The following is a 122,936-nucleotide window of genomic DNA, read 5'->3' on the forward strand; positions in this document are numbered from 1 at the left end:
GATGAAAAGGGGGAGGGAAGAAATTAAACCCTCTCCTGCCTCAGTTTCCCCACAAAGCATGCTCAGAGAATTCTGTCTCCCTTCTGTCAGCTCTAAGATGCTCCACAGAATCTGTTTGGACATTTAAAGACTCAGGAGGGTGGCTTGTTTTGTCTTGAAACTGTTATTGTAATGTTTATCCAGTTGTTTTCATTCTCCTTTTATTAAAATAAAACGGGTGAGGTGTTGGGGTCCCTCCCCTGCCATGTAGCCCTGGGAGAGGGGCCCTGAGGGCACAGACACGGGGTTTCCCTGTCCCTGCTCAGCCTCGTTCCCATGGGTTGGTTTGTGTTCCCTGCGCGGGCAGAAGGACCCTTGGTCCCGTGACTGGGACAGTTCCTGGGCAGAGCTCCGGCCATGCGGCTGGAGAAATAAACATCTCTGAAACATCTAGCAAGAATCTGTCTGTCCATATATATTTCCTTTCCACGGGACTCCTGGTTTGATATATGCGTGTTGCAGGATCCCCACTGCAACAAATCACCTGATTGCTAATCCTTAGTATCTTTCCTTCTCACCTGGTCCACAAGGAATAGCTCCACGTTAAGGAAGCCATTTAACCTACCTTTTCCCAAAATCAATTTAGAGCCACTTACCATCCTCTTCTCCTGTCTCTGGCCTACATGGACAACAGGGAAATGCCCTCCCTTGCCATGTGGAAAAGGAGGAGGCTAGCAGGCAAGTGCCCAAACCTACATCAAAAAAAGGAATACAGCAGTCCAAATATTTATCTGCATATGCTCAATTTTACCAGAGAATCCCTACTTCTCCTGTGATACGTGCTGTGTTTAAAGTGTGTTTTCAAGATATCTGGAATAAACCAGTTTCTTCTTTCCTTCATTTTTAAGGAAACCTAACTGAAAATAAGTGGTGGGTTCGTAGCACCGTCCTGACCAGATTTTGCACATCATTTAACAGAATCAAACCAAACCAAAAACCGAACTGGACTGGGCATTCATTGTGCTAGACAATGTTGTAAGTGAAAATCAAGGGAGGATGCTAATGAACAGCCAATAAACTAACTCAGAAATCAATTAGATTTCTACCTGAAAGACACCACCTGAGCAAATATCAGTATCTGTAGTTAGTCAGAAAGTAGCAGTAACAGCACCCAATATCTTAAAAAAATCCTGTACATTTTTCTCTTTGTACATCTGTATAAAATATCTACATACATCTATATGTTCTCTTCCTGCTGAAGCATGAATCATCTTGAAAATCCCCCACCTCAAGCAGTGTTTCATCCCAGAGCAGCTGAGGTTGCAGGGGAAGCCATGAGAAACAGCTGGCTATGCAGCATCTTCTCATGAGTTACCTCACTTAAACTATGGAGGTTAAAATGTAAGGCACATACTCCAAATTAAACAGCATCTCCCTCTGCAATTCTTTAATTCCATGAGGACTGATACCTGAGATACAATTTGAACATCCATGTCATATACTCATGTGACAGCTTTAAAAATGACAGTGTGGGCATGGGAAGTCCCAAATTTGCTTTGTAATTTCCCTTTGAAAACTCAACAGACACCTGTGATATTTGCTGTGCTAAAGGGAAATCACATTTTAGCACTCTATTTCCCTGGAGAGAAAAATCATGAACATCTCAGAATTCATCACCAGTCTGGTTTTGTAACCCAGTAACACAATAGCCATGAATCCAGGAATACAGAAAATAAAAGATCTAAAGCAAACAGCCATCAGTTTTTCAAAGAACCGTGGTACAGTTTTTAAACACTGCAGAGTGTTAGTCTGGGGGAAAGCAGTTCCAAAGGCACAGTGGCATGAGTAGAAACTAGAAGAGAGAAAAAGGACACAGGCCAAAACTATAACCACCTTCAAGATCATGTTTCCTCTCCTATTACTTTTGGAAAAAATTCCACTGAGTGCAGATGCTGCTCAGTAGTTATTTACTTAGAAAGGTTGATGTCCAGCAATGTAAGCTCAAGGGTTTATAGGCCTACCCAAGCTGTCTCCATTTCACTTCCAACGTTTCTCACCTAAGCACTTTCCAGGGAAATGAACAACTAAAATAAATGATAAGATCTGACAGTGGGATAGGATCATATTAACTCCTTAGAAGAGAGTAGAAACATGGGAGTTGCTATTTTGTTTCGAATAAACAAAGTCTCTTCTCAGGGTCATATTATTACACCTCTCCTACACCAAAAAAAGAAGAGTTAGAACCTGAAAATACCTTACAGTCCCAATCTAATTTTTATGGCTTGTAACAGCATTGCATAAATTACATGGGCTGTCAAAGATTAAAATTAGCCTATTTCTACAAAAAATTACTTTAACTATTAGCATTTTCATGTTTATATCTCGGCAAATAACCCAAATTTTGTAGCCATATTGAATAACAGCTACTTACTACACAATTTATCAGCTTTTTTCAAGTGAAAGTGATTTTAAAGAGAGCAATGCAAATATTTAAGTATTAGATACACGTACATATATACTGCCCTTTGTAGAATGAGATTAAACCATCTGGGATGCTGTATTTCAAGAGTACGTTAATAAGATAGATACAATAGATTTAGAAACATTCAACTGTTATCTAAGTACTCACATAACTTGAAACATACATTTAATTTTTTCCTAAGTTAGGACCATGTTTTATGGAATATCCATTCAGATGTTCCCATTGTAATTGAAAAGTATTTAGCCAGTGTCTGCATCTTTGAAAACACATCCTGAATTACTGACCAGCTATGAAATCATCAATAAATCTCTCAAACTGGAACTTCTAATGATCAGTAGAATTTAAGGGCTGTTACAAGGATTTTAAATGAACTCACAAAACTCAGAGATAAGTGAGCAGTAAAGCTTGGTCAGGTTATCAATAATAAAATCAGAATAACAAGTTCAGTTAATGCCTAAAAAGAGATAACTGGCCTATGCAGAGCAAGCAGGTAGATCCCTTCCAAAGACCGTTACTTCTTAAAATCCCATCTCTTTACAAGATTAACACAGGATTAATATCAGTGCAGCTGTATTTTTGTCACTTTAGCTAACCACAAATATTCTGCTTCTACATGACATTACCTTAATGCTAGCTAAGTATAACTTGCCATGCTCTGGGGTTATTTGCTGCTGCAATTTCAGCTTGTGCTCATACTTTGTCCCGAGCAATAAATAAAAAAAATCCTACGTGACTAAAATAACTTTTTCCAGAGCCATTTTGATCTTGCCTGCCCCTACTTGCAATTTCTGCTACCTTTGCAGTTTCTCTTATTTATATATATATATATATATATATATATATATATAAAACCTCGATTAAGCAATAGAGTTAGGCCACAGGCTTTCTGCTCTATTAGACCCTCTGCTTTCTCAGACTACAGTCTTTATGGTCAGGTTACAGAGTGATGTGGATTTTCCATTTTTCAGAGGATATATAAAGTAGCAGTTAATTAATTTGGAGAGAAGAAGGAACAGCAACATACAATGCCAAACTAACTCTAAAGCATAAAAAAATGTTTAGAATCCAGCCTGAACCAGCAGAGAGCAAATTAATAGCCAGAAGCTAGGCAGCAAAGACCAGATAACTCATCTGAAAGAGCAAGAATACATTCCCAACAGAGAGGTTACAGTGACACAAAGTGGAAAGGATATGGCAACATGGAAAAGTGAATAAACTCACAGAGATTCCTGTTCAAAATACACTCACTGGTTGTTGCTTTTAAAAAGAAAAATCTACATCAAAGTAAGAGAAAGACCAAGGGCTGCAAGTGCTCTGAAATACAGCTCAGCACTGCAAAAAGAAATACTCTCCTGGATTATCCATCAAACATTCTGCCCAGTTCTCCCTGACCTTGTCCTGGGAAGCCTGGGAAAGGTTGGCCCTGGCAAGTCACACACTGCTTGCTACTTGAATCAATTCATTTACTGCTGCTCATTTACTCTCACTACCAGCCATAAACACAAACAGGAAGCAGTATGTATTGAAAGCAACATGAAAGGAGATGGGGAGGCAAACTAGAGTGGGAAGTGGGAAAGAGGAAACTTAAACAGTGAAGCACGTGGTCCAGATAACTTCAGGCTACTCAACAGCAGCTGCAATAAACCATTACCAACACTCCAGACAATCCTGAAGTAGCTTTGCTGTAAAAGGGCATCCTGATACAGAAGTCCTAACTAACTCTTAGCAAAAGTTGGCACTTTTGCTGTTTCTATGTAGGACTTGAATGACTGGACTCCCTAGGAAATGAAGCATGGGAGATGGCAATGCAATGCAGGCAGAGAATATTTCAGAGTGTCATCGAGAAGCAACTGGACCAAACACAGCCTGATCTCAATAAAATGTGTTATCAATAGTTATGACTGCCTTTTTTGAAGAGAGGCTCTCACTCTTCCTGTGTGACGATCTGCTAACCTCCTGTGTAGATGCCATGTGCCTGATCTACCCCAGATAAAATGCCTTGTCTGACTTGGAGCAGTTCCCACAGGAAACAAGAGATTTGGACATTTCTCCTGGACTACAGAGCAGAGGCAGTAGCTTGAACTACTTGCCAAATGCCCAGAACTCAGTCATAAATGGCTACTGCGTGCATGCATGGCAACCTGGATTTACTGCTCAGGTGCAGAGGAGACACTCTGGGCACACGGCATAAGCTCAGCAAATCCAAAGTGTGTCAGACTTGCTGCACACACAGAGCCTGCACGCTTGGAAAGACTGGCATGTCCTGCTTCTCAGAGTCATTGCATGTGCCCAGCATTGTATATCTGGGTGCTAAGCTGCTGGGCAACTGAAGTCCACTTGCAGGGTCGCCATCTGTACATAAAACTGGCTTGAGGGTAGCAGTAGGACAGCCCTTTGGACATAGCACAAACCTACCTGTGAATCCCACCACATTCCTGATCCAACAGCCCTGCAGCCAAAATGAACATGGAGCTGTAGAGAGTTGCAGGAAAAAAAGTTACTTCCCTATAAAGAAAAATAGGGATGGAATATTTGTGAAAGGAAATGTCAAATTTCTACCCTCTTTCTTTCAGTTTCACGAAACTGCTTGAGTACATGATTGGTAGATCTCCTTAGTTTTGCCAAGGATATCAAATCTGAGGAAATGTTATGTCACTCTTGACCTACCAGTTGAAAATGACAAGGCAACAAACACAACAGAGACAGTTTAGTCATAAATAAGCTGGCCCAAATGAGTTAGCCCATCCATAGGAATCAGTGCTATGCAGAGAGACTGTCCTGAAAAAGGTGTACTTTCATTAATCCATCATAGCCTTCTGCATAGACCAACTGCCTCTTTATGGAGCTAATTAGAGCAGAGCACATCCAGACACTCTCCTTATCTTGCCAGCTGCTCCACTGAGATGCAGAACACACTTGTGTCCTCTCAGTCAGCCACAAGACAATCGCATGAATGTCTGCTATGAAAAATTCATTGTTAATACCCACTCCGTAGCTGGCAAGCTATCATTTGTTACCAGCCTCATGGAGTGACTTCAAAAGATGATGAAAATATCCTTGCAAAACAAAGAATCTGGCTGCACATTTAAATACGACAAACACAAAGGTGGATGTATTAACCAGACCTTTTCATGGAGACAAAAGCAGAACAAGCATCAGGGAAATGAAGCTGGCATCCAGTCTACCCAGTTGATAGCAGTGATGCTAGATGAGTCAGTTCAGACACTTTACCAGGGCATTCACATGACTCAGGAAAAAAAAATAGTTAAGGAATACAAAGTTCTTTCTTATGTGTAACAACTTCTTAACAAGTGCTTCTGGAGTGTGAAAGTGCACCTATCCTGTTGGGGGGAAAAGTTATTAATTCCTCCTTCATGAAACAGCTGCTGGAATTTTCTCAGAACTGGCCTTCATATTTGGTTACACTTCTGGAAAATTATTCTATTTATATACAGCGGAAGAGGTATAACTCACTTTGGTTTCCATTTAACTCCCAACGTCCATTAGAAAGTTGTCCTTCTGTTAACATCAGTATTGGTTTGTGTTGTTTCAGAAGTCAGATTCTGACCATTTTATGGCTTTTCTGTAGTGGTCTGTTGTGGTTTAGGAATGGTATTCTCCAATTTAGTACTCCCACCAAAACCAGTGCTGCTGCCCCCCCCCCCCCCCGTGGTGCACTTGAGAGGGGAGTTGGAGGCACAAAAGGCAGAGAATAATGTGCTAAGAACAATTTACTGGAAACAATGAGAAAAGAAAACTAACCGTAACAGCAACAATATTAGTAAAAAAGTGTGCAGAAGAGTGATTCACATGCCAAAATGCTCACTGTGGAGCCCGCAATTCCAGCCACACCACCCTGACAGCAAGAGAGCCTTTCCTTCCAGAAGGAGAGTCCCTTCCCCTTGTGTCCCAAAACGAGGTACAGAATAACTTCTGGGTCCTAGACATGCCCCCTCCTGGCTAGTGCAAAATTAACCCTGTCCTGGCCAGAACCAGGACATGGTTATACTGGAGAAAACTGGTTTTTCTAAGTAATAAAACTGTAAAGCACAGCAGCATTTTAAGATATTAAACCTTACAATTAAATATTGGGTTTGAACCTTGTAAAATCTTTGGATAGCGCATAAATTTTGAAAGCTTTTTTTTTTTTTAATTCTCTCCTTGCAATGCAATCTTTTGATAGCTTTGTCAAGATTAGGCTGAATCAAAGTTAAGCCTTTTTTTTTTTTCCTTTTTTACCTAAAAGGAGCTGGAATCTGTTCTGTAACCTCATTTGCTACATCTGGAGCTACTATCGGGCTTTTGATCAGACCAAGACTTACAGATGGAAAAGTTCTACTTTAAAATTCCTCACACGTTTGGAGATGTCAATAAAGTTCTTTGAAAGTGTCAGAAACTGTTGGGGTTCCTCCCCCTTGCCATAGGGCCCTGGGAGAGGGGACCCTGGGGTAGAGGCATGGCCTACAGGGTCTCCCTGCTCCCTGGTCACATGTACCCTAATCCCATTCCCCATTGATTATTTTCTGTTCCCCTGCCCGGGGAAGACCCTGGTTGTCCTGTGATTGCTCAGTTCTTCGGCAGTCCCCCAGCCAGGTGGCTGGAGAATAAAGTTCTCTGAAACTTCTATCAAGAATTGGTCTCTATTTCTTTCCACGGGCCTCACTGTCTAATGCATGTTGCAGGAGACCCCACTGCAACAAGAAACGATTGCTCTGTTTGTAGTTTTGCTAATACCAGTTACAATGGTATTGTCTCCAGTCAGAAGAAGGTATAAAGAAACAACCAAATGAGCCCTTCTCATTCCCCTACCCATTCAGACACTAAACTGCACACAAACACCTAGGCACAGAAAGAGATGCACACACATGCCACTCTGCTTCTTTGGAAAGAATATGTTAAAGTATTGGCCTCGTGGAATAATGAAGGAAGTATGTAAATACAGCATTCTATTCTTTCAAGAAAAGCTTTAAAAATGCACGTACTCCACTCCCCCTAAATTATGGTAGAAGATGGGTCATAATAGCTAATGTAGTAGGCAAGAAGGGAGAATGAGCACAATTCCCTAAACTCAATAAAATAAGCAATTACTCTTGTTATCTGAATGGCTCTGTCAGTGGAGAAGTTGTCTGTGTCATAACAGAATCTAACAAAGGCTGTTGCCTTTAAGCATCAAAGGCTTTGGCCTTATTATCTTTCTAAGATGTGCATGTATAATAAGTTTTCCCAACAAATGGTGAGGAAGCATCTCTGGCAAAATATAAAATGGTGATAAACTATGTCCAAATGATTAATTCACAGAAATTCTCCATCACACTGCAGCTACATGTGCCCGTCTCTTCTGTTATGCCCTTGGAGATTTTCATACTAAACGTATGTGCATATTTTTCATGGCCACTGATATTTGAATTGCAGCCTGCTCCCATGCAGAACATAAAACACTTCAAACTGCATAATGCTGACTAAATTATAAGTTCTCCAGTGGCCTGAGGTAGCAAGGGCCATAATAATGAGTGTGCTTAAGTGGTTTGTGTAGATTTTTTTCCCCTTTAATTTTAATGCCCCGACTTGCTGCTGTCTTTTCTAAAGCTAGGGATTGTCTCATACAATCATAACAACAGGGAAATAGAAACTGCATTATGCTTTGAAAAAATGTGGGATGCAAAGCAGAAGCTCCACTCATCAGGCACAGTGATAGCCAATTCAGCTCTGTCAGTCACATGGAATAGAAAATGCTTTGGTGACTTTGTCCATACTTGTAATTGTATTTGGGCTGTTCCATGTATAAAGTCACATTTACTGGACAGAAAGACACAAACCCTTCCAATTACATTCATATTGCACATCTAAAAAAAAATACACATGTGAAATCTGATTTGATTAAAAAGATAATGAAACTGGGTAAATGAAGCCTGTAAAAATACTGAGCATTGTACTTATGGCATTACAATAGGTCAAAGTGGACATCTGTAAGAGCTGCAACACTTAGTGATTTTGCAATGTTTTCAATGTTCTGGTATTGGTTATTTTTCTTGGGTTTACTCAAAAGACAAATGGATGAAAATGCTTACACTGCAGCAATGCTCACTTCCATGGTAATTGGAAAAATATACACAAACTGTGCTAATATCCACGGATGTTTACAGTCAGGCAGATAAACAGAGCCTGGGCACATGTTAACTGTTTCTATCAACTTCCCCCACCTCTAAATAGAGACCATTTTTGGCCAGCACATCGAGGAGCAAGGAGCTGTTGACTTCACAAATCAATGCAAAGGAAGACAGGCTCCTCAGAAAACCCTTTTCGTGTGCCCTCTTTTGTTCCACAATGTTTTGGGAAGTTCATTTCTACACTCCCTGCTCTACACAACTGAGGCAGATGTTTAAACTCACTTCTCACAGGATTCAGACTGATCCCCATCTGCACCTATCCACTTCATCTAGCCTAAGGTCTGAGGACTTCTTTGCAGACGACTGCAAACTTATGCAGCTCAAGTTCTCCTATATCAATATGGCTACACAAATCTTCCCCTGGCAACAGTCCCTGGACCTCTTTCTCACTGTGAAAACACAGAGTAAAATACTTTGGCAAGCAGTATCTAGACTTAAATGGAAGGACTGAACATGATGGACTTCTGCCCTATCTCCAGATTGCTCCAGAATCCTCGTGCGGAGCTCCTGGGTCAGTAAGCAGTAAGGGTGGCTCTGTTGGTATAGCAGAAAAAGATCAGCAGTGGCTCTGCCAACTCTCTACAACAGGTAGGAACTCCTGAAGCAACACCAAGACCTCCCAGGAAGTATTGTCTCTTCTCTTCGGCCTCTCTTACATATCTTGCATATCCTCTTTCCGTAACAGAGAAATGAATACATCATTTTGGATACTGTTCAGCCATTTTACTTACTCAAAGTGAGTCCAAAGTGAGGAATGAAACTACTTGTTAGTTGTCAGAGAGTACAACCCTACTTGTTGGAGTGTCTTGACCTTGTGCAGCTCTTTTCCTCACTTTCATTTTATACTTTGTGATTCAGGCACTGGGTTGGAAATATAGATTAGATTTATTTATTTGTTTGTTTGGTCTGTCTTCACCCCCAAAATAAAAGCATGGTCAATTTACTGAGTCACAGCTTGGCTAAGGCTGGAAGGGACCTCTGGAGGTCATCTGGTCCAAACCCCCTGCTCAAGCAGGGCCACCTGAAACTAGCTGCCCACTAAAACTAGCTGCCGACTACCATGTTAAGATGACTGTTGAGTATCCGCAAGGATGGAGACTCCACAACCACTTGGTTCTGTCTTCTTTGCAACTTCCTTTCAAATATTTTTATGTGCTAACAAAATCCCCTTTGTGGTCCTCTCCAGTTTTCATCCCAGCTCACTTTCTGTTCAACCTATACTCCATCACCTTCTCCATGACAATCTTGTGGGAGACAGCATCAAAAGCCTTACAGAAGTTGAGGCAGACAATATTCACTACCTCATCCACCACAGCAGTCATTTCATGACAGAAGGTTATAAGTGGTCAAGCATAACTCCCTGGGGTGATGACTTGTCCTTTATATGCCTGGAAATTGTTTCCAGGATTAGCTACTCCATCACATTCAAAGGGATTGAGGTGAGGCTGCAGTTGGCCAGTAGTTCTTGGGGTCCTCCTTCTTGCCCTATCTGGAGACAAAGTGACACTTGCTTTCCTGCAGTCCTCAGACACTTCTAGTGACTATGTAATTCAAAGATTATCAAGAGTGGCTTCTTGATGATGCCAGTTCCCTCAGTTCTGATTGGTGCATCCCACCAGAGCCCATGGACTTACATATGTCTAGTCTGATTAATTATTTTCCACCTTGATCCTCTTCCATCAAGGGTAAGACTTCCTTGCTCCAGCCTTCCCTCTTGGTCATTTAGCCCTCAGATTTCTGAAGGTAGGTCTTTCTGATAAACACTGAGGTAAAGAGGCGTTCAGTAGTTCAGCCTCTCCCACGTCATGTGTCACCAGGGCTCTTGCCCCATTCAGCAGCAGACACATATTTTCTCTAGTCTTCCTTTGCTAATTATGTACTAAGAGAAGTCTTCTTTCTACCTTTAACATCCTCCCCTAGATTCAATTCTAGATGGATTTTGGCTTTCCTAACATCATTTCTGCCTGTTGAGACAGTGTCTCTCCTTTTTATGTTTGAGTTTTGCCAGAACTCCTTGTTCACTCATATAATCGTCCTGATATTTTTGCCTGATTTCCTGCTTGTTGCAATGGACTGTTCTTGACCTTGGAGGAAGTAATCCTTGAAAATCAAAGAGCTTTCTTGGGCCCCTTTTCCATTCAGGGCCTTATTCCATGGGAGTCTGCCTGACCAGATCCCTGCAAGGCCAAAGTCTGCTCTCCTGATGTCCAGAGTCATGATCTTGCTTTTTTGCCCTGCTTCCTCTTCTCAGCATTCTGACCTCCACCATCTCATGGCCGCTGCAAAGGCTGATTTCAACCTTCACATCCTCAACCTTTCTCATTTGTAATTATGAGGTCCAGCAGAACACCTGTCCCTACTCATCCTATATCATTTGGGTCAGTAAATACCATCCAGGATCCTCCAAGAGAGCATATGTGTTGTTCCTTTGGAAGATATCAGGTGGGTGAAATTTCCCCAGGAGGACCACAGCCTGCAACATGAGGTTTCCTCTGTCTACAGAAGACCTTTTCCATTTGTTCTTCCTGCTTATGCCACCTGTAGTTTACACCTACTATAACATCACCCAGTACTCAGTAACTGATACCCGAAAGCTCTCAGCTGGCTCACAGTCCATTCCCTAGGCAGAGCTCTATACACTCCAGCTGTTAATATTACACAAGGTCCCAAAAGCCCAGTAAACAGGAAGATGTTTGGTGTCTGAGCACTTATTTTGACTACGAGCATACACTGCTACCCATCAGTAATGACATATATAATTATTCATGATTGTTGTACAGGGTATACCACCAAAAGTAGGCATGGTTTACTCAGAATACCTGGTATGACTTCAAGGGGCATCAGGTAAATTCCGTATCTCCTGAAATATCTGTCTGCATATTTGTTTACCTTAAGGTGTCTGAATGACAGAATTTCCAATCATCCATTTAGTTTGGGTAACTTCTGCATTGTATAATCTGCTCACTGCATTGCTTTTACTGGCAAAATTAAGTCAGGCCTGTATTTTAACACATGAAAAGCGAACAGGTATGCTGATTCATCAACCTGAATTCATGTGACAGAGATTCTTAAGATGCAAAAGCCCTAATATTACTGTATTCAGGTACATGAAGACCCTTGCTTGCCAAAGAAATAAATGGGCAGTGATCTGGCTTCAATCTCTTCCTTTGTCTCTTTCTCTGGCATAGCTTGTCCAACATTTTAAAGTGCAAGCACCTGCAGCACTTTAGTCTTCCTCAAGTCAAATGTGCTTCACTGAGGCCAAGTGGACAGCTAACCTTTAAAGAGGCTTTTTAAGGAAAGTTTCAATTTAAATTTGCATCCTTAGTAAGAGAGAAGTGTGCTGAGGATTCATCTGCAGCTTCAGGCAGATTTTAATTTAAAACTAAAAATACTACTACAAGAATAGCCAACTCTACTGATGGTGTGATGTGTAGGCATCCTATATAACACTCTCCTGAGGCAGACATTCCAGCTCTTAAAGCTGAATAAAATATTTTCTTTGTCATACCAAACCTTGCATATCCCCAAAGGTTTTTCAGAGAAGGTTTGAAAATAAAGATGTGTTTTAGGAACTCTCATTTACAAAACAGTATGAAAAATAGTCAGGTTTCAGTACCTTTTAATGAGCAGGTGAGCTTTGTTTAGTCCTGCCTTCAGAAGTGGAATATTTATACCACCTTCCTCAGTAAAACAATGCATCACTTACCTCTTGGGCATTCACATGTGAATCTTGTCAAGATCTACTGCCAAGTTCTGAAGTGTCATTTTTAGGATGAAAGGTTCTTAGAGAACTATCTCACAAACAAACTTTCAAGAGTTGATTGATGTTAGAGGCACCTTGCTCTGAGTGAGACACTGTAGCTTGTTCAAATTAGTTTACAAGATTTCTCATTTCAGCTCATTAAAAACACAAATGCTGGATGCTAATAACTCATGGAAGTAAGGTGCTTTTTATGTATCCCTTTGGAGCACATGCTGCGTTCCTTAGCACTCTTAGGATTGAATATGTGATAAAGGTTGAATTTAAAATAGAAAAGACTTCCACACAGTACTTCAAAAGAGAATTTAAGTCATGTCTTTAACATTCTACCTGAACCCTGTTTTAAACATGCACATTTTCAATCCCACAAAACTACATAAGTTTTGAGCACTTATCTCCTCCAGGTAAACAACATACATCCTTTTCTAAATCCAAACCTAATGATCATAATTATTCTTAAATAAAAGCTCATAAAAGAAGAGAAACATATTTTTCAAGCAAAATGCTGCACAAAGTGGTAAAACTGAAAGGCTTATTTAACAAGGCCCTGTTTGTGTGGCTCAGCCTCCTCGTTAAAGGATTCCCTTTCCCCGTAAGAAATAAATTCACCTTTCCTCTGCAAACCATCCCTAATAAAACACTTATCAAGAGCAGGAAACAAGCTCATAACTTGGTAATGTGGCCACCTGTCAGGTGGGCACTGGTCCAGTGTTACTGATTTCACAGAGGCTGCAGAAGAAGCTGTAGTAGAAGCTGTAGGCCACAGAAACCAGCTCGCAGTAACTTTCAGGTGTAACTGACATAGGATTAATAGAGCCAATGTCCCAGATTACGTAGTTTGCTTATGGTGCAAAATTCTAACTCTCCCCATCTCGGAACATCATCTCTTTGCAAGCTGAAACAAACTGCAGACACATGTTCCCCTTTCTTAAATTACCCTTGCTTTGATGTCATTCATGGCATGATTTTAAGACTACATAAATAAAATACATGCCTGAATGTTAACCAAGCACTGAGCAGAAATATGAGTATGAACTGGTTCCACTCACAACTCTTAAGTAAATGTAAGCATTGTAAGACTTACTTTCTAGCTTCTGTGTAACACCCAGTAAAACCCCTGGCCTGGGTCTGTGAGGAATTACCTAGAGCCAAATGGAAGACACAAAAGATGGGTACTTAAATGAACTCCTTGCAGATGCCCAAGTAGTTAGGCACCTCATTCTCCTTGGGTTTACAGTAATGCCTCCCACATGTTACAATTACTTAACAGCTCTCCAATTTTTATCTTAAAGCCATTCAGACCACTTCTCTAGCCCACATCTTGTCACCAACTGAACCAGTGTATTAGCTGTGGCTCCTGTGGTTCAAGAGATGCCATTGTCACTATAAAATTTTCATATGAGCATAATTGAGCACTTTCCAGAGCAGTTTGGCCCAATTTAAGGAGCCATTGCTGAAAGACAGGAAAAGGAATAACCGCCGATTACCCAAATATTCTACTGTCAGAATTATATAGAGCATTTGCTCTTTATGTTGTTTAATTCAGTTTGGAGACTGCACCCTTCTTATGATGAAGACAGGTCACAGAGCTTTAGTGATGAAAATGAGCACCTTCAATCCCCTTAATTTATAAAGTATTTAAACCTTTGTACTTCTGCAAGAGCTGTCACTTGCATTATTTGTCCTTCTCTCTTTAATGGATAGTTGTAGTTCCCCTACGTTGATCTGAAATCTGACACATTCTTTTCTAATTAAGGACATCTAATGGGAAAGTTACACTTTCCCATGATGCCTACTACAATAAACCCTTCTAATTATTAATATATCTAGGCAAGTGACATCTCATTATTTTGGGTGACTTCACAAAACCGGCTGACAGGGAATAATGATGACTCAATGCCAAACCTAAATTTGGAAGAATTTAAGTAGATCAGAGATTTCTCACGACCATAAATATTTTTGATTCAGATGGTTTAAACTAATAGATACTCAGACTGGAGGGTTCAGAACAGTTATACTTCTTCCCACTGTAATGGGAATGCCGACTGCAATAGAGAACAACACTGGTGTGTTTTGAAGTGTGCCTGTGAATACGCTCTTCCTGTCACAGTTCCATTTCTTAATCTTCCCATACCTTACTTCTACAGCAAATACAAAGCATAGTGACTGGAGCAGAGAATGCACAAGGGCAATTTTAGATAATACTTAAAATTTGATTTGGCATTCACTCACCAGTATTATTTTGTGGGTTCTCCTTTCCTGTACGTAAACAGGGGAAGGCTTGGATCCCTGTGTCTGTTCGGAGTTCACCCAACTATCCCGTGGAGCTGTCAGAGCATCAGCCTACATTGAGCAGTTGTGTTACGTGGGTGAGAGACTGCCAGAAAGCTCTCCGAGGGTGGCATTTGTTGTGCCAGTGTAGGTGGGTTCCTCAGCCGCCCTCTCCCCGTAAACTCTGCTCAGGGCACAGCAAGAACAAGGCCTTGCAGATGCTTTAGGAGCCTCTCTCACCACCCAAGGCACGCTGTCGCTGCCAGGGCAGCCACAGTGACATGTTCCCAGCCTCTTCCCGGTCCTTGGGGCACAGCTTAGGGCCGGAGGCCGCACCACTCCCCCCGCTCACTTTCGGAGCCCCAGAGCGTTCAAACCGCCCGCGCCGCTGGGGACGGGGCCTTCGCCCCTGCTGGGAAACGCGGGGGCGAGGCGAGGCAAAGCGAGAGGGAGAGCCATGAGCTCCACAGCAGCTCGCTGAGGAAAGGGCCACGCCGACGGCCGGCCACCCTCCAGCCATCCCAGGGCAGCTCCCGCCCAGCCCGGGCCCGCTATCCCTCATTCCCGAGGCTCCTGCTGCCGGCGGCCAACGCCGAGCCGGCAGCGCCCCCTGGCGGGAGGCCGCGGCCATGGCGCCCCGCCCGCGCGGCCCGGCCGGGCCCTGGCGCGGCGGCAGCGGCGACCTCAGCGCATCTGTGATCATTATTATCAGCGGGCTGCAGCGCGCCTCGGCTGAGGGGACAGTGATTTCTGGGATTGTCGATAGCCATGAATAATTCAAGGCGCTGCCGCGGAGGCTGAGGAGTCCGCGATAAGGGTATCGAGAGATCAGCGGAGGTTCCAACTTTTTGAAAGTGAAGGGGGAGTGTTAAACTCGATTCCTGGTGCCCGGTCCACCTGTATCAGCCGGTCCTCGCGTAGCAGTTCGCATCCTGGCATGCTCTGTGCACCTCTTCGGTCCCGGTAGGATGCTACAGGATGCAGAGTCCAGCAGCTGACCTCAGGTGGTCCAGTGCTCTGGTCTGGCTCCCAGCTAAAGCAAGGCAGGGTCAGCTGGGAGGTACGAGCTGTCTGTCCAGGGCTTCATCTGAACCCTCAGGTCTTGAAATCCTGCAAGATTGGGAGATGCACAGCCCTATGGATAACCTGCTGCACTGCCTGTCTGTCTTTGTGGGGAAAAGCATCACTGCTAGGGACTCTTGTTTCAGGACTGTGACAATTAACTCCTGTCCTCCTACCCTGCAGCGCTGAGAAGAGCCTGACTCCATCTTCTTGAGAACCTCCTTACAGGAATCAGAAGGCTGCTGTCTTCACTAGCTGCATAGCTATCAGAGGGTCCCATGTAGGCCTCTTTTGCCCATGCTGAACAAGCCCCATTCCTTCAGCCTCTCCTAACAGGGAAAGAGCTCCGGTGTTCAATTATTTTAATGTCCCTTGCTGGACTCATTCTAGTTTATCCATGGCTTTCCGGCACTGTGGATCCCCAGACCGGATGCAGTGGGGCCTAACAAATGGTGACCAGAGGTGATTGTCTCCTCTCATTCTGTGGCTGGTACAGCACAGGTTGCTGTTGGCCTCCTTTGCCGACAGTCTGTGCTCCTATCTTAGGTCCACCAAGGCCCCCAAATCCTTTTCCACAGAGCTGCTCCCCACCACTCTGCCTGTATTTCTCCTCAAGGTTCTTCCTTCCCAGGTAAGGGACTTGACATTCATCCCTGCTGAATTTTGTAGTTTCTGCTGGATAACCCACTGAGGTACTATTACTACTGTTATCTAAGCTTGATCATCCAAACAATTTTTTATCTGTCTAGTTATCTACTCATCCAAACTGTGATATCTCACCTTGGATATAAGAATACTGTGAGACAGGGTGTTAAAAGCTTTTCAAAAGTCAAGGTGCTGCCCTTGCATCCACAAATTCAGACATTTGTCATAGAAGGCACATCAGACTGATGCCTTATCAGGTTTCCTAGACACAGAGACTGGACAGGAGTAAAAGAATAAAATAGGTATTTATCTGAAAGACCTTCAAAGGTACACCCTGGGAGAGAGAGGCTATTGCCAAAATGGACCCTAAGATGGATGACAGGTCATGAGCTCTTCACACCTTTATAGGTTTGGTTCATTTGTGTGTCAAGGTTAATTCTCCAATTAAAGCTTCAGTTCAATGATGTAATTTCCCCTCCGCTTGCCCCCTTAGAAGCTCTTTGGATTATAATTTTGGGCCTAGGATGGTCTGAGTGTCCTTGGAGAGCAGGCCCAGAGAGGCTTTTGTTATGTCTACTCGGCCTGAGAGAGCAGAAACCACAAGAAGGCCACAAGAAACTTCAGAGTTACATTCTAAGCAGTACAGGATTTGAAAAACACAAAGGTCAAGATCCAAGGCATCAAGACTGTCATATCAGACTAGTCAAGCAGTTGGCAAACTCATGCTGACTCTTGCAACTTTCCCCGTGAATCCTGGGAAGGAGCATGATCCAAAGCCTGGGGATGGTGGTGTTCCTATCTGGGCACCAACACATTTGTGAATGTTTTTGTAGTGTTTTTACTTCTCATTTCAACACCTAGAGAATATCAAGACTGTCGAAGAGCAGTTTGCCACTGATGCCAATGTTAATTGTTCTTGGAGCTTTCTGTTGACAGTGTTGTTGCCTGCATAACCAGCTAAGGATGAAACATTACCAGCAGGGAAACTCTAGCAGAAAAGTGATTTATTCAACATTACACAATGTGTCTGTTGTCAAGCGGGAGTAGAACTCAGGATGTACTTCCTCCTGGTCACATACTCATCCCCAAATGCATCACATGATAACTAATGCCAAGAACATAGTCTTCCATTCAAACTTTTGAGACAAATAAATACTTCTTCCATCCAGTGACCTCAGCTTAAGGTTTCATTGCATTATAAATATACCTGTCTAACATGTATAACACAAAAGCAACACAATGGTGAAGTGAATTATCTGGATTGCAACATGCACTTGGCTCTGATAATAAGCACTTACAGGGAACATAAGCTCATTGGGGACTGTTAAAAAACCTAGGATGATAGACTGAAAAAAGCAGGTACATGAACTGAGACAGCAAAGCTGGCAAAAATATTGTTGTTGGAAATGGAAAGCGAACACTTATTTTATGTTTTTATGGGAAATTTCTAGGTGTGTGTGATTTTATTTTGATTTTTAAAATACTACATTTTAACATAAATATAGCTATACAGCTCTCAGTCTCATTTTAAAACTTTCTGTGCAATTTTTAATTTTAAAATGCAGAAAGCATAGGGCAGTGTCCTTCTCCTCTTATTCCCTTCCTGAATCATCCTTGTTTCACCTAGGAAATCACTGCTGTGTCTTTGTAAGATGTCTTCTTACAAGTACAAAACAAAGAATCTAGGTTTTCTGTATGTGTGTAACTAAAAGGAACCCAGTGTAACAGAGCCAGACACAGAAGGTGAAAACAGTATAGTATGGATTCCCATCCTATCATCAGCTCTGCCTTCTGTATTTGCTAGTTGTTTGGCATGTTCTGCTTGTGAAATGGCTGTGCAACACTTCTAATGTTGCATGTTGTCTCCAGGAGAGAAATAAGGAGTTTCTCATGCTGTGCTTATGCACAGTTCTCCCAAATTAATTTAAAATATTCACATGTACATAATAGCTAACATATGAGAAGGCTATTGCTAATTTCCAGATAACAAACAGGCTAAATCATTTGCTTAGTTTTGTTGATATATCCAACCAAGTCAGAGTTTTCTGGTGGTGTTTTTTTGGTAGTTTTCTTTTGTCCTCTTTGTCCCCTCATCTCTATAAATGAACTGCTCTTTGTGTTGCTTTGATGCAACAGAAAGGCACTATAAAATTAGTCCATTAATAACATTTGTAATATTTATCGAATAACTATTCATCAGATTAGCAAGTGGCAGGGCCTTCGAAGGTGTTAAGCAATGGCATAATGCCAACAGGGATGTGAGCCACCAACATATTAAAAAGATATCTAAAGCAACACAACAAACACATTCTGCAGCTCCTTGTCTAAGAATATACCTATGGCCTCCTCGCACGCACACTGTGTTTGCAAAGAAATTATGCAACCAGACATGGTGGGTGGGATACTCCATTTCTAGATTATTTTAGCTCAGATTCTTCTGCAGTTCCCTGCACTTAAATCCTCAGTGGCTTGGATGTGGTAATTGCACGAGTACAAATCAGGCCAGTATTTGGCTCTTTAGTTCAATACTTATTTACTGAAAGGTAAAAAGGGACATTTCTTTTTTTATTACAACTTCTCAGCAAGCATTTTTCCACACGTAGAAAACCATTATTATGTTTAATCAGTGCTATCACAAACCCCAGCACATTTAGGAGCTGTCATGGGGCACTGCCTAATCTGAGAACACCACTCTCTTCTAAACTGAGCAACAAATTGACACTACTAATGTTAGAAGTCAGTATCTTTGTCTGATCATTTCATTACATTTCAGGATACTTCAGAAGGTGTATCTCTCTTCACACAGAGGAAATAAGGAAGAGCTTGGTTGCAAGTAATTATTGCTGTGCAGAAAACAGTACCTGGAGCGATTGGCTTCCCTGGGAGCTGGACCTAGGTCTGCTGGCTGCCTGGCTGAATCACAGGACTACTCAGCATGACTTCACAGTCTGTAATCTGGGTGAAACACAGGAAACCACCTGTGGCTACACTAAGGAGAGGCATTCTATTATTGCAGGATTTGCTATCTGTTTCTGAATCTAATAGCTTATTTCCTAACTGTGCACTGATTTGAATGTATTTGTTTTATTACACTTGTCAGCATGATGAGTGCCAAAAGTGAAGTTATGTTGGGCTAGGAAATACAGGGTGTTGCAGTCTTCAGTATGTACTAGGTCCTTTTCCTCAGAATATTCAAAGCCTACCACAGTCTCAGCATTTTAAAAGACCTTTGCCCACTTCATGACAACGCTAGATTTGCTTGAATGCTGATTACACAAAAAAATGTTGGCAAATTTTAGCTGCAACCTGTCCACTCTCTTTGTGCAAGGAACAGAAAGGAAAACCCCAAAGTTTATGTATCACTGTGTAGGCTAAGAAGCAACACAGCATGCTCAGAGAACGGTAACCATGAATGCTGTTGCTGTGCAATGAAAATGATGAGATTCTTGGAATAGAGATGACAAAGCACCACGAAATTCACTGTAGGAGGATGTCTATAAACCACCAAGGGACTAGCAGAGGCGTAGTATGCATAACACCCATGTTATTGTCTGAGGGACATATGTAGATGACAAAATATCCTTCCATGGCATTCAAAGAGATGTTGTATGATACAGACAAGTCCATGGGACATGATGGGAGTACTGAGGGAGCTGTCTGGTGTCACTGCAAACCTGCTTCAATTATCATTAAAAGGCTGTGGTGACTGGCCAAGGTTTCTGCCAAATGTGAGAAAGCATGTCATCCCTATCTTCAAGAATGGCAAGTAAGAGGATTCAGGGAACTGGACCTTATCAGTCTCACCTTGACTTTGGGGAATGTTATAGAGAAAATAACCCTGAAAATAATTTCCAGTTATTTTAAGATGGTGTTTGGGAGTAGTCAGCACAGATTTACAACAGAGGAAATCATGTCTAACCAACCTGAAAGCTTTCTATGAAGAGCATCTCACTGGATGAGGGGAGACCAACAGACAGGGTCCCAGACAACCACGTCTAGGTGGCCTGCTTCAGCAGGGGGGCAATGGACAAGATGTGCTCCAAAGGCTCCTTCCAGCCTCAGCCATTCTGTGATTCTGTAAAATGCATCTGTGGCATTGCTAAGGACTACAGTTTGTGTGTGTGATTGACACATACACCAAATAAGCAATTAAACTACATGATAGGAGATAAACACTACCATGTTTTAGGAGCATCTATATCTATATATCTATATATCTATATATATCTTGTATTCCATGGCCCAAGCAGCTGGAAAAGTGGATGTCTGCATACACCACTTAATTACCAGCACAGAGAATGATACTTTCTGTTTGCTCTAAGTAAAGGTATATCAGCAACAGATTTTGAACTAAGTCTGTGATAAACAGTAAGTGCTTTGGAGTCCTGAGCTGCTGAACTAAGTGAATCCCAGGGCATTCAATATTAATTCTGACTATTCAAAAAACAACCTAAAAGAGAGGCAGATCCTGGAAAGAAAACCAGAAATCCCAATCTAATAGCTGTGCTTCTATCTCTAGCTTTTACTCAATTTGTTTTCCTTTTACTCATTCTTCCCATTCTCAGGAAATAATGGTGGCAGAGAGTGACTTGGAAAAAACATATATGGACAAATCTGTGTAGAACAGTCGAAATCAGGCCCCTTGTGATCAAATCTATTGCACTTTGTTGGCTACTGGCTGTGCAATGGTTTTGTTCCACAAATCAACAGGAAATCTCTCCACCGGCTAACTGGAGGCCACCGATTCTGTGGGGTAACAAATCACTTAGGCTTATCAAAGACAAGAACTCACAGCCCACATATCAAGTGTATACACGAGCGCATAATATTTTTAGGTTATTTATCAGGAAATGCCTTGAATGGGCCTGTTTTCCAACACTCACCTTAACCTGCTTATCACCTTCAAGAACCCTGCTCCAGTACAGCACTATCCCTCTGCTAACAGCCCTGATATCACACTCCTCTTAAGACCAGACAGACCTATTTTGAGAGTGTTGTACATGCTTAAAAACTCAGAAAAGTAAGAGACCAATTAAAATGCTATAGATTCAATGCTGGGAATATGGCAATCATACTTCAAAAATCTGTTTGCTGTTGTTTTTATGACTGCGTGTTAACTCCATTAAGTTTTAATGCACACTGGAATGCTGTGAATGACAAGTGGCAAAAATTGCTTTGAAAAAATTCCTTGCTGTGACACTTTAAGGAGGACACTGCATTAACAGTTTATTTCAATAATACAAACTTCTGAGAGACTGGAAATTAAGTGTTCCAAATGAGCTTTAAATATAGCACAGGAAGTTTCAGTTTTAATGGACAAAGCCTGTTCCCACTAAATGTACCCTTGTACTGCCAAGAGGGCTTTGAAATAAAATAAAGTGGCAAGTTCAAGGCTATTAGTGTCAGAGTCAGACAAGCCAAGCAATTGCAAATTAAGCTGATCTCGGTATTAAAGGAATCTCTTTGCATGAACTCTTATGTTCCCCTTCACTCTCAAAACCAAAGTTGCTCCCTTGAGAAGGTACCTGGCTTCTGAGGCAATTGCTGAAGCATGAGAAATACTATAGATGACTGCATGAATAATTTCCAGCTAACAAAGTATCTTTACTTAAAATCTGATCTTCATTAATGCTCAAAGTGCAGAAAAAGAAAATTAAATTCAAAGAAACTTATAAAAGCTTCTTGTAAAATAACAGTGCTCCTCAGCAAAGTCTTTGGGTTAATAACTACAGATTAGTCAAGTCTATAACGCTAGACTGAATCATAACAAGAACTGGTTTTTGTAGCATTTCCTTCTTTGGTAAAACCCAGAAGGTATCACTTTTCATTATGAGGTAAGCAAAGTCTGCCAACAAAGATTTTCATTTGAACTGAAAAGGAGGACAGAAAATGAACAGCAAATGGGAACAAAAAAAAGTTTTCACCTTTGAAAGTCTGTGACAGATCAGGACAAGTCAATGAAATGACAGTCTCCATCTCTGGTCTCTTTGTCCAAGTGACTGCAACGAACAACCTGATCATAATGCAGTGGCATGTCAGGCACCCCTTCTGGGCCCTTTGGATGCCTTAGGGCCTGGCAAATGCTAGTAGAGGTCTGGACAATTGAATCAAACTTCTGGTCTAGTGAGATACTGGGTTTTGAGGCCCTGGTGATGGTACTGACTGGACCTCCACTGCCTACAGCAGAGTTTAAAGTGCAGCCCGTGCCAGCCCTGACACACAGACACACAATACAGGACTCTGACTCAAACTTACCTCCTCTCAAAGGCAGAAAAAGAAGCCATGGTAAAGAACCTGTTTCGTTTCTCCACTTACGATGGCAGCTGAATCAGGCCAAAGAAACAGACCTTTCAAACTAAGTGCAGCAGAGGATATGAAGGGTTCCCAAATCTAAAACCACACTTTTTTCTTCCTGTGTTAATAAAGCCAACTCTTCACATAGTGGGACTTGTTGATAGGACAGTCTGAGGAACCCTCCCTTGTGTCAACACAAAGAGCCTATATGTATATGCCAGCAGGTCTCCTTTGGCAGTGTTGCATTCCATTTAAATCTCTTTTCTGCTTGTTCTTTGATGTCCTTGGGCTAAGATTCCCAGATTTACTGCACTATTTATCCTCAGTCACTACGCAGCTTAGGAATTGGTCAATAAATCCATCAGCTAGAGAAACTAAAGCCTAACTCTTCCCTATCCTAGACCAATGTCTTATGGGGCCACAGTCCATGCATCTTGAATTATTTTTTCACAGTGAGACAGATTCATCCAGAAGAATGAAGCATGCCCCTACCTTGCCTTATAGTCCTGAGGTTACTACAGTCTTCTGGGCAGTAGCATACATGAATTTGAACCCTCTTATATAGTAGAGAAAATACCTCTCTCAACCCTGCAAAAAGTTTTCTGTACTGAACTGGTCAATGTCTTACTGAAAAGGGCCTGAAAAAAACCCCTAAACACCACACCTCAATTTATTGCAGGTGAGTACTTCTCCTTTCAAACAATAAGGGTCAAAAGCAACAATGTTAATGTTTTCTACTGTTAATAAGAACCTCCAATTGTTTCTCTGCCTTGAGGTCCTTTAACCAAAACTGTCCACATGTTTCTTCAGGAAAGGACAATGCCATTAGCTTAATGTTATATAGTTTGCACCCAACACTTCAGTAGAACTCTCCTGCCATATTATCTTTAGTAGCAGCTCTTGAAAACTGTGAAAGCAGAAACAATGTATTTTTATGCAAAAGCTGAAATTAATTCTGAAGCAGAATTCTGCATAAGGAGTGCTTTTCTTCAGCCTAAGACACATCAGAAACAAAATGACACTCTAAATGTTTATAGTCTTATAAATTTGGTGACATATGTGTACTTAAAAAATGGAACAAAAATATTTTGCACATGGCTTTACCAATTACACTTGCAATGTTATTAGCATGACCAGCAATGACCTCAGGGTGCTAACAGGCTCTGATTGCCCTTATCAGCTCATAACCACCTTTTTTTCTGCAATACCCCTCTGCAACCTCTTCTCCTCTTCCTCCTGGGGATTTAAGCTGCCAGTGTTTGAAGTCAGCTCTGACACAGCACAGCTGCATAACCTACTGCAGCTTGGCTACTCCGCTGTTTGCTGCCTGCATCCTGGAGTGGTACCTCAGATGGCCAAACCAATGAAGCCATCACAGAAAGAGCTTGCACACCCAGCTGACATATCCAGACAGCTGCAGGACAGCAGGACCCCACCACTTTCACTGGTGCTATTATTTTTATCACTGCACCCAAGTTCTATCCCTAATTCTGCAAAACTCCAAAACCAGTACAGCGAGGAGCATGCTGAAATGTAAAATCTTTAGTTATGTACTGAGAACATTCAGGTAATTGGAGCTCCAAGATCTTCTTGCCTTTACCTGCAGTACTTGAGTCTTCAGAAAGATAAATATAGTGTCAGAGGCTTCTGAAGACTTGTATTTTAATTCCTGATGATTTGCATTTTAACTACTTAACAAAAAAATGGTATTTACTAAGCAGAAAATTATTTCTACTTGTAATTACTGTAACTTTCATTTCAAAATTGCTACAAAATCAAGTTATAAAAATGTATTTTTAAGTATATGCTAGCGTTACTGTCCAAAAAAACCCAGCCAATACCAGGTAAAAGGTTTTATTCTCAAAAAAAGTCAGCTATATAAAATATTTTAACATTCTGTTTAAATATTGGTGACAGATAATGCATTTCCTCAAATAAAGTGCTGTTTTTACAAATAGGTATTTCATTTTTACTTTTACTGCTGTTTTAACCTCATAATATTGAATAGATAAAGTATATTTTGGTTAACGAAGAATGCAGCATTACTTCTTTATATTTCTTCCCATGAAACCATTACATTTTCAATCTGGACTCCTTTATCTGTATCCAATCAACAGAGGCATATTCAGTTTATGTATTTCCCCACGTAGGAGGTGTCACAATTTGTGGTGGGCTTCTTGCCTTCTTCTGTGCTTTTGTTGCCCTTGACTGTGCTCATGTAGGTCTCCCATGGTTCTTCATCTACAGGCAAGAGTGGAATGAAACATCCATCTTCTTGCATGTTTATCCATTCTTCTTGCTCTTCTTTGTTTTCCTTAAATCCAGACCACTGATGCCTTGAACAATTCAACACTTAGGTTGAAGTACAGAAGTAATCTCTTTATTATTTTCTTTTACTTTTTGTGGGTTTTGTATTTTAAGCATGTTACTGCAGAAAATCCTATGTCAGTGTAGTCAGGACTAACCTTTCTAATTTTCATTTGTACACTTGGATTTACTTAGTCAGATGCCAAACTTCACCATAAAAAAAAATATTTTGTTCCAGTAGCTACCTTTTAGAAGAAACGGCTTCTTGTGGTTTTGAAGAGCAGCCAGGTGCTGTAAAAGGGAAAAAAAAAGTCTGAAAAACTGCAACCAGCAAGACTCACAGCTGTAAACAAGAGAGTAATTCCACAACTACTGGAAACAGACCCACATTTCCCAATGTTATACCAGAATCTAACAATTTGATCCTGTAATTAATTTTACTCATCTTAGCTGTCTCCTGTATGGAGAAGGAATAAGAAGTCAAACTCATGTGTGAAAAGGTCACCTATTGCCACAAAGTGTCAAGTATCCCTCTCTTCTCAATGTGCACTTTTCCAGCAAGTGATTACCTGAATCCTGTATGATTTTTATATGCAAGTCTATATTGATTTTGCTCCTATTTTTATGCCTCGCTCTTCAATCTCTAACTCCCTCCTTTGGATAATTTCTACTTGATATTTTTGTCTCTGAATCCAAAAGTGAAAAGTAAATATACAAACAACTCTGTATCTGCAGATATATATGTATCTATCAATATATACAAGATACTATAATATGTAACAAGAAACCAGAAGACCAGAATTTCCACTAACTATAGACTGAATGGTATAATTTTCTTTTTCCATCATAGGCATACTCTTCATTTAAACTTTTGTCTGGAGAATATGCAGTTTATTCTTTTGATATCTATGTCCTGCCTTTCTTCATTGCCCTTACTAGGTGTTTGGATTTTCTCTTTTCTTCCCACCTATCAGAGTGTTGTTTAGATGGTGGAGATTGGGTGCATGAAGCTTGACACAGGCCCCCAAAATGAACTAAACAATTAGTCCTGGCAACTGGGCATTCAGAAAGTCCAATTTTCTTTTTTACCAGAATCATGTAAGCAAACAGCTCACCTCAAACCACAAAGAGAAACTTTTCCTGGGGTAATATAATTTGTTAAATCCCATTCTCTCAGAAAGCTGGACTTTATGCCGCCACTTGTTTCACTGAAGTTGGAGGCCAGACAAAGGAGGAGCATTTTGTTCCTCAGAGCAGTCATTTTGCCTTATGCCTCCATGGGCTTGTCATCTGCTCTAAATGTCGAAGCAGCACAGTAATTCTGTGTTTGCTGGACACATTTGCTGGGCTATAAAGAAGCAGTATCTTCCTAGTAGTTTCTCTGATCAACGACAGGGTGCATTGTCAATTTTCCATGCTGTAATGGTAGCCAAACTACCAAAGTGTCAAAACCCGCCAAAACTTTCACTCTTGGAATGAATAATTTCATCAGAATTTTCTAAAGGTGACCAATTAATTTCCATGAAAAAGAGAGATGAAGGCAACACTCCTCATGTGTACTGTTTGCCTATTCAGAGTTCATTCCTGGTGCCTCCAAACCTAATGGCTTACAGGTCCAATAACCTCTGAATTATTTACACTGCTCTGCCTTATTCAGGTCAGGCAAGGACTGGAGCATGGAATTCCCACAGCCTAACCTAGTGCTCCCTGGCATGGGGTGGGGAGGAAGCAGCCTCAGTACTTCTGACAGAAAGCAAATGTTTGTCAAAGCCTGTTGTTTTCTGCAATGCAGAATCAGCTCACTTCTAGCCCCAGGGATGATACAGCAACTGATGTACAACAGAAACCTTCTCCCAACTGTGAGCTTTACTATAATTGGAATAGCTCATCTGCCAAAATCCAACAAACACTCAACTCTTCCAGGAGTTCCTGTAGTATAACAGGGAGCTCAGGAGTAATGATCTCAGCAGGAGGTGCTCAACCAGAAGCTACAAGAAGTCAGCAAATGATTTTGAACTGCCAAAAAAAAAAAAAAAAAATCCAGAAGAAACTGTAGGGTGTTCCCTAAAGAAGCCTGTTGGGTGAAATTAGTTGTACCATCAATCCTCTACTTCTGATAGTCTTGCTTTTATTTATTCTGCCTCTCCTTGTTTTCCTTCTAGTGTATTCCCTAGAAGGGTGAATGTAGATAACCACTGCAGCTCTCCTTTCCTATAAACACTCACCTGGATGTACTTCTATTTCTGCTGCATGCTATCTCATACCAGCAACAACTCCTGACTCAGTGGTAGCAGGGGAGAGACTGAGCCTGGGCAGTGGGGACTGGAGTATTTTGGGCAGAACTAAAGCTAAGGGGACACTGGAGCTATGGATGGGGAAAGGCGTAGAAGCTGCAGACATTTGCAGACGAGGTGATAATAATCAGTCGACAGACCTCCCAAAATTATAAACTACAGTTCCAGAAAGTAAAGATTAAATTTCTTTCCCCCTGCTTTTTCTTTTCTGATTCTTATGGATATACCTGGATTATATTTCACTTTCTTCTTTACACCCCTACAGGCTGCAAACCTCGTAAAAGCAGAGATACACTGACAGCCACTCTGGTTTAGGTACTGAACTTTTAAAATTACTCAAAGTATTCACAAAATCACAGGGAAACAGTGAAACCAACACAGCTGGAAGAGCAGAATGTTTTCATTATCCTGTGAGCTACATCTAGCTTTCTAAAAGGGCAAATCATGATGGCTTTCTTGCTAATGGTGTCCAGACAGGCTCCTATGAAGAGCTGTGGAGAAATGAGATGATACAGACCATGCAAGAAGCATAAAAATTTCACATACTACTTTTCAAACGTACCACAGGAGGCAGCCAGTTACAGATGCCATGAGGTAAATCAATGATTAGACTGTAATGAGCTAGAGAAGTAAGTTCACATCAGAAAAAACTAATTGTATTTACCATGGAAAAACTTGGGAAGGATACAATTTCAGAAGCCTTCCTTAGGTGGGAGTCCAAGATACCTTAACCTGAAGTAGTAGCAGAAAAGAATACAAAACAAATACACAAAGCAAGTAATAGCAAATTTCTAAGCCCGATGTCCTAGAGAAGCACAAGGATTAAGCAGCTGAACTGCTGTGTACAGAGCACAGGGTGTTGTTTAAATTGTCACATAACTGAGGTGTGGTAACAGTGATGCAAATCTTTTTAATGGTTCAAGATGAAATGTAGGGAAACAGAGACCAGTGAGACGGACAACAATACCAACCAGATTAGCAAAAACTGTACCAAAGAATCTGAAGTTCTGTGGAAAACAATCAAAAAGAGTTTTGATAAGTCTTGCCTCATCAACCTACTAGAATCCCTTGAAGGTGCCAACAGTCTTGTAGATAAAAGAGGTCCATTTGATGCCTGGATTTTGACAAGACACTCACAAGGTCCAAGGTTAGCTCTTAAGATAATAAGGAACCCACAGGGTAAAAAGAAAATTTATTGTGTAGATGAATAATCTGTTAGGGAGGCAGAGGACAGAAGGTTGCCGTAAATAGTGATTTTTTCCATAGCAGAGAGATTCACCACTAGTATTTCATAGGGATCTGCATGAGGATATTCAGGATATGAACAGTATATTCAATATATGATTTTGAGAGGGCATATAAAGTGAAGGGAAAAACCTTCCTAAGTTATCCATGTAAATAAAAAGAAAGGTAAACAGAAGACTGGCAAAAGGACTTCATGTGACGTCTGTGCCCAAACAATAGGACAGCAGACAAAATTTGATGAAGATAAATATGAAATAATATTAAGTAAGGCAAATGGAAAAGAAGATGTATGTGTGTTTATATAAAATTATAGGCTGTGAGCTCAAACTCAGTAGATTAGCTGGGTTGTAAGAAGTAATTCCAATTAATGCCAATTCAGTCTCCAATTATAGTCAACACAGCACAGTACTAGAAATAACTAGGAAAGGGCAAGAGAATGGAAAGTAGAGAACACAACTGAGAAACAGACATCACTCTGTCATGTAAATCCATAATACGCCTACATTTTGAACACTGTATGCTAGGCTGGTATCTCCCACGTCTGAAAAGGTAATATCAGAAAAGAAAAAGAGAAAAACTATGGTATAGGAGTGACAAAGCAGTCTATAAGCCTTCCACTTGGAAAAAAAACATGAATGGAGAAGAGTATCACAGTGATCTGTAAAATCATCAGTGGCATGGAGGCGGTGAAGAGGAAACAACTGCTCACTGTATCTTCTGATCCAGTACAATGAAGCAAAAGAAGTCAGGACATGGCAAGTTCACAGCAAATGAAAGCAAGCAGCTCTTCACATCAGGGTCAGATGAGACTGGATGAAAAAGCTGAACACAACTGTATGGACCTTGGATCTGACTTGGTACAGCTGCTCTTATGCTCTAAAATGTTAACACATTCCTGGAAATTACTTCAAGTTCCAGAGACTGCCTAAGGGCTCTGCTGCTACTTTTTACAATAAAAAGCAGCTTACCTGGTGCAGAAACTTCTTTTATCTACGTGTTCTCTTCCTCTTTTCTGTTCGTGCTTCTGTTTCACAGCAAAATCTGTATCATGGAGCTCTCAAACACAAAACCCAAAAGCTAATCTCTGATGCAACCTCCTTGCAGCATCTTGTCAAAAGCTCAACAGGAGCAACTCTTGCCTCCATTCTTACAAAAGGATGCTGTCCCCAGCTCTGTGCCACCACTCTTGTCCTGTGATGTCTTCAAGACACTTAAGGTCAGCAAGTTGCTTGCAGGTATGTTACATCTCTATGCTTCTTTGGTTCTTGAGTAATTCCAGTTCTTTGCACCATGCAATCAAATCCCAAATAGCTTCTGCTCACCTAGTAGTACCTACAGAAGAGGTTCTTCAGCTCTGGGATGTTACCAAGAGACATTCAGAAGTTCCCATGCATGCTGAGAATGGAAAATTGCACAATGCGTACAGGGACACCTGATAGTGGCTTTCAGCCAAGCAGACTACACAGAGTACTGGAAGTAGCCCACATTCACTAACTACCCCAGCAATTCCTAGTTTTCCCCAAGACATCAGCAGGTCAACAGTTAGCACCTGCTTTCACATAGCTAGTGAAATGCAGCTGATTGAGATGGGAACAACTGGGACTACCTCATTATTAAGGTTTCCTAAAGCATACAATATCTGAATTACTTAACATCGCCCCTAAACAAATGAAATTATTTTGTGAGTGGATGAAAGCAGCAAAATAAACAATTGAAGAAGAAGCACTTTTAACATGGTGAACTTCTCAAGGCTAGTCAATGGCTTTTGTTGTTTCTACAAAAACATGGATACAGAAGTACACCTATGTAGATAGGTTATGCCCCATTCCTTAATCTGGAGTAACAGATGAGTATCTGCCTTTGTTTCAGGTGGCTGGCAGGACAGAGATTTGCAATTTTTATATCGGAGAGTGTAGGAAATGTATTCATTAATTACAGGTCAGCAACACCTTCCTGAATGCTTTGGTTACAGACAGTGCATTTTAAAAGGCAGTTTCTCTAGCTTGGCTAGCAGATAACACTGGTGCTTGGAATACATGTATTCCGAAGAATCCAACTATAGATAATATAAAAATACCACCTATGCAAAATAACTAAATGCACACTTACCTAAATACATAATTAACATAGCTGCCTCAACTGTTACGCTAAATTGTAAATCTTGAATATATTTATTCTACCTTATCATACTAAAGTGTCTGCTATAAAGAGTATGCAAAAGTGTATGAAGAGTATGTATCATACAGGAACACCTCCCACTGATGCTACATACATACATACAGACAGTATACTGTACACTCTGGATTGCTATACTTACATCCATTTTCTGTGTTTAGTAATGTAAAACAAAAATCTATGCTTATTCCAGATAGTACTGAGGGGTGTATAAACATCTTAGAGATACCTCTACTGTTCATGTTGAAATCTTCTCTACAGTCACAGCAAGAGACATACATCATTAACCAGGAAAGCAGCTAACTGGCTTGTTTGTCACATTCTGTCTTCCAGCCAAGTATTAAATAAAATATCCACACATTTGGACATTAGGAAGACTTTTTTCACCAAAAGAGTGATTAGACATTGGAATGGGCTGCCCAGGGAGGTGGTGGAGTCACCATCCCTGGAGGTGTTTAAGGAAAGACTGGACATGGCACTCAGTGCCATGGTCTAGTTGTCACGGTGGTGTTCGTTATAGGCTGGACTCTGATCTCAGAAGTCTTTTCCAACTGATTTTGTGATTCTGTGATTCAACCTGTAATTAATTTTTCAGTTAATTTCAGGTGCTACTTACATTGGGAATGACCTGGCGGCCGTGTGTTACTAACACTACTCTCAAAGGAAGAGTGGAAGTTGTGTATAGTTTCCTGTAAAATCTGTCTCTCTCGACCCTGTAAAAGAACAGTAAAATAAAATAAGGTATTCTTAAATTTCTGTTTAAAAAACTAATTTATTATGAATTCACAACAAATGTGTAAATAATGTGTGTCTATGTTCAGCACACTATTAGAAATAATAACAAATCCTTACCTCACAGAGACATATAGAAAACCTTGTAGTAATCTTTTCCTGACACTACCAGACACCAATAGAAACATTTTTGTTACTTTCTTCCTATCTTTACTGCATGTCTTAGCATGGAACATCATCCACCTCCCCTAATTTTTAACCTCATCACTACTGTTGATCTAAACTTGGGGAAATTGTCTGTGGTTTTTTTGTCTGAACTTCCACGATTAGAGAGCGAATGGACCTCCAATCTAAAAAAGCTGCTGAGAAGCTTCAGCAGGCCTAATCAAAGACAGGTTCCAGTACAAACTCCCTCTGACAAGAGCACTGTTAACTGTACACATCTTAGCAAATCTGTTAATATTGATATAAAATTCAAAGGCATTAAAAGTGTAAGAAATGAGAGAAGAGCTATTTACCTAATTACAGAGGAATCAAAACCTGTTATGTTAACCAAAGGACACCTTTCTGCTTATACTGCATTCTCTAGCTGGACTATTGCAGCCAGATGATTCTTTTTAGCACTGCTGAAATCAATATTCAGAAACTGCAATATTGCTCCTGTTTACAAATAGCTTCTTCACTGGACTAAGAAGGAGTTATTGAAAGAGAACAGGAAGTCCCCCAAAGGAAGATTTTTCACTAATGAAATACATGAAACACTTTGCTTGGAAAAAATTAATTTAGCTTTTCTAACTAACATCTGCAACTGAATTTCAAAATGTATGTTGAACTAATTATACAAACAAGCCTTGAAATAATTTACTAAGTACAGTACTTCAAAATGTACCTTTCCTGCATTCAGTTCAGAAATAGCTGCCAAAATTTGCTGTCTTGATCCATCAGTTTTAATACCCAGCTCTTTCAGATCACCATCAGTAAGTGTAAGAAAAGCTTCCATATCCACCTGTATATTAAAAAACAAAAAGAAGAAATAAAAGAAAAAAATATAAGACAAATTTACCTATGCAAAGATTCATTACTACAGGTCAAAAGCGGTTTGTTAGGCTTTTTAATCATATAGACTTACTGTAAATATTGTGCAAAAAGTATTTTTAATGAATTTCCAGCACCAAACGGTACACATTTTACCACTCTGTTGTAAAGCTTCTAATCTGCTGTTAATCATTTAACTAATCGTGATAGTAAATCTAAGATATTAATGGATTTTTAGTTTTTTTCCCCATCGATTCCTATTAATACAGAATATATACACTCCACAGAAATTCCTCTGCCTACAGTAGCAGCTACTTGAATATGCCTAAGGTTTCCCTCTTTTCTTTTCTTCACCCTTTTCCCCTAAGTATTTTTGGAATTTCAGAATATTGTGTTTACTTTTCCAGTGTACCCTGAGAAAAACCTAGGTTTTGTTCATATATCAGTTTTTATTAACAACATATCCATAACGCTGTGATAAGAATAAATATCTAAAACTTTTCATATTGATATAACCTTCATACACAAAGCATATTAATTCCTACAGAATGCTCCCTTGCCTATCATGCAGGGGAACAATAATAACCCAATATATTGTGATGCAGCTAAATTGTCTGGACTTGTGCTGAATCCTGAACTCTGTAGCAATGTCAGTTTAGTGCATGTCCATTCACTACCCTTTGCTTTGACCAAATAAACACACAATATTTGCTCCCATCTGATCCTGCCTTTAAGACTGCAGTGAATTAATTTTACTTATTTTCAGCAACATTTCCTTTCATTGCATCCTTTAGCAAGTCAATGTCACCAGTCTCATCTACCAGGATGCCTACATTCCCCAGTTTAATTCTCCTTTTGCTTTTGCAGAGTGGATAAAGAAGATAAAGCAGCCATCTCAGTGACTCCCACCCTGCTGTTGTCCATCTGCAAATGAGGTTCCAGCTGTGATTCCAGGGATGATACAGTATGTCCTATAAACTATTTAGCCACATTGGATAAAGATATATATAGAAAAAGCAGAGTGTAAAAACAGAGAGGAAAAGAGGAAAAAAAGTCCTATCTATATAAAAGGTGCAGGTTAAGAATAAAGCTATTTGCACTATCCTGGAGAATGCCACAAATACCACTTGATCCACATTTCAAGGTCCTCTCTGCGATCAGGAATGGTTATAGAACTTGAAATCTGAGATTCTGGATCACAGATCTGATGCAACATGTGTTATACCCTACTTCCACCAAAACAGTAAAAAAAAAGATCTTTTAGAAGAGACATACCTCCTGTTCCTCAAATATAGGCTGATATTTCTCAAGTGACAATTTTTTAAGGATGCCAGTCAGCTCATCTGTAATAACATAAAAAAAAAAAGAAATCAACCTCATGGATTAGAAAAGATTTTAATCATCTCAGTATTATGAACTGAAAATATATATTAAAACCTGTATTTCCTATAATCATGTATGGTAACAAAAAACCAACCACATTTATTCTCCATTAGAAATTGAAATACTGGCTTACTCTGTTCTCACCTACTTACATAGACTGTAATTCCATCTAGTCTTACTTTGCTAGGATAAACACCATTGTATTGCCCTTTCTACCTCATTAAAAGGATCTTACAAAACCAAACCAGTAAGGAATACCTAAGCACTTCAATGTCTAAAATGCAGGTGCTTGGCCCCAGATGGCTGACCCAGATTGTGCAGGTTAGACAGCAAAACTCCTCAAGCAGGCAAGGAACTGAATGGCCTATTTCTGTGTCATCATCCAGGAAGGTAAAGTGTAGACCAAGCAACCACACACCTGCTCATTCAAAAGACCATACAACACAGGTCTTTCTGAATCCTCTTCTCCTCATGTGCCTGACATCCAGGCATCTTGAACACAGACAGCTGAAGCCCAGCTAAGATGAAAACTAAAGTTTTACAAGCTCAGCTTCCAAGGCTAAGAGCACTTTCCTCTTAAAGTCTAAGGAAATTAAATGTTGCAGGACCTGATAGTGACTCTTCCCACACATCTAAAATGTGATTAGTTAAAAAGCATAAAAGCACTTTCAGAATAACCTGACATTACCTCTCTTAATTATGCATTACCTCTCTCAGCTAAAGTTTTCTTTTTTATTACTTTGCTATTTAGTCATGAGTAACTAACGATCTGTTTTTTCCCCTTAAGTAGCTAAGTGGTCAGTTAAACTAAGAAGTCAGAGTCAAAATGAAGAACATGAATTATTACACTATAAAATGAAACTATATTTAATATTCTGCATATAAACTCACTTTCATTTTAAGGACATCACTAGTCCATTGCCAAATACACTTTGTTTTCATTTATTTAACTTCTTTGTCTTTTGACTTTCCCTTTTCTTTCACCATCAGTAGCAACAGGAAAGAGAATCTCACACTCTAAGCTTCTCAAAAGACATCAAGTACCTCAAGATAAACACACCGTTGTGTACTATTTTGGAAGACTTCTTCTTTACATAGAAGAGTCCACAGACAACTGGAGAGAAAAATTCTAGTTGAGTCTTATTTTCTGCTAGGGTTTTGCTGCATTTTTTTTTTACATTAAGTTCACCTAACTTGGTATGCCTAACATGATTTGCAAAAATTGACATGGTCTCAGGCTAAAAGCTTTAGTACCCTGACATTAATCCATGGGAAAAGGTAACCAGTTTTAAAATTGTATCATGGGAACTTCTCCACATTGTTTGATGAAAAATATCATCTTAGAGAGAGAAAAGAGGATGTGCATTAGAAGACCTTAGATATATTATGAACGTTTTTTTTCTTTTAGGGTGTTAGCTACCCTTGCGTTTTTCATCATGCTGGTGTGCTTAGACCGTAGGCCATAACACAGGAAGAAACTTTCAGGGTCTCTGAGCTCAGTCTTACTGTCATAAACAACTGTAACACCAAACACCTTTCACACACACACAGACTGCTTTCAAGTGTAGGCCCTTCATGTTCTCTCTTCCTCTATCCCTCTTCCAGTTCCTGTATTATTACACTAAGGTTGAACAAAACCTGAAACCTCTCACTTTTACAATGTTTGCTTAACATGTTTGTCCTTTGCTTTATCACTCTCATTTGCTCTACACTTACCTTGTCTCCTTACCCACGTCCCTGGAGCAAGCTTAAGTTCTTGGAGCTCTTAGTGATTTTGCCATGTTACTCCTAATAAGCACCTTCTTTTATATTAGTCTGTAGTAGTAAGGTAAGATTACCTTTCTCCAAGTTTTCAGAGCCTTCTTTTACTCTCACATGGTTTCGTCTTTCATTATTCTCTACATCACTGGCTCTCAGCATAGAGCCAAGCTGTTGATGGTCCACCAAGTGGTTGCCTAAAAAGAAACAAAGAACACCTCTGAACCCTGCTGCCTATTGTTCCTTCACAGTAACAGTCAATGCAAATCAATTTTCTTATTCATTTAAGTTCACTTGAAAGAAAAGACAAGTTAACACTGCAGACCTTCTGTACTTATTCTTCTGATTACTGCTTGGCATATCAGCATTTGTACTGCTACTGCTGAATCAAATCAGAGTCAGAGAAGCCCTTGAATTAAAGGAGCACTTAGCTACAAAAGCTTGCAAACACAATGAACCCAGAGCTACTTGAGCTACTGACAAACAACCTTCCTACAAGGGAACTCACAGTATCTTGGCATTAGTGTGTGGTCACAAAATCCAGCTTCAGTAGGTGAGATGAGAGCAGCTGATGGCTTGGGGAATTAGTCTCGTTATCCAACAGTGAGTCCTCTTCCTTTTATGTATCTCTTAATCAACGACTCTTATGTTATCAAGTCATCATTATAAAATGGCACTAAATGTGAAAGGATTTGCTCCAGCAGTCACTAGAATATGTTACAGCTAAGCCATGAGAAGAGGACAGAAAGAAGATCAAATATCACCTGTTTTTAGTGTCAAATGGAATTACAGTGTTAATGGACAAAGCTGGCATAAGTGAAAAGAAACCAAAATCAATGGAGATGATTTCAGAAAAAACAAAAATAGTACAAAGTGCCTCCATTTCTTATTTAAAAGGTTCTGAGTCAAGTTATTTTCTTCATTTTTTTTGAGATATTTATATGAGAGAAAAAAGTTCTTGATATCCTGTTTCCAATGCAGTAAAACGACTTTTTAGAAGTTGCAATTTAGACTTTAAAGTCTAGTTTAAAAGGTATTAATCTTACTGGAAAAGTAATAACATTATCATTCTTTCTTATGACTTTAGTTAAAAAGAGGTTGTAATAAGGTTATTTTGGTGATTTAGAAAAAAATATGTACTACAGCTCTTAATCAACTTCATGTAGCTATAACTTGCTATGAATAAAAAATGTGTCTTTGTAGTGATGTGCTCCCCTGCATTTACCAAAACACCAAAAAAAAGTTCTAGTTTTGTACCCTCAGCAAAGGGTGAAAAACAGGACTTAAGCCACGAAGGGGGAAAAGGAAGGAGGCCATTTAAGAGTGGCCTAACGACATGTTCTATGCTAGCTTTGAGATGATACCAGTCTCTCTGTAAATGGAAAAAAATCACAGGTTTTGGGAGAGAAAAAGGCAGTTATTATTGCAGGAACGCCAATCTCACTGTAAAAACCACCATAATATATTTTCTAGAAAGAAAAGAGACCTCATTCTCATGCAGACACACACACACATAGTCCAGTACAGTTACAGCTTTAAACATGCAGTGCTCTTGATGAATGAATGCCCTGTAATTACAGTGAGGTACCCACCATCCTCTGTGATGGTACCACTGCTGGAGCCGTTGCTCTTGGCGTGTCTGTGAGAAGAAGAGACAGAAGACTCTGTGTTTTGAACCTTAGGAGATGGAGAAGGTGACGGGGAAGGTGTGAGAGTTGGTGATGTGCTTTTAGACGTAGATGAAGTCCCAGATGGAGGTCTTTTGTTCATCTCCAGTTTTTGCTGCAGTTAATGATACAATCATTTCAGTTAAAAAATAATCAAAAAAGTGTTTACCTATATATGATCCTTCAATATTACTTAAGTTGCCTGTCATTTCTGCAGAGCATATAGTCACAACTAGAAGTTTCTGCTTGATGTATATTGAAATAATTGAAGCAATAGTGATTTTATCCCAGATGAAAGTCTTGTCTCCTCAAATTCATCAAGAAAAATACATTTGTTAAGGCTGTAATTTTGTAATAAGAAAATTATTTCTTGTAAAGCAATACTGCCTAGAAGCACTACAAGTACTCTTTTTCTAAAAGGACAGCTGTAGTTTAAGTCCAACTGGCAACTTTGTACCACACAGCCTCTCAGTCACCTCCCCACCTCCCATTGAACGGGCAGGAGAAGCAAAAGTAAAACTTGCAGTTCAGATAAAAACAGTTTAATAACAGAAACAAGTAAATGACTTTGACTATTCAAATAGGGATTTTCATTCTTCAGATATTTCATTAAATAAATAAAGCCTCAATTAGAGATTCTCAAAGCATATGAGATGCTAATTTAAAGTAGCACTTCATGCTGGGTTAACAAGAAACATGTAGCAAGCATAAACTAAGTTTTGGGCGCATTAAATCCCTTGCTGCACTGGAATGGAAGTTTCCAGCCAATCCTGAAATTTATTATTACCTAACAGGAGTCAAGTGATTTATTAAGAATTTTGCAAATATGGAACACATTTGGAGGCATGGAAAACACGAAAACACATGAGTTAAAATGGGGAATAAGAATATATGTGTGTACACATATCATCAGTCTTTTCCAAAAACAGTCAATGCACCTCATCTCCTAAATTCTTTGATCGACATATATATTTTGATGTCTGCACTGTATGACCCAAAAAGAAGGTGATTTTTTCCTGGATTCCTGCATTCAGAGTTTAAATACCTTTTGTCACTCAGACTACTACAACAAACTGATAAAAAAGTTGATCTGGGTGTGAATGACAGAGGTTCCTGTCTTTACAATTTTGCTTCTGTGCTGTGGCATAAATGGAACTTTTCTAGTTAATGAAAGAGATGCGGATTTATAATATAAAATTTATTTGAATGGTAACATTCTTCCATTACTCTATCCCATGTCAGAATATAATACTTCCTTAGCCCTGCACTGAATTTACTAGAAGTAATGTAACATGATAGAAACCTGAGAGGTCTCTGAAGAGCATCATGAACTCATTTCAACTTTCTGTCCCAAATTTCCATCTAAATTATTATTGGCCATTTGTGTTTCAGAATGGTCTTCCCTCCCTAGCACGTAGTCTGCAGCCATTTAAATTACATCTTCCTGAAAAATGTTACTCATATTTTTCTTTTCCTCTCTTTAAAGCTTGCACCACCTCACCCCTTTAGCAAAATTGATCAGTGTAATATCACTGCATTTTTAGATCAGCTATTTCCAAGTTTAGACAGCATGATCCTAATGGGAGGACACATGCCATTCCTCAATGGATATAGACATTATATTTCCAGCATTTACATTGCTGATTACAACAACAAAGTAGACTGCTAGCTTTGGCAGTCAGTGTGGATCCATATTTGATTGTGTTCTCCCAACAGAAATCTCCAAAAATCACCTCAGTTGAATGATACATGAACATCTATAGTGAGATCCACACTATGACATGTTTTGTTACTGGTGGATAGAATGAAACTCTTCTAGACATCTAAGCAAAAAGCACCAGAAAAGCTGTTGCCTTTCCAAAACAGTGGCAAAAATGTTGTTTAAAAATCTTTTGTTCAATGGTATGATGAACAGCCTTTCCAGAAGATGATCTGCAGCACATTGCACTTCAGTACTCCTTTATCCCATAATATATCCCACTGTGAGTGGAAACAGTAGTTAAACTTCTCAGTGGCAGCATTGCTGCAACACAAGGCCATCTGCAGCCCAAAGCTCACAGGTATTATCTCTTGGTGGGCTGATTAACATAACTGAGAAAAATGAGACTTTTGGGGGGCACACAAGGAGCTCTTCTGAAATTATTTCCGAGCTAAAAACAAGCTGAGAGGACATGCTGAGAGTTTAATTAAAACATACTGGTCAGACCACCTCTGAAAGAAAAAGCATTTGGTAGCTGCTCTGCAGAGAAGACTTTAATGAGGGGAGAGGATGATAAAGGGGTTTTGTCTACAGGAAAAAGAGACAGATCATTTATAACTCAGGGAGCAGTTACATGGGATAAAAAGGGAGGAAATATTATCATATGCCAAAGAATTGATATGCATCCTTAGGCTTTGGTGGTCCCACTGAGTTAGAAATTTTAGCTCCCAGTCTCATCTTTGAAAAGCAACCAATAGGCCCTCCAAAATCAGGACTGACAGGTCAGAGACAAAGTGACTATTCATGGAAACTGTTTCAGCATTGGTAGTTGCACCTTTTCCTGATTTTCGTCCTCCAGAAATTTCCAAACAACTTCGCAATTTTGTTTATCATTTTTATGTATTGATTAAATACGAATATTGTGTACTGTTGTCATATAAGACATCACAGAATGAGATTGCAGAAGTATTAAGTTTATACTCTGGTCATTTTTGTTTCCTCAGGCAAAATTTCAAGAATCTCACTGAAAGATGCAAAGAAAACAAAACAAAACAAAATAAGCTGCTTGGAGATTACATAGCAAAAGTTGGAGAAATTTTGCTCTTGCTCACATATTCTAACATTTGCAGAATAACAGGCATTAGAACATAAACCCCAAATTATGTGTTTTCTTTCTCTTGCTCTCTGAAATGTAATGTTTCCCTGTGTAAATAAACCCATCAATTTCTCAACAGCGTGTCGCATCTGCTGTTATGATGCTGCTTTCAAATTTGTGTCTCTGCAGATCTTCAAGATTTAAAATCTTAACCCTCAAAAATGTTGTACAAAGTAGTTAAGAACTTCAAAGTACATGCACAAAAACATGCAGGTCATGAGGGTAAAGCTACTCATTCCATGGAATTGACAGGGAAGTCAGCACAGATAGTACAGCCTTGCGAGCAAAACCCGACTTTGGTGATGACCTGCTGTTTGAAAGTAACACCTTGTGGAGCAGACTGGATACATGCATGTTGCTGTGCTCAGCATATCCTGGTACAAATTATGACATGCTCTGCATTCAGGTTGAGCCTTTGAAGGGAAACTAGCTAGAGAAACTAACTATACCACTTCAGGGTAAAATCCAGGAATAACTAACATAAAACACTGGATCCGGACCATAGAAAGAAATAATGAGAAACCATAATAGTGCAGATCTACCCTAAGATCAAGCATTACATTTACTGTTTTTTAACACAGAGTGGAACTAATAATAAAGTAAAATCATGTTTTATTATTAGGTTTCATCTTCTGTAGACTTGCACTTAAAAGTAAGGTTTGTAGAGCTGAAAAGTTTCCACTAACGTAACAAGTGTGTTCATTCATTTTTGGCTGTGCAATGCTGTGCACCAACCACCCATAACTGAGATATGACCTATTAAAATTGGCCAGTTTGGAAGTGCAAAATTTTACATTTCCTGTTACCTTTACACCATGTCCATTGCCAACAATCTGAGCACACTGCAAATCTGACAGAGTAGATGAAGGAGTTGACTGGACTGGACTGTGCTGTTGGCTGGGTTTCTGTTCAGGTAAGCCTGCTGCTTTTCTTCTTTGGGCTGCAATCTGAGACAAAACATTATCTGCACTGCCACCTAAAACAAAAAACAGAATAAACCCAGTAAAGGAAACCATAATTTTGAAATGTTTGTTAACTCTCAAACATTCACTTTCATTTAAAAACTGACTGGATGAAGCAAAAAACAATTGTAAGGTTCAGATCTGTCCAACAGCTTCCAGAAAAAACAGCAAAAATCAATTGCAGAAGAGAGAAGCCATCCCTGGCTTCACACACACACACAGCTGACACCCTTAGATATAACTTTCATGAGCCACTTCACCATATTGTCTTCAATAACTAATGGTAAAATGCTTGCAGCTTTGGTTTTAATTGAAAATAAAATTGGTTTAATTGATTTTAATTCAAAAAGTAAGCAACATGTGTAGGAGTCAGCACTATGACATGCATGGCACAATGACATGGGGTGGGCCCAGTAAAATCTGCATGAGCTGGGCCGACCACTGATACTTCTGTAACAGATGTGAGGCTTCTCTGCCCTTAGGTAGGTGTCCGAAGTTCAATCTTGTGACCACTAAATTTACAGAAGCTTTGCTTTTACAGTGGTAGGAGTGCTCAGAAAAGGTTTAGTATCTTCTACCATCATCACAAACACTATTTTTTTACCTGAATAAGATACAAATTACTTTCTTATTAAAAATGGTACCTGATCTGTTATGCAGTTCTCCTCCGTGCCTGTTAATTCCTGAGATGTTATTGGATCCACCGGAAGAATGGGGAGAATGGTTGAAGTTATTGGAATTTGAAGGAGATGCTGGCCTTCTTGCAAATGTTGGTAATTTGACTGGTCTAGTACCTTTGCTAACAGATGTCTGGAAAAAAAAAATGAAAAATAATTTTGTTCTTTCTTGAAAAAAATAAATATCAAACTTCAACTGCTATTTTAGTTATCCCAAGTTCTGAAACTTTCACTGAAGAACAAAAGGGATACCAGAAAGAATCTTATTTTACACATACATATATACTGAACATATACTTATATATATATGTATTTATTCAATGAAAAAATTACACTATATTAAACCATTAATTCTTCTTAATCTTTGGCCAACACAAATGAGCATATATGATGCACCTGAGATATGATATACAAAGTATTCTGAGCAGTGGGGAAGAAAAGAAAATATATCACCTAAAATGTCTTTCCTGCAGAATCCTGTCTTTGTCTCTCCCATCTTAAACAGCTACCACCAACTTCTCATCCATCATATCTTTATTTCTTACAAATTAAGCTGCAAGAATTGATATAAACTTTCTCTCCACCAGCTATATTTTTATATTCCCTGCAATCTAAACAGCTAGCTGCACCACTTTATTGAGTTTTATTAACTGAGGCACTACTGATCTAGCTACACATTACCCAACTCCTCAGCCACATCCTCCTTCATTTCTTTTTCTTTTACACCATTAGCCAGTGACAGCCATCTGACATATGAGCTTTTGCAGCTCAGCTTTTTCATGTCTCTTATCCTGTTGTCCAAATCACTTCTTCCAACTCTTACTGTTTCCCTCCTTCCTATACCCTTAGCAAGACACTTCTTTCCTCACAGAAGGACTGATGGCTAGTCCTCCCCTACTTTCCCTGCTCCTCACTTTACACACACACCAATTATTCAGTTATGTTATTACAACTGTCCTTTTTGGGATGATAAACACGTACCTTCCTGTTACATCACTTCCCTTCTAATAGTCTGCCTTATTCCACCTAAATCACCTCTACCGCTATTAAGCTAACTTCCACTTAAAAAAAAGAAAAGAGAAAAAAAATCCTCCTAAATGTCTTCCTTGCCCCATTTCTGGAGCTGACACTGAAATACCGTTCTGGACTAGTCTTCTACAGTAAGGGAAGTAAGCACTTCTCCTTTTTCTCAAACTACAAAAGAAAAGGCTGTCAAGGTTGTTTTATTTCCTGTCTCAAGACAAACCACCTATTTTTCTTTTGGTTTGCATTTTCACTGAAAACATTGTAGAATCAGGAAAGCTCCTTCTATCAAAAACAGAAATAATTGAGACCTTTTCCAGTCTTAAAGTAGTTCCAATTTAAGGCTATGTGCCTTCAAGCCCACTTGATCACTACTCACTACAATTTTATCTACTGCTAATCTTTCAGAATATTATGTCTGTATATTGGTCTTACTGGTATTTCTTCTCCCCTGCTCAGTTCCTAAAAATTGAGCAATTTTAATTCTTCTTTTTCTGTCCTTGGTCTTCTAAATCAGAGCAGTTTCCCCCACACTCTTGGTGATTCTGGTTAACAGCACACCCCACCCCCCCCCAAGCCAAAGAAAGAAAGAAAGAAAAAAAACCCCAACGAAACAAAACAAAACAAAAAAAATCAACCAAACAAAATCAAAGACCCCAAAACACCCCAAAAGTCAAACCAAACCAAAGAAAAAGTTGTTTCATTTCACACAAAACTTTCGTTCCATTATGTTCCTTCCATACAGATGTGCATTCTTCCTAAGCAGCACTGCTTAAAAGGACAAGCCATTGCTGAGACAGTGGGTTAAAAATAATTTCTAATCAGAAACAAAGTGGCTCCCTGGTCAGCAGGACCTGGACATAACACGGTATTTTCATACACATTTCGTTTGCTTACTATATCAGAATTCCCACTGCTGTTAAAATCGTTCTTGATGGCTCTCTGTGGCCAGGCGGTTCTCATCTGTTCAGATTTGCCATCTTTGCTGAGTCGTGTTCGGTCAGAATTCCAAAGCTCAAAGCTTGAGGGTGGTAAGAAAGGTGGTATCACTGCTTTCAGCTTATCACTGGGCAGCCTGGTAAATGGAGCACTACTCCTCAGCTGAGAGAGGGAAACAAAGAAAAGGGGGGGGGAAAGATAGTTCTTAAGAAAGATTACTGGGAGCTGGTGATGAATTTTCAAAATTTTAAGTTAAGCAAAAAGATGAAAACACAAGCATTTTTAAACAGAAAGGAAATGAGACACAAAAGTACTACTTGAGGAGAAGTATAACACATAGTAACAGAGAGAAACCAATGAACATTGTGGCACCCCTCAGTATTACGACTATTCATTTGATACAACGAATATGGTTCATTAAGTGGCAAAAACTGTCTCTTCCTTTACTGGGCTAAAAATACTGCTCAAGTTAACTTTAACAAGAATGTTAAAAATCAATTTCCAAAGAAATAACAATGTAGTCCTCTCTGTATTTCCAGACAGGATACCTGGAAACAGTGAACAACTGTGTGTTCCTGCTGTATGTGTACTGAAGAATGAGACAAAACTACCACAACTGATTTTGCTCCCTGGAGTTCTGCCAGTCAGTCATATCAAAAGTTCTTACAAAAGAACTCAAATTTCTTACAAAAGAACATAAAGATAATAACCAGCCAAATTTAATGACATCACCAGTGACTAAGCTGCAGGGAAATATAAAGTTACAACATAACAAAAGAAGAAAAAGCATAACACAAACACACATCCCAAACAAAATATTTTGTGGTTGTCTCTACTAGTAATTTCACACCTCCATTGTACCATGTTCCATCCATGTTTTCCTCACTTCATACTGCTTGGCAGCAACTAAGCAGCAGTTGCATCAATTTTACTTTTTCATTGCTTATCAAACAAAGGTATGGGTAATTCTTGAAAGAAGTCTGTACAGCTTCCATAACACACTACTTTTAGTACTTTCCAAAACTAAGTTCTTTCTGAGAACTACTGGTGGGTGTACCAAAGCCTGTCAGTTCCAGTCTAGACTGTAAACAGGCTCTTTTTCTAGAGGTGACTTGGACAGGAGGCAAAAACTGTAAAAATTATGGGAGCTACATGACCCTCTGAAATAGGCTGAAGATACCAAGAACACTGCAACATACCATGGTTGTCAATAATTCATCGTCCTTTCCTCCTTTCGCAGTGTTTGCACCTGAAAAATACATAAATTATGTTTTATTGTTTACATGCTTCTACTTTTGTTTCCAAGGATAGCTCATTGTTTTTAAACAATCAACAGCTTTACCCTCAGTAAGCACACAGCATGAACATTTCCAGTGACACTGTCACACACCTCAACTAAAGTTAAGCCAAGTCTAACTTTACGTCACAGACTGTGGGGGACTTTCATGGAGAGCTGTACAATTTCAGTAGATGAGCTTTACAAGTTGGGCTTTATCCATTTCTCTTTCTTCTCAGAATTATTTATTTATTTGTTTAAATAAATTGGCTTTCATTACATAAATTAGTTTATGGAAGATACTAATACTTTTCAGTGACCTGTCCAATTTAATGGTGTTTACTAAAGAACAGTAACATGGTTATATTAGCATTTTCCTGCTTAAATGATGCTGCACTCAGCATGATCAACAGTGAGTATAAACATCTTTCCTTCTATAGACTACAAATACATTATGTGTTCTTTCACTTATACTAAGCTAAAGCAGAACTACACAAAGGAATCAGAAATAGTATCATCTTGAGTACCCCACAAGAGCTCACCACCAGCTTTGTTATTTGTGTTCCAAGCTGTAGCAGCATCAAGGTTTCCAGAGGTGTCCGTATCACTCTGTGAGGCTCCTTTTATAGTGGAATTTAATGATGGTTCGGGCTCATCCGGAAAAGGCGCAAACTGATTGGAAGGAAATCCATGGCGCAATGTCTGAGTCAACTTCAGCTTGCGGAATCGATTGGACATCCTGCTCCACCAGGACTAGATTGATAAGAAGACAAAACAATTCAGTTCCAACTAAAAGAAAAAAATGAGGAAACAAAATGTGTAATTAAGTAATCCTTCCAGCAGCGATAATTCTATCAAGGAATTTTTGAAATAAACTAAAAAGCAATGTTAAAGTGGTTTGCAGTTACCAACAGAATCCTTCGCCATGATTTGTATGTGTTATATTAATCTCTTCCCTTATTTTTCACCTGGCAAATATTTTAAAATGTTTTTCCACAGTATCTGGAAGGCCAAAGTAGATAGAAGTATTAGGGCAATTTGAATAGGGAATTTTTGCAGCTACATAGCAAATATTTAATTTTCCCACTAACTTCCAATTTCACCATCAGTTCTTACACTCTCTGGAATCAATGAGTGGCCTCTCTATTTTCTGCTTTTTACAGGTGTGCATACGAGCTTATCTGATCTGCATCAAAGCTTCTCCTCAAGATTTTCAAAATCAGTGGCGAACTGGAAGAGTTCTGATAGTATTCCTGTCAAACTAAAGATCCACAATCCATACAGTGCTGCTACACAGATAATTTAAACCAGACTGGAAAGACTATAAACTGAAAAAGAGCAAGGTAAGGAAATAGCAGCTGTGAAAACAACACAAACCTTAGGACTATGTAGCTATAACCTCCATCCATACAGATATCACACATGTGGAAACTGTTACACAAAAGGACTCCTTTGCTCAAAATACAATCCATTCAAATATTCACAGACTTGCACATTTTTGCAGGCACACAGCGCAAGTTGCTTCAAGTCTTTTTTAAGACATTTCTCTAGACTATACTAAACCTATGCCATTTGCACTAAAAATTATGTGGCTTCTAGGTAAATCAGATTTTAAGTACCTTCTGATTATTTCTTAGTAAAGTTCTCCTTCCCTTTCTGGAACACTTTTTTATAAAAGTCATGGTAAAGTGACAACACTTCATCAAGGCAGCTTTAGGTGATAGCAAATCCAAGTAACAATCCCTTCTCACAATACATATTCTGCTCTCTTCTTGGCATTAAATATTTTTCAACTACTCACTGATAAATGTCTTAGCAACTGTCTTATAGTAGAAGTAATATAAACTGTAAACTTATTCTCTGCATTGTAGCAGAAGACCATTAAAACCATTTCAAATCTGCACAGAGCGTTAGTAATGTATAGAGTTCTCACACTTCTGTATCTCTTTGGCATCACAACTAATAAAGATTTACATTACTTTCAGCAACAAAGATCTGATGAAAAAAGGCATAAGAGACAAATAGTTCTGGGAAAGCAATAAAACCCACAGCTCAGCATTTATTCACCTTCCAAAAGGAACTGAAGTTCATCTAGTTTTAACACAGAGGACAATGAGCTCACAAAAGACAGTGCGTGCACTTCTTGGTTTTGGTCACTGAAGCCACCTTGCTTCTGTAAGAAAGATCACTTCTAACTGCCCATCATCTCTCTTACTACTCCTCACAGTGCTTCTGCTTCCTTAATACACGCTCACACCACAAACTACATCGCAATGGAGTAAGTACAGCCACTGTGTTACCAGACAAAAAACTACTGCTCTCTGGGAAGAAAGTAATGACACTGGAGAGGTTTTATCTTGTCTTCTGGTGTTCACAGTATGAAGATCTGATCTCTGGAGTTTTTAATTTGCTGTTGCAGGAGGTTGCAGCCTCTCCATATAACCCTACCACATCACACATGTACAGAAGCTGTAATAAAGGGCTTTAAATAGACTGAAGCAGTCAAGTAACAAAAATGCATTTCTGGTTAAAAATCAGGTCTATCAAAAGGGTGAAATCTAGTAGCAGTGGGAGAAGGCAACAGTATCAAAGAACTAGAAGAATGGTGTTGCCATTTCAGAAATACCACAGACATTTTTAACAACGTTAGGAATTAAAGAGTAAGGGGGATAACTGGAAATCTCTGCCCTCTAACAATTTTAACCTAAAATAGAAATTGAATGTGATAATTCACACTGCTCTAATACTGACATTGAGAGTGTAACTTGCTGAAGAAGAACAGGCAGAAAGAAAAAAGAGGAAATAAAATATTTGCATATGGAAAAGGAACAACTTTGGTTTTGAGGCTGTTGGGAAGAAAGAGTTAAAATCAAAGAGGAGGAGGGAAGGGTTTCTGCTCAAAGTGACCTTTCAGCTGGGAATGCTAAAAATGTAGGTGTGGAAAACTCCATTTATTATGCCTACTGTTGTTCACCCTCTGCCTGTTTGGAGAAGTAGAATTTCTGTGTAGAGGTAACACACTCTCACAGACATTCAGGAAGCCTTTTCTTACAGGATGAGCTAAACCTACTGGAGCCTGGGTCCCTGTGTGTCTCTGGCACCCAGCCTTGTTGTTGAGGTAACAAATCTACTCCTTGCATTTTAGCTGTGGCTTGGGAGTTGCCTTGGTTACCCATGTGTGTTGACTCACACAGAGGCCATGAAATGGTGAAAAACAAAGCAGTTAATGGTTCTTGTTCGATAGAGGTGAAGAATGAGACCATGAATATCCACTACATTATCAGCAGGTAAAGGAACAAGGGCCTGTATTGTGCATAAATTAAAAATAAAAGAAACACATCACAAAATAAAAAGTCTACTAGTTAAGGACAAAAGTGATCAAAGAGGTGAGACTGAAAAGTGCTTACTTTTTTTAAACTTTAAAAGCAGCCTACCTGTGATCAGGTATTTTAGTATGAATACCATTAACAGGAGGAAGGCAAGAATATATGTGCATTTGCTTAACAGAGTAAGAGTATTTAAGTGAGCTTATACAAATTAAAACCAGACAATATTGATTAAAATTACCCCAGATTAATTATAGGCAACATGACCTCTGAACAAATATTGATTATCTTTAGTAAAAGTTAAAGAGTATAGAAGAAGTTACAGACATCAGCCAAAAGGCAAATATACAATCACTGAAAAAGGAAAATCTGAAAATTTACTGATCAAAATGCTTAACATGACAAGGCATAACTGAAAAAACTTCATATGTCATCACAGCTTGTAAGACACAGCCGGCATAGACTTGTTGAAAATAAATTCTACCAAATGAATCTCTTTTTGACAGAGTAACCAGTCAGGTGAGCATAAAGGAGGAAAATCTGTAATGCAGCTTGACTTTAATAAAGCTTTTATTGCTATTTCATGTAGCACTCATCAAACAATTGAGAAAAATATGATTCAAGTAAAATTAATAAAGGGAAAAGATCACAGCCAAAAAATGAGACAAATTGCGAATGATTTGAACTCAAATTGGGAGAACATACTTTGTGCAGTAGGTTTGGAAATGTTCACTAACAACTGCAACAATGAAACCACATGTTTTACACAGTCTATGGAAGACATCCATCTAGACAGTTTTAAGTTCTAAGCACCTTTAACACTCTGAATTTAAACACTGCCAAATTGACATTATTCAGTAGAGGTCAAGCTGGCATGCAAGAAGAAGAAATCAGGAGTACTAATATAGGAAAGGAAGTAAGTAGCAAAGCAGGTGCACAAAAGAAAAAAAATTCAGTCACAACATAGCAGAAACTAAGTATAGATGTACAGCATTACTGCTGCAGCTGCAAAAGAAGTGAATTTCACTGATAACAGGAAACACATCCATGACATAGTTTCTGTATGCTACTATGTGATACTGAGACCATAGTTAGAATCTCATCACTCATGTTAGAACCCTCATCTTGACAGATAACATACAAACTAGAAATTGTAAAAAGTTTAGGAAACAAAACCTACAAGCAAGGAAATTTGCACTGATCAATTTTGTTTAGACTAGAAAAAATAAGATTGAATATTTTAGTTCTCTAAGTATTTATACAGTTCTTATAAAAATGAAAGTGACCACTGGACAAGAATCAATCAACTTAATGGACAACATAAGAGATATAGGTTAAAACAGGAGGAAAAAATTCTGACCCCAAAAAACAACAAGTAGTGGAATTGGGTGCTGATGGAGACCATGGGATGAGGTGAAAGAAGAGGTGAACCAAATGTCTGTCAAAGACGTTCCTGGCATGTTTATTCAGTCTCCACATATAAAGGCAAGTTAGGCTCATGAATTCCCTCTCACTTTCACATTCCCATGATCCTGCAGACCCCACATTCAGACACTTGCACTGATCTAGACAGAAAAATGCTGTACTGGCAGAGTCGCCAGTATCTTTTGTTTACAGTTCCAGCTCACCACAGAGCAGTTGTCCACATGGAAACACTGCTGCTACAAAACCCAGGAGAGGTTCTTCTCTCCAGCCCTTTCTCCACATGATGGCCCAAAGAGACATAACTGTTATGACATTACCCTCCACCCAGAAAATCTGAAAATGTAATTTTTACCCTCTTTGAGCTTTTGTATGAGGAGTAAGATATGTAACATACTCATGGTCAGACAAGCTGATTAATAGAGCATTAAGCAGTGATGGAAGAATGGACTATATTGGCTTCCAGATTATATTTATTTTAGAACTATACAGAACACAATTTCTGCTGAATAAGTACTTGATTATGACTAGTAAGTCCTGTAATATTTTGTAGTTCTGAGACTAAATACTCATACAATCCAGAATATTAAATTAGTGTCAACACTCATGCGTATATCCTTATCAATGAAAAATCTTTTTTATTTCATCTCACAATCTTTTATGACCCTAATTCAAGCCTTTGTGTCATAAAACTGCAATCCAATCCACTGTTGATCTGTATTCCATAAAGCCAAAAGCTAATCTGAAAATTTCCCATCTAAATAAAATAGGTCCATCTAAATTGATAAGTTGTATCATACTGAATAATAGCATAATCATATAAAAACAACCACATGTTCCTTCATAGTTAAAACTGCAAAAACAGATTTGGGCAGAACTTTAAATGGTCTTTAAAATTCATGTCAAAAATAGCCTGGAAATTAACATGCGTGTTTTCAAGATCCTAGTAATATTTATACATAAAGGACGACAACATGGACTCCAGGAAATTCTGAGGTACACCATAATTAAAGATTATTCACCTAAATAAACTGATGCCTGGAAATAGGCAACAAGAACAGCAACGACAACAAAACTCTTTTTCCTACTCTTTTGCAAACAGACAGGGCAAGATGCAGTATCTTTAAGTGGCATACTCTTGTTCTAACTCCATGTTGTTTCCCACTGGACCACCACCAGTTTTGAGTTAAGGATACAGCATGCCAGAGGACATGTAAGTCTCAAGTGCACGCTCCTCCACTACTCTTCATATTAAAATCTCTACTATGATCTTTTTAATTTTCAGTGCCAATAGCCTGTTTCCATTTATGGCTATAAAGGAGCCTACCCTCTGTCCAAATTTAAAAGCAAGATGATAATGGAAATTGAGTTCCAAACTTATGAACATGGTACCTTCCGCTTAATCATGAGATCTATTTCTAGGCACTGAAATGATTCAATGCCAACTCTTCCCATTGCCTTGACATCTGACAAAAAGGAAGTTGGACACATGCTATGCTCCACAAACCAGAATGCACCATCAATAAGGAATTCAGACAACAAACCCAGTTACATATTAGATCCAAAATACTTCTTACCCATTACTTTCTCTGCTTACACATTACAGGAATTAATGAGTTTTTATCAAGAATGAATATATTTACCTTTAGGCCTCCCTTGTCATCTGGCAACATTGGGATGTTTAAGGATTGCCTACTTCTGGAACAAGGCAGAGATGATCTGTTGTTCAGTTTATTCTTGTCTTTATCCATGCATGCTGATGCCAATAACCTTACAAGCTCTGTGTCTAAAAGGAAGCAAATTAAGATAATGTTTGGTCTGTTTTGCTTTCCCAAATTACAACCAATACACCAACACTTTCCCTGTAAATCCCATATAAGTAGCAACTGATCTATCTCTCAAACACAAAGCAGATGAACCCCCAAACCTTCTTTCTTTCTTGACCTATTTTCCCATGCCTTCTCCCCACACTGTGGGCTGCAGTCTTATCACCTCTCTAAAGGTATTTATCAATATAAATAAGCATCCTATTCAGTTGGAATCAGTCACATGTGACCAAGTGAACTGCCTCCTCTCGCACTTTGTACAAGTTAAGAACAATATTGTGATGCTCCCTTTTCTCACCTGACACAGAAGAGAGTAGAGAAAAATAAATATTCTTTCTTCAAGCGTAGGTTGCAGAAAAGAAGTTCGAAAGTAAATCCCAAAGAGAAAGAAGATGTTCAGCCTGGACAATGAAGGGACTGAAAAGAAATGGTAAGAAAAAAGATGGACAAAAAAGAATTAAGAAATATAAAGTAAGAGGAAGAAAAAAAGAACAAGCACGACAGAAGACAGGAAAGAAAAAAAAAAATTCTGTAAATCTGCATTTTGTACAGCAGTCAGGGAGAATTTTCAGAAGGGCAGACAGAACTGACCGAGAAAGAAGTAACAAGACAAACTATTCTAGGACAGAAGTTAGTTCTAAAATAATTCACTGTATTTATTGTCTAAAATGCTGTACTATTAGTGATCGACTTTTGACAAGGAAAAGAATCTGCTAGTAACCAAAACCACCACGTGTGTAAATTCAGAGACTTCATTAGCAGTAATGGGTTTTGGTTTCAGATAAATCAATTCAAGTACCAAGGATGGTTAACAATATCAAATAATGTATGCTAAACAAACTACAACAAAAACTAAATGTGTTTCATTCAAGCCTCCCCAAAACACACTACCTTGTTCCACAGCACTTCCATACAAACAACCTGAACCCTGAGGTGTGATTTATTCTCAGCCTTTACAGAACTAGTGAGAGGTTCAGCTAGGAGTTTCCTAGTTTTGTTCTGACTGCACTCTTTATCCTGTCCCTTTGTTGCTCTTTACCAAGGGGCAATTTCTAGCTCCAGCTCACAGCTCTGTGCTAATGACACCACAGAATACAAGTGCCCCCACAATCAAATGCCATTCAGCTGGCTCTGGTGACACAAACAGCACAGTTTTCAGAAACAAAGGCAAGAGGAATACACAAAATCTGTTATTCCATAAACGTATGCATTCATCTAACCAATTAACTCAAACCCCACCATTTTCACACATTGTCCTTTCTTGGTCCAGTCCAGCCTGGACAGCAGAGGATACTTCCCAGCAACTGCAATGTATTTTCTAGATTGGAAAGAATGTATATTTGTTTATGTTGTACATTTCTCCAGAGTATTTTGAAATACCATACCTGGATCATTCAGCAGCATTATCAGGTCAAAAGCTGTGTATCCATTTCTTGCACGACAGTTAACATCAGCTCCTTGATTTAACAAATACTTTACAACATTTTTGTTTCTTTAAGGGAAGGAAAAAAGGCATTGATCATGTTAAAGGACAAGTAAGTGAAGAAAGAAGCCCCCAATACTCCATTTTCAACCTTTTGTAACATTGCTCCTCTATTAGAGATCAGTTTTACACATTCTACAGCTAACCTAGTGTAAAATTTGTTCACAAGCTCTTCAGAAGCTCCCACAAGTCCTTTGTCAGTCACTGTTTACTCACTACGAAGTACATTAATCAACATGCAGAAAGTCAGCCTTAAAAGCCTAATTTGAATAATCAGTTTTTTAAGCTGATCCTGTGGAAGTGACTGCAATATGTTGCTATACACCTTCCCAATGAAAGCCATTAATGCCTAGGGCAGTAAAGCAGATGGAACGACAAAGGTCAGTTCAATAGTCATCAGATGTCATCACTAATACTTCAATGTAATGTCATTCTCACAACTCATACATTAAGAAATTGCATACAGAAACGCCAAATTGACCGAAGATAATTTATAAACTTCCAACAGTACTTCACTTAATTACAGCTATAAATTATATAATTGAGAAGGCACATTATCACTTCCTTGAGGCATTTAAAATGCAAAAACAATCAGCATTAAATGTCAACCAACACAAACACCTTCTAACAAAAGCTCCTCAAAGCTAGCTGCATAAAAGACACTCATCACCCCATTCCAGTTAGCCCCTCTCCCCTCTGATACACCTGAGTAAGTAAGCAGGACTTGCCTTGTGATTTAAAAACAATACTTGATTCAGCCTATGAAATAACTGAACAAACAACAAAGCTAGGGAACATATATTTAATACAAAACTCTCGAGCAGCAACTGGTCTTGTATAAAAACAAACTCTGACATGCATCAGCAACACAGAGGAAAAACATTCTCAAGCACCCACAGGTAACTACGAATTCTGATAATGAAGCTGACAAATGGATCTCAACATCTCCACTTCAGAGCACCACTTCTTATCATACAGATGACATTTTCATTCCTGAATTTATTCCACACAAAATCAGCCTAAAATGGAGGAGGATTGTTACTCCTCTCTTTTAAAAAAATTCTGCTTATCATCACCACAGCTCCTCTGCATACTTCCTATTTTCTCTTCTTTAAAACTATCGTACCTCCATCCTATTTTCCAGTACTATACCTTGAAGACACATTGAGACACAATTTTTAGTGCCTCTGGCTCACAGAGATCTTGTGTGCTCCCTCCTTCAAGCCCAAGACCCTTTACACTATTGGTGGTCCTGAGGAAGGGTTAGCTGAGGCTCTGTGGAGGCTAAAGATTTACAGATTTTATGAAAATTTGCAACTCTCCATGATAAGAAAAAGGCTCAGATGCAAAATATAGACTTACAAGGGTAAGTATTTATTTATGCACATGAGGTGTTCCAGCCACATTGGGGCACTCTGAATGTGGCTTTACACACAGGGCTCTTGTACACTTCAAGTGTATTACTAACACTGGTACTACGGTTGCTCATCACAGTAAAACTTAGCACAGCAACTGTACTTCTGCAGCATTCTTGCTGCTCATCTATTGATCCAGATCTCCCTGGAGTCAGTCCTGCTGTCATTACTTACCTATGACACCAGACAACACTGAGAGGGTTTCATAGATGGCTGTGACGCTGGCATTATCTTGCATGACTAGGGTATCTTTTATCCTTCATGGATAGTTTTGTTTCCAAGAGATCACGCCCTTATTTCCAGGGCTGGGATGTCCTCCTGGTCTTTTCACTCAGCTGGTGTCCTTTAGTTAGCTTTACTTAAGCATGAACAATACCAAAGACCCCTAAAATTCCACTACCTCAAACATTAAGCATATTAACAAAATTAATTAACCAAGTTTCATACTGTGAAGACTGACTGATATATTAGGGAAGGGAATTTTCATACCCCAGTCCTCCATTAAACTGAACAGATGCAGGACTCAGCTTTGTGTGTGCTTCCACAGACAAGAGAAGTACCTGAGTACCAGCAAGGGGACATGCCAGCAGCCCTGCACACCACTTTGTGCTGGCTGCTTCTATTCCAGCTGGTGCTGGGTGACTGCAGCTAAGTGAAACAGCTGCACCAGAAAAACTGATCTTTGCGCACTTCTGTGGAATGTCTGTCACTACTATCAATAAAGGTCCCAAGAACTACTTCAGCAGAGTTTCACAAGGCAATGACAACTTGACCTCCTATTTTTCCTCTTTGTTGCACTTGCACAGTCCAATGAGATCTGCTGACTAAAAACAAAAGCTGGAGCAGAATACCTGCATTTATACAATGACTGCATTACCAGGCAGTGAAGTGAACCTTCACCTTGCTGAGGGCTCATCTACAACAACGGAGAAAAGTTCACCTTCCTAAACTGAATATCCTGTATTCAGACAGGGTTAAGTATACGACAGATATCACATGTGAAGTACCAGCCAGGCCAGTTTCTGGGGTCTGACTCCTAAGCATCTACTTACATTTATGAAGGAGCTTTACAGAAAATGACAATTATTTCGGTTGCATTTCCAAAAACTCCATGAAAACTAAAGGCTGAATAGAAGAACACAGGAATGGTTTTAAGACTGGAAAATAGGGCACATGGAAGGGTGATTGTCTTGAAGTTTCACAACTTCATGTAGGCTTACAACTCTGATAGGAGGGGTGATAGTATCTCTCACTATACTGAAAAACATCAAAGCATGGAAGATGAAATCTGCACCAAGGCTCCTGGGGACTGCCTGTTGCACTATGTTCCCAGTATTTATTGAGCTTGCTTCAGGTTCCCAAATGCTCCACTCATTCTAAAGTCCAAACATCCCAGAATCACAGAATAAGCTGAATTAGAAGGGATCCACAAGGATCATTGAATCCAACTCCTGGCCCTGCACAGCACCTTCCCCAAGAGTCACAGTATGTCCCTGAGTGCTTTGTTCCAACACTCCTTGAACTCCGTCAGGCTTGGTGCTGTGACCACTTCCCTGGGGAGCCTGTTCCAGTGCCCAAACACCTGCTGGGTGAAGAACCTTTTTCTAATATCCAACCTAAACCTCCACAGATACAGCTTCAGGCCATTCCCTCGGGTCCTCTCACTGGTCACCATAGAGAAGAGATCAGCGCCTACCCCTCCTCTTCACCTTATGAGAAAGTTGTAGACTGCAATGAGGTCTCCCCTCAGTCTCCTCCAGGCTGAACAGGCCAAGTGACCTCAGCCACTCCTCACATAGCTTCCCCTCAAGGGCCTCCACCATCTTTGTTGCCCTCCTTTGGACATTCTCTAATTAATAGTTTAATGTCTTTCTTACACTGTGGTGATCAAAATGTGATTCACATCTGCTCCAAAAATCTGAGGCCAGTGCAAGAGTCATGAAAAACTGAGGTCACAAGTCACTTAGTTTCTTGTAAGACCTCTCTGCTTCTAGAGTCAGTATCGAAAAGGGGTTTTTCTATTGGGGTGTAAGAAAAATTGAACTGCTTTACTGCTAGATACAAAGAGAGCACATATCTTACCCATGGTACGTGGCCTGCATTAGAGCTGTCCAGCCATGAACATTATCTTGCTTATCAATATCAGCCTTTTTCTCAACAAGGAGCTGAACAAGGGGCAGCTGTCCAGTTACAGCCACAATCATTAAAGGAGATGCACCATCAGCATTGGTAATATTAACCTGACTTGGATCTTCATCAACAATCTCTTTAACCAGCTGAAAGTCTCCTGCAAAACAGTAATAAAACATAACATAAATGAGCAACAGAGAACTGCTTAGCCACTGAATTGCTGTGTATTTTGATTTGCTGACGCTGGTCTGCATTTAGTGGAACTAAAACAGAAAAAAATAAAGTACTAGAGCAACCATAACACTAAAGTTAAGTACCTGTATTGATATTTCCTCTTTTAGTTAATTAGTACATCTTTCCAGCCTACATAAAATTGCATTAGGGTTAGGGTTATTTTCCTCATTTTCTCTACCTATACACTTAAGGAGCAATCCCATTACAAGAATTATTTTCTGAAATGAATGACTAAGGAAGGCTCTATGAACTGCAGTGCATCCTGCCTGTGAAGACACAAATAGGAAATATTTCTATTAAATTGCCGTAAGATGATGTCGTGCAAGGAATATTGATGATGCTGAGGCACCATGATTTGTCCTTCAAAGATCCCTGTTCCATTTCAACAGGCTGAAATCACAGAATCAACAATTTTAGAATCAAAGTAGGTGGGTACAAAGGCACTCTAAGAGGTGGTAGAGGCCATCCCTTGCCTTAAGCAGGTAGAACAACGCCCTGTCTCACACTGACCCACAAGTTCCTCTTACAAAGACAGTTCATTGATTCTAAAAACCTTTACTGATGGAATTCCACAACCTCCCAAGGAGTCGGTCTATTTCAATGCTCAACTTTCTTATACTCAGAATGACTTTTTCTTCTGCCTCCAGTATTTGAACTACACCTCCAATACAAAACTTCCCTACTCCTTGCTCAAGAGTAAATCATCATTAGTCATCTTTCCAGCTCTTTAAAAGTTAATCTAATTTTCACCTTTCCACATCAAAGAGCTGGAAGTCACTTGAGTTCTTGTCTAGATTAGGAAAAGCAGTATGAAATGTGTTACTGAATATTATTTGAACAAAGTTGTGGGTTTTTTTCTAAATCTTGAAGTAGGACTGCTTTTAAAAAATATATGAAGTAGTCAGGATTACCTCAAACAGAGGGCTTAAACTCACCCACCTCCTGTATTTTTTTTGATGTCCTATGGTAGGCAAAAGCAGGGAAGAAGATAAAAGAAAAAAAGATCTCTGTGTGTACCATCACAGGAACACGGACAAGAACAAGCAAATCATCAACTGCTATGCAAAGGGAAAAATTCTCACCTTTAAAAAAAACCTTCAGATGGTAAACTGCTTCATGGCAGCTGGAAAGTCAGCCAGAATTCCAGACAAACCCTGCAGGCACTTGAATGCACTCACTGAAACTCACACCCACCAATGCCACTCAGCTAATTTCTTGGATCAGGAATGACAGAAAAGCACAGAACTACTTTTTGTATCTTCCAATTTGGTAAAAGACAGCAGGTGGCTTTTTTAACACAGACCGAGAGCACAGACTTTGTTAAACAGAAACCCTGGAACCTACAGAGACTCCAGAATTTACTTTGAATCCTGGACACTTCTTAACCTAGGGAGTTACTTTTTTAACTGTGCTGCCATCCATAGCCAAGTAAAGAAGTCCAAACCCAGTGTGCTGACCAGTACTCATTTGGCCCCTCCCACGATACTTCTTCTGACCCAGCATTAACATTTGGTAATCTCAAAAATCTGAGGGATACAAGAAGGGCACATGATCACTCCAAAAATCTAACAGACCTGAGGCTTTCCTAGGAAGACATTTTGGTAGATCACATGTGAAGAGTGGGAACAGAAAAATCGTGTTTCCCATGCTAGCAAACAGACATGCTCTGAAGTTAGAAAAACTAGATAGGGTAGAAGAATCATGGCAGTATGTGGGGTATGCCCAGCCACTGCCCTGGAGGGACATCTGCTGAGATAAGGAGATTGCTCAATCTCCCAGCAGGACCCCCTCTGGGAAAGCAGCTACTTTCAGTCACGGCGAGAAGAAGACAGACCCAGAATCCTCTGGGAGACCCTATGCAGATCCTTTGTAGCCCACTGGCCTTTACCCTCTGACACCCACCCCCTGTATCCCTATAAAGCTAGCTCCCTGCCCCTGCCCAACAATAAAGCTCCTTCCCTGCGGAACAGCTATCCGGGCCTCTCGTCTCTCTCCCTGGTCTGGCCTGGGGGCTGCCCTGCAGAGCTGAGCTGGAATCACGAGCTGATATCACTAAAGAGCTGACAGCTTCTGCACGGGCCCTCCAGCTGGCAGCTGAGGGAAGACACCGGGCCCCGGGAAGGCGATTCCTTTTGGGACCATCTCTCCGGACCGGTCACAGCTTCCTCGGTCAGAGCTACTGACCCCTCACCAGCTGCCATAGCAGTACTTACCCAGTTTCAAAGCATGAAAGACATCAGGTTGACTCTTTTCTGTATCTGAAAGAAATACAAACATTTCTACTAGCAATCAAAAAAAAGCCCAATAATTTCTAGTAAAATTTGTATAGGAAAAACTATTAAAAACTTAAAGTACTATAAAACATATGTTTAGATATACATTTAGTAAGAACAAAGAAAGTATTGACAACTTCTTTATTACCTTTGGGAAGAATGACTCACCTGTATGGTTCTCTGTGCAAAGCTAGAAACTACAATAAGGCACCAGCACAGGCTTTTCAATTTCCATTCTCCATCAGGAAATTGTACTTGGAAACTCTTTTGTTTCCTGCCTGGAAGTCTAAAATACCCACTAAAGAACCACAGTACAGATTCTGTGGTCTGGTAAAACCCTCAGTACAACAGTGAACACTCAAATAGTATGGGATCATTTTGAAAGGTGACACAAAAGGAGTTTTACAACCTGCTCCAGTTTTATTTCCTCTTGAGTATTTCCAGGTTAATTTGCAAAGGTCACAAAAATAATAGTGTCAATTTAACTACAGCTTGCTACTTGTGAATTAATATCCTTCAGCTCCCAGATAACCATCCATAGTAAGAACTGTAATTATTACAAATGGTAATATTTTGACTGAATAATCTTTTTTTGATGTGGCTTAACAGTGCTTTGAAACTTCTGACACTATATAAGATGAGAAAAAATAGTGATGTATTTTTCACCTTCCACTGAGGCCAGAAAAATGTATCGTCCTCTATCTTCCAAATTATTATGGACACTACAGAATCAATGGGGTAACAAGATTTTATGGAAAACAAGGAGACACTGAGAGATTCCGTGAGCCCAATTCTGTCATTTTTATGAAATACAGAAAAGGTTCATGTTCACAGCTTGACTCCAAAGGAAGTCATCTTAATATGCTGAACAAAACCAATTGCTGAAAAGCCCAAAATACTCCAAGAAACTCTTATTTTAAGACCAGGAAAGAGAGTGATGGGTCCTACGTTTTCTCCTGATTCAGAAACTGCTCTTACAGAAGGAACTGTGTGTATGAGGTCACCACTGGAAAACAGATTTCAAAAGACTAGTTTAGGAAAGGACCAGGCTCCATACTTGCCATGTGAAAACCCTGGAAGAGAGGCAGCTTCAGGGAGCAGGAGACCATGAGAAGATGCCAGAAGGAAAGATTGCCATCTGGGAAAACCTAAGTAAGGACAGGGACAGAAGGCAGGCAACACCCAAGCCATTCCAGGCAGTTCTGAATTTGCTACTGAGAACAGCCCTGAGAAGAGTAGCTGCTTTCTCCTGGGAGGCAGTCTGCCCTATCTATGGCAATGGATCAGAAGAAAAGTTCTTTTTTCTCCTGTCTCCATATGACAGAAATGATCTTTCTTCTTTACAGGATATTCAAGACTCCAGCACTAGGAGAAGGCTGAACTATGGTCAAAAACCAACGCAAACATTTGTGTGGAAGAGAAACATTTTTACTCCCCTCCCTGCCCAAATGAGTTACTACCCTCCTGCTGATGGAAATTCCCCCTCAGCACAGGTGACAAACATTAATCTGCTTTAAAGCAAGTCCAGTATCCTCACTTAAACAGAGTCCTTCAATACTTTAAGTTGTATGACCACAGAAGGTTTTGAAGACTCATGAGGCCAACTCAGCCTGCACGTACATCCTGTACATGTAAACACGTGGGCACTAGTGAATTCCACAGATCTCTGGTTCTGTCTGCTGTAACCAACTTATGTCTGTCCTCAAGAGACTGGTCATGAGCAAACATCTACAGTGAATCGGCTCTGCCTGGCAGCGTGGCTGTATGAAAGCTCAGGAGTTCCAACTTAACCCGTAAGTCAATATCTGAGTTAACACCTTCTCTACAGCAGAAACAGATGCCTGATTTTTGTTCTTACATCTTCAAGTACAAGGGAAGCTTGACCTGCAGAAATGACACCAAATATAGACAACAAGTTCAGGGACTGTGGACATGTCCACATGGCAGTACAATACAGACATAAATAGGTAAGATTTAAGGAAGTCTATATGGGTACCACAAGTGGCATAGAGTCTAAAGTGGACTATCCTACCGTGCAGACTTTCTGCCACCACGGCTGGATGGGTGGTAGCACCTGCAAAAGGATCTTTCTAGAGCTAGCCACATGCTTATATTTTATAGCAAGCAGTCCAAAGCTGGAAAATTCAGACGCAGCTCTTCCAAACCCTCTTGTTAAGTACTTCCCACTGCTGGTTTGCATAAATTTCTTGAAAAGTGTCCCCAAAACAGCCACATAAAGACAGGAATCTTATCCTGCTAACATGGAAAAAATCTGCCGAAGTTGGGCACTTGTACCTCAGCTGAAGTAGGTGTACTTACTCCAACATTTTTAAAATCCAGCTGCAAATTACAAAGAACATCATGTACATACAAAATAAGCTCCTCAATTTCTAAATACACAATCAGAACTGCAAGAAAGTGAAACAAAAACATAACATTCCATACCTGCCTGAGGTCTGATCGTTGTGAGAGATTCCAAATAGTCCTTCATGTCTTTGTGTTTGAAGCCAACAGAGATGTCAAAAGGTGTTTTATGTAGTACATTCAAGTGATCAGGATTGGCACCTTTCTCCACGAGCTGCTGTGCCAAGCTCACCTTTCCACTAACGGCTGCCAGCATTAAAGGACTCCAGCCCATTGTCTTTACAGTGTAGTTACAATCAGCTCCCCAGTCCAATAGCAGATGTACCACTGCCTCATGTCCATGCTGAGCAGCTGCCATCAGTGGAGTGGTATCAGGAAGGTCGTCTCTGCTGCTGTGAAGTACATTTGTGCTAAAATGGTCATAATTGTCCACAAAAGCTCCGGATTCCAGCAACAATTTCACCATGCTGACGTGGCCACCTCTGGAGGCCATTGTGAGGACACTGGCTCCTAACTTGTTCTGTGCATTGAGATCAGCACCATTCTCCAGCAAGATGTGGGCCACGCTTAGATGTCCAAACCTTGGGAGAAAGAGAGTAGAGGAGATTTAACACCTTGGATTGCAAAAACCAACATACCCTGAACCCAGAAAACTTTGTTACCAAATTGGTGTATTGAGTAATATATACACTATGAGGGATCATACACACATCACTGAATGTGACAATGGCACCTTGCTGGAGGAGAGCAATCATCAGCTGAGGACTGTAAATTAAACCATTCCACATGTACCAGTGACCATGCTCATAAAGCAGGCACCTATTGCAGAGGATGGTCTGACCAAAGCATTAAAATGCCCACCTCATTTTCTGCTTCATGGCACCAACTCATAACTTCCATGAAACAGAGAGTCACTTTCATCCTCTTATTTCCAGAGCTGTATCACATTGAAGGATCAAAGCCAGCTTGTTTCCAGGGATCTTAATTAAGTACCCTCATTACTACTGAACAGAAATAAAAACTGCAAAGAGTCAGTGCTAACTAAGGGGAAAAAAAGACCATTTTATGAACTGGATAGTCAGTCTTTTATTTGCATTATCCCTTGTTTTCTAGTTGTGAACCATCAATGTACTCCCACAATGGAAGAAGACTCCATGAATAGACACGTGCCCATGAAGCTCAGAGAACATGGTGAGTGGCCACCACTTTTGTAAAGTTAGCTGAACTTCCCTCAACACCAAGGGGACCAGAGGCAATCTTTAAGAGAAATGGCTCTACCAGCAGAGTGCGACAATTGGCCACATGAACGGCCTCCCCTAAAACAATCAATAGAAAGCATTCTGCTCCTCAGTCAGACAGACCAGCACGGGGGAAGTGTCTACACAGTTCAGCCCAACACCAAGCACCAAAACTGAGCAACCAGAAGAATTACTTTCAAGAAACCAAGGTGCTTGAGTTGGCTTACAGCCATATACTCCTTCCTGATAATTGGGGATACCCAGTGTGTAAGCTGACACAAGCAGGCAGCCAGAACAACCACAAACTCACTCGGCTAGAATGCAAAGAGTCAATTTATTTGTTACCTCATGAACCTGGGGATGCCCAAAGAAACACACAGTCAGAGACGCACAAGTGGAGAAGCATGCATCATTACCAGTTCATGCTAAAGAATCACTGGCCTGCAGTTCACACAGGCTTATCAAGAATTATTCTCCGCTGCAAGGTCAGTTGAGTGATTTACAATTCTCCTTGATAGTCTTGTGGTTTTTAACCCATTCCTTCCAACACCCAGCACTGTGATGATGAGCATACAGCAACTGGTAATGGGTGTGCCATGGTATCTTGTGCTTCGACTTTGTTGCAGTTGCTATGTCAGGCTTGTGCTATCATTTTGGGAGACTGCTGCATTACTAGGCCAAATTAAAACCCTGTGTAACATCAAATACCTTCCAATAAGGAAACTCGGCACTAAACCCTCCTTGTGTGGAATATCTACGAGAACTTGGTCAGAGTACCGAACTCTGACACCAGTTTTACCAGCAACCCAGTTTTGGTATCTCTTGACTATCAGAGGCGCTGGTAGTTTGTCAGTAAGCAAAAGACAATCGTGCAAACCAGTTATCTGTGAGAAAATGGAAACCCTTTACTGTTCCCCAGCTGAAGAACCCCACATTTTGATAAATGTAATAGCTTGTCAAGATGTGTGCCTCGTGCTCTCGCTGCGGGCATCATGCACTACTATATGCTTGGGCACACTGCGCTTAGCACAACCCAACTTTGACACTGAAAGCAGCCTTTGTACACTACAGCAAAGCAAACGTTAGTCAAAGAAACCCCAAAGAATGCTACTAACCACTTAGAGCAAACATGAGCCCCAGAGTCCCTAGTTTCCTTCCAGAAACTACACAGTTGCAGGAGGAAGCCTCTGGGGTCTGTCTACTCCCTAGGCCTACCCTGGTAGCCCTCACTGCATCACCTCAGTAGAGCCTGCAACCCCTGCACATGGTTAATTTTATGCATATATGCTACCTCCTGTCCAATTTCAATAGGGCTAATCACAGCCAGAAAATTAAACATCTATGTAAGTCTGAAGCCTACCTTTGATCAAACACTGTATTTCCTTTCTAGTTATCCATTAAAAAGAAAAGAGGAACATGCTCTTCTACTTTATGCTTTCTCCACAGATTTCAACAATACATACAGTACTTTGCAAATGTCAGCCAGTGATTCTTGAAATCAGTGAGAGAGTTATAGTCATCTGATGTTATTGTTTTTAGGGAATGAGCATATGGTTTTCATTAAGGAGGAAAAAAAAAATCTAAGACTGTTTCTGCAACTTATTTTCTTTTTTTTTTTAAACCTTCATAAAATAACAAAATTGTTGAACCTTGTCTTCCTTGTTCTTACTGGGAAACCAGCTGTATGACTCATTCTTTGGGAACTTTCTATGGCCATTAGTTGAAAAGAGAAATGTTGACTTTGAAACAGAGTCTTTTCTTCCAAGTATTTTAATGCTATGAAATTTTAAAAAAGAGACCAAAACAAAAAAAAACATTTCTTCTCTCAATTAAGCATTCAGTTATTATAGAACAGCAATGCCCTCCAACCCTGCAAAACACACCTATGAGCCCAAGGTGTGCTTATAGGAATAAAGACAAGCACCAACTCCAGTATTAGCAACACGGGAACCTCCCACAGCCCAGCAGTGGGTCGTGCAAAGCACAGTATCACTGACCCAGAAAATAACCCAGTTTTGTCATTAAAAACCCTCAGCAATGATTTTCCACATCCTCCAGCAAGCCACCTAAGAAAACATGGGAAAGCCAAGTGAAATTAACTGTTTCTGTTCGCTTCAGTATGCTTTACATCAGATGTGAGTTTTCAACAAGTAGGTAAGACACGTATATACGAAAAAAACAAAACCAAAAAACCCATGGAAAATTAAGTAAGGCTACGTACGTATACCTGGTGTTACAGAGGGGAGCAATGTTTCGCGTTCACATTATCTCCAATTTTGCACTGGCTTAACCAAGAAGTAGAGTGCACTGCTTCAAACGCCACATTCCTACTACGAAAAGATAATTCCTAATGCCCCTAATGCATAACACTTAGCCAACTCTACACTCGGCAGCCCCTTGTCACCCACCCCCAGGGACGGGAACAGGTGACCACTCGGATCCCCTCAGGACAGCTCCGGGATCCACCGGCAACGACCGACCGCGGCCTTCAACATGGCGCCAGCCCTCTCTCCCACGCTGATTCCCCTGGAGCTCCCCGGCGCTCCCGGGCGCCCTCCCTCGGTCCGGGGACCGCGGTTCGGAGGGCGAGGGAGATCAGCGCCGGCGGCAGCCCGAGGGCGGAGAAGGCTGAGCCTCGGCGGCCCTCCCTCCCTCCCTTCCCCGCCCCGGGGCTGCTGCCGACTAGGCCGGTGCCCCGCGGCGAGGCGGGATGGCGGCCGGAGACGCACCCCCTCCACCGCGGCCCTGATCCCTCCCTCTCTCCCGTACCTGGCCGCTTGCATGAGGGGGCTCCATCCGTAGTGGTTCCTGCTCTGCACCGAGGCACCCTTCCGCAGCAGGAACCGCACCAGCTGCTCGTGGCCCCCCGCCGCGGCGAACTGCAGCCCCGTGTTACCGGCCTCGTCCGTGCAGTCCACGGGCACGGGGGAAGCCGGCGGGGACGACGCTTCACCGCGGGGCTCCGCCGCCGCCTCCTCGGGGCCGCATGAGGAGGAAGAGGGGGCCCCCGGATCGGCGGAGCCGCCGCCACCGGACAGCCCCAAGAGGCGTCGGGCGGTCTCGCAGTCGCCCTGCTCGCAGGCGCGGAGGAAGAGCTGGACCTGGGGGGGCACCCCGCACTCCCCCATGGGCAGCGCTGCCGGGCCCCGAGCGGCTCGGCCGCCCGCGACCGCCGCCGCCGGCTCGGCGGCCGCCGGGAAGGCAGCGGGGAGGAGGGGACTCAGCTGGCGGGAGGAGGCCGGCCCAGGGCGGCCGCAGCGCCCCGGCCGCTCTCGCACGGCGCGAAGGGGGAGCCGGCGAGGGTTATCCCAGCCTCGGCCGGGGCGCTCGGCGCCTCTCTTGCCCTGCTGGCAGCCCCAGCGGTGCCCCACGGCTCCTGCCCCCTTCCGCAGGGGACTTCTGCCCGCTGGGCTGCAGCCGTTTTCCGCGCCGTTCTGACTGCCACGCAATTGTCTCCGCATTACGCGTCTTTCTGCCCGGGGTCATGGCAGCAGGCCTTCGCTATGGGGCTTACTCCCTCTCAACTGATACAACAGCCCCTTTTTCTGGCTTCACAGTGTGACTTACTACAGGCTGGCGCGGTCCTTGCGTCAGCCCCACTCCGCGTACATGATACTTCAGCCTTTGCTTGCACCGTCCTACTTCGTGTTTCTTTTAGCTCCAAAGAGGTCTCTCCCTTCAATGAGACACAGGATTCGAAGTTTGGTGTTTTCCCCTACAAACATCCATTTCCTACCTCCTGACAGCACTGATTAGTCTTTCAGTTTAAAATCTTTGAGCATAAAATATGGATTTCTTGTGTGTCTTCAGTTTCAGCCCCCCATGAAATCCTGAAATATTTTCTAGGTTAAACTGATTTACAACACCTAAAGCAAGGCAAAAAAGAAAAGAAAAATCTTGAACTTCGTCACTCAAGAATATAGCGTCCTGTCCTTGTAAATTCAGACCGGTAATTTTCTATGAAAATCAGTGACTTCAATGGCAGGACAGGGCACTTGTTACAGGGTAGAAGGTTTGGGGATAAGAGGACTAGGAAAATTTACAAGGAGTATAGTAAAACTACCAAATGCCACTAAAATGTAGCAATCCCCTAGTTTTAGGCACTGGCATCCTTATCTTCCAAGTTATACAGCTTTTTGGCTCTGATACACTGCAGAGCCAGCTTGCCAGACCATAATGGCAAAGGGCCAAACAAGTTACACTTGGAGAAAGTCTACAGCAAACAAGAGTCTTGGCTGCAGTTAGGGACACTTTTCCTTTGGGAAAGTACCATTCATAGCAAAGAAAAAATCTGCATATTTATCATTACAGAACTAATAGAACAAGTTCCTGGACAGGGCACATATTCAGTGATACTTCCTTCTTTATAGATACCATGTGTTACGTGTGATACTGTATACACTTAGGTTAAATAATTTCCTTAAGCATAAAGAAGCTTACAGTGGCCATCATCAGAGTGAAGATGCATGGCTAGGGAGTATTTTAGTCCAGTCAATACAGCCATCCTTACATTACAACAGTATGAGGAGCTTGCCATTGTCAATATAGCTGGATGGTGCAATTCACTCCCTGTAAGATTTCAGAGCCTGGAAGAAGGAAATGGCAAGAGTGATTAATGCAATACATTATTCATGATTGAAGAAAACTGGGTCATACTTACATATCAAAGTGCATGCTCGGATATAGTCAAATTAATGACAGGATCACTCCAGTTTATCTTTGAGATAAGCTACTGAACATGTTGATCCTACAAATTTATGTTCTGTAGCTGATGATTATGCTATCAATTTCTACTAATGGTTTGAAACTCCAGACAAAGATATCTTGAATGTAATTAGGAACCTAACAGCAAAAGATGCAGCACTTTTTAAAAGAAGGTTATAAGACACAGGAAATATTTGCTGGGGTTTAAAAAATGAGAGGGGAAATTATTTGTCCCGAATTCTGCTGCTGTCATCTGATGGTCATTACTGTCTTCAGTCAGCATCCTAGGCATTTATTCTGGTGTGATCACTCAGGGATTTCTGTCACTGACTGAGAATCAAGGCAAGGAAAAATAATCAAATTTCTTCTGAAATTAATAAACTGCTATGGAATATTCTCCTGCATGATGCAGTACCAAGCTCTTTGGAAAATACAGGACTTGATTTCTTGACCAATGAAAGAACAACCTAAGCCTTTCAAACTGTTTGTTAGGGTAAGATAATGGAGAAAACTTAGGTTGGAAGATAAGATGGGACAAAACAAAAACAAGATTCTCAAGTGGAGATTGTGTGTTAGTTGTTTAGAAGATTTGTCCAAACTGCATCTTCTTTGTCCAGTCAGTGAAAAATGCATTGCTTTTGACAAGAAATTCCTTCACATCAGTTCTGTGCTAATTTGTATAGGTCAATGTTAGATTGCTCCAAGGTTAAAATAATTCTAAATGACAGAAAAAGCCCTAATGAATGAAGAAATTACTTTCAAATAAAGAAGATGAGAAAAGTGCAAGGAACAGAACAGGCCCACCAAAAAATGCAGAACAGTTAAGGCAAGAGTAAACATGTGAAGTCAACATTTGTGAAACTTTTCTAAGTCTCCACTGTTAATGATCTCAAAACACCAACAGGGAGATACAAGCTTTATTGATGCTACTCATCATACAGTGTGACACAAAAGAGATAAACTTAGAGTCATTGCTCTACAAGACTCAGAACTCATCATTTGCCAAACAAAGCCTAGGAAATCACTAGAGATGTAATGTACCTGTGGAACTAGTAAAGTAAGTATAATATGGCAAATGTGCAATGATGTAGAACTACAAATTGGCCAGGTAACATGACAAAAAATTCTGTTGTTCTTACAGCAGTAATATGATGTAATGTATTTGGACATATACCATGACACATGAGCAAATTTCTACCTCATGTATAATTCAAGATCATGTAATATGGAGGACTGTAAAATTGCCATCCTAATCAAAAGCATCTCAGAAATGTAAAAATGCAAGTAGTCAAGCACTCTGTTCCAAAGAAATCTGTAAAACTAGAAATAGCTGACTCACTCATAATCTGCATTACCAAAGTCTGGGGATGGTGGCATCTCAAATCCCCAAGAATGATGGCATTTTTTCATGGCAATTTAGGAGGTAAAGACTTATTTTCTACTGTAAACTCTTACTGATGTGAATCTCAAGAAGGTCATACTTCTGAGAAAAAAACCTGAAATTTTTAGTGTGTCTTTTGTGTGAAGATACTTATCTCTGCCTTAATGAAAAGGCAGACACGTATATTAGAAATACCATCACAGAAAAGAAAATGCTTCCCCAGTATCACTGGGCTCATGTATGTCAACTGTGGTCCTTTCAGACGTAGAAACAGAAACAACCTTGAAAAAATTACTAAAAACCAAATGTTAGTAAGTGGCTACAGTGTAGGGTGACAAAGATTAATTTCACAACAAAATATCTGCTTGACTTCTTGGTTCAGAATTTTAATCATGGTCTTCACTTTGTCTACTACAACCAGCTGCTATAACTTTATGAGGAATTTACTTCATTTGTATGTTTCAGAATATGCCATAATTTTGACAACCTTTAAAAGAGTATTTACAACTCAGTATTTTAATTCACTGTGTCTGCACAAGACTGTATGAAAAACCAGTCAGGTTTCTGACATAACACACCTTCATTAACACATCACATCATACCATACTTTGTGGGCAGAACTGCAGTTTTGTTCCAATACTTTCTGACAGCTAAGCTTCCTGGCCTTGGTTTCCTTTATGTACATTATCTCTTCCACTGCCTGCAGTTCATGCTTGCTATTTTGCTTAAGAGAAAAGTTATAATCAAGCAATACATACCTACAGCAAGCAAATGTATTGATTGATGCCTTTGACATGCATATTCTGTCTGTCTTTAAGCTGCCCTGGCTTGTGTGTGACCTTTTGAGCAAGGCATTTTGTGTGTGTGTGTATTATATATGTGTACACATTCACATGTACATACTGCAGAGATCTGCAAACTGGTACAGCTGAGGTCTTGCCCAAGTAATCCACTGAATGCTGCCTCGTTTTATTGACCTGTCACTAGGAGAATTGCACACCTTTCATCAACCTGATAGAAGATCCCTGAAACAGGCAACAGTTTCTATCTCACTCATCAAGTCTGTGTTTTTAATCTGTTTTATTTTTAGGGTTCGTCCTCTCATCTCAATTCCTCAATCTCTCTGTCTCTGCATTATGCACCCAGCTTCCCTCTTGACCCAAAGCCTACCCTGTAAAACCGGGCTCCTGCTGAAGCACCAAGGACCCTTTGGCACTGGGGATGCAGGGTGTGGTTCATTTTGTGTTTTGCACGTGCTGTGCAGCTGTCTCAAATAAAGAGAGTTTCAATGCAAACACATTAAAAAAAAATCCTTTTCACTGGTAGTACAATGGGCTGAATAATATTTTTAAAATATTTGTGCTAACAAAGGAGAGAAAGAGCAGCCAAGGTGTGAATTGGGGGGGTGATGCAGGGCAGTGCTATTTTATGCACAGTTAAAACAATGATGAACAATGACCCCGTAGCTCCAAAGCCATCTCCAGTGGGTATGTTTTATATAACTTGGATGAATCCTCCTCTCCTTAACATATTTCCTATCTATGTCCAAAGTATTCATACATCATGTTTCCTATCATGTTTTTCTGATAACTTTTTTTTTTAGAATATGTAAGCGTTGACTGTTTCTAAAACTAGGAACTTTATTCTGAAATACATTATTTGATACGTTATTTTTACTCCAAAAGTGTGAATTTAGGAAGCTGTTTAACTTATTGAAAATGCAGTCTTTATCAGCTGTTATTTCTTCCCATTCCATTTCCATTTTAGAGTTTTGCTTTGCTTTGGCTGAAATCACAGATCTAACAAGAGAAAAAAAGGAAAACTTTGGATGAGGTAAATTTTAAATCTTTTGCAAAATTTAATAGCTCTATTTTTTCTGTAATGTATATGTCATCACTAAAAATAAGAATACCTTTTAATAACTATACACGTGTCAAATAGCTCATCTTGTCTTACCTCTTTAGGTGTTCCCTATATGTAAACCTATTCCTTCAATGAGCTCTTTTATTTTAGGTGAACTAAATATTACCTGCAATTCAAATATACTTCAGAGAGCAATAGATACACCCTTAATTTCAGCTCTTTACATTTATTATAATGTGAATTCTTATGGACAATTACATATTGTTGTGGTTAGTCTTCTTCTCTTAGTGGTTTTTGAAAGGTTTAGTTAATATTTTGGGTACTTTTTGAGATTTAAACAAATTTCCCTTTTTAAAAATAAACTTTTCAAATGTATTAATTATTCCACCAATCTTCTGTTTTAATTTGGACAACTAAGGGCACAATAGATCTTTCTAGATAAGTAATTAGAGTTTCTATCTGACTTGTTTGGTTACTCTATTTATCTATGGCTGAAACTCCTGAAGCAACTGAAATGGTAACTCACTAAACACTAAAAAATCATAACAATTTTTTTTTAAACTTCCATTGTTATTAAACCTGAAAGAAATAAGAGAACTTCTTAAAAGGAACTTTCCATGAAGATGTTACTGCAAGTTTTATGGCTAGCAGTAAACTCATTCACTTGCCTTATTAAATGTAGATTTTTTTTTTCTCTGGGGCTTATTTGTACGTTCAGAAAGAATTCTTTACACCTTAAGTATTTCAGCTCAGCAAGTTCAGTCTTCCCATCACATTTACATTCCAAAAACTTTTGAAAAGGTTTGAGAAAACATGTCTTTGCCTTCATATTCTTTACATCTTGTACAAACCTCTTTGTGAATGCAAATAATTGATTCTTAATGATTTTTACATTAACCTCATTACTGTACTTTCTCTTGATGAATTTCCTCTGGTTTATGTGTTTGGACATCATCCCCAGAGAACTACTAATGTTTGCTAGCATTACTTTCAATTCCCACCACGATGGTGATCACAGAAATCTTCACCCTTTACTTTGCTGTAAGAGCATTATTACGGCCGAGAGCAGTTCAGTCACGTTCGGTTCTCTATTTCCTGCTTTTTGTTTTAGTCATGTGATCATGTTCTTGTGCTTCTTCCATATTGTTCTAATACTTAAAATACTTAAATAAAATACAGATTCTTGTAATATTTAAGAACCTCTGCAGCAGAACTCTGTTTTGTTTTGGTTTGGTTTTTTTTCTCACTCTTCTTAATTAACTCTTAGTCCCACATTTTGCTCTTTACCTCTTCCCAATCTCCCAGATAACTTCTTTTGGGAGTCCAGGAGGATCTCTTCTCCTTTGATTCATTCCAGGAATAGGCTTCCTTTATTCAGAAATGATGGTGAGCAAGGAGACAAAGCAAACACTGTGCATGCAATCATTGGTGCCACCTGACTCTTCAGACCCAAAGCTTGCTAGACACAGCTTCCTTTATATGCAATGTAAATTCTCATGTCCAACATACTGGTATTTATTAGTTGTCTACAAGGCATATATTTTATGCCTATATAATTACTTGTGATAGCTAGCTGTATAGCTGATTAAGAAATAATCTGTCTATATGCACACTCACTTGCAAATCCACCTAAATTACTCAATTTATACTAGCTTGCCAGAATCAGTCATTGGTTTTCAGCACCCTTCTGTCCAGGGCATGGCCTCACACAGTAGTAGAGTTTGTGTTGTCACATACAATATCTATTATCATGTAAAATCAGAAGGAGCTAGTAGCTGTATACTCTGACCCTGTTAGTGATGAATTTTTTCCCTTCCTTTGTTTTATTCACTCCTCAGCAGTGCTAGTGAGCACCGCCCAGTGCTGTGTCACACTGGCTGAAGTTCTCTCTCTGGGGATGGCTGAACTCATCCGCTGGGTTGATCTTGACAGGCCTCCAACAGCTGAGGATGTTGCAGTGAACAGTCTCTTTGTAAAATGCGTGGAGCAAATGACACCTCAAAACCCGTTCCAGCTCCCTACTGAATGTGAGAGAGAAACTGTATCCAGTTATGTTACATTTACATTAAACTGTTTCAAATGCAAAATCAGGAATTCTCGTGTCATCTCACAGCATCCAGATCACAAATGTAGACAGATGGGGCTGCATCCTGTTAGGGCCTGAAGTAAAAAAAGCAGTAAGGCTATGTTGTTGAGTATGAAGCAAATCTGAAAGTTTCGACTAGTGCTACTGTTGTTTCTTTCCCCCATAATTCTGTCAAGCCATACAACGGACTGTCCATTATCTGGATAATAAACTTGGGATATTCGCTAGTCTTCTGGATTTCCCTCTATGAGGCCACAATGGTTGGCTTCTTTTTTCAACCAAGAACACTCCTTTCTTCTTCAAAAAAACTTGTCATTAATGCCTATAAACTTCTTAGCCCATGTTCTGCTCTACTTCTGAAACACATGCTATTCTAGAGGCAGAATGGATGAAGCCTGGTTTCCTATCAATTTGTTTCCTTCAACCCCAAAGCTCTTCCTAGTACCTCATCAGAAATAACCTCCTTTGCTGTCCTGCAGCTCTGGATATTTCTGTCCGTAGACAGCCAGCCTTGGGGCTATCCCAGTCACTTCCAATGGCCGAAGCACCTTGCTGTGGCCCTGGCAGCTTTGTGCCAGCCGAGCTTTGCCTTGCTGGGGGGTACCCCTGCATATCTGCTATGCAGCTACCAGTGCTTATGAAAGTCCCTCAAGCTTCAGGGCGACCAGATCACCTCTCTCTTGAAGGGTGACAGCAGGTGTGCGAAGGGGACGTGTCTTCCTTCCTCCTCCCCACATCCCAGCTGTGACCTGGCAGAACCGGGATGGCCTCCACTCCCTCCCTTCCCCGGGATGGGTCAGAACCAGTACTGGTTCCACCGGTTGCGTCCCCAGGGAGAACGCGGAGTAGGCTGGAGCCGTATGCGTTCCCTGGGGTGCTGGAACCCTCGGGGGCCAAGCAGCCTTTCGACCGCCGGGAAATAGAGGGCCATAGTTTCCAGGGGAGGTGGCTGGCGGGCGGCAGGGGCTCAGCACCCCTGGGGGACAAGCGAGGTAGGTTCCCCTCGAGGGTACCACTCCCCTCCCCGCGGCAGCGCCCGTGCCCGGTTCTTCCGCGCCGCGCCGCTCCGGGCTGGCCCGCGGCGGGGCGGGGAGGAGGGAGGAGTCGGCGGCGGAGGAGCCGGGCGGGCTTCCAGGCGGGGCAGCGCTGGCGGCGGGCGGGTGTCGCGGCGTGGGCAGGTCCGTGAGAACTTCGCCGAGTCCGCCCGGGGCGGAGGCGCGCCCGTGTCCCTGAGAGGGCAGCCGCCGCCCGCTCGGCATGGCCGGCCGCCTCGGCCGCTGGATGTGCTGGGGCAAGCGGGGTCGGGGCTGCCGGGACGGGGGCACGCTGCTCGCCCTGGGGCTGCTGGCCGCCCTCGGCTTCCTCGTGTGGCGGCACGGCCCGCCGCCCCGCCACGCCGCCCGCCGCGCCCCGCCGCAGCCGCCGTCCCCCGACAGCGAGCTGCTGCGGCGGCCGGTGTACGCGAAGCCGGCGCTGGACCCGGGGGCGCTGGGGGAGCTGGGCCGGGCGGTGCGGCTGGAGCTGAGCCCGGCCGAGAAGCGCCGCCAGGAGGAGAGCATCCGCCGGCACCAGATCAACATCTACCTGAGCGACCGCATCTCGCTGCACCGCCGCCTGCCCGAGCGCTGGAACCCGCTGTGAGTACCGCCGAGGGCAGGTGGGGCCGGGACAGAGGAGCCTGCCGCTGCTGTGGCTCACAGAGCCGCTCCGCCAAACTGGAGTGTCTGCTGGCAGCGATCAGCGCGGGCTAGTCGTGGCTCTCTCGAGTACCTTTCGCTCAGGAGCGTGGAGGCTTTTGGAAACTTTCCCATCCCAAATGCTCTTGGATTACAGCGTTCGCTCTCACAGTTAAGTCTATTGGTGGCTTTGCCTGGCTGCCGCACCTACTCAAGGCAGCACAAAGTCGCGTGTTGGTGGTGCATGTGCAGGTTGTTTTCCCCCGTAGCCCTGGTAGTGTGGTAGAGTCCTTAAGCAACGGCGCGCTGCCGTGTTTCTCCTGCTCCTGTCCGCTCCTGCTGCTGCCGCTGTCCCCGGGGTAAGTCACCGTGGGCAGCGGCATACTTTTTCAGTCACTCCCAGCTTTACAAATGTTACGCTTCCCAGACTTCAGCTGTGCATTGTATTCAAAAATCTTAAGGCACACAGTTTAAAGGAGATTGTTTTATAAGCAGTTTTACCAGGAGCGAGCTAGAAATGGTGCTCGCAGACGTATGTAATGGTATTCTGAAGTGCGACTGTGCTTGATCCGGGATGCATAGTTGCTGAGACAAGTTACATTTACAAATTACATTTACAGTTTGACGCCAGTGACAGATGATGACATAGGCAATTGTGAACGAAGGATTAGATAGTGTTTGATGAAGTGGCTCTAGTTTACAGGCAGTGGTTCAGTGCAGCTGTGAAGCCAGCGTGGCGCAACAGGTCTGACTGTTCTGCCCTTACACAAACACTCAGTGTGGCACCGTCTTGGGCTCTCCTGTGAGTGAGCTGCCGGCTGGTGAGAGGAACGGGCTAGCCAGTTACGCGTATGTACTAGCCACACCACAGGGGATGGGATGGAGCCATGACTGCTACTGATTCCTCACAGCCCTCACTTCTATTACACCTGAGCTTGCCTTCAGCTGGTTTGTTTTGTTGCAACAGGTTTGTACAATATGGTAGCAAAGAGCTGTGGAAAATCAGGGATCTGGCTCTCCCATGCATTCACTTCACGCTGGTGCGTCCTGCCCAGTATTTCACCAACTCAAGTTGTAAGTGCTGAATCTAAAACATGACTCTTACAATGCCTTTCTAGAAGTTGCAGTGCAAATGCAAGGCCTTTTCATCATAAGTTTAAGCCTAACACTAGGTTTGTTTTGCTTAGTTATTACTCTGCTCTTATAAGCAGTCTGTAGACCTTAGGTCAAAAAGGATCATTTTAGTTTCATTTCCATGGGAAGAATTAAATCATTTAAGTGAGTTATTTTGGACTTCTGCCATTTCTCTATGACAGGATGTTAGAAGAAATGGAAGGTCACAGTTGTTGAACGGGGGACATTATAGATGCATGTGGGTGACTATTCTAGAAATGAAAATAATTTGAATAGGTGGATAGATTTTGCTACAACAGCATACTCTTTTTGATTTGAATATATGGATGCTGAAATGACAAAATATATCCAAACCAAAAGGATCACAAAGCATCAGTGACATAATCTCAGAGATAATTGCCTTCTGAAGCTGGAGCTGTATTGTACTGTTGTATCTGCTGGCAGGTGCTGCATGCCTTTGTGCACAGTTAAATCTAAATTATAGCAAAAATGTCACAGAGCATCTCTCCCACTCACACAGCAAATGTAAAAAAAAACCTTTCCCAAGGGCAATTTTGGAATGAAATATTAACTCCTTCTTTCAAGAAGGAAGACCATGTAAGAGATTAAAGTTAAAAAAAAAAAAATTAAGACGGTATCACCAAACCCACAGCAATAGAAAATTCATTGCACTTCATTCCAAGATTAGAGGCTATACAGTTTGAAATCTCAAGTCTAGGGAAAATCTTACTTTTTTTTTATTATTTTTTATTTTAAGATGGGCAATGCTTGACTATTAATGAACATTTTGGTGATGGGTGAGGCTGCAATGATAGGAGATAAGTAGTAATGGTAGATGGCAACTAGGCTTCAGCTGTCCACCAAAATGATGCAAAGGCTAAAAGTTAGGTGTGATCAGTGAAACAAGTTCTGTACCCGAGGACCAGAAAGTGACAAATGCACCATTTTTTTAGTGGACTCCCAGAGGAGAACCAGAGAAGTGTGTGCTGGTGAGCCTTGGATCTTTTCCAGGCGTGTTATTTACAAACTGTGGTAAGGGAAAGAATTAGTAACAGATGGGTAGGTGTGATCTATTGAGAAAGTCAACAAGGCTTTTGTCAAGGATGACGTGTCTCACAAACCTGTTTGAGTTCTTTGAAGGTCATAATTATATGGATAAAGAAGTGTGTTGTTACTTGATGAGTTCCTTAAACAACTGTGAAATAAGGTGGAAATTCCTTGCATTTATAAATAACTGAGTAGAAGCTGTGAAGCGTTTGTTTTGGGCATTTTTTTTTGTTGTTTCTGTTTTGTTTGTTTTGTTTTTTGTTTGTTTTAAGGAGTGGAGAATCACTGATAAAGTCCCACAGAAATCTGTGTTGGACTCAATTCTGTTCAACTTACAGCATGGCCTTCGTAAAGAAGTGACTAATTTACAGGTCTTCAACCTGAAAGACAGGTGGGCTGCTGGAAGTGTACCTCCTGCAGGGCTGCTGCAATACATGGCTGATGCATACAAGTGGATAAAACAAATTCTGCCATCTCCCTGTTCCAAAAATCCATTTACTGTAAAGCATAAGGAAGTTCATCCACTAGAAAATTTAAATCAAATATTCAGGAGATATTGACAGGTGCTATGTTTGGAGACTCTATTCTGGGCTGTGGGCTTTTGGTCTGTTTCAGCATATTCTTGTGTGTGTGGAGGCAAGGCTGGAAATTTTAGACACCAATAAAATAGGAGAATAAAAGAAAGGGAAATAGAGACAACATTACCACCACCTGGATGCCCCACTGTTCCTTTTAACATTAATGTACTCCCTCACTGATCAATGAACCCACTCTTTGTGTGTGAATTGGTGAAAACATTTGAATCCGGTGAAAACTGGAGTTTTGCTAATAAGATACAGAGTATCTGAACCAGTAAGCTGTTAAATGTGATACACAGAATGATTGCACAAGGTGTTGCTGTATCAGAAACTGATGCCAAAAGTCTTTTCCTACTGTTGCATGTTGTACATCGTGGACCTGCCATGGGAACAGAAGCGTGGCAGGTATTTGCTAATATCTGTGTCTGGTAATACTGTGCAGGAAGAGAAGAATAGTTTGGCTGAGATTACTCTCTCAAATAATGTATTGATTGATGACATTTGACTGTGAATCCAGGAAGCTTCAAATTTAGGTCTTTCTCCGCAACAGTGAAAATATTCAGAAAGTCTTTATTCCTTCTTATTCCCACCACCATAACATGCTTTTTGTGATGACTGCTCCCGTTTCTATTGACCCACAGACCCAAAGAAGTCAACAACTACTATTGTTTCCTTAAACAGTTTCTGCTTCCTTTAACTGAGCTTGTCATCAGCAACTTATAATGTTTCATCACCTAGTAATTCTTTAGTTTTATTGAAAGTATACATATAAGCAAATAAACAATATGTATAAGCAATGTATAAAAATGTCCATTTGGAAGAATCTTATGGATAAGGATGTAAGTTACTAAATGATGATACAGTTTGTAGAAGGCTAGAAGTGAATTAAGCCATAGGGTCAGAGAAAGATGGAGGTTGGAAGGAAACTTTGGGGTGTCTAGTCCAACCTCCAAGTCTCCAAGGATGGAGATTCAACAGCCTTTGAACACCTCTTTCAAGGCTACATCACTTCCACAATGATTTAATTTTCTTTTTTTTCCCCGATCCTAATGCTGTCTGGATGGCCCAGCTTGTCTTCCCAACATCTACCCTTCATTTCTTGAGTTTGAACTCACAGAGGGAGCAACAAGTACAGGAGGTTTAAAACCAGCAAGTGTCCTCTGTCAGACCTTGACTTAGTGAGGGCCCTGTTGGGGCTGATGCCCTGTAAGTGCAGTGTGATGAGCTCTGGGCCATGGGGTTTGGCTTCTGCTGCTCTGCCTTCCTCCCCCTGCAACAACACAACTGCATTGTGTCCCACAGGGCTTCTCGTTGTGTGCTTGTTTTACAGGACTGTAGGGCTAGGCAGACAACTGATCATTCTCTTAGCCTTTTACAGCTTATTGCAATGTGTAAGAAATATATTTCCAGTTTTTCTAACTGGGTTCTTTTAGATTAAGGGCTATTTTCAAGCACTGCTCCTGATTTTAGACATTCTACCTTCTTTTTTTTTTTTTTTTTTTTCTTTCTGTCTTACTCACAGTAGGGATGCATTGCCTGTTTTGGGGGTGGTTTCTATAAATCACACAAGGTGCCTTTTGGCTGACTCTTGGTACGAAAGGAACAAGTCAGGAATAGGCACTTTTGTGCCGACTCAGCATTTCATGTTCTCTCTTTCATGGTAGAAGCCTGATTCAGCCCTTGGGGCTCATTTTACTTGTGATCACAAAGAAATGGATTTTTAATTCTTTCCTGTCTTTCCTAAGTAGCCGCAAAAGCTTCCAAAATATTGAATGTGGTCTGCATAATATTTTTCAGCTTAAAAGGTTTTTCAGCTTTAGAGGTTTATTCTTTAATTCTAGGTAATTTTCTATGTTTTGGGAGAGAGATTCTTTATATAAATATTTTGTATATGTATGATTTTATGTATATGTTTAAGTATGTGTGTATATCTTTAAGTGTCTTTGTATAGATAGCTAGATATACACAACTGCTTAAATTCCTCTGTCATCATCATTTATGCCTATAATATTATTTATTTTGGTGGACTATTATGCTTGACTTTAGCAAAACAATCTTGTGCTAAGATTTTTCTGCCTTTCAAAACTGTTTTTCCTGTTTGTTCCCATATTTGAATTTGCTTCTTTCAGAGTCTCTTCTATGGTTTGTTTTGTCTTCTGGGCTGTAAATACTAAATTATACCAGGATGTCCATTTGATAGTATCTGCTAGCAAGTTCCCAGAATAAGCCTTGATACTAGGTTTTGGTTCCTTTTCTACTCCAAAAATCCAGCTACTCCTGCCAGGAGTTTTAACCTGACCCTGTTCTGGGAAAAGGTGCAGCAGCTGAGGGTTTCCTCCTCAGCCCACAGTGACTGTCTGACTTCACCCAGGAGCTTCTCTTTCATCTCTTACCTAAAGGTGAAGCTGCAGTGATTTTTTTTTTTTTTTTTTTTTTTTTCCCCAGCACGTATTGGAAATAGAACTTTTTGAAGAGGTGAGCTGCAGCAGCTCAACCTTTCTGGCACATCCCTTCCCTGTAAACATGCACCTGATGGTGCACCTTGTGCCCAGAGCTGGCTTTAGCAGGGGTGTTCTCATGCTTTGCATCTGATCAGGAGAAACAGCACACTTCTTATGAGCAAAGGCTTTACATTAAACACTTAAAGGTGTATTTGGTCTAGCAGTTTTGTAACACTGTGATCACATGTTTGGTGTTGGGATGTTTTGGTTTGATTTCTGAGCTTTTCTGAAATAGGTAATTGGTTACTAGTAACTATATTAATCACAATAGCTTTTAGTCATTACTTTAGTGCTAGTTGGGAGGATTTCTTGAATCTATAAACAGGCTTTAGACCTTCAAAGCAGTGTTTCTCTAGGACATTTCATTCTTTCCTCATACAGTAAGTGGAGAAAAAATAATTCTTCACTATAGTTGGTTTTTTGTTTGTTTTTAATAAGAAGGCTTGCATTTTATAGCAGTACAAAATGAAGCAATGCTTCCACTATTGCTCGGATATCTAGCATATATTGCTATTTTTGTTTCTTGTCTTCTGTAAAAATGTGTCGCTTTTCTTTGCCATTATGTTTTTAGCAATCCCCAGCAAGTATTTCCCAGAAGAGCTCACACGGTTACTTTTTAACCATTTTTCTTTCCAGCTTCTGGTAGACTTCCTCAACTTCCTTTGACATCTAGATTAGTGCTTGGTTTTAGCTGATTTAATTTTAAAATTGACAAAGTTCCTGGATCTGTGATTGATAGTAAGCAAAAATTGATTTTTTTCTTTATTCAGAAACTGCTTTAACTGTAAACAATTGTCTGTAAGAATCAGGTACATCCACACCTTACTTATAGTGATGGATACAATAGCTTCTTTCCATTACTGCTTTGCAAAACATTTTTTCTTGTCCTGAATCAAATTACTCACACTAAAGTAAGTTTTTAAATGTAAGTGTAGGAAATAGTATGTCTCTATGCAAAGGTTAAGTGTATCTCACTATGTTGGAAGAAGATTGAAAACATTTCAGGAAAATGTAAGCACTGTTTCAACTCAGCAAAATAAAATAAAAATCAAGTGGGTTTTCCCTTTGTCACATGTAGAATTTCCTTCTCATCTGCACATCCAGAATCTAGGTCGGGTAGGAACTTCCATAGCCTTTCTCTAACAATTTGGAATTAGGAGGCTCTATGGATTTCCTAAATTTGTGGGTTTGAGGATTTTAGTCAAATTCTCATACTTGGTCTTTCTAGACATTTTTTTCTTAATGTATTTTTAATCTGTCTTAAACAGATCTGCTTTCTGGGCCTGCCTCCCCCCCGCCGCCCAACTTCTTAACAAATATTTTCTTCTGTTCCAGACTTACTGTCTTTCTTCCTTGCTTCTCACAAATGCAGCCCTTTATTATCTGAAATCTTAAGACAGCTTTTGGCCCTCTGTCTTGTCAAGACCTGCTTGTCATTGGGAGAATCGTTCTATAGAACATTAAATAAACTGTTTCAAAACCTAGCCAGCCTCTGTTACCAGAGACTTGATCATATCACAGTGTTGTAGACTGTACAGGGGTGCTGTCTCTAATATGGTTTGTTTCAGCAGATATAATTTAGGGAGCTTTTAGCCAGCCTACTGAGCTGGGGCAGGTGGTGGGGAAGTGTAGGCCAGCATGCTGAATACACCTGCTAAACTCTTCCAGCCTTGCCCTGAATATTTGGGCCATTCTGGCAGTTATCAGCAACTTGCTGCTATCTGCTTTGCTAATCACACCAAGACACACCTTCTGTAAACATCAATGCCTTTTCCTGCAATAGCTGAACATACGTGGCCTGTGTAGGTGTGTAAAACCAGGTGGAGCCTCTCCATGCTCAGATAAAATTATTTTTTTATTAAAAAATAAAAAGGAGAAAATCTCTGAACTGACAGTTGGTTCAAGGTAGTCTTATGTGAGAAAATAAATTTGTCATGAAAAGCTGGGTAGTGTTTGGAGGAGATAGGAATAATGTAGTTTATCATATCCTTTAATTCCACTAGAAATGTTGCACTTCTGTATCCCAGGCTTTGGGTGGTGTTGCTTTTGGCTCACATGCTGGATTTTATCCAAAAGTTGCTCTCCCACAGAGGGGTGAGGAGTGGCTGTTCAACTTTATATTCAGCCTGGAGTAAGGGACGTGGACTTGGTAGCTGTGTGGGGTGGCTTAGAAGCTAGTGCTGCCAGCTGTGTCATGCTGCAGGGCTTGGGATGCTTGTGGAGAGATGTGCAGAACCCCAAGCTGCTGCTTGGGCAAAAGTAGAAAATGGGGTAGAAGATCCCAATACATCTGTGTCCTCTGCTGTGGCTTTGGGAAGGTGGGAGAAGGAGGTGTTTTCTCTTGGGTGAAGATACCTGGCAGATTCCAAAGCCCACATTGCTGCCTCTGCAGTTTATGGAGTGGGAATGAAGATGGTGAAGCTAGATTGAGATGCCCATGGATGCTGCCATTCATCCCCATCAACCTTATTGACTGACAGCTACAAAATGTCACTTTTGAGCACACCTCTTACTGAAGGAGCAGTTTAGGTTGGTGTTTTAACTGTTCAAGTTAGGAAAAGGAAGGGAGGTTGTGTGGTGAGTCAGCATGTATATGGCCCATCGTAACAAGCCCGGCCAACATGATTCCTAGCCCACCATGTGAAAGCCAGCCTGAAGTAGAACCCTGGCAGTGTTTTCTAGATGACACTGTGATGGGGCGTATATGTCACATAAGTCAAATTGGATCAGCTCCAGCAGTGACGCGTGCTGTTTTGCACTTCTTGAGAGAAGCTACGCAATTCCAAACTTGCCTCAGGCATTCACATTGAAACTTCAAAACCAAAACTTACATAGTATACCTTCAGAAAGCGTTAAATAATTTATGTGCAGTTTGCGTTCTTAACAAATCTTTGAAAACTCTCAGAAGACTTCTATTATTTTCTTAAAATATGAGTAACTGTGCATATAGAAGATCAAGTTTGGAGATAAAAAGCCTGTTTTCCCTTTCTGTATCGTTGTCACAGTTGTGGTGAAAGTCTTAAGTAAGAGCATGTCAGCAACCATTCCTAATTAACTCATGGCAGTGTGCCCAGTGTGCACACATTCATGCTCTCTCTCCCTGTGTATAGATACACATCTCTTAGAGAAACAGCTCCTTACAAAGAAATAAATTGAGTGATTACATTAATTGACACAAATGTTCTTGAAAACAACCCATTTAATTTTGTTTAGGCATTTCCTGAGTGATGTCTCCTTAGTTTCTAATGAATAACCCATTGTAAAACTTGATAACAGAAGACTGTGTAGTGTAGTAGATTCCAAGGTTAATTTATTAAACTTGTCAGCTCTATACTCTCGGTTAGACTGGGACTTAAAAAAAGGTAAAACCAAAAACCCACAGGAATTTGGATGTATGATGATACACTTTTACATGTTTGGCTTCAGTTTGCATTTTGTGGACTTAGATGTTTGAGTAGCTGCTGTAGTGAAACATCGACGAAGGGTGGGTATATAGTGACCGTGGTTTTGTGTTCGGATGCATACTGGCATTATTTTCTGTTTCTTCCCATCTAGAGATTTAAAGTTATGGATGAACACATTTCAAATTCTAGAATACAGATGTTGTCTTAGTGTAAATTGATAAGAAATGCCAGAAAACAAAGGTTTTGTTTGTTCTATGCCTGTCTTATGCCACAGTGATCAAGCGGGAGGGTCCCTGGAACGCCCATCCAGTGTGGCAGAAAGTGGATGAGGGAATTGAAGGATGATGCAGAAGCAGGCTGCTGCTGGAACATTGTTGTGTCCCAGCCTTCTCCTTGGAAGGTGGTTGGGGCAGTCCTGGCCATGTTTTCTCTGAGTGTCACTCCACTGTGCAAAAGGCTTCTGCTTCTGCATTTTCTAGTGAATCTGCAGAGAGCAGGAGTGACCGGAGGACAGAGACTGAGCAGGTGTCACTCCTTTGCATTGCCATACCTATTGTGGTTAATATTCATTATATACCAGTGTCTGTCATTGAAATCTGACTCCTATTTAAAACTTTATGCATTTATGTTATTGACTCTGAAAAAGCTTCTTGGATATGCTGGCAACAGGTTTTTCCTCGGTGATTGATCCTGGTATGTGATAACTGTTTCCAAAATCAGGTTGACTAAAGATATGGGTACTTCTCTGAAGAAAATGAACCCACTCAAGATTCACACATATTTAATTTAAGTAATTGTTTATTTTAAAATAGATATAATTATTACAAAATAGTAAAGTTCCTGTGATTGAATAAGATCATGAGAGTAGTGAAAGAATACATTGGACTTGTGTCTACATTTACTCCCCATGCTTGGAAACGTCATGCTTACAGGCAACTAATTTCCTCATGTCTCTGTTATGTTCTTACCAACCATTTGGTAGTGATGATGGCTAGGTTCAAAGTGATGTATCGCAGCCAGTGGTAGGGACTATAGGTAGTTTCCTATAGTCATTTAACTTTACTCACAGAAAAGTTAAGCAACTGTTCCATAGTCAAACCTCTATAGACAAGATGGAGGTGGGGACCCACTGAAGTCTCTTGGGCTGTGCTGGATTAATGTCTTAAGGAGGGTAAGGTGAGTTGCCTTCTGGATCTGTCTTTATGGACCTGCAGAGTCCAGATGATCAGCTCAAAGGTTACACATAGCTTTTAGGATGAATAATGTGGGATGCAATTAATTGTGTCTGAATGTGATCCTCTCTATTGGAAAGGACGGCGTTATGGGTTTGAGTGTGACACTGGAGAGCGCCCTAGTCAGAAGCCAAAAGCAGGTTGAAGTATAGTATGCATAAATATACATTCCCAGGATCTGCAAAAACTTATTTTGGGACTGCTGTCACCAGTTGCTGTCATTTTAATGACATACCATAATTGATATGCATTTGTTTTTCTGAATAATCCAAAGTAGGAGTGAAATGATTCACTTGGAAAGTAGGAGCTGGGATACTTGGCTGACACATGGAGAATAAAAGTGCATCTTGGAGTTTGCAAACGTGAATACAGAAGATGGTCTGCTAAGGCACTTCTGTGGTAAACAAGAGCTGAGAAATGGAAAAGATGAGTTATGACTGCTAGGCTTTAAATCAGGTTTTGTACTCGTAGTGGGTTTTTTGAAGCTTTTATGTCTTGCAAAGGGGTAATGTTTAGTGTCCATATGTGTGCCACTTAATTGTTATTCAGCAACACTTCCAAGCATTTCCATTTCAGGGATTCATTAGTTTTTTAAAGATTTTCTTATGCTATAATTTTTCCAGGGTTTAAATGCTTTGGGTTTGTAATCTCTGGAATGGGATTAATTTTTGAAGTTCAGTAAAACTCTTTCATTGCAGAAAGATAAGGAAAAGTGTGCTTCACTTTAGCAATACTCTTTGAGACAGCTAACAGTTGAGACCTTCTAGCAATTTAGCAAGAAATATGTGTCTTGGAAATAATTTCTGAGATAAACATGCAAATCTGCACAGAAGTTGAGTAACAGGTTTTTTTCCTGTTTTGTTTTGTTTTGTTTTGTTTTTTTAAATAAGGTTATTGGGGCACCACTCAGGTCAGGGTGTCTGCCTTCCACCATGGAGCTGGTAAATTAAACCCATTTTTTAGTGCTGGCCATTTTCTTGACTTTGGAAACCTAAGAAACGTGTGCTCTTGTATGTCCTGTAGTAGGCTGACCTTTTCCTGCAGCATGGGGTGTGCTCAAGGAAGGAGGCAGCAATGCACAGTGAATCACAAACAGTGTGGGGATTGCCTTGCTCTGTGCCAAATTATGTTTCCTATCTTCAGCATGTAATTTTCAGGCAAAGCTGTTGAAGTCTTTAATCAATAATTAGACTTAGAAGCTTCTTTAGCCCTTTTGGGTTTCCTTTTTTTCAATAATGGAATACAGCATTATTATTCCATGACTCTTCCTGACATATATTTCAATGAATGCTTTCCTGGTGTTTTTTTTTTTTTTAATTTATTTATATTTTCCTTCAGTTTTCTAAAATGGGTATATAGAGATCCTATTTCCATCAAGAAATGAACTCAAAATTACCTGGTAAAAGTGGCTGATATACGTGGAGATTTTTTTCCTGGCAGGACTAAGCAGAAATGTCTTTCAGTAGGCTAAAGTAAATATATATTTCTAAAATTGGATTCATTCAGTAGGTTTTTCTGCATTAAAATAAAAAAGCTAATTAAAATGTCACTCATCACTCCTTTTCATTTTTTGTGTGTCAATACGTGAATGTCTGGCTGAATAAATCAATTCTGTCACCAGGTGTTGGTGTGAGACAGTTCCCTCTGTAAAGGCCCCTCAGGACAAGTTACAGCCTGGAGGGACGGGCATTTTTGTCCTTTACTAGATAAGTGTGTGTGTATGTGTACCTACCTATGTATATATGTATGCATGGGTGTGGTTGCATGGCGTTCCTTTCATGTTTGAGAAGCAGCCTTCTGGGTGCCTCCTTTGCTCAAGTGTCATTTGTCCTTGTTGCTTCCTCACTTTCACATATTGATTACAGAAGTACTCCACAGACTTTTTGTTTTCCTCATAAGAATTTTAATGTTAGGTATAATCAGATTCAGATTTTTTTTTTTCTTTCTGTACAACAGATCTTAATAGATACTGCCTAACCTTTAAAGAAACCTGTAAGTCTTTTTTAATTGCAGACACAGCAGATTTAAATAGTTTGTAAAAATATTCTCAATGTGCTATGGGTAAGCAGTTTGATTTCAATGTCATTTTCTTAATCTTTTGGGGAATTTTTGTGCCCCTAAATTGACCTAAGGGATTTTGTTGTCACATTTTCTACTGATCAGTTTTGATTTCTCTTTTCAGCTCCCCACAGAATGTTTTGGATGACTCGCTGCTGTTCTGTGTTGGTAGGAGGGATGTCCTACCTGCTTTGATATCTGTTGTGACTTAGCAGAAGTTGAAGTCTGCTGTATAGCCTTCTGTACAGAAGTTGAAGTCTGTCCTTCTGCCCCTTACAAGCCTCGGTGACCCCAGGCAATAAAAACTGCTAATATGGAATGCTCTAAGCAAAGAGAGAAATTGTAATAAATGCCACTATTATTTTAAAAGTCTTCTAGACCAGGGGATTCTTTTAAGAATTTATACATTTGGCTCAGCTGTAAGTTTCTTGGCATCCTTATGTTCATTTAGGGAAGTTCATATATGTATTTATAGGAAATACATTCTGGAGCTTAATCCAAAGGTTTGCAAACTTTCTGGCTCTCCGTAGAGCCAAAACCATGCATTTCTATATCTGGTTTAGGTTTTTGTGGATCTTAATATTAGATTTTGCCAGTTGTGTGGTCCCTCCAAATTCTGCTTCAGTGTACATACATTTCAGTTTTGTTGCTGGTTGTTTGGTTTGGTTTTTTTCTCTTTATATGTTGCTGTTCCTTCAGAGTTATATTTTTACTGTCTAGCACTTGTTCTGTTTTCTAAAGCACAAGTTATCGGTAGTTTATGCTACTGTTTTTATTGCACTTAGGTTTTACATTGCCTTTATTTGTTTTCTTTAATCCGAAGCACGTTTTGGCCATTGCTTGTTCTTCTGTTTGTAATTGTACAAAGACAGCTACTGCAGCTACACCAGCCCAGAATACATCATATTATTTTTCTTTTTAGACATTTTGGTAGTTTTCAGAATTTTATTCATAATGCTTCTGTGGAAATGGAACCTCTGGAAGAGCAACTTCCTAATGTGTTCTCATACAATTTTGCACACACATGCAGTTCTTTTAAGGTCCTTCCTGTGTCCTTGTTTGCAGTTAGTAACTAGCATACAAATGGATTTGAGAATTGTTTCCTGAAAATTAATAAATGCTCTTGCACTTGTACTAAGTGTTATCCCCCCTTTACAGATGCAGAGAGAAGAAATATGATTATTATAGCCTGCCGAAAACCTCTGTTGTGATAGCTTTTTATAACGAGGCTTGGTCAACGCTTCTGCGAACTGTTCACAGTGTTCTTGAGACATCTCCGGATATACTTTTGGAAGAAGTTATCCTTGTAGATGATTACAGTGACAAAGGTAGGAAGGATAAATCTAAATAATATTGATTGGTTTTTGGTCAGCCAGTTATAGGAGAAAAAGTTACGCTGTTCAGGTCACATACCAGAAAACTGTACAACAAAGGCATCTCACTGGAAAATAGTTTTTCTTGTAGCGTGCCAATGAAAAATTTGACTTCTATTTAGTTTAGAATGGGGAAGGACATTTGCTGTGTTGTAACATGAGTGCTTGCATGTATAGATAACTACAGACTGATCAGAGTTCTTCAGATTTCCTGAATTAAGCAAGTTTTGATTGCACCAATGCTCCCCTGGTGTCTCATATAATGACAGTGACCTAGTTCTTTGGTCTTGTTTGAATAGCGGGACATAAAGGCAATGATGGCATTTTCTACCACACATGAATTGTGTTAAGAATAAAACTTTTATACAGAAAGTTTTAAGTAACATTTGAGAAGCATTTATGAATCTGGAAATGAATTGGAGAGGCAAATGTGAAGAGTTCAATTTCTTAAAAGTAACCGTGATTTGTGTCCATCCAAGTTCTGTGCTTTTTCCTGTCCTTTCTAAACATGTGTAGCAGAATCAGAGCTGGAAATGCCAGAATCTTTAGGCCGCTACTATGAGTAATATGCTACTGAGGAGAGAGCTTTCTATAGCATGACATAAACAAATCATTTCGGGTTATATTATTCCCTCTTTTTTTTTTTTTTTTTGCTGGTTACAGAACATTTAAAGGAGACTTTGGAAAACTACGTGGCTGGCCTACGCAAGGTACGTCTGATCCGTGCAAATAAGCGAGAGGGGCTGGTTCGAGCCCGGCTGCTGGGGGCGTCTGTGGCGAAAGGAGACATCCTAACATTCCTGGACTGCCACTGTGAATGCCACGAGGGCTGGCTGGAGCCGCTGCTGGCAAGGTGAGCTTATGCTCTGGGCTGGTTTTCTCTCTTACTGGAGAAGGGGCGAGACAGTTTGGCCCACTTTTTCAGTGGAAAAATGACTCATGGTTTACCAAAGGTTACTGCAGTCTGCTCCCTGAGGCACTGCAAGTGTTTGTCTCCTGGCTGTGGGGAAGCAAATGGAAGTGTGACAGTTCAGGACAGGACATGGTGGGCTTTTTGCCTTTTTGTTTTTGTTTTTTTCCTGAGGACCAAGCTGCTCTTTTTCTTCAGACAATGGTAAGTTTTGGTTTTCAGGAAGGCTAGTCCACACCCCCAGCTTTGAAATTACCTTGTAAAGGAGGCTATTTCTGTCAGCTTGGGTGGTGGATGAGCAGAAGGTCAGAAAAGATGTGCGCCCCCTGCAAGGAAACGTTTACGTAAGCAGACTGGAATACAAGTCAATAAACTCCATCTTCATAGTCCTGAGCAAATCCACCTTTCCAGACTGGTTCTGATATAAAGCATCATGCTGTAGGATAGGGAGGAGTCAATGTTATGTCAACACTGACTCTTGCTTGGAAACCATCTGTCTTGGGACACTGTACTTTACGCCTGTGTAGTCTCTGTCTATACTGCAGATCGGTCAGGCTGTTTAGAAAACTTCTGTTAATTGAAAGCAAGCAAACAAACAACAAAAACCCAAGGAACCTTCTCAAATCTCTAACAAAAACCCTCTAGAAACCAGAATAGTAGCGCTCTGTTACAGCTGAGAGTATTTATTATATTCTGGAAGCCTCACCCATGTGTAGCCAGCAGCCGTACATGCACGATTCTTGCTATGGGTTCAGCCACTGGTACCTCACCGCAGCACCTGCTGCTCCTGTCTCGTGTTATGAGGTTTTTGCCCCTTTTGCTAACAGCTCGTGTCTTTACCCCCTTGGATGCCTTTAGCAGGTACTGATAGATGCAGGACCTGAACCAGACCTCCTAAATATGGGATCTAGAAAAACAGCTCTCTTCAAAACATAATCAAAGGGAAAAAAAAAATCTTTCATCAAGGCCAGTGGTTTGATTTGGATCCTGTTAAGATTCCCACCAGATACTGTAGGCTGTAGAAAAGGACCAGAAAAAACAGCCCTATACAAACTGGAGAGAGACTTCCAAAAGCACATAGTGTCTTTATCTGTGCAAGGCTTCCTGATTCCTAGTGGGACTTGTGTTCTCAAATTCCTCATGTCTCTTTGAAATTTTACCTAGAATGCTATTTCAGTTTTTGGTTTTTCTTAAAATTGTCATACTTACCTTGTTTCTAAATTTCACACCGAGTGTATTCCAGGCAACTATGAAAGGAAAAGGGATAACCATCAAATCATAAGCGTGGGTTTACCAGCTGTCCCCTAAAGAAAGTGTATGACTGGAGAGACGATTCTGTGATTTCTTCACTTCTTTAGCGCACCACTAGATGGCAATCTTGAGGAAGGATTGGGATTTTTTTAAACGTGGTCATCACCACCTGTAAAAAGTTAGCCCTCTCTTGGAATTCCTGCCGTATTTGCTGCAGATGCAGACGTGCATCTCTAAGGGAGTATTTCTGCAGCATATCTGACTCAAATGTATGGCATCAATACAACAGTGTTAGCATTTTGCAGTGCAAACACAGTTGTATTTATAAGCTGCCTGTGCATTGTACCATCTAGTTAATTCTTAACTTAAAGAAAAGGTGATGGCTTTTCACTTACTTCATTCCTTTCATAACTGAAGTCATATGCCAGCTACCTAATTTTTACTTATTTACCTTCTTGTTACAGGAGGGCAAAATATTTTTACATTTTATTATTCGGTTTTCTTTTCTTCTGCGTGCGTGCATCATTTTCATTGCTTTATACAATGAGGATTTGTACAAAGTTTTATGCAAGTGAGACAGGAGATAACAATATTTGTATAAGCCTTTTTGTGTGCTCTACCAAACAAGATCTCAGTGGGAGATCATAAAGAAGAAAACATCTGTTTCACATATTCCCTCCAGTAACAAGAAACCATTTCATATTTAAGGCAGTCTTTCTCAGCTCAGACAATACTTCTTTGGAACTGCTGCTGTTCTCTGCTGCATTTAACCATCACAAGCTACTCTAATTTCAGAGTATGAGCCCTTGGTCAGCCTACAGGTTTTAAGTTTAATAATCCCATGAGGAATGAGCTCCCTTTGAATGACAGATGGACTGCATCTTTTACTTGTTTGACAATATGGTGTGTTCAGTTTTCCTTCACCTCTGAAATATGTAAATAGAAGATGCAGGGCTGAAGTGCATACCTGCATCTTTAAGTCACACAAGTTACTTCATTTCACTGAACTATCAGGAGATGTCTAACATTAGAACTGGGAAGATGATAAACAGGGATTTAAAAGAAAGACCTTGGTTTGAGCTTGTGTGCTTGCTGTTGCTCCTAGTACTGAGGGAGGCTGTTCTAGAAGGTGAGGAGAAGGCTAAGAATCCCACTGCCTTCTGTAATGACAAATCCTTTTGGGAAGAAATCCTGAAAACCTTTCATGGTATTGAGAAATGGGAGGAAGAGGTTTATCTCCTTGTAGAAGTAGATCTGCAAGAAATGTCATCAGCTCTGATGTATTCTTAGTATGATAAAGATCTTGACTATCTTTAGATCACCCTTGGTGATAGGAATGTCATTCTGCAGTGCTATCTTGTTTCTCCTTTTCATCTCCTATGTTGCCAGGGTTTCTGGAAGCCTCCTTCAGGTATGTTTCATTGCTGGAGGTGTAATTCCCATGTTGCAGGTTTGTTTTTTTTTAAGATCAGGGATTCTTTTTGAGTTACTGTTACAGTACTCAGTACATTTGCAGATGATCACAGTTTCAAGAACAGCCATGACTTCAAGGGCCAAGAGGATGGCTAGTTTATTATTTATCATTGCAGAACAATGCAATCAAGTTGCTCTCTTAAAAACAGTTACCTGTACAAAAGAAAATAGACAGGTTTTGTTGATAAAGTGGTGCTGGCTATGGCAGCCAAGCCAGATGCTGAATGTGTTATCTTAAGCCATCTGGCATGCCTTGCTTCCACAGTCCAGGAAGGCTGATGTTTGCCAGGTGCCTACAGTGGAGTGCATCCTGAGATATCCTCCTGATGATCCCCAGTAGGAAAATGGAGGTTATTCTTGTATTTCTTGTATCATCATTTCCTTGCATTGCAGCATGAATTGAAAAGGAGCAAAACTTCATGTTTGGTATCTGTAAGCATTCTTTGTTCTTGTCACTTCCAATTTTTTATTTTTAGAGAAGTTCCTAATGGAAGTCACCTTTTTGTTTTAAAAACATACCAGGATTGCTGAAGAAGAAACAGCTGTTGTCTGCCCTGTTATTGATGTTATTGACTGGAATACATTTGAGTACTTGGGAAATGCTGGTGAGCCACAGATTGGTGGATTTGATTGGAGGCTGGTCTTTACTTGGCATAGTACCCCTGAAAGAGAACAAAAACGGAGGAAGTCCAAGACCGACGTCATCAGGTTAATTTTTATGCGTCCTGTGAAACTATGAATGTGTTTTTGATTTCACCTGAAAATGCCAGGTGCTGAAAGATACTCGGGAAATGAACATATTACTGAAAATTATGTATTTTGTGTAGTTCCCCCTTTTTTTTTTTCAAAATAGCTCTTGCTTACCATGCTCCTGGAAAAAATATTGCTCTAAAAGCTGAAGTTCCTGTGTCATCTTCCATATGGACAACTTATTGCATAGTCTCTTGACTCCTCTAGGCAAACTCTTACAGATGCTTATCAGCACATGGAAAGAGTGTAACTGATTAGCTAATACTGGAGGATGTCCTCTGTGCAAAGCAAAGAGCTTCGTGTTGTAAAAAATGTATCATGGACGATGATGAAAAGGGAAAAAAATCACTAATCTGATTAAGAAGGTAAAAGTAGTTTTGAAGATTTATTTTTTTCTGTGCTGTAATGATAGTTGTAGTTCACTGTGCTATTTTCAATGGTGAACCATTTTGCCAGTTCTTTACTGGTGTGAAACTATACACCTGCTATCCACCATGGTTTCTTTGAAGGGCTAACTTGCAGAGCTCAGGCTGATGTCTTCATTATGGGTTTTAGTTTTGTTTTATTTTAAGACAAGATGCCATCAATTGGTATTATTGGTCACTCAAAGTTGTATTTTTAGGAGAGGTAAAATAATAGAACAAACAAGGCATCTGGAAAATGGGAATGGTAGACAAGATCCTGAAAGCTGAGCATCTGCCATGTTCAACCTATCCCCATCTGCTGTGGAAGTTGCCATATTTCAGCAGTTTATTGTGGTAAATTAATGGGTTTGGCATTTTTAATACTGTGATTTTGTTCGTACATTTATCTGTTACCGTATAGACCACAAAAAACACGGAATTATTAATTTTTCTCAGTCTTTTCTAGGTTGCTTATCATATGTGAAATACTCAGTATTTCACAAATATTAATGAACTTACCCTCAACTGAGTGAACTTTCTTTTAAATGGGAAAAGCGAGGTAGTAATTTAGTCTTTCTCAGCATGTATTAGTCCACATCCTCCTTAAAAAAATTCAAAATTGAGTAAATATTTTTAAAACATTTAATTCAAATATGATGCTTTTTTTCTTCATGATAAGAAGAATTGTCTTTGACATGCCAAGAAGAAAATGATGAGGGATAAAGTTTCATGGTAGCCTGAGGATTGTGAGCTCAACAAGTGTCTGGAGAAAGCAGCAGTGCTGAGAGTGGTGTCACCAACAGCTGGGTTTGGAAAGAGAGATCTGGGGGGAAACAGAAGGACTTGGCTGGTTATGGAGTTTCTTATTTTTCCTTCTGTCTTGTCTCATCTCATTCCATTCTTTGAAACAACATATGACAGTGTGAGACAGTGCTGCTTCAAAAAGATAGCTGGTAAAATTAGTTTTGACAGATTAAGAGTAATTGATCACTGTACCTCACATTTGTTTATATTTACCTCAACAGCAATTTAGTAAAATTCATGAAATAACAGCTGAACTTAGTTCTAATCACCATTATATACTTGACACTTTAAAGAGAGTCACCCTAAGACTGTAAACAATTACGAACAATATTGAACAAATACAAATTTATGCATGTGTGCACACTCTGCCCTTCTGAAAGTACATCCCTTAAGTGCACTGTCACCCTGGGCCTTGTGGTCTTCAAGGAGGAATTAGTTATGACTCCTGATTTCACTTTTTTTTTTTTTCTCCCCAAACTTAGTAAAAAATTTAAGAACATACAGAGGGGTAGATTTTCTTAGAAAACAAATCTCTTTAGGAGCTATATTTACTTAATAATTGATATCTGAGAGGTTTTTTTCAATTGATATTAGTGGGATCAAGGTTGTTGTTTTTAATTACTAAAGCAGAAATATTTCTTTAATTATTACCCAAGTGAAATAGATAAGGATACAGCACTTAGAATTTCAGAGCCAACTATACAGCTCTGCCACAAGGAAGCTAATGTTGTGTTATGTGAAGAGGCTCTTCATTTACACACAAAGACACTGCAATAGGAAAAAATTATTTTAACACAATATTTTTACGTTCTGGTGCTTTTTTCAGATACAGTTTTTTATTAGAAAATTAAATTCAAATGGCCTCATAATAATTGATGGATTTCTCACTGTTACTTTGTATCCAGAAAAGACTGAGAAATAGAAAATAAAAATATATTGTATTTTTTTATCTGTTCCATCAGTTTAATATTTTTTCTTTTTATTCAATTCAGAGTTACTGTCCTCTTTTATAGGTCTCCAACCATGGCAGGTGGATTATTTTCTGTGAGCAAAAAGTATTTTGATTATCTTGGTTCCTATGACACAGGAATGGAAGTCTGGGGAGGAGAAAACCTTGAGTTCTCATTTAGGGTAGGTGGTTTAATTGAAAGTTTCTTTTCCTCAGAATACAACAAGTTCTTATTTCTTTCTTCATGCCCTTTTACTTAATGAGGTAGCTGTAACGTAAGCAAGTGTTAAGAAGGGAGTATTTTGGAAGGTGTTTGTATGAATCTTGTTCTTGCACTTGAGGATAGCTGTGTTTTTCTTCAAAACAGCCATTTTAAAGCAATTTTTAAAAACATGTCTTTGTCTTGAGCTCTAGTATGAAATGTAAAAAGGGGTGTGATACTAGTGGGTGAAGTTTACATCCCGCAGCTTGAAGGAGGTCATTGGGAAGATTTGTAGTTCTTTGATGTGACTCAGAGTTCTTGCTGTGCTTGATGGAGTGAGCAGTTCCCAGTGGGGCAGGAGAAGGCAGCCCCTGTACTAATTTTAAGGCTTTATTCTGTTTCACCTGAGAATAAGTTTGTATAAAGGTTATAAAAGGTGGGAGGGAAGATCTCCAGTAACTGTAGAGCTGTACTGCACAGGAAGCTGGACCAAGTGCTCAGGTGTGAGGCAAATAGCTGTAAGGAAAAGGATTTACAGCGGGAAAAGAGAGGAGACACAGGACAGTCCAGACGGGTTATCAAAGCAGTGTTGTTCCTCCTCAGCTCGGCTGTTACCAGTGCTGTGGCTGATTCCCACTGAGCACTGGCTGCCTATGGTTTGCCTCATATCACACTTAGTTCATTGAAGCAATCCAATGGTGATGTAAGAGGGAAGCTGTAGGGCCACTTTTGGCTTTCAGGGAGTTCACAGCCTATTCTCCTGGATTTCCTGTGTCTGTTCTGCCCATCATCTGTTATATTTGATGGTCATGTTTGCATTTCTGTGAGTCATTGAATTGTGGTACAGGAGGGTTTTTGGTTTTTTTACCAGGTGACAATGATTTCAGGGATAAATAGCATTTTACTGCTACAAAACTACTTTCTTTAGAAAGGAGGCATCAGCAGACTGTCTCTCTTGATGTCTGTGTGTTAACTAGAGAAGCATGGAGTCTTCCTAGCTGTTGTTCTGGTCTCCCACTGCCTGCAGTGCAGAAATCGTACAAAAGAGGGTATAAAAATAAGGAACAAAAATTATTAGGAATGATAACAAGCACATGCCTAGAGTTGATATGGTTTCTCTCTGGAGGGAGATTTCTCAACTGGAAATGCTGTTTGATCTGAGTTCATGACCACCTCCTTTTCCACTTAGGGAAAAGTTTCTGGCACGTAAGCCCAAACACAGCCTACTTAGTAGTCTTGGTCTAGTTCAGCAGGCCTCCACCTGAAGCGCAAAGCAGCTGACACACCTCCATCGGCCCAGTGGCCCTCTGAAACAGAAGTCTTTGGTTCCCGTGTAGCCAGAGCTGCAACTCCTTGTAGAAAACCTCTAATATGGCACACTTGGCATGCAGTTCTTGGCTTTCTGCTCTTCGTGCTTGCTTTTGGGGAGACCAAGGCTTGCAGACAGCCTGACACCTTCCCTTTGATGCAGAGTGCCCGAGTACCAGCTGATGCTTTAGACTCAGCCTTTCATTGCCATTGACCTCGATGAAGCTCTGGCAGCCAGTCTCGTTTTTTATGTCACTGGTTCCCCTGAGCCAGGACTCCTGGGTGGGGTGCAGCAGCATGTATGAGCAGTGCCTTTACTCCTTCAGCTTGCAGGACTGTGGTCTCCTCATGGGACAGAGGAAGCATCAGAGGCAGCCCAGCACACAGGAGAGGCACAAAGGGAGCAGCAGAGTCCCCAGGAGGCAGCGCACAAGCGCGCTGCCACGCCCTGCAGGGGCTAAGCCAGCACGTGGGTGCAGGTGGATCAAGTGCTCCTGGGAGACAAATGATTTAACAGGACAGACTGTGCAATGGCCAACAAATATGGCTGGCCATGGCAATTTTCCTAGTGCAGATTGCCAGTAGCACCTGGGCATTTGTACACAACATGCTTTGCTCTGTTTGATTTGGAGCCCTTGTACTTGAGCTCTGCGTGGTGAGGATTTTTGCGGAAGAGAGCAGAGTGCTACGATGTTGTTTAACTGTGTTCTTTTGGCTGCCCACAGTGTTCCAAGAGGTCGAAAGGGATAAATCATTGTTAATGTTGTTGTCCTTTTGTTTTCTAGACCTGTCAGACCTGAAAATTAGGAGCAGAGCTACTCAAAACCACTGTAAATTAATTTATTGTTGTTCTCATCTCTGGAAACACCACTCTCTCCCAATGACATGAAAAGACTTGTCCTCAAGCCTCTTCTTTCTTGCACTTCGATTATTCTGAACTGAAGAAATTCTCTGTGGTTTTGAGAGGTGCAACAAGGACAAAACTTTCGCTAAAAGCATGATGACTAAGAGAGATGGAGGCTACGTGCTGAATGCAGAATCGAGTCAATGTACCTTGATTTGGGATTGCTTAATGCTATTTGGCTGGATAAAATTTCACTTCATAGGCATAATGGGCATTGAAACTCCTCTTTCTGAGGGATTCAAAACATGCTCTTTCATCTTCTCCCTCTTGTACTCAGAGCAAAGGGAACCTGGTTGCAGCTTCCCTCCCCTCTCTGCTCTTGGTCCTGCAAGTGGCACTGCAATGTAAGTTTGTTTCTGGACCAAGGCTTAATATGCCTGTGGTCTGTCCTTCAGCCCACCATGTGCAAAAAGGCCTTTCTTTTCAGAAATGTTATTGCCCATAAGCCTGGATGATATGCCTCAGAACACTCGGGGTCTTCTCTTTTGCAGTATTTTTGTATTGCTTCTTTTTGTCTGGATCTGGAGCTCTGCCTTGTGTTGAGAACACCCAGGATGGGTCCACGTGTCTGGGGTGCCTCTCCACCCAGCCAGCTTCCAGCAGATTGTGCATAAGCACCACAGTGGGGGCTCAGCCACAAGTCATCAAGAAAAATTGTAGCAGAGAGAGCAGCAGAAACATAAAGTTTTCCACATTTTGCCCTTTTTTAGGATGTGGCATCCTTTTTATGTTTTTTATTTCTTCCAGATAGTCTTAAAATGTTAGCATGAGCTGGTAGAGCTTTTATTCTTTAGCATTCAATGACCCAGCACTAGGTCAATTGTCTAGAGACCTGGCAGGGATGGTGATCCCAAGGCGAGATCTGAACATTTTCTGTAGGTTTTCATAATGCTGCCATCTGTCTCTGAAAACAAAAGAAAAGATGCCAATAGCATGCATCAAGATGAAAGTGGAAGTAAAAAAAGGAATGTCACCCTGTTTTCTTATTGAAGTGAAGGAAAAATGTGTGCTTTTGTAATGAGAGCTGTGAATTAGCCAGACCTAGTCAAGAAACAGATCTGCATGTATGTGAGCTTGCAAAATATACATGAAACCTAATATGCTTTTCTGTTACAGAAGGTTGAACTAGTTTTATGGGGAACCTTCTGCAGAGCCACTTATTTAACACTTAGTAATCAATGTTAGTTTCTCTGTTAAATTCCTTGCTTTATTTTATGGCTGTTCATTTGTACCCGATTTTATATAGAGGTCATAATGTTTTCCATTAAAATGAAAGCAAATAAACCTTATGAGATTTTTTTTTTTAGCTAAAATATATTTAATTTTCTTTTGTGATAGGAGGAGAAGATAATTTTTTTACTTTTTTTATGGAATACATAGAATTTAGTGAGCATTGCTTAGCAGCCTACAGTTATTTTTTAGAGAGCTTTAATTATTAAAAATTCAGCTGTTATGGAATTCTCTTTTTGTCATCAATTTAACAGAGGTATGGTCAGTTTGTTTCATTCCTTTGATGTTGCTATCCAAAACCAAATCAGTGGAGATGACACTCATTGATTTCCAAATTTAGAAATTTGAGAGAAATTCTGAGTAACTTTAAAAAAAGCCCTTAAAGTTAGCAGTCTAAAACCAAGTCCTATCCTGTGTGAGCTGAAAGCCTTCATCTTTTTAGATCCCTAAAAGTTCTGGAGAGAGAGGTGGGAAAAGTCCCGTCACTGATCTTTTGACACTGTTAGCAACAGAGCTTTTATTTGCTGCCTCATAGCTTTCACTCCTGCTGTGTTCATTTGAATAACATATAATTAAAAATGTATGTCTTATACAAGAAGGTTGTCAGGGAGCAAACCTCTACCCCTTAAACCTATCCCAGCTAATTTCCTTTGTCTTCGATTTACAAAGGAATGATGAGCTGCCATTTATGCATGGTTGAATACATGAGCAGAAGTCTAAATCTTTTATGGAAAGTCTATCAGAGCCATTGGTGACAGCCTCAAATTAGTTCAAGTAAAGCAACATGTCCCATCTTTCTCCCATCTGACTAAATTTCAGAAACCTTGTTTCAGGCACCCTCCAGAAACAGGCTGTCTGCCATGTTGTGGTCACAAACAATATTAAATAGGAAATACCCAGCTGTGCTTTCCTTTCAGGTAATCAGACTTGAGGTCAGAACGGGTGACGGGAAAGTGGCTGTGTAGATGAACTGCCAAAAGTCCTTGGTTTTCAGAGGAGAAGGGTGTAATTACAAGAATGTGCACAGAGTGCTGAGGCTAATGGATCCACTTGGTGGTTGTTTCTGGATTTTATCTTATGGGCTGTACATTTCCTGACCAGGGGAGCCAGAGAGGCCGGAGGATATCTATCTCTCCTCAAACCAGACCTTCAGAGCACAAGGGCAGAGTGGTGGTTGGCAGGGTTCTGCCAATTCCACGTTCAGGTGCAAGTACTTCCTTGGCATGAAGCAGGAATATTGGTTTAGATAGGGGAGGTTGTTTCATTGTTGTCAGTTGGACCGCCATAAGTTAGTAGAAGTATTTTGCTTTTTCTTTTCATGTGTTGGTTCTGGGGTACCATTCCTACCTTTCCAAGGGAAAAGATTAGTGTCATCACCAGGCACCTCTGTCTCCCTTCTAGATTGGTAAATGTACAAATGGGAGCACGACTGACTGTTCTTCAGTGATATAACAAGCGTACCTGTTTTGTCAAGTCAGCTTTCCAGTAGAATATATAGATGATATATAGATGTATAGATTTCTGGTAAGAATTAGTTATCAGCTATCGGTTTCTTTCCGAGATAGCTATTTACATGGTTAATTTGAAAAAGAAACATGCTCCTCTTTTCTCTCTCGTCTCTTCTCTCTCGTCTCTTCTCTCTCGTCTCTTCTCTCTCGTCTCTTCTCTCTCGTCTCTTCTCTCTCGTCTCTTCTCTCTCGTCTCTTCTCTCCTATTTCTCTTTATTTTTTATTTTTCTTCTTTTTTCTTTTTTTCTCTTTTTTAACAATGTCTGCATAACTTATATTGTAGACCACATCGTATCATGAGAAAATAAAATTAAGAAAGGAAATTGCTCTCCAGATAAAACCAGAGATGTGGTTATCTCCTTGTGAACTCAGAGCTAATTACTAAGAGCAACGAGGATGTAATTTTTTCCAGTTTAGTCATCGAATGAGACACAAAATTATTGTTTGTGTTACTTGTAGTATGGTGTATTCTTGAGATGGTGTTATTCTCACACAGGCTTATTGTTACTATATCCTTGAGCTTGCAAAGACTCAAATTAATGATACACACAATGTCATTCTTTGCTCAGATATGGCAGTGTGGAGGAAGTCTTGAGATCCATCCTTGCTCCCATGTAGGTCACGTTTTCCCCAAACAAGCTCCGTACTCACGGTCCAAAGCTTTGGCAAACAGTGTGCGTGCAGCTGAAGTGTGGATGGATGAATACAAACAGCTTTATTACCACCGCAACCCACACGCTCGCCTGGTGAGTTCAGCTTCATTGTTCCTGCAATTTCGGTAGCGTTTGTTTTCAACCTACTAACTATTGATTAAGCTAATATTTAACAGGAAGTGCTTTTCATGTTTATTTCTTATTTCTTCTGAAACTTCTTCCCAGGCATAGAATAAGTGTATGATTTTTAATTGCTTGGAAAAAATTAGAAATTCTGTAAGAGTACAAGGTGGCCCAATCCGTGTCAATATTAAATGAATGAATTAATAAATGAAAGAATAACATGAAATGAGGTGATCAAAGCAAGGAGAATTGTGCACTTCTGGGAAATGCCTGATACAGGATTCTCTCAAAAAGAATTATAGACACACAATTAATGAATGCAAATCAACACGTTTCAGTGGACAGTAGTACAGCATGGTAACAATATTTAGCAAAATTACCTGTCTTGTGATAATTGTAAAACTTTGGACTGATATAAAATAAAATAGATTTTTCTGTTTGATTTACTGCTCCACCATGTTTAGTTAAGAAAAAAGAAAAAAAAGCAAAACCAAAATCAATATTAAAAAGATTAATTAAAATCAGTCGTGGGAGCTCAGATGAAAATGTTCCTAATAAAATGTTTCAATTATCAGTTCTGTTGGTTTTGGCGGTTCTTTTAAGTTAGTGTTTATATTTGCCTTGAAATTAAAATACAAGATCATTTGTTGCAGAATTTTTAAGGATAATTATTACTGTGAAAACTGAGTGTGTCAGAACAGTAAAGCAGTGTGCAAATTCATAACTTGGATGTATTTATCATCAGGGGCCTGAAGGCTGGAAGACAGTAACACTGCAATGTCCTTACAGTGTCTAGAAAGGAATTAAATGAACTTCTGGCACAAGGTCCAAAATTCAGGCCCCAAAAAAATCATTGTCTGCTGTTGCTTGTTTCTGGAAGGGCCTGATCTCCCCAGAATGATCTTTCTGCATGGAAAGTTTGCGAAACACTGCCTTTCTGGTTCTGTGTCTGGGGTGGGCTGCTGGGCACCTGTCTCTTTCTGCACTGGATCAGAGCTGAGGGACCAGTGTGGGGCACAGGGAGTCCCCAGCTCATCTGAATGGCCAACCCCAATAGACACACCAGGGGAAAACTGCTCTTGAAAACAAGAGGCTTTTAAAAGATATGCTGGAGGATGCTGGAGAAGATGAATTTGGTTAGCTTTCATCTTGTGTTTCTTTGGATTAAATTGGGTAATTAGATTATTATAGTCCACACATTTGTAATAATTGGTTTACGTTAACATCGTAAAAGCCATTTAGGTTTTATTATCAGAGTCTGACTTGGAGAGAAATATGGGATTCACCCATAGGCAACGCCAGGCTGATTTCAGCTTGTCATACACAAAAAAGAGCAATAAACACTGACAATTTTTCTTGTAAAGTGCTGGGAATCTTACATTACATGTGTGTAATGACAGAGCTTTAACTTTAAAGGATATTTCTGTGACAGTATGGGAAGTTTCGTGTATTGTCTTTCTGTAACACAGTGGATTCAAGCTGAAACTCATGCGGGTTTTTTTTCCCCGTATCAAAACAGCTGCTGCTAAACTTTAGTTTCCATAATACTCTGTGCACCACTTGTTGCAGCAGTTGAGTTCAGACCTTTTTACTTCATCAAACCCAAATATTCAGTTCTGTAGCATAACAGGAAAATGATTGATGCTGCAAAAATTGGTTCCGTGAAGTTTCACTTCAAGATTAACGTTCAGACCTCTGAGCTAATACATCATGCTGTTTGTTTATTCAAACAGGCATCTCTGCCTCTGCTTTACAACTGCTTTGTGTTTTCAGTGGTATTTCCACAACTTTGAGAAATGCAAATACATTTGTGGTCTGATGTAAGAGTGCGTCAAGTGACCTGTAAAAATCTGGGGGCTGCAAACACTATCTCATACCTGACTATCTGAAGTCCCTAGTCAATACAAAGAGAGGCTTTTGAAGACAGACATAAAAAGATGTGAACTCTGCTCCAATCCATAGACGGGGAAAAGTCTGCAGTGAAAGCTTTTCTCTGGAGGTTTAAGATTTCATACTCCCCACCCCTCAAAAGGATGAAGTTCAAAGGATGCATTAGCAGATTTTACGAATTTCATCACTTAAGTGTAAAACTGTACAGGTAATTTGCAAATGGATGGTGGTATAATTTAAAATCCTCAAGATTCATTCTCTGCTTTTGAGATTTTCAATTATCTATCTAAAGGAAGTTTTATTTTCCAATATGCCTTCTCAGTCTCCAGCAATCTGTATTCAAGGGCTTCCTCACTTGCAGATTCAGGGAGTTTGCTCAGACAAACTGTCTTCTAGAATATTTTAAAGTTTTACTTGCACAGTTCCAATTCTTTTTTGTCAACATTTAACAAATGTAAGGATAATGAAATCAAATCCGGCACCCAAACATGGTGATTTTTCCTGGCTAGAAATCCTACTCATCACTGTAGCATACGGTTCCTAATAATGTATACAGATAATTTAAAAGAGCATCTGTTCTGGATCGGGTTTTTTTAATCTTTTTTAAAATTTTTTTTTCTTCTTTTTTTTTTTTTATTTTTTTTTTTATTTTTTTCAGGAGCCATATGGAGATGTGACAGAAAGGAGACTTCTACGAGAGAAGCTGAAATGTAAGGACTTCAAATGGTTCTTGGAGAACGTATATCCAGAACTTCACGTACCCGAGGACAGACCAGGTTTCTTTGGAATGGTACGTGGCTGCTGAGAAGGGGGCCTACTTGCAGTTCTCTGAGCTCTCCTACTAAGTCAGTGTGAAGGTGTTTTTGTGCCAAAATTAGTGTCAGAATTTGGTAGAATTCAGTTAAAATTGGTAGACTTTAAAATGTGGTTTCTATCAGAATCTTTATTTAAGGGAATGATGTTTATGAAGGAGTTCTGTGACAGAGTAGGAGAACAGGTAAGGTTGCCAGGAATTACTCTTTTTAAGTGACATCTTGGGACTGTTAAAGGCAGCAAAGAATGAGGTGTTTATTTCTTGAAACGTTGCATAACAAAAAAAGAGAACAGTAAAGTGTTTTATTTTAGTTGTTGAATTGAAAAGGAAAAGAGTGTTCTTTAACACATGTGTTTGTACATTTTGTCTGATGAAAACTATGATGCTCTGGTGGTGGGAAGAAGAGCTGGTGCTAAGTGCTTCCAGATCATAGGGGATTCTGTATATCAAAACCAACATATTATTAATTTTTAATCTGGAGGTCACTTTAGACCAGCAAGGGTTCACATGCAATGGGTTCAATATCAGAATCCTCTTCTCTTTTTAAGAGTTGACAGCTCTGTATGCTTCTTGCAGCTTACAAATAAGTATAAACTATAGCTCCATGTACATCCATAGCTCCATTACTGCAATCTCATTTGGAAGGGATGAAGGCAGAGATGTTGCAGCAAATACCTGTTTCCTCTGAAAAATCACCAGATACCTGCTGCATGTTAGGAACACAAAACTGCACCTTTCCACCAGGCAAAGATGTATCCAATACCTTCCTGATTACCAATGCCACACTGACTTAAAAGTACTTTTGCCGGTAACTCGATCACTCTGCAGATCCAGCTAAACTGCATTCCCACACTGCTGCATCACATCCAGCCCTTGTCTTGCTGCCATCTGCCCTTCAGTTACTCAGCCTCTGCTGAATCTCCTTCAGCAATGGAAAAAAAAATCTAATCTGGATCGGGTTGGACATACAAAACATTCAGGACATATAAAACATTCAGGAACCAAGTCTCCCCACAGTCTGCCCTAACAGCTTTGTAACTTATTGAATGAAAAAGTTCCTAGTGGGGAAATGCTGTGGTTTCCCTTGGGGAACAGTATTTCCCCTGGGGAGCTGTGGGAGTTCCCACAGGGAGTGCACCAGCTGTCAGAAAAGCCCTTAGGAGCCTCTGGGAGAATTGCCACCCTCCTCCATTTGTCTTGGAGCTTGCAGGAGAGGTGGTATCTGTGTGATCACTGGCGTGGAAGGTATTACCCACCATTATCCAGTATCTTGAACAAACCCTGGTACAACATTGCTTCTGTTTTTGCTCTTTTCTGCTGGATTTCCACTGACAAGGTCTGAGACTGTTGAAGCAGTAAGATATTGTAAGACTTACCTTCCAGGAGCATTTCAGGAATTTTATTCTTCCCTCCACCCCCATCCTTCCCCCTCCAAAGGAAAGGGTTAGACTGGTGCCAGTGATAGTGCTTCAGCCTCCTGGGGAAGAGAAGGGATTTGTGCAGTTTCTTTTATGATTTAATTGTCATTCTCAGGTAAAGGGTTGACAGTACCTAGAAATAATAACTCTTGTTCAGAGCTGCTTGAGGTATCTAGAGTGTAATTTAGGTGTGCTCTATATATTTCTCTAAAAACAATTCATAAATGCTGTCATCTAGTCGTGAGCATAATAAGAATACACCACTTTTTGGGAGGAAGAAGAATTTAAAATGTGATTGAAATACAGTTGTACTCTGAGAAACTGAGAGTGCAGAAATGACACCTACTGATTCAGCTGATTTGTGGATATTGAGTCCCATCTGCTAGCTTCAATGAATCACTGATGGTGTTCTTTACTCCCGCCTTAGCTGTGCAGTGCTTTTCTGGTTCACAAAAATACTGTGTTTAAAAGTGTCAGCTTTGGTAATAGCTCAACTTAGTGTGAGGTTATTTAATTGTTCAAAGAGAGTATGGGGATTTTTACCTCCCTTAAAAATCTTTTTACTTTTGAACTGAAGTTGAAAATGTTTCTAAGATTACCCATACATCACCCATGTGTTATTCAAACAGAGTCAAGAATTATTGAGCAGCATTCAGTGCTGTGGACTGACAAGCAGACTCTTGTGCTACATTTTTTTTCTTGATACATAGATAAAAATATCCATACTACCCTTAATTGTCTAAAAGGCTAGCTGCCTAAAACTTTACTTAAACATACTGAATTATGAACCTTTTTGCCTGAGATATGATTGCTTTCCTGCAAACTGCCTGAGACCTAGAAATGAGATAAATATCTTCTTGCTTCTTCTTGGGCTTCAAGCAGCTCTCGAACTTTGTGGGACATGAACCTTTTGACTTGAATAATTTCTTTGCGGGGGCAGGAAGGAGTGAAGCTGGTAGGCACTCAGTGGGTTAAAATAAGAAGATGTCAGCACTTCTGGAAAGGCTGATAATACCTTTTAGAGCACTGATGTATCCTTTTCTGGCACAGCATCTGGTTTGGCCATCCTTCAGCATGTACTTACTGGCAGAGTGGATAGCTGTGCTTTGGTAGGTGTGAAATTGCAACAAGACTTGAGCCCCAGTTCTGCACAGATTGCCCACCTAGACAGCACAGACTAGGTCAGCTTACAAATCCTAGCTACCCTGGGAAGGGATGGTGTGGGCATCTGTAGGAAGAACTTTGAGCCAGCTGGTGTGCTCAGTATTAGTCAGTCTGGTGACACTGCTGCATTGTGCATCTGGATGAAGACAGAGGAACTGGGCAGCTCTGTGGTCTTTTCATGTTATTGGTGACCGTGGAAAGGCATGGCTGCAAAGCAAGGGAATAGTCAGGGCTCTTCTCTCCTCTAAGGTACATATTAGGTATTGTTGGAATTGAGGTGCATATCTGAGGATAAAGAGTATGGTCAGTCAGTGAATTTGGCTTTGAACTTGGCATCAAGACTATTTTTAAAAAAGAGAGGTGACACAAAAATCGGGATTTTGCTCTAATTTTCTGTACGTTTGGTCTCTTGGCAGTGAGACTATACTACGTTCTGACACCATAAGTTTTTCTTTGTTCTTCTCAGTTTCTAGCTGATATTTCTTCCAGCTGAATGTGAAGCAACTAAGCTGATAGATTTCTGTTGTGACTTTCCATCCAGTTGCTCTTTCTGCCATCTATCTGTAAAGGCATCTGTCACTGACTGAATCAGCTAGGAAATCAAAAACTTGAATTTTTCTTTTGACAGCTTCCTTCCCCATTTTCCTCCATGACCATCTCATCTTCATTTCCAAGTGCTCAGTCATAATTTTCTTTTAATTTAGGCTAGATATAACCTTAAAAAAAATCAGAAGGAAGATTTTAAACTGTGCCTTTAAAACTATGAAGAATTTTGTTTTGCTGCATCATGAAAGAGAACCTTATTTAAATTATCTAAAGAACACATGGTATATATGGTCAGGCTTGTAGAATAAGAGAGCAATGTGGTTTAAATTACATAATCAAAGATATTATTGCATGTCTGTTGTTCCAAGTTCTCAGAGGTATCGGGGTCCCTTCTCTAGGATATACCTCTAAAACTGCATTATAATCCAATGTGTAGAGCTGCCACTTGAGATTGAAATGGTAGCCAAGATTAGGACTGACTAGATCTGGAGATCTTATGCCCATCACAGGAAAACATGCACCACTTGGTTGGCTGTACAGCCTCTGAAAGCTTGGGAGAGGCTTTCTAAAAGGAATTCAAGTGTTTCATAGTAATCTCAAGTGAACATACCATTGTTTGAACCACATGTTTATATGTTTTTGAGCCTCCCAGGGAGATCTGGACTTGCTGGGGTGAGCCAGGGAATCCAACAGCAGTGTGTGGGTCTTACAGAGGATTTTAGTTATTAGTGCCTTTTCAGCACTGGCCTTAAGAAGTTAACAGGTGATATGACAATAGCATTCACTCAGTAGAATCATTCCCTGTGACTCCTTGGATTACCTTTGAGGTAAAAGCTTATGTTTGATCAGTACTAGTGAAGCTGTTTGGCTTGCTGCAAATTCATATCTTACTGTGTCCCACAGTATCATCTGTCCATATCACTAATAGATCAGCACCACTGCCACACTGGCAGAATAAAGAGGATTCTGATCTATTTTGTGGATATAGAGGAAGGTTGGCAGCGCTCCACTGGCCGTATTTATCAACCAATGTAATGAAGGTTTAATGTCAAAAATCTGTTGTTGATGGTTTGTTTACAATGGACGTTGTCTTAAAAAAATGCAAGCCCAAACTAAGAATTATTCATAGAATGACATCTGTATTGTGTAGTTATATGCAAGAGTCCAGATGTTAGGAAACAACAGATTTAAATTTCTCCAAGCAGTACAGGATAAGGTCTAAGGTGAATATCTCAGCAGTTGCTGTTTGTTACCTGTCTCAGCCTCCAAACAGTGGTAACTACATGGCATGTGAGTAACACCAGCAATGTTTCAATAGGAGACACATGCTGTAGAAAGACACAGCCAATAGTCCTGCATGGGTAGAATGTTGTAGATCTGAACGATGTGTTTCAACGGCAAGGTGATCAACATTTTTTCTTGCTTCTGTTTCTCTAATGCAGCACTCTGCAAAAGAACTAAGGTAAGTCACAGAGAAAATTTTGTTCTTATTGCATGACTTGTTTATAGTGGATGTGGGAATAAACATAGCTTCAAAAATGAGTGTATGATCACTATTTTGATAGAGCTGTTGTACATAAAAGAAACTTAAACTGTATATTCTCATTTAACAAGAGAGAAATATTTTGCAATTTCTCTCATACTTTGTTTCTGCCTTTGAACAGAGAGTAGGTTTGTGGTTTTTGTTGTTGTTTTTTTAATAAATGATGCTGCAGCCAGATTTTCAAATCTTTCTGTGTCATTTCAGATCAGGTAATTTAAAAGCTTTGAATATACTATTCCTACTAATTAGATCTTAAATATAAATTGGACTTCCTGATGTAGTGTGGGTATATCTACCAATGTCTGACAAAATAGAAGAGCCAGGTCAAAATATAGATCATGTATGTGTAGGAGAATGTCAGCACATATTACAAGCATTTATGCATGAAACAGAAAAAGGAGAGAACATAACATGGTAACACCCTGGAGTACAGCCTCATGTTCAAACCATCTGAAATGAAGCTTAAGTTTAGTAAGCTTTTACACAGCTTTTGTTGTTTGTGTTTGAGCATTGAGTAACATGCATAGGAGAGTTACTGTAGTTCTGGTGGTGCACGGCATTTTCAAATAGATTATTTAAAAATTCAGGCCCCAAATGGGAGATCACACTTGAGCGCGTGCCAGGGGCTGATGGCAAAGAGCAGTAGTGAAGGCATTGGATTGCCTGGAAGGGCATCATGGATAAGGGCTTTGCTGCCCTTGTAGCCAGTAGACAGACAAGCAGAGTCATACATTATTAAACATACTAATGGGAGACCCTCTGTTCCTGAAGACAGTTGCTGACAACAACTGTAGAGATAAAATTACCATTTTATGTGGTTATGACTTTTAAGTTGATGTCTCCTGATGTAGAATGTAGAAACATGAGAAGCTTATTGTTTGGTTTATGTAGTTCCATGGCAGTGTTAAAAATAGTCTGTGTAAGACGCTTCTCTTTCCTGTTTTTCTAAGTGTAATTCTTGCCTCCTATTAGGAAGGTAAACAAAATGTTTTCTTTTGACTGTTCAAGGAGGGTTGCAGTGGTCTAATGTGGGAGTGAGCACAAAGCAGTGGAAAGAGGATGTTGGGTAGCACTCAAAGTAGAAGTTGGCAAAGCAAACATAGATAGAACACAAGTATTAAATTTTCCAACTTGTGTGGTTTGCTCTGTGGTGGGTTTAGGCCCTGTAGTTTGTCTTTTTTGTTTGGTTTTAGCCTCCTGCAATCCCTATGTGTCTGGTTATTTTCCACATTAAGAACTCAGGATTCGATTATCATGACTAGGGAAGAGCAGTGAAATTACACCTTGCTGAACTAACTCTTCTGAGATTTACTCTGCTTGTTCCTTTTGTCTGTGATATAATTACACTCAGTAACAGGGGCATTCAGCTTCTTGTTTACAGAACTTATTCTGCTCTGTGTAATTTCAAATTTGGTTATGTGGCTAATACCGGGAATCAGTGGTTATGTCATTGTGTATTTTCAATTACTTTTGCCTCCTGAATACTTAAATACAAATCCTTGTTAACTAGCCTGCTGTTTTTAAAGTTAGCTAACTTAATATTTTAAAATTTAATCTAAAAGTTATGCACCTCTTCTGTCAGAGATCAGCAACATGAGTAAAGAGCATTTAATACCACACCTAGTGTCTCTTTCCAAAGATACATTTTTGCCTACTTTCATGATTTCTGATTCTAAAATCTTTCTTGTTCCGCCTCAAGAGGGTACTGGTGTCCTTTAGAGAACAAATCCTCCTAATATTTCACATTTGACAAACTGAGAAAAGTGTGTAGTCATCTTTTCATAAGAAAATTGAACAAATAGATCCTGGGGGAAGAAGGCATGGCAGACTCTTGTTCTGCATGAGTTGCTGGCTTGTTGGGTTTCAACATAGTTTTTCATAGTTTCTACCTATTTCCTTTGCAAATACATTGGAACACAGTGTCGTTCCTAGGGGAAGCCATCGTGTCTGCCTTCTTCAATGCTCAAAGTCAAGACGGTCCAGACAGTTTTATTTCACATTAGTCTGAGAAATTTTACCATTCCATCCCTTTGATCTATTCCAGTTAATGTGCACCAGCTTTGGGATGGATCTCAGAGCCCAGCAGGAGGGGTGTAGAGTGACTACAGAATACCTTTCTTACTTTAGACTAATATTTTAAAATATTCTTTTGTTTTGATTAGCTGAAGAATAGAGGAATGGAAAACTTCTGTTTTGATTATAACCCTACAAATGAACACCAAGTAACTGGACAGAGGGTCATACTCTACCCATGCCATGGCATGGGACAAAATCAGGTAAGAATAATGTTTTATTTTCACTTTGACTAACACTTATGGTTGTAATGTAAGGAAGTGTGGTAAAGTCATTGCAGTAATGCTCAGAGCATGTGTTGCCAACAAGAAGGTGATCTTAGCTCAAGTTTTAATTCTTGCTCTAAATGCTTTTTATTTTGATGTATCTTCAGGTCAGATTTTCTTCATTCTGAAGATGTGTCTACCCAGCCCAGGGAACTCATGCATACCTTTATTATGCCTTTCCACAGGGCTCCTTAGCAGGGGTTAATAATACATCAGTGCAGCTATAGTGTTCACTCATCTCCAAAACCCCTCTGAGCTTCTGTCTGTCCATGCCTCTAAAACTCTTAATAACATTGCCAGCCTCACCTAGTTCCACCTCTGTCTGTCATCATGTCTCTTCCTTGTGGTGCTTGTATAACTGCACAAGAGGTTTTGGACCACATCTTCTCCAGTACTACACTCTACAGAAATGTCCTCCTGGGCTTGGGCTCCACAGTCCTGGAGAGAAGGGGTTCTCTTTAACACTTCCATTCTTGCTCTCTTGGTTTTAAGTTCTGAAGCTGAAAATGCTGGTGTCTTTGTCCATGTTGACTGAAACTGTGTGCAGCAGTGGTTAGTGTTGATGCCCATAAACTTCTCTGCGTAATGCCATGGTAAAAGTGTTGTGGGGCACTGTGTGCCGAGCTAGAATGGCTGTTTTGCATAGTTTTGAGTGACCACCCTCCAGAATTGAAGTTTGGTGTTTGGTGTGGGGTGTGTACTTGCCTGTCTATCTTCATTTTTGGCTTCTAACCCAGATTAGACTAAACACAGTACTTGAGATATGGTCTCATCAGTGACAAGTACCAAAGGTTTTGTGAGACCTCTGGTACATAACCCTATGTCAGCTTGAGTGGCTTGACTGTTTGGGTCCTTTTTTAAAAGAAATTAATCCAAACATGCAAGTAGGAATGTTTGGAAAAAAAGAAAAAAAAGGAAAACAAAGTTTGGAAAGAAACCAGAGATGTGCCAGATAAGCTGTGTACCTGCTATCATTCTGAATTCTGCTTTTAAAAAACCATAAAAGCTTGAGGAGTGTTAAACAAGTCTGTATTGAGGAGAAAGCTTCTAATATGAATTACATTTTGCATGAGAAAGGGAAAAGAAACAACAATGTACTTCAGATCTTAAAAGGAAATAGATTTGTTGCTGATAGCAAGTTTATTGCCTAAACTATTATAACTAGAACTACTTAGTATTATTTATTAGCTCTTGTTTGGTTTATGTCTTAAGTTTCCTAATATTTCTGCCCTGAAGGCCAGTATGTGGGGGAAGGCAGGAGGAGAATCTTGCACCATAAAAGCCAAAGCATCTCAATACTGTCAGATGTATGCCAATTATGCTAAGCCCCACCTCATCCCTTTTACTCCCTCAGTTCAGTTTCATGCCCAAGTTAAGCATACAGATCTGTATAGAAGAGAAGTTAACAGTCAGATAACCCTGTCAAGCCACTTTCTTATAAGTAAGAGTTGATTGCTTTTGTAGATTAAGAAGTATTTCATGTATAGGATTACCTGGTAACATGCCAAAGGTATTTATAGATTTTTTTTTTTTCCTTGTACGGCAAATTACAGAGAGGAGAGGGGTTGCATTTTTTGTATTTCTCTGAGCAAAGAGTTTGCTTAAATTTCATCCCCCGCCAAAAAATAAAGGCATAAGATAAAGGGTGAAAGCAAAAGAGAAGTATAATTGAGAGATGAATTGTCATGGGATGACATTTTTACGGTTATCCTTTGTTTAGCTAGCACTAAGAGATTAACTGAATTTACTGCAAGATATCACATCACTGGATATTAATGCTCTTCCATCTCTGCTGATGGTGCAATGCATCTGTGTACCTGCGGTAGCAGGCGCCAGGCTGAAAGCAGCGACACTCTCGGAGCTGTGCAAACCACTCCCTCTGCTGGCATGCGAGCAGGAGGAGGAAGGAGAAATGGAGAAACTACCTGACTGCAATATAAACCAATAAAGGAAAATATGAGATGACTCAAGAGAACTGTAGAGCCTGAGGAGGGAAGGCCAGACACAGGAAATGGGTAAAACAAGACTAGTGAAATGGACAAAAGCATGGGACGGCTGGCAGGAGCCAGGGAGAAAGGGCCAAGGTGACAAAGGACAGTAATAATTTGGGATAGAGGTTCGGCAACAGGTGATGAGCATGATAGAAGAAAGAGTAAGACAGGGAGTGAACCAAGCAGAGTCTTTGGAGAACGTTTTAGTGGAAAGGGGCAGCATCACTGAACATGGGAGCTGAGATACCAGTTGCAAACGGGGGCGTGAGTAGGGGTGATAGGTAGTTGCAAGAGAATAAGTGGACAGCAGGAAGAGTTATGGGTGGGGGGGACAGAGGAAGGCTAAAATAAGACAAGATGTAGAAACACAAGTGAGATGTGAAATGAAGTTGGGGTTGCTGGACTCGGAGATCACTTTTCTGGCTCATAAGCAGCTGTGAAACCTACCAGCAGGACATTTCTCTCCATTTCTTTCCTGTCCCACCACCTTGTTGACAGTCATTCTGGAAAGGTAGCAGGCTGTTCCTTGTGGTGTGAGTTCCTAGGCAGGTGACACTGTCAGGACCAAAACAGTCAAATCTTCCACATTTACATCCATCACTGTCTGCTGATGAAATGATTGTGGCAAGCTTTGGTATTCCTCTAGTATCAACAACCACAGACGTTCAGAGATGTTTACTGACAACTGGCAGCCCTTAACTTTTGTTTGGCCCCTTGGAAGGGAATCTGCCATCCTAATTCCAAACTCTTCCTGCCTTTTCTCCTTGAGTTTGTTCTCATCACTCCACTAATTACCTATATAGAGTTTTAGCAGCAAACCCTCATTCCAAGCTTCACCCCAGTTTCCTGTAGGGGACAACTGCAAAACTCTTCTCACTGGAAACAAATCTCCACTTAGTGACCTCTGAATATTTGTGTGCACTGTGCCGAGAGGAGAGACCTTTGTGCTCTTGGTTAATTATAAGGTCCAGCACCTTCTCCTGTTTTACATCTCAGTGAATAAAACCACTCTCAGAAAACTAAAGTTCCTGGTAGTTTATTGCTGTTCTTCCTTGAATCCGTGGTCTAATTGAGAGGGTTTCCTTGACTCCTTTTGTGTGAGCATGAAAAAACTAACTGGAGGGTTTTTTTAGTTAGTATGTTCATTATCACAAGAAGGTGAGGATAACACTGTAGTGTTAAGAGCTGAGTGTATATGGAAGAGAGGCAGGAAATACACAAAACACTGGCTACTGATTGCTTGCATCTCAGGCTGCTTATGTTTTCTGGGAGTATGTGCCCCACACATGAGAATGAAAAGCTTTGAAATTCAACACCAGTAAGGCCCCTTGCCCTTCTTGGTATGGCTGGGAAGCAGTACAGAGGGCACCAATACATGATGGCAAGAAATCAACCTGATGTGATAAGAGGATGGGAAAACACTGACTGACAATGTTCTTCCCAGAATTCCCATTTGGAGCTGATACATTTGACGTAAATAGTGAGAGAGAAGCAAAGAACTTAGCAAAGCCCTTGGGTTTTCAGCAAGAAAGAGTATCAGACTTGCTAACCTCTCTGCTGGTTCTACCCATCAAGTGCAAACTTTCTCCTACATGCAAAAGAGCAGTAGCTAGGCACAGAGAAGGATGAAGGTGTGTTTCAGGGTCCAGTGAGGTAGCCAAAATCTGCTGCTGGCTCCAGTACCAGTGAGACACTGATGCAGCTGAGGCATATGCTGTAGATTGTCCAGAAGCCAGAGACACTGAGAAAAAGGCCTCATCAAGTTTCCCAATAGCATTTAAGGGGATCTACTGATTCTCAGAAGGAAAGAAATGCAGCAAGGCTGCTAGTTATTCAGCCATGGATTAGTTTGAAAGTGTTTCCTCTTTCTGCTGACAGAATGCAAGAAAAGGGAACTAAAAAACACTATACCTTTTGAGGAGGAAGAGATTTATTCCATGTATTACCAGAGCTTGGAAAAGCCTAAAGCCTGAAGTACTTATTCAGTTTGAAGCAGTGTAGGGTAATGAACTGTATTATGTTCATTGGGCAACAAGGCAGGAGTGCTTGGTTGCTAGTACGATAACCCCGTTCCTTAAAGTTATCCAGAAATTAACCATTTTATTTGCTGTTCTTCGGAATTTGGTGCAAGTCCTTGAGAGACCATTCAGGAAAGATGTCAGTAGGGAGAAGTGCTCTGATCTAGTAGCTGCTCCATTTATTCTTGATGCATCTGGTACAGTCAGCAGCTTGCAGGCTTTCACTTATACAAATTGCTAAAGAGTTATTATGTCTAATAAATCCCCTAACGAGCAAGGCTCTAAATATGGCTTTGTGAAAGTGGCAGCTGTAAAAAGTGTCCATCCACACACAGCTGAGCAGAACTGAGGCTTTTTCTTAATTCACAAGCCATAGGATTAAAATGCATGTCCCTGTAGTTCACTGTGGCGCCCAAAGTAGCAGGTTTTCCCTGTGCCAATCAGATACTGAACCTGGGAGTAAAGCCTAAAGGCCAGGGAATAGCCCCTGCCCATTAGGGAAAATAATAATAATAGGACCAATATTCACACAGTTTACTTTTGTTGTTGGTGAGATTTTTTTTTTTTTTGCATAAGGCAAATGTAAAGGAAGTGCAACCTTCACTGTGGGAAGAGATCCTAGCAATAGTTTTCAAGGGAAAGTCTTGGTCTCCAGGGTCTTATGTCAGCAGGGAGACTTCAAACCTGATGTTGCTTTCTCAAAACACTCATTTCCCTTTGTGGCTTACCACAGATGAATGGTGGTAAACAGGTGCATTCTGGAGGGGTTGGTCGCTTCCATCATTGCTGGAAAAGAAAAGCCATGAGGCTCCATATGGTGATGCAATGGGGAGCATTGGTCAGTGTAAGGCTGTGACAGCCACCTTGGCAGAGAAATTCCTGATTGTGATAATGGGAGGGGTAAATTTAATGAAACAGCTACCATCAGTGTAGTCTAGATCAGAGCTCTTACACTTGGAAATGGATGGCTGCAGATTTTGTTATACTGAAACTCAATTTCCAGCTCCTCTTTCAAGGTTATTAGCCTTGGTGGTTGTTAAGGATGTTTTTGTGGTAAGTTCAAGTATATATACATTTCTGAAGTGGTACAGCCCCTTTCACAAAGTCTTACCGTCTCCAGAGGTGAAACAAAACAAAAGAGGGTTCCTTCTCTCACTCATCCTTTTATTGGTCTCTGCTAATGCAGCTGTACTATGGGTAATAAGCAATTTTCTGATGTTTATAAAACTCTCCTCTACTTTATTGAGTATCATCTAAATCAGATCTAAACACACATCCGTGCACTATAGTCATCTAAATTATTCATAAGCGTGCTAAATACAAACAACTCTCAAACTCTGCTGCTCTTTAATGACGTCCAAAAGTTGGCAAATGACCATGATAAGTATAACATTTTGAGGAAGTCTTCCACCATAACTGCTACAGAAGCCAGGAGTTTCAGAGTATGTTCAGAACACTTCTGTAGAGTATCGTACAACAAGCAAAGGGAGTAAATTGTCTTTAAGGAAGTTTTGTTCGTGTTTAAAAGCAGCTGTAACTGATTTGCTTCAAATAATATCTTAAAACTTTAGAGAATAAAATGCTCATCACCATGCATCCTTAGGACTGGAAATGATCATTATAACTGGAAATGAACCTGGACCAAACTGCATTTGAACTATGCAGTGAGTAACTCCTTAGTTAAAAGTAACATTACTTTGTGATGACTGAATCAAGAAGACATAATGTCAGGCAAGAAACTGTTTTCCATCCTATTTTTAAGGGGGGTTTAGAAAGTGAAAGTCAAATAGTACAGTTGAATTTTGTAAATTCTTTAATGCTGGAATGCCTGTTTTCCAGGACATTTATTCAACATTTCATGCATTTTAAGTGCTACCAGAGTAAAGCAGTGCTGTGATGAGATTGATTTTCTGTAAAATAGTACGCAGCGGAAGTTAAGGACCCTTGAGTACTTCTGGCAGAATTTCCCTTCACAATAGCAACTTTTACTTGTGAACCTAATTATAGTATCTTAGTATATGCTTCTTTTTAAGTACACCCTGTGTACATAAGAAATGACTGTTGTCCTTTGTTTCTTCTCTTGGGTTTGTAGTTTTTTGAGTACACATCCCATAATGAAATACGTTACAACACACGACAACCAGAAGTCTGTGCTGCAGTCGATTCAGGGACTGACTACTTGACAATGTACTTGTGTCAAGAAAATGTCCACAGCGTTCCTGAAAACCAGAAGTTTCTTTTCAGAAAGGTAAGTGTGCCTGCTTGGGTGTGGGTTTTTTTGGGAGTGGGTGGAAGGATAATTGTTGAAGTTTTTAAATTTTTATCTTACTGCATACACATCATGCAGGCCACAACACTGGCACAAGTCTCTGGGAGAAATAGGGTATCTTGGCTTTTAATATCTGAGCACAGAAACAGGGTAGCAGGCAAAGAGTATTCCACTCATAAAGAACAGGAAGATGAGAGGAAGGAAAGCACCCTTGTTAACATCGAGGAGGCTGGGAACCTTCTCTCTTGCATGTCACCCCTACTGTCTTTTCCTGAGACTGAAGTGCCTCAATATAACCCTTTCCTAACCAGTTCATATGGTTGGACTACTTTTGCTCTCTTTTCATTGATTTATTTCCCAGTATTTATATTACCATATATCCCCAATACTTCACACACCACCATTACTTTAGGCTCTTTCCTGCTTTTAAACAGCTGTCTCTACATAATATTAGAAAAAACTTGTGTTTAGTAGTTTTGAATCTCTAAAGAAGCACCTGGATGCCTGAGAGAAAATAAGCTGGAGGAAGAATTATGACCTTGTTCAGGTTCTGGAGTGTTGTTATTTGGCTAAGGGAAAAGGTCACATAATATATCAAAATGGTATATTTACATAATGTGTGTGCATAATGCATCTAAACTCTACAGACTCCATGGCTGAAAAATTTCATGCTTGAATACTACCACCAGTGACAGGTAGCAGGGTAAACTCTAGAAAAATTAGAGGAAAATTACTGTCTGTTTTCTAAATCTAGTCCAGACTGAAGCTCATAGTGATATTACTAAATAAAAATGTTTAAAAGGCTGACTTTATAAATGATGCTTCATTTCTAATGCTGACTTTTAACAAAATTGCTCAAGATCATATACATTAATCTCTAAGATTACATATGTTGGAGGATCTTCAGTCACTTCAAGAAGTAATTGAGAAAACTGAAATTTTCAAATAGAGAAAATGAAAAAATTGAAAGAACTTATGGAATGCATCTGCTTCCAGTGTATTCCTAACCATTATAATAATTTTATCATCTGAAACTTTAGGAATTACTTTAAATGTTCTTTCTTGTGATCACTTTGTGCCTGTGTGTGATTTGAACACACTGCTCTGCTCCAATTCCTCTTTTGCTGCTGCGCTAAATCAAAACCAGCGGTCCCCACCTTTCAAGGCGAGTGAAGGGTGAGATGCCAGCACCACATTTCTCTTGCTTTGTGCATGGCAGCGTCAGACAGCTGTCCTTATGGATGGAGCATAATCAAAGATTTGAGCAGCCTTCCCAGCAGCCTGGCAAGAATTAAGTTCTTGCTGGCACTGAGTCAAAAATGAGTGAGATGGATACTGATTAATCCACTCAGAATTTTGAATTATCGTGACAGAACCAGGAAAGTCATTCAGCAGCTGAGTCTGTCAGCAAGCCTGTGAGCCAGCACACAGTGCTGGGCATCAGGAGCTGTGGCTCAGGACGCAATTAAGTGCAGCATTCCTGATGATGGAAGGAGCAGACTTCCACAGGAGTCAGGGCTACGCTCAGAAACAAGGCGTTGGTGTTTTGCTTTCAAAGCTGCTAGGGGCTTTGGGAATGTCTGCATATGGGAGTGCCACCCAGGCCAAAGGGACAGCCTCAGAGCAGGGCAGTCCTCCATGGCTGGCTACACTGCCCTTTGCAGCTCACTGTCCTAGCTGACAGTGCTCCTGGATTGGAATGAAAGACTTGAACTGGAGGTCACTGTGAGAAAAGGGTCTGAAGTCTCAAAACGTGTTTTTTAGGGAATCTGACTGTGGAGGCCTGTCAGACCTTACACCTCTGAGGTAGCTATACTGCCCTTCAGCAAAGCAAGTGAACTCCACACGCATCTGCAGGCAAGGGGCATGGTTAGATATTTTTACTTTTTCCACCAGAAATATACCCTATGAAGAGACAGGAAAATTTCTGGCTAGAAATATGTCCAATATTTACACTTAATGAACAATATTTAACTTCTACTTACAAGATGTGCAATAAATTGATAAATTTGGGTAATTCTTCTGCTTGGCTTTGATCTTTTCAGCCATGTTCTGGTCCAGTAACAAAAGGCAATGAAAGTGAATGAAGTTAGCACATCCTTTACAGGCTGAGATGTCACTTCATGAGTCACTCTAGAGCAATGTTTATGTACATTTACATAAGTTTAAAAGCAGGACCTTTTGATAAAGTTTCAGAGATCCTCAAGTTAGACTTCACTTTTAGGCTTTGCACTACCCCATTGGAAGGATATGTATGATATTTATTTGTTGCAAATGTCTTCTGTTCCTTTAAAACACAGTGGTATGTCTGCAGTTTTTGAGACCTGAAAAGCAAGCTTTATTTCTGTCTTTTGTAGGACGGTACCCTGTTTCACCCACAAACCCAGAAGTGCTTACAAGCCGAGGCAAATGCTTACAATGGGAACCCAGCACCATTGTTACGACGTTGTACCAACTCGGACTACCAAAAATGGTTCTTCAAAGAAAGAAGTTGATCCAGATGTTGTCTAGGATATAGCTGAATACAAAAAAATATGCTCTTTCTAGTCAGCAGTTAGTCTGCTGAAAGCAGTTAGTGTTTTGAAAGTCTCGTAAGTGATATATTTTTGTATGGAAAGAACTGTAATTAGTTTACAAGCCTTGGATCTCATTTCCTGGAGCTTTAGAAGGCGCTAAGTATTGAGAGCTTCATAAAGTGCTGCAGAATCTTCTCCTTTTCTCTTTGTTTGGCAGCTATATAACTGCTTCTGAAGTGTCTTAGGTTCTTTTCACAGGTGACAATGTATTTTTTTAATCTACTGTGTGGAAATAAGGCAGTCAAAATAATTGCACTAATGTTAATCTGCCAATAACTTAAAATGTCTATTTTTCTACCAAAACATTCTGCAGCTGGGTCTTTTAACAGATAGTAGTTAATAATTATTCTCATCTTTTAAATACCAAGAAGGTAAATGTAGGCCATATTCTGCCCTAAGTGACTACCACAAAGCCCTCACTGAAGACAGTGTGGATTTACACATGAAAGCAGAGTATGTCTGCACGTTTTTGCACAAATAACAATCTAGATGCATACAGATTGCACATGCTTGACAATACTATACCTTCAATGTTCTGACAATTTTAGATGTTCGTGGCACTTGACAAGTTTCTAATCATGCTTAAGATTGGTTTGGGAGAAAAATGGGGATTTTCTCATCTTTCTTAAAGGCAGAAGGCAACAATATTTAAAGGTGATGCTTTGGGAAAAGCTATTTAGATTCATATGGGCCCAGATATGTGGCTGTGTCCTGGAATGCACAACCAACTTTATGTGGATTTTCAATATGCATAAAACTTTCAAGAAAAGACCTACCAATAATTCTTTTGAAAAAATTTCAAAATTACAGTTAGAGAAAATGAATCTTAAAATTTAAGTGTTTAAATGATTAATGTAAAAATGATTGTATTTTAAAAATGGTTTGGCAACTGATTTCTTTGAAATGCAGCTAATATTAATACAAAAAGGATTGTCTTTTGAGTATAACTTGCATTTTATCTGGGAACTCCTTTTAGATGAGTTGACCCTGCATATGGTCCTGTTGAAAACATGGGGTCTAATCTGCACCCATACAGGATGGTTTGTGCCCTGGTGTGTGGGATCTGCCTCGCCCCATCAGACAAGTTGTGTGTGTATAGCAATGTATCTGGCCAGTGACCATCATTAGAAGGGTTTCAGCTCATAAAAAGAGTTTCTTTTTCTGTCAGATGAAGGAATGCTTATGTGTAGAAGGATGAAAATTTCAACCTTTTTCCTCTCAGAAGTCTTGGCATCTGTTTTGATTAGTTTGGTATGTTTTGTTATTTGCTTTTGTTTGTGTTTTCTGTAAAAAATGTACAGCCTTTTCTTTGAATCCCCATAAGCTCATGCCATTTTGGCATACGTATTTATATGATTGGGGTGTGGGGGGAGGGTTCTGTCTATAGGAGATACATGTATAGGTTCTTCCAAGGTCTTTCTAACCCATGTAGATAGAATGTTTTTGTGAGCACCTTTAAAGTTTTGTCTCTGTGGGCCGGACTGATGAAACTGATGTTAGAATTAATAAAATATTTTGTGATTCAGTAGAGTAGGAAATGTCTTATCAACTATTTCTTCTTTTTCCTGTGGTCAGTGGTTTTCATTCAATCATTTTGCTGATCTCTTAGGCCCAGATCCCTGCAGCACTTGGGAGAACACAGCTTTATTTTATGGTGTCTCAGGTTCTGTTTCCTGAACTCAGTAATGCTTCTGTTCACCTGGTAGCAGCAGTGGTTTACACTTTGTGGAGCCACAAATCAAAAGTGGGTGGCTGAATGAGAGAACAGCAAGGATTTTCTATTAATTTTTGCTTTTCCTTCTTGGCTGCTGATTGAACAATGTTAGTAAGCTGATAAAAGCCCAGCTACTAGAATCATGGCCAAAGCTCTCATTGACCTCCATTCTCAGTGAGGTTTGAGTTTTGGTATTTCAAGATTTCATCATCAGATGGTGGTATACAAGTGAAACTTAGTAACTGGAAATTATTTTCTATACATCTTTTCACTTTGCCCTTGTTTAGAGGAAAGTATTGATGTTTTTGGCTTCCTGCAGCTGAGATGCTTTCACATATGCCAGCAAACCAGCTAGCCTGGGTTGCATATTTGCTGCACAAACACACTTGAGTTCAAAAGCAAACACCGAGCATTAGCAATGCCACCAGCTTGCTCCCTCTGTGTTGGCCTTTCAGTCCATCTACTCACCATTTTTTATTCCTTGATACCCTTTTCTTCTTTTCAACTCACTGGAGTTGTACTAATGTCTGGCTTCAGGTTTGGAGGGAGAAGGACTCCATCAAGCATCCAAGTAGTAATGCACATCTTCAGACTTCCTTTAACATCTCCAGGATTCCTTTTGCAGGAGGTCAGAGCTACCTGCTGAGGAATGGACTGTGGACTTTGGACTTCTCCTGAGCAGAGATGGGGCTGGATGCCTCATAGAAATGGAAAAATGGCAGGATTTCAGTCACAAACCAGTGCTTATTTCTTAGTCTTTGTATTCCTGTATTTATTTATTTATTTTACAAAGACATCTAGACTACAGTCAGGTGCCTAATTATCATATTTATTTGAAATCATCAGGTAATGATTTTGACTTTTTTTCATTTTTCACTCACCATTTTCCTTTCATTTAAAAATTGTGGGTCTTCAACATGGGCTAGAACTTACTGGATTTTCACTTCAACAGAAGACAGTACATGAACCTTCCCCTAAGAAATAAACCACTAAAACCTCTGTATAAATGGCCTCGACTGAACCATTATATTGGGGGATTGTTAGAGCTTGCACAAACACCTGGGAACAACAGTCATCATTGTACATGCGTCAGTCAACATGAATTGGAAGTAGTATTTCTTGCTGGCTCTGCTGAACAGAGACTCAAAACTGTGTTCCATTTTTGTTATATTTATTGGAAGTGCTAAGATGCACTGCAAGGGGAAATTCATGTTGGTTCCTAACACCAGGACTGATGAGATTGTGCTCCTATTTCCTATTTATGAAAACATGGGCACTTACACAGTGATAGTGCTTGGTTGATGATTTAAAATCTGATGGTCTTTTAACTTCTTTTGTCTCTCTTAAAGCCTTTAGATTTGGAGATTAACTTGAAGTTAGTTGAGCTTTGTCCTGATACCCTGATATAAAGATGTAGCAATCAAGATATCCAGAGAGACTGTAGGGTTAGGATCATGCACTTGTGTGTATATGGTTACAACTGTGCAGGTTTTTTGGCAGTATTTGAGAATGCTGTATACTCTTGTAACAAATATGGAACTTTGTGCTAGCAAGTTAGCTGAGGTAGGTGGGAAAGCCCTTGGGAGGGAGGGAAAAGAAGGATAGCAGAGCTCCCCCCTGCTCTGTTGAGGCACAACAGCAATAGCTGGGTTCAAATTACAGCATTGCAGTATCCTTAAACTTCTCATTTACAGAGGAAATACATTATGCATGTATATGCACTACTAAAATTACTATGCCTAGATTAACAGTTTTCAATATTTTTTTTAATCCATTACTCACTGATATTTTTATGAATAGACAAAGTCTAATTAGACCGGTCCCAGTCAGCACTTACAGGAATTGCATGCCTCCAGGACTTGCAAAGCTGGTTGGAGACAAAAACAGGGCAGGACCTTCTCAGTGACCTCTCTAAACTCCAAAAGTAGTAAGAAGATGAATATACAGGGATATACATACAGGAAGTGAGTTGCTGGCTTAAGGGGTTGCATGGTGTATTTTGTGTAGCATCAAACCCTCTCCAAGAGTGGGAGAGGACTTGCAGCAGATGCAATTTATTTGTTGGTGTTAAGGGAAAAATCAGTTTTCTGGGTTTCTTGACTTTATCCGTGGTATGAAGATATTTAACTTGCAACTGAAGAAAAAGTTGTCAAGGGAGTCATACCAGTACAGATGCCTAACTGTGAAATTAATTAATTAGGTACTCTGTAATGAGCAAATATATAAAGAACAAAATTGTTAACTGTGCATACATTGTGAGAAGACTTAGTGATAACTGAGAAATTGAAAGTGATCAGCGGTACAGAAATATGGTTGAAGGATTCACATGATTGAAACACTGAAATGACTGGGTAACATGCCAGGAAGAAAGCAACATTTGATTTTTGAGTTGAGGACAGGTTTTACAATTCTTGTGAACTGATATTTTAGCCAACAAGGAATAAGC

At 40.2% G+C, this 122,936-nt stretch overlaps 2 protein-coding genes across 6 annotated transcripts; one reads left to right on the top strand and one right to left on the bottom strand.

Moving 5' to 3' along the window:
• Positions 1 to 17,356: 17,356 nt before the first annotated feature.
• On the bottom strand, positions 17,357 to 65,895 carry ANKS6 (ankyrin repeat and sterile alpha motif domain containing 6). 5 transcript variants are annotated; one of them, XR_004242126.1, is made up of 19 exons: positions 65,472 to 65,895; positions 61,546 to 62,045; positions 59,041 to 59,085; positions 56,546 to 56,750; positions 52,951 to 53,057; positions 51,383 to 51,525; positions 45,534 to 45,744; positions 44,915 to 44,964; positions 43,674 to 43,877; positions 41,721 to 41,886; positions 40,921 to 41,090; positions 37,185 to 37,374; positions 35,673 to 35,789; positions 33,727 to 33,794; positions 32,306 to 32,422; positions 31,301 to 31,397; positions 29,478 to 29,841; positions 27,929 to 27,996; positions 17,357 to 25,261 (listed from the first exon to the last, which is right to left on the bottom strand). XR_004242126.1 is itself a non-coding variant. In XM_032119760.1 (17 exons), the coding sequence occupies exons 1-17, from the start codon at positions 65,828 to 65,830 to the stop codon at positions 25,212 to 25,214; spliced, it is 2,799 nt and encodes a 932-aa protein (XP_031975651.1). In that variant the 5' UTR covers positions 65,831 to 65,895; the 3' UTR covers positions 17,357 to 25,211. The 5 variants fall into 5 exon arrangements, 2 of the variants coding, with proteins under 2 accessions (XP_031975651.1, XP_031975671.1); XR_004242123.1 differs by having other exon boundaries at positions 29,478 to 29,904; XR_004242125.1 differs by lacking the exon at positions 27,929 to 27,996 and having other exon boundaries at positions 29,478 to 29,904.
• A 7,969-nt stretch (positions 65,896 to 73,864) lies between these two features.
• GALNT12 (polypeptide N-acetylgalactosaminyltransferase 12) lies at positions 73,865 to 121,493 on the top strand. Its single transcript, XM_032119812.1, has 10 exons — positions 73,865 to 74,373; positions 87,525 to 87,694; positions 88,403 to 88,592; positions 91,896 to 92,081; positions 94,345 to 94,462; positions 100,002 to 100,178; positions 102,757 to 102,888; positions 109,746 to 109,859; positions 116,024 to 116,179; positions 118,558 to 121,493. Exons 1-10 carry the CDS (start codon positions 73,994 to 73,996, stop codon positions 118,693 to 118,695), a joined length of 1,761 nt encoding a protein of 586 aa, XP_031975703.1. The 5' UTR covers positions 73,865 to 73,993; the 3' UTR covers positions 118,696 to 121,493.
• The last annotated feature ends 1,443 nt before the right edge of the window (positions 121,494 to 122,936 follow it).

Source organism: Corvus moneduloides, chromosome 1 (assembly GCF_009650955.1).
Source record: "Corvus moneduloides isolate bCorMon1 chromosome 1, bCorMon1.pri, whole genome shotgun sequence".
NCBI classification, from domain to species: Eukaryota; Metazoa; Chordata; class Aves; order Passeriformes; family Corvidae; genus Corvus; species Corvus moneduloides.

Bases quoted from the DNA above. Each gene is read 5' to 3' on its own strand.
- ANKS6 (XM_032119760.1), bottom strand. From the start codon at position 65,830: ATGGGGGAGTGCGGGGTGCCCCCCCAGGTCCAGCTCTTCCTCCGCGCC. The intron at 45,745-51,382 runs GTAAATATATTC...TTATCAATCTAG, and splicing joins ATGACAAGGGAGGCCTAAAG to TCCTGGTGGAGCAGGATGTC. The intron at 31,398-32,305 runs GTACATTTTGAA...GTTCTTTTACAG, and splicing joins CTGAACTGAATGCAGGAAAG to GGTCGAGAGAGACAGATTTT.
- GALNT12 (XM_032119812.1), top strand. From the start codon at position 73,994: ATGGCCGGCCGCCTCGGCCGCTGGATGTGCTGGGGCAAGCGGGGTCGG. The intron at 92,082-94,344 runs GTTAATTTTTAT...CCTCTTTTATAG, and splicing joins TCCAAGACCGACGTCATCAG to GTCTCCAACCATGGCAGGTG. The intron at 102,889-109,745 runs GTACGTGGCTGC...TGTTTTGATTAG, and splicing joins GACCAGGTTTCTTTGGAATG to CTGAAGAATAGAGGAATGGA.